This window comes from Copadichromis virginalis, linkage group LG4 (genome assembly GCF_057382275.1).
Source record: "Copadichromis virginalis isolate Kocher_CV1m ecotype Utaka linkage group LG4, C_Virginalis_male_GT1.1, whole genome shotgun sequence".
Classification (NCBI taxonomy): Eukaryota; Metazoa; Chordata; class Actinopteri; order Cichliformes; family Cichlidae; genus Copadichromis; species Copadichromis virginalis.
The window spans coordinates 26,938,692-27,082,870 of record NC_140621.1 but is presented as its reverse complement, the minus strand read 5'-3'; the positions used below and the strand labels follow the sequence as shown (position 1 = coordinate 27,082,870).

The 144,179-nt window shown below is 38.0% G+C and overlaps 1 protein-coding gene and 1 long non-coding RNA gene across 3 annotated transcripts; one reads left to right on the top strand and one right to left on the bottom strand.

Moving 5' to 3' along the window:
* Nucleotides 1-30,708: 30,708 nt before the first annotated feature.
* Nucleotides 30,709-34,381, top strand: LOC146711677 (uncharacterized). Of its 2 annotated transcripts, none has more exons than XR_014920194.1 (5): nt 30,709-30,994; nt 31,437-31,472; nt 31,849-31,996; nt 32,358-32,445; nt 33,028-34,381. It is a non-coding gene; the product is annotated as an uncharacterized LOC146711677 (long non-coding RNA). The 2 variants fall into 2 exon arrangements; XR_014920193.1 differs by having other exon boundaries at nt 31,409-31,472.
* Nucleotides 34,382-42,166: 7,785 nt separating this feature from the next.
* hs3st4 (heparan sulfate (glucosamine) 3-O-sulfotransferase 4) lies at nt 42,167-138,772 on the bottom strand. The gene is made up of 2 exons (XM_085454620.1): nt 137,475-138,772; nt 42,167-44,257 (listed from the first exon to the last, which is right to left on the bottom strand). The coding sequence occupies exons 1-2, from the start codon at nt 138,068-138,070 to the stop codon at nt 43,603-43,605; spliced, it is 1,251 nt and encodes a 416-aa protein (XP_085310746.1). The 5' UTR covers nt 138,071-138,772; the 3' UTR covers nt 42,167-43,602.
* Nucleotides 138,773-144,179: the final 5,407 nt, after the last annotated feature.

The window sequence follows — 144,179 nt, the reverse complement described above, 5'->3', positions numbered from 1 at the left end:
CGGAGTTTACATCACACAGGACCTGTCATGGTCCTGTCACATTAACACCGTGGTGAAAAAGGCCCGTCAGTGTCTCTACCACCTCAGACGCTTGAGAGACTTCCGACTGCCCTCCAAGGTGCTCAGGAACTTTTACTCGTGCACCATAGAGCGCATCCTGAAGGGAAACATCTCAACCTGGTTCGGGAACAGCACCATGCAGGACAGACGAGCTCTACAGAGGGTTGTGCGGTCAGCTGAGCGCACCATCCGGTCCGAGCACCCTGACCTGCACTCAATCTACAGCAGGCGGTGCTGGACCAAGGCCAGGAAGATCGTGAAGGACCTCAGCCATCCCAACAACAGACTGTTCTCTCTGTTGAGGTCAGGAAAGCGATTCCGCTCCCTGAAGACCAACACAGAGAGACTGAGGAGGAGCTTCTTCCCGCAGGCGATACGGTCTCTCAATCACACCACCACACAGTACTGACCCAAACATATGGTTTTTACACACACACTGGACATTTGTTTACACTAGTGGCCACTGCACAACTACACTGCGTGGTCATCTAATCAAATCACTTTATCACTAAGTCACTTAAATAAATCACTTTAAGCATATTTGCACTGCACAAGACACTTACACATGTGGATTGCACAACCCTGGACATTATATTTCTTCATTACCATTTAGTACTGTTATTCTATATTTCCTCATATATTCTTATACATTTCTATATTGTGTATTTGTGTATTTTGTTGTACAGTTATTTTATTTTTTAACTTTAATTTTTATATTTTATTTTATTCCTTCTTAGTTAAATTTACCCTTCATTTTAATTTTCATATTTATTTCCTATCCTATTCATGGTCTTTTTTTTTCTTTAGGTCACGAGCAGTTGTCTAAGCATTTCACTGCATATCGTACTGTGTATGACTGTGTATGTGACAAATAAAATTTGAATTTGATTTGATTTGAATTTGATCCTTTGGATTGTGAGCCTTTGTTCTTACTCGCTGATATCAGTATTCTGGTTAGTGTTTATTTGGTGTCATTTTCTGTGTTTTCATTGGTTTTCAGCTTCTACATCCTTCTAGTATGTAAAGTCTTATATGTTAAGGACTTGTCTCTGTTTGTAGTCAGTCACTTCCTGTTTTGTTTTGGTAGCCTCTTGTCCCTCGTGTCTTGTCTTCAATTTTACTTCCCATGTCTCGTTATGGTTGATTCGTTTCACCCATCCTATTTCCCCTGACAAGTGTCAGTTTTACTAGCCTGTGTTTTTCTTGCCTGGCTTTTGTTTATTGCTCTACTTTAGATTTCTATATGGACTTCTTACTGGACTTTTCACATATGGAATTAAAGGCGTGTTTTTGGTTCACTCAGTGTGTCCAAGCATCTACATTTGGGTCATCATTTTCCAGTCCTTAACAGTGTAAGGGGCTAACAATTGTGACTGAATTACACATATCAGTGTCAGAATAGAACAACAGAAGAAAAAAAAAATACCATGGTGATATATTTCATATGTCTTTTTCTTTTTGCCATATGGTACAATATACTGTAGCCACATTTCAAATGTAGGCACTGACTCAGTAAAAGTCAACCAAACAATACCTTGCTAATACAGTGGCTCCTTGCTATATCACAGTTCACCTTTCGCAGCCTCGCTGTTTCGCAGATTTTTTTTGTGCAATTTTGCAGGCTTTTCTTTTTCTTTTTTTCACTGTGTTCTGCGTCCTCATTGTCAATCAATCTTGTGCCGTATATCCTGTACAGTACAGAATGCGTTCAGCTTTTCAAATTTACATAAATCTTTGATCGCTAGCAGTGTGACTCTGAAGTGCTGTACTGTATATATGTAGTATTTATTTATTGTCATTGTCAAGAACAATGAAATTGCGTTTGGGGCTTCCATACAACCCAAAAAAAGAAGAAAATAATAAATACCCCTTAAAACCCAAGTGTACATATTTAACCCAGTGTGACTCCAATGCAATAAGACAATCCTTAGCAATAATGTTCGTAGAAATTCAGACAAAGACCTGAGAAACATGACAAAATACAACAATGCAACCCATTCAATATTATTGTACTGTGAGATATGATATCAGATATGATAGTTATCTATTTAAGAAAGAGGGGGGGGGGGGGGCAGGAGGGGGAAGAGAATAAAGATATGATGCACCAATGCAGACCAGTTCATTGCTATTAAGAAGTTGGATATGGTTATTGTCCGTGAGAGGGGGGCAGAGAGTTCAGGAGCCTCACAGCCTGTGGATACAGGCTGTTGGCCAGTCTGGATGTTCTGGCCTGTATAGACCTGTACCTTCTCCCTGAGGGCAGCAGATGGAAAAGGTGGCGCGCAGGGTGATGTTGGTCCCGCAGGATACTGTGCACCCTCCTCAGACAGCGAGTGGGGAAGATATTACTGATCTCTGGCAGACTTGTTCCAATAATTCTGCCAGCTTCTTTCACCACCCGCTGGAGTGCTTGCTGATCGGCCTTGGTGCAGCTGGGGAACCACACTAGAAATCCATACGTCAGAACGCTGCTGATGGCACAGTTGTAGAAGTTCAACATCAGAGATCTGGGAATGTGTGCGCTCCGCAGTCTCCTCAGGTAGTAGAGGCGCTGTTGGGCCTTCCGTGCAACTGAGGTGATATGGTTGCCCCAGGACAGGTCCTCGGTCACAGTTACCCCCAAGAATTTAAAACTGCTCACCCTCTCCACCGCCTCACTGCCAATGAAGAGAGGCAGATGGTTGTTATGACCCCTCTTCCGGAAATCTACAATGATCTCCTTGGTCTTTTTGGTGTTTAAGACCAAGTTATTGTTGTGGCACCATGACTCTAATTGTTGCACCTCTGTCCTATAGTTTGTCTCATCATTGTTGGATATAAGTCCGAGCACTGTAGTGTCATCTGCAAACTTAACAATGAGATTGGACGCGCAGGAGGAAATACAGTCATGGGTGAAGAGAGTGTATAGCAGAGGGCTCAGAACACACCCCTGAGGGGCACCGGTGTTGACCACAAGGGTGGAAGAGGTGTTCTTACTCACTCTGACACTCTGTCTACGGTTAGTGAGGAAGTCCACAATCCAGTTGCACAGAGAGGAGTTAAGTCCCAGTTGGTGGAGTTTGGGACGGAGTTTGTATGGCCGGATGGTATTAAAAGCCGAGCTGTAGTCTACAAAGAGGAGCCGTGCATAGGTGTTCCTGTGTTCCAAGTGCTTCAGTAATGTGTGCAGCACTGTGGCGATCGCATCCTCGGTTGACCGGTTCTCCCTGTATGCAAACTGGTGCGAGTCCAGGGATGGTGGAAAAGCAGCTCTGATGTGTTTAATGACCAGTCTCTCCAGGCATTTGGCGGGAATGGGGGTGAGTGCCACAGGTCTGAAATCGTTCAGACATGTGACATTTGACTGTTTTGGGATGGGAACGATGGTTGCTGCTTTGAAACAGGATGGTACCAGTGAACAGGACAACGAGGTGTTATATATAGAGGTGAAGACGTCCGCCAGGTCCGCAGCACAGTCTTTTAGCACCCGGCCCAGCACTCCATCTGGCCGCCTTCCTGGTGTTAATGCTCCGGAACACACGCCTCAGCTCATGAGTGCTCAGGACTGGAGCAGGATCGGTTGAGGGGAGAGGGGACAGGACAGGGTCGGTGTTCTCCCTATCAAAACGGGCATAAAAGAGATTTAGATCCTCAGCCAGAGTAGAACTGTCGGCTGAGGGTGATGGTGTTCTTCTTTTGTAGTCTGTGATAGCCCTGATGCCCTCCCAGACCTGCCTTGGGTTTGTGTTGTTCTCAAACCTGGCCTCGATATGTATATGTAAGTTTTGAGAGTGTTTAGAATGAAACCAAAGGCACCCGCAGGAGCGACTGCCGATACCGATATTACTAGGGGTGCAACGATACACAAAATTCACGGTTCGGTTCGATACTTTGGTGTCACGGTTCGATATTTTTTCGATACAAAAAAAATGTTCATGCCTTTTTAATTTGTCATTTATTAAAATTATAAATATATATTTTAACTCAAAAGTACAGTTTTTAAATTTAACCCTAACCCTTGTGCGTGTTTTTTATTTTGACAGCGAATGCGCACCTGCGGACCACTTATGTGCAGCCCTGGTTATTTAGCTTGTCATATTGCAGCCACAGAAATTCTTTTGTCCATAAAACCATAAAGCTGCACTTTCTTTTTGCCTTATAGTCTGATTTGTCATAACTTCTCCGTTTTGTGGTAAGCTTTTCTTTGGCTGTCACTTCTTCACCCTGACCTGTCTTATTTGGCTCAGCAGAACTAAAATATATATCTGTCTGTGAAGGTTCTCAGTCATCCAGGTCATCGTAGTCAAATATATATCCTGCTGCTTTTACACGCGCACTCACATAAGCTCAGCGATTCTCTGCGCGATCAACCTCTCACATGTTTAAGCTTGCTGCGGGAGATTTCACTTGTCATGTTTGCATAGTAAGCTAACAATTAATAAGACGATGTCAGAGGAATTGGTGCACAAATTATCATCACTCACAGATCAGTGCTGTCGCTCTCTATACACAGTTCGCACGATTGCAAAGTGAAAGCAAAAAAACAAGCGCAAATTCAAACGCGATTTCAATATGTCACATATTGACAGTGGCTCACCGATGCCAATGACATAATTACCCAGCTACATTTCTGAAAGAATGCAAAAGGATTGACATATATTTTTCCTTCCTACAATAGCCCGACGGGCAGGGAAGAGATAGATTTTGGTAGCCCGACTGAAAAGATCGCTAGCCCCAGGACGTCGGGCTAGCGATATTGCAAGCCCTGTATCTGATTGAGGAATCACTCATCTTTGGAAAAGAGAGTTTATTACAGAGAAATGGCTCTTTCCAAAATAAAAGCTATACTATCCGCTTCTTCTGGGCTATATTCTCAGCAGCATAAGGAGAATCATGTGCCAACAGCTGTTTAAATGACTCGGCTAAAGTTAGTAGCATGCTTGCTTGTTTTTTTCTGCTTCCACTTGTCTTTGCACTAGGATGATGTCGGCGTAAATGTGGAGTCATATTCGTTGTGTTCCCACTAGTGCTTTCAGGTTAATCTCGTTGAAATGACCTTAACGCCACAACACGGCAAATCTCCGTTAACGAGCTACCGCCGATCGCCCCGTGCATGGGGCTAGATGGCCAACATGTTAACGAGCTAACTGCGCTAACACACTAGCTCCCACCCATGTAATTGAGCATTGCATGGCAAACATACTGTTTTACTTTAGTCCATGACTCGCTTACCTTCAGGGTCATACGTCACATGAAAACCAAAATAATTCCAAACGCCAGATCTGAATGCCCTGCGCTCTTCCTTCTGACGATGCTGTCTGTGTTGAGCGCTCAGTGAATCTGCGTTCGACTACTCCGCCTAGGCTGCACTGTCGAGCCTAGGCGGAGTAGTCGAACGCAGATTCACTGAGCGCTCAACACAGACAGCATCGTCAGAAGGAAAGTTGATAAAATAAATCAAAAATTTTGTATTGTTCGATACATATGCGTACCGAACCGAAAGCACTGTATCGAACGGTTCAATATCGATACGAATATCGTTGCACCCCTAGATATTACGTATCGGTATCGGTCCGATACTGACCTAAATTACTGGATCGGATATCGGAGAAAAATAAAAAATGTAATCCGATCCATTAAATATCATGAAAGCACCTCACAAAACTTGCAACACGCCGTAACTCGCCTCAGAACGTTAGCACGTCGGAGCAGTATGCATCACGTGATAGAGCGGCTGTGGCATGCGGGACCTGTCGGTGGTCTGGATAGCATGTGGAGCTTCGCTAGCAACCCGGCATTTCATCTCCGACAAAGTTATCCCCGAGAGAAGTAAAGCAAGTGTGTAAGTCCATCTCTGAATGTTTGTAAAGCATTCCTGCGTTAAGCTTAACAAACGATATATGGAGCGACTGCCTCTTCTTGCTGCTACTTCAATCATGAAACTGCTTAATGATCAGCTGATCGGCTTTTCTGTCACGAGTCCGTTTCTCTTGTTTGTTTTTGGCCCACTTTGCACCAGAAAGAGGAAACCAGTGGCTGAACAACAGCAGCACGTTTAAGCTTGATCAGCTGTTGTTAGAATTTATTTAATATTACTTTCTACACCAGGATCTTTTTCTACGTAGCTGACGCTGGTAACTGTGCAGGGGCGGATCTAGCAAAGTTTAGCCAGGGGGGCCGATAGGGCATTAACAGGGAAAAGGGGGCACAAAGACATACTTTTCTTTCTTATTCTCATTTAAAATGTCTAGCTTTTAATCGATAATTATCTGACACACAAAGTTTTAATTTGATGTAAAATGAATAGAAGTCAATTACTGGTCAAAGGAGCTTGCAAAGAAAAGCGTCTGGACTTCTTTAAGTTGCTTGAAGACGTTTCACCTCTCATCCGAGAAGCTTCTTCAGTTCTAAGGTCAAATGGTGGAGAGTCCCAGATATAACCTAGTGGGAGTAACCCCCCACAGAGAGACAAAAGGACCCCCTGATGATCCTCTAATCGCCTGAGCCAAGGTGTGAAACTGGGTGTGGGTCCCAATCAGCTAGAGTTTCGGGTGTCTTCATTGTGAAACCTGGCCCCACCTTATCATGCGAATTCCTGAGGTCAGATGGCCCAGGATGTGAGTGGGCATTAAGGCGTCTGGGAAGGGATCTCAAAACTGGATTATAGATGGCAGAGAGTTGGTGTCGTAAACCCCCGCCTCTGTTCAAAGATGGTCGCTCACAGTGGACATAGATGGCTTCTTTCACTCCTCTTTCAAATCATCTGTCCTCTCTTTTTCCTTTGGGAAGGTACCATCTGTGCAGTCTGCAATTTTGTTGAAGATTTAATATTTCTTGAAAAATAATTGATTTCTGTGCATTTTTTTTCACACTGCATCTAATTAAGGTTGATTATGTCAATTAAGCATCATGAGGTGAAGCGTGAGGGGTGGTTCCCTATTTTTTATTTATTTATTTTTGTTGCTGGGAGTTGGAACCCTATTAGTTAGGTTGCTTAATATTTACGCTAAGTACTCTTTAAAATACCAGAATAGGGAGGATGGTGTAGGTTTTGAGTTTATTAGATCAGTATTGCTGAACTATGAAATATTTTTTTTTGCATACAGGTATAACAGAATAGCTTTAGTGTAGTTGTTGTTTTAAACTTGAGTATGAACTTATACAAAATGCAGCAAGATATTTAAAAAAACTGTTTTGTTGATTAAAAAACACTATATCGGATTCATATCGGTATCGGCAGATATCCAAATTTATGATATCGGTATCGGTATCTGACATAAAAAAGTGGTATCGTGCCATCTCTATGCAGGACACTGGAATGTGTTGTTCAACAAATCCTTATTTTTCAATGCTATACCTACAGGACCTCTTGCTTTTAGCAAACTTGCCTTATTCTTAGCAATTTGCCCCTGTTAGTTACATAATTACACTGTACTGGATTTCATTTTATCTTTGGACTTGATGATAAAATTCCACTATTTAAAATAACTTCAAAAGGTGAAAATAATGTGGAAATGATAGGTGGCTTACTGCCAGTGTGTTTGGCAGAGTTGACAGGATTTCCTGCCACTGCCAAAGATTCAGAAGCGTTTGATTTGCCTGGTGGCTACTACTAATTTCCCGCCCCCCACTCTACTCGTCAAGACAGGCAAAGCAACAAATTGCAAATGACTAAATCTTTTGCAATCAGGAACCATGAGCCAACTTTGCTTTAATGGATGGCTGTAATTTTCTGTTTTTTTAAACATCTCAACAGCACAAACAGACCCAGCTCATCTAAATGCAGAAAAATGAGAAAGATAAAAGGCTTGTCATCATTTTTAACAAAAGGGTAAATCCTTACCCTAAATGCTGCCTGCATATTGACAAATAAGACAAAATGTTGTAAGTTTTGTAAAGTTTGTTCTCATTTTAATGTAATCCATGTCAGCAGGTGAAAGCCTCTAATAGCTTCTGATTCACTTCATTTAACATACAAAGCATATAATTACTAAGGGGTAATTAAAGCTGTAGCCTTTTTAACCAAGACTGTAACTCATTGAACAGCATGGTGACAACGCTTAAGTTGTATCCAAAGAACTAAAGCTAACATACAAGTTAAACAGAGGTCAACAAGAAAAACCCTGCTCAACAATCACAACTCAGACTTTATCTTTTGATTCTGCATTTCATTCTCAAATGCTGCCTTATAGCAACCAAATCCTACCAAGCAGTCTCTTTGGTGCATTTTAATTGGACTCAAGGATTTACTGAGGATTTGGTATTACGGCCTCTGCAGGACAGACTTTAGGCTCAGTGTCAACAAAAGCAGTTGCTATATATTCTTAGTCTTAACTTTAAAGTAAAAATCATTACAGTATGCTCAGAAAAAGATGAGGTCAGCATCTTCAGCAGATTCTATCTGGGTGTACAGTATGTATGAAGCCACAGTAACCTTAACCTCTGATTTTTTATGCTTTTAAGGGGACTTATAGATGGATTTACAGTTGTTCAACTTACTTTTGCCAGTGCAAACCCACTGAAATTAAGTTAATCCACATTCCGAGGATAACATGAGGGGCATAAAAGATTCTTTTGATGATATTTCTCATTTACTGTGTTTCAAGTCTGTTTTGATAGTAATGGCAAATTGTGTTTAACATCCACAGCAAGCCAGAATAGCTGATAATACTCTATTTTTTGTCTTACCAAATTTATGACTAATTAATCATAATTACAGAGTAACCGAAAACACAATGCACAGCCGCTTCAATGAACTGCTGACATTTGTTATTATTATTATTTTTAAACCCAAGACCTTTTCTGACCTGATCTACTACAGGGAAACCATAATCTTATAATAAGTGTTGCAAGGCTTTTATACCAGCCACATTTGCAGATTCCTTTAACTTGTTCTGTGTGTTTGTATAATGCAGTTTAAATAAAACCCACATCTTCCTTATCCTCCCTGTAAGGAATAGCTATTATCTCTGGCCACAGTGCCTTGGCACAAAGCTATACTTTATAGGGATCAGTAGTGCAGAACAACATGGAAAACAGCACCCTAGCTGTACTGCAGAGAGTCGGGACAGAAAGCCGTCATCCACCCTGATCAGAGGGGCAGTGATGCAGACCTACAGGGCACTAGAATTTAAAAAAATTGGGCTCAGAAATACTAAACTACTAATCGCGGTTGTAGAAGATTTGACATAAGCACATAAGGAGAAATTTCTGTATTGGCTTTTGTGTGCGGATTTTTTTCTGGAAATGTACACGTGTGAGAAATGAAACAATGCATTGACTGAATATTTTTGTTACCGCTATATCAGCATCAACTACAACATCAGTTTATTTACCGTGTGTTATGGTACATGGAGATAACTGCTGTGCTTAATTTTATGAATGAATTAACAAAGACTATCATTAAAAGTCATATAATTGCAGTACTGTTTACACTGGACAGTAAGAAAATTAACTGATCACAGGACGCAGTATTTGACAATTTAGTTAATTTTAAACAACTTCTATCAGTTGCAACTCGCAGTATTTTGTGTTATTTTTGTTGACCACTCTTTTGCCACCAACAACTGTAGACTTCCTCCACTAATTATATGATCTAATTACCTTAATACATCACGTTTTTCCCCTATTTCTCATAAAGTATAAATTAAAGTTCAAATTAAAAACAATAACAAATTATAGCTGGGTAAATCAACGCTTTAACCAACAGAATACAATAATATCTTCAATATACAGCTGATAAAAGAACATTTCCAAAATGTTCCAACAGTTGAAATGACTGTTTATATGTAATATAGGTACATGTTTGGTTCTTGCATGTCTAGACTGGGATTCCTGGAGGTTTTAATCTATAATACTGTCTAGGCAGCAGAAAGAGCCTCCCTTTTATATTTCCTTATATAACATCAAAGCATATCTCCACTTTCGTGTACCTGGTTGATCTTTTCAAAATTTGATGATCGTACATCCTGGGATATGACAAAAGGAAAACAAATATCATTGCAACTGTAACTGATTTCATCATTCACAGATGCTGGACATCATTTCTTTGAACAAAGTACACATATTGAATTGTAAAGCTTTTGTGTAGACTGCACTGCATGATCCTAAAGTTCCCTGCATGATGAGAAGAGAGCAAAAAACAGTGCCTTAAAGATGCTGTGTGATACTAGTTTGGTTTAGTAGACAAGGGCTTATAATGCAGTGAAAACTTAAGAATCAAACTGCTGTGGATTCCTATCTTCACCCACTTGCAAATGCTATGATGTTGACAGTACAGGTTTCAGAATGTGAAATATCTGCAGTCACTAATAAGGAGAGAGGCCTTCATTCTAAACACATTTTGACAGCTTAAGAAAACTATAATCAGTAAAAGGTTCATCAGACTTTCAAAGCTCTCATGTTGCCTTGAAATTTTATCTGTTTTATGGCACAAAGACAAAACTTCTTGCTGCTGTGTTAATCGAGTAAGTCAAGAACATCCTAAAGTTACATGATAAGCTAAACGCTCGAGATACGACAAATACACACACACACACACACCAGCTGTTTCTAGTGGTCCTGTATCCCCATCACAATTTTTGCCACTCTGACCACAGCGAAAATGAGCCCATTCTTTTCAGGCAGGTCAATATGAAGACGATTTTAGCCAATGATGTACTCTCACTGGTGTAACACAGCATTTCTCAACTGTCACCGCCATCTCCGCTCAATAACTTTGAAAGATTGTCCCAGACAAGGTCAGTCCTCAGTCACTGTGTCCCAGTAGTTTCCAGCTGATCTTACACAAGGATCTCAAGAAGCTAGTGAGGCAAAAATGGTCATGACACATGCTTGGTATGGCTAATATGATCTGAAAAAACGGAGCTGGCTTTTGCAACATATAGTATATACTGATAAAGCCAACGCACACATAGAATGGGGAAAAATAAGCCGATGCTGCCAGTAATAATGGCTAACTATAAAAAAGTGTAACATACCTACCCTTGATTACAGCTATGAAGATAATACTAAAGGGACACTCTAATGTACTGTACTGTAATGTGATGTTATATATTGGGAAATACAGAAGGTATACTAATGATATTCAGACACATCTCACTTTCCCTTTCTCTAAAAACGCATTATCTTTTGAAAGTTCTGTTTCTATTACCAGATAGGAAATTGTCACCAAATCTTCTTAAATGGAATGTGCCCCTGAATAAGTGCCCTGATAAAGATTCATGCTGGTTACATTCAGGAAGACTCAGAGAATTTCTGCTCAGGCTTAGAGAAGGCGGTGCCATTTATTTGCTCCTCATAGTGCAGTCGGTTTTAATAAACATTCAGTTCTATCTCCTGTTGTTGGAGATTTAAAAAAAAAAACCACTATCTAGAAAACTATGGGCCAATTTTACTAACACATTGCACCAGTGCAACTTGGGTTTTAAATGTAAAAAAAAAAAGTACCATTGGTATTTACAAAGCGAACGGAGTGACAACATTGCTTGTAAGAGTAAGGTAGAGGGACATTTTTGCGACTGACCCATATGTATGCATATGTATTTCTGGGAGTTGCTTTCTTAAGGTGCAAAATATTGGGAGTAGAATATTTAAATTGAACACGTAAACTAATTAAATAATGTTTGAATCATGCAATTTACTTCTAATTGCATCAATATTTAACGCAGAAAAAGCATGTTTTTCTTTTTTGCTATTGATTACTGAAATAAATTTACTGGACAAATATTAATATTTGTCCCATTAGGTCTTCAAACAAACAAACTTGTCCAGGTTAGAGGATCTCAGAAATGTAGGATACCTTACTGTGGAGGGGATTGCTGTTATTTTGCAAATACACACACTTCACATCTTAGCCTGGCATCATTCAACATGTACTCGTCCAACTTGCAACTTGCATTTCAATAAGGAGAAATGATTTGGAAGAACTCAACAAGATTTATTGAGATACAGAATTCAATTAAGCTATTTGGCAATTAGACTCAGATGCAGAGCAGAATCCCAGTGGTGACAGGAATTAGGGCAGGACCACCCAGAGTCTAGATGTTGGTGGCAGTGGCGCTGAAGATGGAGGTTTGGAAGAAGCTCTGAGTGACCAGGGGGAGGCAGAGATAGGGAGGAGATGAGTTGCAGGAATGAGAGTCTGAAACTGTGACTGGAAACGTGCATAAGCTTCACAATAATCATTTTCTTACTTGTATGCACAACAACACATTTATACATTCTTTCATATGGTATGAACTATCAGCAAAAACTGTGGTGAGAAAAAGCTATGAAATTTGCCTTCAGCACTCATTTCAAAGCAGGCAGATTCATTGCTGTGAAAGTCTGTTCCCCAGTTCAGGCAAATGCGAAACATGGCAGCCTTTGGATTTAAAATAAGCACGTACAACAGTATGATGGTAGAGGTGGAGTGCTGGAATAAGGTCTCAGCAGCTCTGCTACCTTTAAGTGATTCATATCTGGACAGTTATACAATTTTACTAAATATTCAAAACAAACCCCTTTACTTTTTTACAGATTTTTTTCTTTTTGTTTGTAGCTTTTTTAAACTAATTTGAACTAATCTGCACCGAGGGGTCTTACGATTTTTACAGATTTTTACAGATTTTTACAGATAATGATTTACAGAAGCCCTAGTGACATTGAAATTAAATAAAAATATATATATATATTTGTCAGTGGTGAAAAATAATGTCGACCCCTGAGCCACAAGGTTCTCATTTGCCATGTTCTTTCATGCTCTGTCTTTAAAGATATAATTCAAATAATTTACATTTAAAAGATCATTGTGACACTTTAGATCAAAAATACCAGGGCACAGCATGGAAGAACGGCAAGAACATGAGCAATTATGATTCCATTATCAGGGAATTTTTTTTTAGGTCACACAGCGAAACACAAAACAGGCCTGTCAGTCCGGTCTGACTTTAACAAACATGAATTAGCGGCAGTACATTGGCCAATATAAGAGAGCAAGGCCTGATTGAAAAGAACACTGTTCATTGACAGGAATTAAATCAATGGGACTTTAAACATGAATAGCACACTATGCCTGCAGTACAAAGCAAAACACTCAATTTCTCAGCAGTGGCTTGATGTGACCATTGTGTAGCAGGGACTGTATTGGGATAATGATGGTGCCTTTCACTCTATTACACGAATCCAGTGGAACACAGGATGCATAAAGTGATTTTCTTCCACATGACATATATGTTTTCAACAAATTATTCTGCAAAATGTTCAGAGTTAGCCACAAAATGTCCATATCCCACCATCTCATAATGATGGCTACTGCTGCTGAACTCAAAGGAATGTCGATTGATTTTTTTTTTTTAAGCCGTAGCATTTGGTTCTTTCTTTAGTTTAAATGCTGGTGGTTGAATCGTTAGTGCTGAGCAGGTGCCTTGCTGAGACTGTGAGAGAAGTAAAATAATTTTTCTAACAATCTGGACTCTGTGCTATAAATCATATGGCGTCTGAGCTACAATAAAATAATCAAAAGGAGACAAAAAAAAGTCACATACATACAAATACCTTCTAGCTCTGCCTGTAAACTGGTTGAGCTTCAGTCTTGTGATAAGGGATGGCAGGCCTGTGATATTAGATACAGTTGTTTGATATATTATTGTATATGTCAAACAAACATGACTACAGACTATGAAGGCTATGTTTTCAAAAGACTTAATAATATACTGGATATATGAGGGTGACTTGTTTATGTGTGTATGTGTATGTATGTATGTATGGTGGTGGTGGAGAGGGGGGAGTGTGTAACACTTTAACACTGTTTTTCACTTGTAAAAGCAAACATTACCACTTTTTAGCCATTTAAAAAAATATATTTTGTATTTACTCATTGTATCTTTATCTAATATTGAAATTTGTTTGATTTGAAACCACAACCTGGTAGCTCTGAGCTATAACATGAATAGAAGAGAGCTACTATTGAAGCTGAAGATCCATATTCGACAGCACAATGGGAACAACACTGAGCAGCATGACCATAATGAGTAGAAAAGATCAGTGTAACTGACCTAGATGATGCCCAGCCACCTGCTATAACAGATGCATCTACTGAGCAGAGGATGAATATGGCAGCCAGACTCCAGGCAGCTATACAACCAAGGATATGACTCCTCTAGTTCACTCATAAAGTCCCATCAAAGGAGATGCATTTGTTGCTCTGCTACTGTGACGCCCTCAGACTCACCTGTGGGTCTGAATAAACTGCAGTATAGTGGACCACAGTTTAAATTTGCGAGGTAGCTTTTAGAATGACTGAGATTACAGTTAATAGCTGGAACTGAGTTTGTTAAATTAATTTTATCTGGCAAAATGACAAACAAAAGAACAAGTTTTTAAGTTGGTTGCATTATGTACTTTATATTAAAATATTATCATTCTTTACTGTGCTTTACACTATGTTATCCCAGCATAGCTAAAATCTACAAAATGTTACTCCAAACAAACACTTCAATAAAAAGATTCTAGAATATGGTTATCAACAGACAAACTGGATAACACAATTGTTTCTATATTCTTTCTCTTTAAGTTAAATAGAGTTTTTGATTTCATTCTGTTCTTTTCCAGTAGGTATGCACACTGGCAACGGTCAGTCAATTAGTCAGGACTTCATAACTAGATGATGTTAGATCTTTTTACCTTAGTTAGAGGACCTGGATTATCAATAAACTCTACTGGTGATCAGATACCCAGATTAAAAAAACAAGCTGGCCACAGGAGGATGTAGATGTCACTGATGTCAGGACATAAAAACTCCCAACAACTCCACCCAAAAGTCCAGCACCCTGAGGCTCTATGAGTAACGAAAAAAAGCAAAGTGACGATTAGTGAACGTCAGAGCCACAATCCAGGATGAAACACAAAGCATCTGCAAATACATCTGAGATGAGCTGTTTTGAGAGTGCCTCGGGCAGCTGAAGACAGACAGTGATGAAGAACAGGAGGAGGAACTGTCATGGATAACCAAAGCCCTGCATGGGATGTACCATCAATAGACAGAGGATGTGGCTGACAACAAGAAATCCTACAAGTGGATAGAAAAGGCTGGCTTAAAGGACAGCACAGAGACTGTGATGATGACAGCACAAGAAAAGGCCCAAGAACCAGATCCATAGAGGCAGGAGTCTCCTATATCTGAAAGGATCCAAGTTGCAGGCTATGCAAAGGTGACCTGGAGACTACTGAAAATAAAGTAGCAGGATGTAGGAGGCAAGCTAGGCCAGCATATATACTGAGAGACAAAACAAAGTGGCTGGGATAGTGTAAGGGAACATCTGTGCTGCAAATGGACTGGAAGTCCCCAAATCTCAATGGGAGACACCACCAAAGCTGATTGAGAACAATGGGGACTTTGGTCCTGTGGGACTTTGAGTTCCAGACTGACAACCAGCTGTTGGCCAACCAACCAGACATAGTAGTGGCTGACAAGGAGCAGAAGACCGCAGTTGTCATAGATGTGGCAATCCCAGCGAACAGCAAGATATGGAATTAGGAGCACAAGAAAATAGAGAAGTAGGAGGGCTAAAGGAACAATTGGAGCAAATGTGGAAAGTAAAGTTCACAAGAGCATTAGAAGCTGTAACCATGAAACTGGAAGAGTGGCTCCAGCAGATCTGAAGCACAGCATCAGAAGTCTCTGTCCAGAAGACTGCAGTCCTAGGAACAGCTAAGATAGAACTCTCAAAGTCCCAGAGCTCTAGTAGAGGACAAGCTTGAGGATCACACACATACCAAACCCCTGAGATGTGGATGTGTGTGTGTGTGTGTTTCTTTTTGTCTGTTAAATCACCCAATGCTGACCTATGAATCATAAAGCATAAAAGGGGAAAAGAACAATTTTTAGATTGTTTCTTTAGGCGTTTTGTTACTAGCATCCTTTCGCTAAAACCATAATTCGTTCCTACTGCTTTAATGTTAAATCTACGAAAAAAGGCTAACGGTAATACAGTGTGACAGGCACAAAATAGTATTTTTGCATCAACAATTGATGGAATTATGACACAGAAAAGTACTGTCACATTTTCATCCACCATGCAGTATACACTATAGATTTCCATTCATGTTAACACATGCTTCAATAAATTGCTGCTCTAATTTCCAATTTTCCTCGCAAAATATGAAAAAATGACTAGTGGCTCAAGACTTTTTCACAGTACTGTATACACACTCAAGCCTGCTTATATGCTAGCATGAGTGACTACACTCAAGGGATGGTCAGGGGTGATTTCAAGCATATTGCAAGTCTTTTTTTTCCTGACATTGTAGGCAAATGGGGGTTCATTCATTATTCTGTAATTAGCCTGCTGTTAGTCTCCTGGTATATTATTCATTACATGCATTTGCCCCACAGTGTTGTGACAGGAAAGGTAAAATGAATGAGTGCCATAGATAGGATCAGCCACACCAAGCTGCACTCCCATGGTTAATACTATGCTACAGCCAGAAAGTAACCTGCTCTCAAAGCCATTGCTAATTGACCATCTCTCTCACACTCTGTCTCTCTTTCTGTCTCTCTCTCTCTTGCGCGCGCACACACACACACACGACCAAAAAAACCTTGGAAATCTACTAATGTGAGAGCTTGTACAATATTCACCTGTGACACAAACAAATCTCTAAAATCTTTTGTTCACAATACTGCGAGAAGATACAATTCCAGTCCATTATTTTGGGTGCAGGTGGCACTTCATTCTTGGAAGTTTTTCATTTTGGTAGTGGAAAGCACCAACAGCTGGAAAATGTAATGTTTCCGTAAATGATGCTTCACGGTTGATGGTGAACACGATGCTTGTTGACTGATAATGTTTCAGGGGGCTGAAAACAGGCCAACTCAGAAGGATTTGGTAGGATGTAGGAGAGCGACAGGACAGTGAATCATTCTGTAGGGATCAGTGCACAAAGAGAGGCAGCTCACCTAAATGCAAGCAAAGCTGGGGGAGCTAGATTTCTGTGTATAAGACAAGAACACATCAACATTGTATTGATCTACAAGTTACCGCAGCAGACAAATTACACAGTCTCATGGGAATCTGACACATTATATAGAAAAGAAAAGAAAATGAGTTTTAGAATGCAGTTGGGAAATGTTAAACTATATAGAGTTCTGTATATATAGTATTAGAAGATATAATGTATATGTGGGCGTACTACCAAGTATCCCAACTAGTCATCTTCATCTTGGCTGTTTTTCATATCCAAAATTCTCCTCACATTTTTTCCAGGCAACCTTGATCCCTGAGAGCACACAAGTTGTAAACACTTCAATAGCAGCACAGTTGTTATGGTAAAGCATAACCAAACATTTGTTAATTTACACATCCAGTAAACACATACCGATAAAAGCATACATTTTGAGTTAAATCCCTGCCCACTGCATAAATCATATATAATCTGTCTTTAGCATTCTAAATTATCCGCTATGTGCTCCGGCTGACTGATAAATCTATCTGTCTGCTGTTTAATGCTTAGTTTAATTTTGACACCGTTTCTGAATTGTGAAATTGCTGCATGGGTACACTTTTTAAAACCAACATCAGAGAATATAGCAAAGTCAAGAGTGAGTTGCACCTCTGTGAAAGCACCATTGATGCTCAACAACTTTTACAGATTCGGAGCAATTTACCATTTACACACAGGCAGTACTAGACAGGATGCAAGTGAGGATTAACTAGGGTCAAAAAGCTGCATTCTATAACCTGGATGTATAAGACTTCTCTTCTCTGCTGTGATCTGATTCTCTGTAACTTTGTATGGTGGTATCACTTCTTTGGATCTAGTGCCAATAATCGCAGCTTTCCCTTCTATTTCCAAAATTAGTGGTAGTTATCCTGCTTCAGCTGTTATAATATGTTTTAGTGATTTATGAAGTGATTTTTACAAATTGGCTTTTGATTTATTCTGAAATCTGACTGCATAATCTTGACCCTGTCCAGACCCTTAAATAATTATTCATTTTGCAATTAAAGGCTAAATTGGGGGCACTGGCTTTCTGAATTCTTTGTTAGTAAAGTTACATCTGAGGTGAGAACTCCCATTTATGCGTGGGACTGATGACTGTACTGGTGTGGTGTAGCTACTCACTTAGATGCACTACTAGAGAATTTGGACCCTTTTTAATGAAAAGTCAGGCAAGACCTCCTGTATATGAATATCTGAGATATAACATAAGTTACAAGTTTATGTTTGTTTTCATTTACACTTTTGTGTACCAGCTTTTTCAGGAATAGGTGAAATTTCGATAAATGCATATTTTCCTCTCCCAAAGTTTAGTATTTTTACACATGTATAGATTTTGTTCATCTGCTCACCACTTAAGCATATCAGTATTTAGGTTTACACATCTTAGCAAACATCAGTTTCACTTATTGTTTTTCTTTTATTTCAAATATCTTGAAATTTGTCTTTTTTGATGCATTTTCATATATTGCTGTGTATGAAATATGTGGAATCTAAAAAGTGTTATTATTTGTCTGAGATCTTTTCCTTACGCAGCATATTCCGAATAAGAAAATGTTTCACATAAACAGCAGTTAAATGGATCTCTTTGTTTGCCTGTGCCCTGTGCGTTTCAGGATAACATTAAAATTGATTTTGCCGCAGGGGATCCAAAAACTGTCCAAAGGAGTCCCTCACCCGTACGCGTTTCCTTGAACCTGGATTCCCACTTGGGATTTGATTCTGGCCCTCATCTTGTGCCTCGGTCTAGCAGAGTTTCTGCAACACAGCAACATTTATATTTCAGCGGCTGAATATGAATTATGCACAATAAGCAGTGAGAAGGAATTTAATGATGCCTCGCTGGTACAGCCTGCCTCAACAAACGAAGAGTGATTCCCCCTGTCTTAGCTGCAGGGATGGAGGTGCTGATTTGAACAAATCTTTGACCTCATCCTTCTTGTTGCTTAAGGTTTACAGTCAATGCACAGGTTTGGAGAGAGAGATGGGACTTGGGGTAGCTCACCCTGTCAGAATATTGATCCACTCTGACATCTCATGTAATGATTCTTTGTCAGTAAAGAAATGACTCGACAGGCTGAATTTGGGTGGTATCACCAGTGACTTTTAATTAAGACTCCTCTGCCATCTCCTTTTGACCTCGTCATCTAAAGCACACAGCAGCCAGTGAGAGTTGATGTTTTGTCATTGAAAGAGCGAACACTTCTTCCACAAAAGCAGATGATGAGTTATCCTCTGTCGCTCAGTATAACCTTGATTTGCTGAAGGTAAAACTCCTGCCATGAATGAAAATAGTATTTTGTAACAACAGCATTTTAAGCATATTCTTCCATGCACGGGACAGTTTGTTCTACGAGTCTCACAGAGCTCAGCACTTGAACGTCTAATTCTGATAAACAGCGGAGACACTTCTTGTGCTTCTTTCACGAATATTTGATGTAAGCCTCCGCAAAAAAAAAAAGAGACATTTAAACATACATGCACACGGATTCACACTTACATTGCTAACAGCAGTGGTTTCCAGAGACAAAAAAAAGTGAAATATTTGCTAAATACGTCTGATTAATGGGATAATCTGTCCTATTTTACAACCTATTGTAAAATGATTTCTGCATTCTTTTACTGATTTCCATTCAAAGTGGAAGAAAATGTCATTACAATCAAAGTCCATTGTAATTTGGGACAGCGGGGAAATGGGTTCGCATTTTGTATCAAGCTCATTAAATGATATCAGGAATGGTGCGCTTTAACATGCATTCTATGTAATGTTCTCTCTCTGATGTACTATTGTGTAACTATTAATATTTTTACCTTTTTAACACTGAAGATTTTCTTTTTTTTTCTGGCCTTATTATGTTCAGTGTATTTCTTTGAAGTATTAAGCCACATAAACTAATAAAAAAAAAGAGATGGTGTCTGGTTTATTGAGAGATCGTGTTTTTTCATCTTTGGAGGATGATATTTTATTCATAGTTGTTACATTAAAAGAAATTAAAACTGTGGTATTTCTACATAAGCAACTGTTGACTCTTGGTATTAGTGATGATGACTATACCTATGTGCACTGCAAATGGATATTCATGGGGTTTGACTCTGAGCCACATCACATTCTTCAGAATTAGAAGCTCACTGCCTGCGAGTCAGTGTTAAAATAGGAAGGTGAAAGGCTGTGTTGGCTGTGTGTTTGGGATGTGTGTTTATTTTTCCTATGGTGCTACATAGTTAATAGTTATTAATTTCTGTATCGTGACATGGAAGGCTATTATTACAGTATATTTATTAACCATTTCCCACAGGGTGAAAACAAGTCTTTTTTCTGGTGCATGTACACATGATGTGACACACATAATAACACCATTGTCCTTGGTAGCCCAGGTAGCCACCGCCATCAACTTGTTTTCTTTTGCTACCTTTAAAAAATGGGTCAGGAAATAAAGTACATTTTAAGGTGCGATATTGAAGGGTTCTTTATTTTTTAGAAGCTGAAATGGTTTTCCAAATGTTTTAGTTTGTCTGCTCTTGGCCGCAGGCTCCCATTTGAGTCTAGTCACAACACTGTAAATGCCTTTGGACATTTACTCATAGCGATGAGCTATATTCAGCTCACTGTTGACAGACTTACTCTAAATGATTTTATTTCTCATTGTAAGGGCATATTCTCTTTGTTATATATTCCTTTTTGCATATCAGGCAAACAACAAACGGTGTTTATGCGCAGAGGATTTTAACCTTGTAGCCTATGCACGAAAAAAAAACAACATCCTGCTGAAGCAGATCAATGAAAGCTATGCATATGCACAATAATTGCAAGGTATGCTTACTGTAATAATATAAAAGAGTCTGGTCTGTTTTCCACATATTTCATAACAAATAAATCTGCTCTAAGGGTGATTTCACTAGCTACGGATCACCACAGCTCATTCCTCCATATGTCCCTGCCTGCACTGCGTTGTCTTTTGGACTGTTATAGGACACAGTTGTTTCTGCAGCACAGTTCCAACTCTCACTATCTGTTATGATTTCTTCTGCTGTCATTTCTATTCAATTAAATGATAAGCTTTTTTTAACTTTTCAAATGAAGGTAGTGTCCAAACTCTTTTCAGGAAGAGGGGTTATATTCTACTTCAATATGTGTGTTTTTTTATAGGTAGAAAGATTTACCTTTAAACCTCCATACTTCCTAGCTGCTTTTACCTGTGCTATACTTTGTGCCATTTCAGTTCTCTCAAGAAGTTTAATCAATAGGTTCGCAGAATCTTTGCATCTCCTGGGAATCCGCTTTTTTCTTGATTAAAAACACAGGCTTTGACAGCAACTCTTTGCTGTAAAATACACAAATTCCAGCAGATGGGCAATGGTAGTATTTGTTGAAAACATTAACAAAGTGTTCTCGGTTTGACAGTACGGACAGCAGGTCAGGAATACCAACTTGCTTCTGTAATCTCAAGTAGGTTCATTAAACCTGTCTAAATCTTCTCAATCTTCTCAACTCAATGAGTCTAAGAAACACACACACGGGAACAAGAGCTTGATCTTTTGGGTTGTGTTGTTGGCATACACTGCTATAAGTAGCTCAATTGATCAGCAGTTTCTGAAATACTCAGACCATCCCAGCTGGGAACAACAGTGCCACGCTTGATGTCTATTAAATCACAATTCTTGTTGTTTCAAACCTTGTTTACATGCCTAAGTGCATCGGGTTGCTACAAAGTGACTGGCTCATAAGATATTTGCGTTAAAAAATATTTGAACACATGTACCTAATGAAGTAGCTAGTGGTTACTGTGTTTTTAAAGGCTGTATTCATCTTTTCTGTTATTTAGCATGTTGGCAATGTCTGATGCCTTCATGATGCTAAAAAACTAATATCTTATAATAACTTTATCTATAAACAAGCATGTTTTTTTAAGAAGAGCAAGAATGCTAGTTGGAGACTAATGATGTTTTCATGCACTAACCATCTTTTTTTCACTCCATTTTAGTATTGCTCTTCAAGTGTTCTGCTTAGGAGTTGGATTGCTTGAGGCAAAAATCTGACATGAGTTTGAGTCCTGCATCATTTATGCATTGTCAGCATTGGCATGCAGTAGCTGCAACAGATTCAGTCCAGTGAACAAACATATTGACGTGCTGCCACCATCTAAAAGATTGAATCAGAGTCATCATCAGCTTTATATTGTTCCAATGAAAATAATCACATTTTTATTTAAAGAGTATTTCACAACTCTCAGCATTGACAGAGACTTTTTATTTCAACCAAGAAATAAAGCAAGAGTGGAAGTAAGTACTAAGAAGAATTTTAACCGAGAATGAAATAGGATAACAGACTAACAGTGATATGTTTTGAAAATTTTATATAATGCACAATACAGTTTTTTTTTTGGTTAAGAGTTGATTGCTAATATCAAGATTGACAGGTGCTTCTGTTGTTACATAAGAATTTACTACAAGACTTTTTCACAGCTTTAAATTGCATTAATTTTAATGGCAAGTCCCAGTCAGTCTGATAGCGAACCTACTGCATGTACGGGCAAAATCATTATACATTTTAAAAACGCATTAAGTCTGTTAAAGTTCACTTTTATGAGACCAGAGAGCAGGAATAAAAAGTTTGAGTTGAAAAGAAAATGCATGAACATTTTGAATTAAGATGTAAAAAAAGTCGTGGTTTAAGGTGGAGGAATAACTTGATCCTTAGTTCAACCATCTTGCCAGAGAAAAACTGAATGCTAGATGTGAAGTTGAAAAGAAAATGCATGGACATTTTGAATTAAGATGTAAAAAAAGTCATGGTTTAAGGTGGAGGAATAACTTGATCCTTAGTTCAACCATCTTGTCAGAGAAAAACTGAATGCTAGATGTGAAGTTTCTTCATCTCCCAAGGCCTCGAGTCATGATTCAGGCCCCATTTGCATTCAGAGCTGCGATGCTTTTACACAACCTAAGAAATATACCTGCCACTTGCGGGGTCAAGCATACTCCTTCAAACACTATCTCCAGACTGACAGACGTGAAGTGGATAGTTTATCATACGCCAACAATTAGGGGCTAGATTAGTGCTGATAGAAAATGTAAGCAGTTGTCATGACCAGATGAGAGAGTGAGCGATCAAACAGGATGGAAAGATGCAGCTGTCAGCCTCATTGTTCAACTTTGACTGGGGTTCAATTTAATATGGTGGGAAACCTATATCCACATATTTATCTCTCATTTATATTTCATTAGTGCAAATCCACTATGGATCAACTTACGTTTTGCCTGTATTTTCTCCCTACACCGTAGCTTCCCTTGTCTTCTTGTCCGTCTTTATGCCAAAAATTATGTTTTCAAAAAACTACAGGGTACAATATGCTTCTACAAAATATTAGATTTCTGACAGGCCATTACTTTAAGTCATTTTTTCAAAAAATGTTATATTTACATAATATTTCCACTTTTTTCATGCTGAGATATATAATATGTTTATGTTGCAAAATATTTGGAAAACAAACACATAAAATCCCCCCCCCCACACACACACACACAATACCCTCATTAGTGCTAGACAATGGGCCACTGGGTGTTGATTCCCTGAAGTGTGAAACTTTCTGCCTGTCTTAATTCTTGCTGTTAAGCAACACACTCACTTCTTTCTTCTACCTATGCAGACGATTCTTCTTCCACCCAAACACTGTGATCTGATTCCTTTAAGCTATTGTCTCTTTTTATGACTTAAAGTCAGACATACAGTACACAGTGTTCCTTATCTTCTTCAAACTTTGCACACATTTAAATAATTTAATGCAAAAGGAAAAAAAAAATCAGTTTATTCAATAAACATTTTCTTCTGCACGTACAACCAGAATGTTGGATTTACCAATACCTACTAAAATTTACAGCAATACATCAGACCTTAGAATTCATGGCACATTCAGTTTATGGACCCTTTTCTCCAGTTGTCTTGTTTCTGTAAATCTCCCTGCTTGGTGCAGGATTTACTGGACTCCTGTTAGCTGTAGCGGTCTTTCATGAGAGTCAGTAAAAAAATGAGTGAGTGCGATTTTCTTATGGGAAGCCCATAAGCTGAAGTGTGGCACATATGAACAGAAGGAACACACATTAAATGTTATTCACAGCATTACATTAGGCAATATCCAAAATTGAAATGCAGGGTGAATCCCAAGCAAAGATCCACAGTGTGAGCTTAAACTCGCATGGTCGTGAACATTTGGGTTTTCATACAGGGAGTTGTCAGAGAGGCATATTTTAAGAAATTCACTTCAGAGGCGAGTTTAATTACTATGCAAGAGTGTGCATGAATAGCTGTAGTGTAATGACAGTGTACGCGAATTTACTGTGTATAAACATGTGGAAGATAACAAGGATGCTTTTTAAAATTAAACACTTTAAATGTTTTACCTTTAAAAGGATTATAATTAGTGCCCTCAGTTTAACTGCACTTACTTTGAGGCACACTGGGTTGTGGTGACCAGGTGTTGCACAGTAATCCCTGCCTAAAAACCTATGAGTATTCAGAGCATGATAATTTAAACTGCATGCATGGCTCGGCAAAACAGAACAAATAACCCCCCTTGTCACTTCTGCAAAATTTACCATGCGGGGCGAGAGATTAGCAGTCCTTGTGGTTGAGGCGTAAAGGGATCAATAAATCAATCATTTGAGTCTAAGAAGTCAGCTGGACATCATGAAGGACCTCTAATGTCAGGAGCCTATTAATTGGTTTGTTTATGGCGCTCCAATCACAACATACCACACCTCTCCCACAGAAAATTAATGATTACTGGCAAAAGGTTAATATCCACTCAGCTGAAAATGAATCAACACTGAATTAATGGGATCATTACCTACACGGATTGATAACAAAATTAGTCTTCTTTCAAAGCAGTGCTTTCTGGGATGTGGTGGTATTGATTTGAAAAATAATGTATCTGTTACTGAAGCCCTTGACCAGATGGCCCTCACTGAGCGATCCCTAATGCTGAAGGTTGCAGCCAATGAAAGAATGGTTCGGAGTAGAACGAAATGTCCTTCACATCAGATTTTTCCCCCTCTCTTATGATTTCAAAATGAATAACCATGGATAATGATTGAAAAAAAAAAGCATGGTGTTTTGCTTTATATTTAATGTTTGGAAGACAATACCATTCCTTCCTACATCTAAAAGTTGCAACATTATTGTTTTTGAGAAGACTCCAGGGTTTTTCTTTTGTGTTGTTTTTTGTACCATCCTATTTTTTGCTGTTTTAAAGAGCTAAACTATCAGCATATCCCACCAGTAGTGATTCATATGCGTGAAATAATGTCTCTGTGGAAAATGGCACTGGGTTAATAATTGGCAGGGAGTAGGACAGTACTTAGAGTAGACTCTGGAGATGGGTTGATTCATGTATCAATTCTTCATTTGAACAGCACTTCAAAGTAACACAGTCAAATTGAATCTGCAACAGAGCTGAAATTTTATGTTAGTTGCAGACTGTAAGTTGAGGGTTTCTTTTTGCTTTTGTTTATTTGGTTTTTTAAAAATATTGTATATCTAATACTGATCTTCTTTTTCCTGTTGTAAGAAAATTCATTTTATTGTAACCATTTTTGTATTTTTGTAGTTATCCGTCATGGTCCAGGTAAGTGGCTGTGTTTTGTTCACCAGGTGCTGGTCTCCGCCTTTGGGTGGAGACTCGACAACCTTTTCATTGTCCACACCTGCTACCAATCACCATGGCTGTGTATATATATATATAAATATAAAAATAAAAGACCAGCGCTCTCAATGAGTCATCGCCAGAATGTCTGCTAACCTTCGTTAGTGCAGCCTGTCAAGTCAAGTTAAGCTTAGAATTCCTGTATACTAACTGTTTGTTTCCTGTGCTTGTAGAAACCCCTGGATCATCCACCACCTTTTCAGTTTCATGTTTCCCTGGCCGCTGGTATTCTGATGAAATCACGGTCCCTGTTCATGCCACTGCCTCTCTGGATCTCTGGGCTCCCTGGATTCACTTCAAATGGACACTCACCCAGACCTCATCATCAGTCCTTTTGCCCCGCACCTTTGCTTACTGGATTACAAGTAAGACAGAGCAGCACATGCATATATTTACCGGTCTCTCAACCAGTACTCCACCTGACCCTTGTCTCCCTCTGTTAACAGTGACTAAGACCACCGAACCCTATGCCTTGATACCTGTGCTGAAAATCTTCTGCAGACCCTGCTGTTGGTTTTCAGCTGCTGCCCCAGACTCTCACCCTAGCCACAGCTCTTGTCTAAAATCCTGTTACCAAGTTCATGCTACATTACTACAGCTCCGTCAAGTCTGGATACTGGGTCCACTCTTTGTTCTGGCTACACCACCCTGACTGTTATCCATATGGTGTTATACAGTTGTAATGTAATTGAATCTATCGGGCAAAAATTACCACTTAGTCTAAGGCTGCTAGTTCCTTTGGTCATTTCAGCATCTCTTTGCATTTATATCTATATATGTAAATGATTAGCAGTGGATTAGCAGTCACACAAACTTATATACCAATTAGTGACACCCTGGCAACTTTAGGTTGCCAAGGAAAAAAAAGCATGCGTATGCCCTGACCAGGTGGTGAGTGGTTGCTGGCAGTCACTAGACGATTGCTACAGTTCCAGACACCAACACAAATTCCTATCATAGTGACAACAGACATGCAATCTTTCTTTTAATTTGTAGATATAAACACAACGTCAACAAAAGAGAGCTGAAGGTCAAAACAAACCCAAAGAGATTACTTTATTCTACTTTAAGAACAGGAATAGGTAAAACTTGAGATTTCAAATTTGACTGCTCATCACTGAAAATAATGTTAATATGTCTTCTCTAAACCGCTCCCCCATCTGCCCAGCCCATAGACTACTGAAAAACAATGACATAATTGTAACTGTAATATTATTACTGAATTTAGCACAGAAATGCCTTACAAAATTGCGAAAACAAAAAATGTAATGTAATTGCAGTAACACGTTGTTTTGGAACCGCTTACATCCACTGTGAGCATCCTGAGCAGCATAAAACTAACCTGAAACAGAGAACGTTTGGCCCCAAAGTAAAAAATTGTCCCTTACCTGCAATCAACACATTCAATGGTAATTGAACAGTGTTTGCACACAAATTGACATCTTCCATGCAAACTACGACTGTGCAACCAAAGGAAATCCTAAAGATGTTTTACTTCTTTACCATAAATTTAACCTAGTGACTCTGAGCAACTTCCACCAACCAGTGAATATTAATTTTATTATATTATCAACCTGTGGATTCTAGGGGGAGACTGACTCGTCTCTAGGCCTGCCCAACTGGGGCATTAGCAACAAATTTCACAGCAACCTCCAACAACCACTCACCAACTGGTTGGGGTATACTAAGTTTATACTAAGTGAGGCTGCAGGGGGAATCACCGACCACTCTCTTGGTCTGTGTAAATGATACCTGGGCTATTTTGAAATTGATTCCACAAGTGTGTCAACTAGTATTTTTTTGTTTAAAATGACGTTTTTCAAAGGGTGTACAGGTAGTTTTCACAAAGTATTTAATGTTAAAATATGAATCTATTCAATGATTAATAATAAATTAATAATTTCTCAATTATTTACTTTTAAGCCTATTTTTCTAATAATATTGTCCTCTAGATAAATATACAATGAACACTATATATGTATAAAAAAACAATAACATTCTTGTGTAAATATTAAAGTCAAACCAGCCTTATCAAATTTAGCTACAAGTTTAAGCTTTTTACTTCTACGTACACTTATATACTTAAACATACTGGATTTCTTTTTCTATTTTATCTATATATTGGACTTGTTCCTTCCAAATAGTGTTCCATACCAACTCAAATGTTTGTCTGAAAAGCTGCACCAATAGGATCATTTAAAAATCCATTTCATTTCCTGAACGACTCTACTTATGCAAATGTTTCTCCCTGTTTTCAGTATTCATAAACTGTCTGCCGAGATCCAAATTTCTTAAGGGAAATCATCCCATTAGTGATTTCATCACTCCCTCAAAACAAATAAGTGTTCAGTTTAGGAAAGAAGCGGCACTCACTACTAATCACACATCTTCTCAGTTTGCTTGTTAACACAAACATCACATTGTTAATGCTGTACTTGGTCTCTTTTTAAAACAAGTTGCTTCAAAATTTACTATTTTATAAAATTGATTTTTGCTTATTTGTCCTTTGGCTTGACAACAGCTTATCACATTCCTTCAGCCAACACTGCAGTCCTTATATTAATTAACACTAAAGCTTGGCTCCGGCATATAATACAGCTCAATCCAACTGTGACGTGGCTGCCTCATGCCTACTCTTAGTGCCTATTGGGGGTTTATTATTATTGTTATCAGAATCAAAATCAGTATGTAAATTATTTAGAAAGAAACAAATCTGTCAATTTTAGTATTGATTTGAATCTTTTTTTTTGTCTTACTACCTGAACAACACAGTTTTACACCTGCTAAAATATTTTACCTAATATTAATTTGGGTTATGCTTCAGGATAACTAGCCTTGTTTGGAAAAGGATCCAAATTCATCAAGCCACAGACACACATTTGTATTAGCCATAGACATATGCATTTATTTTTTTTCCACACTTTCCACACAAACTGGACTTTAATACTGCTGCTTATACTTCTTCTGTATGAAATGTCCTCAAATTCAAGTGACAGAGGATGTCTTTAGAAGAGCTTGTGAAGTTTTAGTGGAATGCCAGATTTCAGAGGTGTGGACTCGAGTCACATGACTTGGACTCGAGTCAGACTCGAGTCATTAATTTTATGACTTTAGACTTGACTTGAAAAAATGTTCTAAGACTTGTGACTTGACTTGGACTTTTACACCAATGACTTGGGACTTGAATTGGACTTGAACCGGTTTACTTGAAAAGACTTGATATTTTACCCCAAATATAAAATTTAACATGCATATTATATAGAGATTGAAAATGTGACGTCATTCACGGGTAGAACCGCAAAGGATTCTGGGAACTCGTGGCAAGCGGTACTAGCGCATGCAGGCTTTCAATTAAAATCAGTTATACAGCGATAAAAAGAAACACAAAAATGGCAAGAAGCCGTTGTATTATTAACTGCAATAGCCGGTCGCATGACAGCCACGGGAAGCCGACGGGTAAAGAGATCGGTTGTTATCGGATTACGTCGTTGAAGAGAAATTGTTCGAGCCATGTTTCCGAAGTAACAAAGACGCGACTGGATTGCAGCCATTCAAAGACCAAATATAACGTCCCAGAACACTCCAGCTCACAGGTTAGTCTGCTCCAAGCATTTACACGAAGGTCAGTGTTTTTTAGTAGTTAATACGTCATTTTTCATAACATAATTGGTGATATAGGTTACAAGCAAGTCTGGCGCTGAACAGAAATTGTCGCGCTATGCTTCTTTGTTTATTGTGCATAAATAGTAAATTATCCTGACACAATATTGTGTTTCGCTTCTGTTATTATGGTATACTGATAAAAACATATACTTTTATTCACAGGATAAAACAGGTTTTTTGTATCACTAATTGCCCAGTACGATTACAGCATACAATATTGTTGTCACTGCTACATTTCTGTGATGCTACCAGAAATTATTTCCACTACTAATTAATTACCGTTGAGCTCAAAGGTTATATTAATAAACGGTTAAGGAATGTGTATTTATGAAGACAATTTGTGAGACTGGTAAACTTATGATACGTACGATGGTCTTTCGTTCTACACGGTGCATTTCAAGGTCCTGTACCCATCCGTCGGTAAACTGTACCTGGGCTTGTTGCAGTGACCTGAAGTTACTAAACTTCATGAGTGTATGCACTCACTCCAAGAACCGTATAATTATAAATATGCATATAAATATGCTAAGATGAGATAGCTGACTTCATCCAACTAGCAAATGTTGTCCAGGCTACGTTGGTGATACAGTTTTTTTTAATGTGTATGATATTTTTGTCATGCGATTTTAAAGCTGGTCCTACAACCGCATCCAAGAATAACATGCAGCTTATCTCAGAACTGTCGGTGAAAATTATTATTGGAGCTAGGTTTAATTGAGCTGCATTTTAAAGAGGTGCAATTTCACAATTTGTGTATATTTTCTAAGTTCACTATTTTGTCATGTGTTGAGAAAAACACAGATTTTAAAATTACATGGTCTAATATTTACATTTAGCATAACTGCAACATTATTTTTTCATTTTTTTTTTTTTAAAGACTCGAAAGGACTTGAAATTCAAAGTTTCAGACTTGTGACTTGACTCGGACTTTTACACCAGTGACTTGAGACTCGACTCTGACTTGCCTGACATTACTTGAGACTTGACTTGAGACTTGAGGATAAAGACTTGAGACTTACTTGAGACTTGCAAAACAATGACTTGGTCCCACCTCTGCCAGATTTTAAAATGATCCATTGCATTGGCCTAAAGTTCAGACATTCAGGTCTGTTCCTGCAGGGCTAGTCTCTACATTTTTGATCCTTCTTCTGATCTTCACTGAGATAAATTTGGTACCAAGTAGATAAAGACCAGGTGTGGCTTGTAAAGTAGCAAGAAAGACCAGAGTATCTGCAGAACACCTAGTATCTATTGGGCCTGAAGCAGAAATATTTCAGTGTCATATATATTTAATTTATTTTCATTTCTTCTGTTTACCGGCACACTGAAAAAAAGGGACTGGCCATCTCTTGGATTTATGTAAGCATCTTGCATGTATTTAACACAATTGCCTCATGTTTTAAAGATAAATGTAACTATATAGTGTAAAAACTACATGATATGCAGAAAGGGTGTATTAAATTGTTTATATCATGTTCAGGTGAAGTAAGTCAATAAGATAGCAACGTTAAATCTCGTGAAACCACGCGTGATTTCATCTCGCGGGCTTTGGATCGTGGTTTAAAAAATGCATCCATCTCAGTCAAGTCGAGCAGCCAACTCTACGTTTTTTGGTATGTCTTGATTTTTTGAATTAATATTTACCATATTTCAGCCAAATGTAGTTAAACGTCTAAAGTGCCGCCATGTAACATGCTAAAAAAGAGCCGTTAGCTTATTTGCTGTTTTATCTGTTATCAAAGAATTGGCGCTTTTTCATTTGAATTTGTCTTTGGCACAAGAGCCGTAATATCACATTAAACCTAATTACGAGGCACTCATAACATAATTTGGTTTTCTGTGTGAATAGATTTGTCAACTGACTCTTCAGTTACATTGTGTATTTACTGCACCGTGGTGTTAGTGAGATTTTGGACATTGAACAGCTTTAGCTAATATCATCAGCGGTATTATGCTAGCTTACATCCCTACCCCTCCTGCCCTCACCTGCTGTCCTTTTGTTTTTGTTTTTTTTGCTGCACATTGAGAGACCACATCTATTCTGCATTTCACCAGGAGTCAGCTGATGGATTGTGGGTTCAAGGTGTTATGGTAAGAAAGTATATTCTATTTTCGCTTAAGGTTTCTGTAACTTAATTATAATAGGTTTTTTATAATTATTAGGTGCATGCATACTCAAATAGACCACCCTATTAATACAACTGAGAAATCCAAAATCTGCCATAGGTTTGACTTATACCTGTATGTATTGCCAGAAAGGTGATTACTGGACTCACATTAATGCACACTTGAACTAAAATGAGGTTGTAACTTGTGGGTTCTTGGGTTGCAAATCAGAAATAAACATCTTTGGATTTTTTTAATCCCATAAGATCTGGAAACACAGTTTTTATTCAACAAAACATTACTGATTGTTAACCAAGCACAGTGCCTGCTGTTATTTCAAAATAATTTTATGTCATTTCAGATGAAATGCAGCATTCCAGTGCATCCCAACCATGTCTTTACAGGTTTCTGACGGAGCTGAGTTTCTCTCTGACAGTCTGCTGAAAGTGTTTGCAAAGTGATCGGGGGAACAGGGCACAAAGCTAAAGGATGTAGCTGCCATGATGACAGTAAGAACTTTAAAATTCTTTAACTACAAAGTGTATATGTATTGCATTAGGTCAGTAAAAGATTTTTATGCTGCATCCATTGAAACAGTCAACTATTACCTGTGAGTACTGATTCCACCGAAAGGATGCCATAATTTTCGTCATGCATTTACTGGCCCACTGAGAAAAATTGATCTTTTTAAAAAAATAAATGTTCTGGAAACTATATATCCATAAAGTTGATGTCAAACAGGAACTTTTGATATTGCTTTGTAGATGCTGGTGTTGCATGTTGACTGGTTTAAGTTTTTGTCTGGGATCATTTTCTTCTGTGCTACTGAAAAGTTCACAAATCTCTGTTTTCTTTGTTATAATACTTTAGGATGACATTAATGCTCAAAGGGAGTCTCATCAAAGTGCTCCGCATCTGTGTGAAAGACAATTGCAACATCTTGGTGCAGGAGTTCATGGTGAGTGTTTTATGAGTAGATTGTGGCTTTGCAACATTTTAAAATGCATTTAGTTATCCACTTGATCCTCATTGGACTGGTTAGGACCAGTAGTCCTCTTTAATAATTTGAAGTTCACATGAGGCCTGGTAGTGAACTCAGCCGCCGGCCCTTGAGGCCCCACCCCTGTATTAGGGGTCACATCAGTGTGAAAAAACTTTAAATTTGTCATTCTAGTGAACAAAGGAAAATCCCACCAGTATTTACATTAGCTTTTGTTTGGAAAAAAAAAAAGACCAACAGCTAACCAAATTGTGGGGCTGAAAGTCTAAATTCTAACATCTTCTGAGTGACAAAACCTGGATTTCTGATGGGCCGGTGTCTTTCTAACAAAAACTAATGTAAAGCATTTGAAATTATGTTTTTCACCCTCTCTTAGAAACTCTGTTAGACCATGAATGGCAGCATGGCAGGCCACTCTTTGGCTATAGCTATTTACTATGTTGCTTGCATTGGTTTAAATTACTCTAACATTAGAACTGGTAGATTCAAAAGAGATGAGTTTAAAAAGGAATCTTAAAGAAATGTTTTGTGTTTAACCAGGACTTGACTGAGGCCACTGCACAGATTGAGAAAACCACAATGAACATCTGTCTCCAGAGGATGCACCAGGCAATGACTTTTCTGACGTTGGCATCATCATCGAGGGTATAGTAGTTCTTCAAGATCTGGATAACGTGACCTTTGCAGTAGCCATGCTGTTTGGACCTTTTTTATTCCTTCAATATGAGTTACCCATCACAACTCTGCTACACTTTTGAGGTGATTCAAAGGGTGGTAATGGAGTTGGAAGCAACTCAGCTCTCAAGAAAAGCTCACAACTAAGACAAAACTGCTCCTGCAACGAAGCTCACTGTTATGCATGTGAGGTGACCAGCTCTAGGTGAGAAGACATTTAAATCTCACACTTGTTCTGCTGCATTTTTGAAGCTCAATTCCAGGAACAGATCGCAGGGTTCATTTTTATATACTCTGCAACTGCCATGAGGACGAGCCGTTTTTTTGTTGTTGTTGTTGTTTGTTTTTCCTTTTGCTCTGTACAAGTTCTCTGTCTGTTTGGCAGCATTTTTAAATTTCTCTTTGTATTTTTTCTTTCTTTTACTAGTGAAGAGATGTAGCATGAACAGTTATGCAGTCTAAATATCCCATATGGGCCGTGTGAAATGGTATTTTCAGTTTCATTCAGTTGAAGTAAGGAACGTTGAATATTTCTAAGCTTGCTGTTTTGAACCAAGATGTCACAGTATGATCAGTGCCGTATTTTTTGACAGTCACTGTATCAATGTTATTTTTGCATCTCTTGAATAAAGGTTTTGACCTGCAAGTGCTAATTTCTTTAGTTATTGGGGTAAAATGGGTAATGTTAATAGGAAGGTGTTTGCCAATTCAGTAACCTAATTTAATGTTAATGGAAACTAACATTACCTCAAATTGTTTAGTTATAATTGTTGTTTAACTGAATCTTGACGTCAGAGGCCTTAAATAGAATGTTTTGTATTGTTCTTTCCCAACATTTTTCAAAAGAAAGAGTCTAATTTCTTTGCTGTGATTGATTCCAGAGAACACGGAAGAACTGACATTATTTAACTGTTGGTTTATATAGATTCAGTAGTGGAGTAATGTCAGTTTAATTCTTTACCTACTGTCAATGCAGTGAAATTAGACATTTTGTTTTGAAAGGTTACTGGTGGATGCCAGCAACCATCTTGGAAGAGAACAATATAATCTGTTATAAGGCCTCCATTTGAAAATTGTGTATTTGATGCTAGAATATAATAGCAAAATGTAATTTGAAGATAACATGTAGTATTTAAGTGACCAAGTAGTATTGGGTAAAAGTTATTGAATGGTGTTGGGATAAAGTGAGAAAATTGTGAAGGATTAAAATATTTCAAGAGCTCAAATTACTTCATCAAAACATGTTTAAGTCACATTTTATCAACACAAATTGCACAGGTTTATTGAACATGAATAAATTGTGTTAATTTAACTCAATTGTTTAAGTTGCTGCCAAAGCAAAACATCTGTGTGCAACAAATGTCCACCATTGAATTAAGTAAATCCAACAACATATTTTTTTCAGTGCATGGCTTGATAATTTCTTGTTCAAAGTTGTCTTTAAAATGTTGTATGAATGAGTTTCTTTCCCCCCCCTATCAGTCATATAACTGCAGTCACCTGGCTCTCTCTGATTAGAATAGAAGTTGCTGCTCTGGGTCATGTCATCTTTTTACACTCTTGCCCATTGTTTATTTGAAACAACAACACAACCAAAAATAAGTTGACTTAAAACCACAGCATCTGTATGTGTGTGTGTGTGTATGTGTGTGTGTGTCTGAGTTAGGGCGTTGTTGTTGTTGTTGTGAGCATTAATAAATGATGGGTAGGGGAAAAACCACTGGGTTAATAGCATTCACTTGCAACTAGATTACTGTGCATTACCATAGCAGACTTTGGGAAAGCAATGTGATTTTCTGCCAATTTCATTAAACATACTTTAATTATGTATGCCTAATTTACTGGTCTACAATATCAACATGTTTATCTGTCAGTGATTACTGTTTAATTGGTGATTAGATGATAACTGTGAGCTCTAATAGTGAATGGCATTTTTTGCTTTTGAAGTCATCTTTGCTCATCTGGACTTTTTACAAAACACACAATACCTGCATTGAAAGGACAGTATCAATTAACAGAGCTCAGAAAGCTGAATTAATAACAAACAACATCATGGGTGGTAAAAATACTCTACCAGACTTCCTTGACTTTTAGATTCAATTACTTGTCAGTTTTTATTTTTGCTAAAGTGCTATGAATCAAAAGTGTTTGTCGTTTTTTAACAATTTCTCCATCGGAAACATGAAAATTTGTAATAAAGTGGACAGTTGCAAAAAACAGAAGATGATTCATCTCTGAGTCATTGTAAAAAGCATCACACAGGATTGCACGCAAGAGGAGGCAGACACAGAGAATGTGTTGGGGCAGCAGGGATTGAAAATCACCCATCACAGCACGGAGAGGAGAACGAGTTTTGAGTCAAGATTTATGAGAAGATGCTTTTTCTCCACTGAGGTGGTTAGGAGGAAGTTCCTGATTTGGAAAGTGGCATTAGATGAAATGATTGGTCATAATTGCCAGCACTGATTCTGGTGTATGGAAATGGCAGGAACTGTTGATCTCAGGATATTGGAACCATGTGTGATTGAACACTCTTTCTGTAATAATCTTTGCTCTTTTGTTATTGACTTGAAATGATTATTACAGCAACTTCAGAGCGAGCTTCAACACCAGCTTCGACTGAAATGGGTTGGAATATAATTTCTTCTCCACAATACAGGGCAACACTTTCATACATTTCCGATGGAAATGTAGTTTATTGCTAAAGAAACATACTTCATGTTTGAATTGCAGGTGCTGGTATGTTCGATTACTACTGCAAGGGTTGTTCTTGGCAACTGATCGTTCTCATTGTCTGACCCACCCCTTGTATCCATCTGAAGATATACACTGTTTAAAAAAAATACATGACTGTAGAGAATGGGAGAGGGATTTTAGTAATCAGATGCAGAATCAGGTTCAGATACATGGGTAGCATCTCAAATCAATGACTGCCTAAACCACACTTGGGACTAGGGGTGGGTACCGGTATCTGACATAAACGGTAGTAACCAGACCGAAAAGCAGCGCACATTTCGGTGCTTTTTTTTTCCCTGAGCTGTGATACACTTTAGATTCTAGTAGCCAATCATTTTACATTTTCGAGGATAGTAGGCGGGTCCAGGTACGTACCTTCTTTTAGAGCAGAGCTACAGATTAAAAATGCCCAAGGCGAAGCGGTCAAAAGTCTGTACTTCACAGCAAAAGATGCAAACTCAGCAGCCTGCAACAAGTGCTTTAAGGTAATACTGTCAAAGGAGGTAACTCCTCGAATCTGATGAAACGCCTGGCGACGCATAGCGTTTTTTTTTTTAAAAGCCGAAAAATGCGCCGTATTTGATAGCTTGCTGCGAGACCTCACACCGTGCACATCTACTGCGGGTGTGGTGCCTGTTATCGGACCCCGAGTTAGCAACATCCCCCAAAAACCCGAAGAGGAGAGTCCTGGCCCCTAGCCCTGCCAGTGTAGCAGAAATGATGACGGATGATGATGGCAGCAGCAGCCGTTCTTCTCTGCGTGAGTAGCTTAATGTTGTTCGTGTATAATTTACGTTGAGTAGGCTAACCACGTTATTACATTAATGCATGTAAGGTGAACTAGCAAACATCATCATAGCTACATGCGGCTGGCTTCTTGTTTGATGGCAGATACTCCCTTCACGCTGGCCAAAAAGGCTAAAATGACCAAAGAAAAAGTGGAAAGCAGTTAAACATGAGAGGTTTTTGGACAAAGTTTGTGTTTTTTCCATTGTTTAAGCACTGCTTCCAGCCAAGAGTGATACTATATATGCCCCATAGCTGCAGAAAAGGCTAACATTGTTATCTTTTTACAAAAAAAACAGCTGAACATGAGAGGTTTTTGGACCAATTTTGTGTTCTCCATTCTTTAAGCACCGGTTTGAGCACCGTTTAAGCACCGGCACCATTTCAAAAGTACCGGTTTGGCACCGGTATCGGATAAAACCTAAACGATACCCATCCCTACTTGGGACATTTCCATGCAAATAAAATTCCTCTATAGATGAATTATTTCACTAAAAATGAATAAAAATTACCATGATGTAAACTTCCATCTAATTTTCAGCAATTTTTTGTGGATCTTTTGCAGTTGCTAAAAAAAACCAATTAGCAAACAAGTTGCTTAAAGATTTTTGAAACCTTTTCTAAAACTACATTTCCAAATGAATCTGTCCTTTACTAATGTGAATGCCAGTGGACATTAAAATGATCAATTTAAGAGACTACATTAGAGAGTTACTCAGAGTGGAGGAGTGCTAAGTTGTCCCTAACCCTAACCCTAGCCTTGTTTGGAAAAGGATCCAAATTCATCAAGCCACAGACACACATTTGTATTAGCCATAGACATATGCATTTATTTTTTTCCACACTTTCCACACAAACTGGACTTTAATACTGCTGCTTATACTTCTTCTGTATGAAATGTCCTCAAATTCAAGTGACAGAGGATGTCTTTAGAAGAGCTTGTGAAGTTTTAGTGGAATGCCAGATTTCAAAATGATCCATTGCATTGGCCTAAAGTTCAGACATTCAGGTCTGTTCCTGCAGGGCTAGTCTCTACATTTTTGATCCTTCTTCTGATCTTCACTGAGATAAATTTGGTACCAAGTAGATAAAGACCAGGTGTGGCTTGTAAAGTAGCAAGAAAGACCAGAGTATCTGCAGAACACCTAGTATCTATTGGGCCTGAAGCAGAAATATTTCAGTGTCATATATATTTAATTTATTTTCATTTCTTCTGTTTACTGGCATGGCTTGATAATTTCTTGTTCAAAGTTGTCTTTAAAATGTTGTATGAATGAGTTTCTTTCCCCCCCTATCAGTCATATAACTGCAGTCACCTGGCTCTCTCTGATTAGAATAGAAGTTGCTGCTCTGGGTCATGTCATCTTTTTACACTCTTGCCCATTGTTTATTTGAAACAACAACACAACCAAAAATAAGTTGACTTAAAACCACAGCATCTGTATGTGTGTGTGTGTGTGTGTATGTGTGTGTCTGAGTTAGGGCGTTGTTGTTGTTGTTGTTGTTATTGTGAGCATTAATAAATGATGGGTAGGGGAAAAACCACTGGGTTAATAGCATTCACTTGCAACTAGATTACTGTGCATTACCATAGCAGACTTTGGGAAAGCAATGTGATTTTCTGCCAATTTCATTAAACATACATTAATTATGTATGCCTAATTTACTGGTCTACAATATCAACATGTTTATCTGTCAGTGATTACTGTTTAATTGGTGATTAGATGATAATTGTGAGCTCTAATAGTGAATGGCATTTTTTGCTTTTGAAGTCATCTTTGCTCATCTGGACTTTTTACACAACACACAATACCTGCATTGAAAGGACAGTATCAATTAACAGAGCTCAGAAAGCTGAATTAATAACAAACAACATCACGGGTGGTAAAAATACTCTACCAGACTTCCTTGACTTTTAGATTCAATTACTTGTCAGTTTTTATTTTTGCTAAAGTGCTATGAATCAAAAGTGTTTGTCGTTTTTTAACAATTTCTCCATCGGAAACATGAAAATTTGTAATAAAGTGGACAGTTGCAAAAAACAGAAGATGATTCATCTCTGAGTCATTGTAAAAAGCATCACACAGGATTGCACGCAAGAGGAGGCAGACACAGAGAATGTGTTGGGGCAGCAGGGATTGAAAATCACCCATCACAGCACGGAGAGGAGAACGAGTTTTGAGTCAAGATTTATGAGAAGATGCTTTTTCTCCACTGAGGTGGTTAGGAGGAAGTTCCTGATTTGGAAAGTGGCATTAGATGAAATGATTGGTCATAATTGCCAGCACTGATTCTGGTGTATGGAAATGGCAGGAACTGTTGATCTCAGGATATTGGAACCATGTGTGATTGAACACTCTTTCTGTAATAATCTTTGCTCTTTTGTTATTGACTTGAAATGATTATTACAGCAACTTCAGAGCGAGCTTCAACACCAGCTTCGACTGAAATGGGTTGGAATATAATTTCTTCTCCACAATACAGGGCAACACTTTCATACATTTCCGATGGAAATGTAGTTTATTGCTAAAGAAACATACTTCATGTTTGAATTGCAGGTGCTGGTATGTTCGATTACTACTGCAAGGGTTGTTCTTGGCAACTGATCGTTCTCATTGTCTGACCCACCCCTTGTATCCATCTGAAGATATACACTGTTTAAAAAAAATACATGACTGTAGAGAATGGGAGAGGGATTTTAGTAATCAGATGCAGAATCAGGTTCAGATACATGGGTAGCATCTCAAATCAATGACTGCCTAAACCACACTTGGGACTAGGGGTGGGTACCGGTATCTGACATAAACGGTAGTAACCAGACCGAAAAGCAGCGCACATTTCGGTGCTTTTTTTTTCCTGAGCTGTGATACACTTTAGATTCTAGTAGCCAATCATTTTACATTTTCGAGGATAGTAGGCGGGTCCAGGTACGTACCTTCTTTTAGAGCAGAGCTACAGATTAAAAATGCCCAAGGCGAAGCGGTCAAAAGTCTGTACTTCACAGCAAAAGATGCAAACTCAGCAGCCTGCAACAAGTGCTTTAAGGTAATACTGTCAAAGGAGGTAACTCCTCGAATCTGATGAAACGCCTGGCGATGCATAGCGTTTTTTTTTTTAAAAGCCGAAAAATGCGCCGTATTTGATAGCTTGCTGCGAGACCTCACACCGTGCACATCTACTGCGGGTGTGGTGCCTGTTATCGGACCCCGAGTTAGCAACATCCCCCAAAAACCCGAAGAGGAGAGTCCTGGCCCCTAGCCCTGCCAGTGTAGCAGAAATTATGATGGATGATGATGGCAGCAGCAGCCGTTCTTCTCTGCGTGAGTAGCTTAATGTTGTTCGTGTATAATTTACGTTGAGTAGGCTAACCACGTTATTACATTAATGCATGTAAGGTGAACTAGCAAACATCATCATAGCTACATGCGGCTGTCTTCTTGTTTGATGGCAGATACTCCCTTCACGCTGGCCAAAAAGGCTAAAATGACCAAAGAAAAAGTGGAAAGCAGTTAAACATGAGAGGTTTTTGGACAAAGTTTGTGTTTTTTCCATTGTTTAAGCACTGCTTCCAGCCAAGAGTGATACTATATATGCCCCATAGCTGCAGAAAAGGCTAACATTGTTATCTTTTTACAAAAAAAACAGCTGAACATGAGAGGTTTTTGGACCAATTTTGTGTTCTCCATTCTTTAAGCACCGGTTTGAGCACCGTTTAAGCACCGGCACCATTTCAAAAGTACCGGTTTGGCACCGGTATCGGATAAAACCTAAACGATACCCATCCCTACTTGGGACATTTCCATGCAAATAAAATTCCTCTATAGATGAATTATTTCACTAAAAATGAATAAAAATTACCATGATGTAAACTTCCATCTAATTTTCAGCAATTTTTTGTGGATCTTTTGCAGTTGCTAAAAAAAACCTTTATTGCGTGTTGACAATTAGCAAACAAGTTGCTTAAAGATTTTTGAAACCTTTTCTAAAACTACATTTCCAAATGAATCTGTCCTTTACTAATGTGAATGTCAGTGGACATTAAAATGATCAATTTAAGAGACTACATTAGAGAGTTACTCAGAGTGGAGGAGTGCTAAGTTGTCAGAGTTGACACTATTGTGCCTCTTTACACAGCTGGTGATCATTCACTCAAATGAAGTGAAAAACCAATTAGTTGGTAGTAATGGAGACTTCTCTTCAAACATCCATGTTTCCGCAAGCAAACTATTAACACTGTATTTTTTTTTTCTTCTGCACCCTCCATTATGCTGTATATAATTGGAGCTCATAAAATAGAAAAGTGAATGGATACTTTCGCACTTTACCATGCACAGATTAAAGCCCTTCAGCCAAAAAGCAAACACACAAAAGGCTACTGCAAAAACATTTGTTGGTACGTCCAAGTGCTTTTTTCTTTCTTTCTTTTTTTTTATTCAAAGCACTGTTTCAACTTCCTGCCAAATTTTCAGTAATGTCTGACAAATATGAATTTGTACCCCATTTCCGAAATGATGGCACTTAAGCAGTGACAGTTTGATGAGTAGGTGACACTCATTTATCATCACAATCTTCTTTACTTGAAGCTGGAAACAGTGTGGAACCACATTAACACAGCATGACCCCCAGTGGGAGGAACACATGAAGGACAGCTTAGCATGTCTTTCATGCATGGTAAGCCTTGTCGGATGTATCACAGTGCTCCTCCTGTACCTAAAACAAGCAAGAGATACAAAAAAAAGGTGCACGTGTTTCTGTTAATGAGCAATTGGATCCAAGTTTTCACTTTGGAAAGGAATTCCCTTAAGTGTGCGATCCTGGAAATGCAAATGACAACACGGCTGCATATTCAAAGATGTAAAATGGAGTCGTCATCTGTCCTAATAACCCTGTAGGGTGCTTTCTGCGGATTTCTTTGAGTATCTGTACACTGAGTAGGAGGGACTGTCTGGCTTGGAAGTTGGATAATGCTTGTTCTTAAGCTTAGCAAAAATGTGAATAAATAAATGAAAAATGTGAATAAATAAATGATGATAAGGGCTTTTATTAACTGTGTGATTAGCATGTCTTGCTTGCAGTTCACTTATCTTTATTCAGTGCCTCACCTTTGTGAAACAGCCAACACACTTCACAGCTTTGGAGGATGACATGTGTGAGGAGAGAGAAATAGATAGAAAGGGGGGGGGGGGGGTAAAAGTGCAGAGACATTGTCAAGAAAACACCAAGGGATGGCTGCACAGAAAAGCCTCAAAGTGGAAGTTGTGACTCTGGGATAGTGAGACTCAGAGGTAAGTGTTCAGGCTTGGTGCTACAAAGGGCAGTATAGTGCTTACTTTGATTGAATCAATTGCTCTGTGTAAGTAGCTGCTGGTGCTGGCTTCCCCTGGGTGACAGAGAGGTCTACAGAGAGCGAACCAATCCAATCATCCATGGCAAGAGAACAGGGAAGATTAACAGAGCAATGCATCATAGCTGTAGCAACCAGTGATGTGTAGCAGACTGTATTTATTGACTCATTGGCTGTATTGATTGTCTCAATTGATGAAAAGTCCAGAGACAACAGACAGACGCACAGCAGATTATGCAAAATCAGAAAATAATAAAGGAAAGATGATGGGTCATGTTGTTATTTCATTGTATGAGTAAATTAACATTTCACAGCAAAAGCCTGTAATATCTGGTACAAGCATTCAATCAGTTAGCGTTGCTGATCATGTGATTAAGTGTTTGCTAGTAAAACGTCTAGTTACAGCACATTTGACTGGCATGAGTTATTCCATTCAAGTTAAGCACATACAGTAATGGCTTGGTAATTTACCTGGGCATGTATGTAGCTTTTCCTTGACAGCAAATTCTCTTTGACATTGACATTGTTCCAACAGCAGCAGCAGTTTATTTAACACGCCATTAATCTCTAACGACAGAAGACTGCATAGCAGCAGATGTTTGGTAACAAACTTCTGCTCGGTCCTCTGTTTTTCTTCACCCTCATTGACATGTATTACTGTGACAAGAGGAGGGTCACAAGGCAAGCAGGACCACAAAAGTCAACTGTTATTTTTGGGAATGCTTTGGCAGCACCAATTTTTTCTTCTGCCTAGATGCAGACTCGTTTGATGCACAAAGAGAAAACAGATTCATTTGTAATGCTATACCAAAACTACTCATAGTGCACCACACTGGTGCGCATGGTCGTCAGTATGCTAATGTTCAACTGTGCAGTGAAACAATCCAATTATTGAATGATGGCCACAGTACATCTTCTCTCATATGTATGCAATTAATGAGTGCAGATCAACCATAACAGTGACACAGAGTAAATTAACACTTTGGTAAACTTAAAAGGATTGTCTCCACTCAGATATAGACAACTGAAAAGATGAGCACATGTCAAAGGATTATAGTTCTATGTCTATCATGTCCTCTTTTCTCTCTCTCTCTTATAAAGCAGCAGAACTCTTTTAAAAGAAATAATACAGAACGCTTCATGGCATTAGCCATTGAAATAGAATATCTTTTTGTACTGAATGCTGGTGAGTGGGCGTGAGGGCAACAAACTGTAGGAAAGTAAAGGGAGAAGAAACAGGCAGAGTTTACCCTTAGGGCTCATGAGGTAAGGACACTTAACTCATCGCATGCATTGCCATAGTCAACATGATTTTTTTTATATCAGTTCTATGCTTTAAACCCAAAAGGAATAAATCATCTCATTTACACAAATATAAATATATTTTATGTTTAGTATATACAATAATGATCTGCCATCATCAAGAAAAAGCATGTCAGTAAACTCTTGCTAATGGGTACAGACACTGCAAAGACAGCCATGATTGATTGGCGTGCTCAAGCACTCTCTGAAGATGAAGCCGGACAAGATTAGTTTTAGTGAGAAGGCTGGTGGTGTGGCTGAGCCGTGCCATGCTAGTCCTGAGAGCTACGAGTTTCACTGTCCTCCTCCAGCTCCCATTCAAAGTTCTGACCAGTCATTTGGTAGAACATCATGTTAAAGGGCTTGTAGAACTTGTGCAGCCGCCGAATCACATCTGGGTCAATTTTAGGATGAGTTCTCCCTTTAGACTTGCCAAGGCATCTGGGAGTGCTGCTGTCCTCTGGCTTCTTTAGACATGGAAATCCTTTCGTTTTATTAAAGTAAAAGTGTTTGTCTGTGACAATCCGCTTCAGTCCCAAGAAGTCCTGCACTTTGGCCATCTCACCAGCAGGATCCACAATGAGCCTCTCTCCACTGACAAAGTGCATTTGGGAGAGTGGGAAATACTGCATCCAGCTCTCCAGGTGAAGAGCATATATTCCTATACGCAACGCACTCCACGAGGCATCTATAAGACCCAGCGTCCGGTTCTTAAAAGCCAGAACCTCAAAGGTGGGGATATCGGGTTTCTTGGACAAAGTCTGTGTATAGTCTGAAATGGCTCTAGTGACAGGATTACGCACGACAATAATAAGCTTGATGTCTCTTGCCATGGAGTGGATGCGCTTGGGGGCATGGTTAGTCACAAAGTAGCTTGGTGTCTTTTCCATGGTGATCTGCCCCTCCAGCGTTGAAGGCATCAGGTCTCTGGGAACAGAAACAGCAGAGGGGGAAAAAAAACAGCTTAGCATGGTATTACCCTCAACACCTCTTCCAGTGCAAATAACATACCCAAGGACAAGGTGCAAGCAAATCTGGTACATTTACTAAGCAGTGCATTATTCGAAATTACAAGAGAAAATAACCGTTATTATCACTGGACATTATGTTGTGAGGAGAAACATACAGCTAATTACATCCATAGAGTAATATGCAAGAGATAAAAGAAGGAAGATGAAACAGCAGGAAAGCAAGTATGCTCATTGCTTAATTGACTCCATCTGTGTTACTCCAGGAGCTGTTTTGGAACTTTAATAATGAGTTCACTGCATATCATTAATACTGGGGTGCCTGGGGTATTGTTTTGTCATACATTTATTATGCATGCTAGGCTCACACTCTGTGCAGGCAGTTTTATTTCTAATGCACATGCACTTCCCCGGCAGGAGAAGATTGGAATGGGTGCAGGCAGCTCTTTTCTTTTGCTCTTTCTGCTGCATTTAAGGTTAGGGGCTAATCATTTAAAGCAGCAGTGATTAATTATCAGATTCAAGGAGATAATTTGCAGTACAGTTGAAATGTCCCAGACTTGATGAATTAATCCAGGGAGTCGCAGGAAGCCATGTGCCATTGCCACCAATATTATGAGTTTCATCTCTGAGTTGTAGGATAGGCCACTGCAGAGGCAAGTATATCAAATGCACAGAGGCAACTCTTGTTTTTGCAGCTTTTATTTTTGTATCAGTAATAAAGCATAGCAATCGCCTCAAGCAAACCCTTATCAAATGTTTACACTGATGTTCATTCCAATCCGTACTGTTTTCTTTGTTTGTAAGCTATGTGATTCAGTGCTAAATTGGTACATTAAATCCTCTGTGAGACATGCAGATTATTTAACTACTAACGAATACAAGCACAGGAGATGTGTAATACACTGTAAAAAAGAAGCAGAATCCAAGCACGTAGAAAGCTGCTTCCTTCCAAATTCACCAATGTTTGCTTGGAAATGAATGTCCGAACAACCGACCAAAATCGAAATTATTTCTTCTGGAGACTCACTGATTTAGTGGAGAAATTTCCCCATAATTCTGGGATAAAAGCTATTTCCTTCTCCCTGCAATATTCTTTTTCCATTTATCTGCCCTGCACCACAAACCTACAGTTGTAACGATATAGTCACATCAATCATTTGCATCTTGGACATATTCTAAATTAACTGTTCTCCAGCAAAGAATCCAATTTACTCTGCTAGACATAAGAGCTGTTATGCACATATCGACCACACACATGTACCCACGGATACTCGGCTGAAAGTCTCACAAGTGGCCTGGTAATTGCATCTCAGTAACAGTATTGCCTTCCTGATGGGTAATTTCCCTCTGGATTATGTTTGTCTCTTGACAGTATAGAACTGTGGTTACTTCTGGGCCTGTAATGGGATATTAAACATATCTACAGATAGCATAGTGACCAGAAAGAGTATTAGTTTTCATTATATTCAATCACTTTCCACACTTCCCCCTTCCAGTAATAAATGGCTAAAGATTGTTTTAACCTTTCAAGGACTTCAGGTCTGTCTGCCATTAAACTCCAAAGTCCAGTAGGTGGTCTAATAGAGCAACATCGCCATGCAGAAAAAAAAAGTTCAGATACACACCACAGCGAATCACCTTGAAACAACCGACGTCCTACTGTATGGACATTAGCTGCAGCGTCTCCCTGGCAATCTTTGGAGCATATCCAATTGAAAGGACAGTTATACAGTGTTCAAGGTTACTTTTTTTGAAAACACAAACATAGCAGGCTATTATTGTAATCACGCTCATTGCTTGTCATCATACATTTAATTAAAAAAGCGAGCGAAAGCACATAAGCCCAGTAGCTTGTTATTGTGCTTTTGATTGAGAATCAGTCATGGACCATGTACGTCTAAAATGTCAGTTGGATGTTGAGGCGGGAAGGAAATCAAAACACTGATAAGCAAGCTAATTGTACTGTGCATTGAAAATGACTCCTCTGGCCTTGCAGTCTAGTGGAACTGAAGTAAACACGAGCAAACAGTTAATTCTTACTTTTTTTTCTCTCCACATCAGCTGCTCAGCTCAATGCAGGTCATTCAGGTGGGTAGCTAAATAAAATCCATAGCGCTAAAGTGGCGCTGCTCACCATCTGTTGTTTACTGCCTCACACCGAGAACATACCACATAACATTTATTTCTTGCATTTCAACACGTGCCTAACACTTTATTTACATAGCAAACAGAAGTTTGAAGATAGAGGAAAGGTCTCTCATACCATTTGATGAATTCTACCTGTGTTGCATTACAAGTATCTAAGGAAATAATATAAAATTACTCAAAAAATCATTGTCAAGATATGATCCTTTGACAATTTATGGCATAAAAAATATTTCCATCAAATATTAACAATACATTTTGCAATCAGATACTTTGAGTGGAAGAAAGAAGTCATCCACAGTGAAATAAATTATGAAAAGACAAAATCAACCTTTAAAACAAGTTCACTTTCCAGTTGCACCAAGGTTACGTACTCGTAGGAAGGGAATTCCATTTTACACCCACTCCTCATAATTTTCAGATCCGGAGGATGCCATTTGAGAAAGTTGATTCATTAGTAAGAATGTGAAGTACATCAAATCAAATTTGTTGTGTGTGTGTGTGTTTGTTAAGACAAAATCTTAGTAGATAATCACAAGTCTTAGTTCCTAAACACCCACTACAACATACGTGAGCATTTAACTCGATGTTTCATTCTGTTTTGTCAAACTGTTGTGCGGGGAATATTTTGAGGTATGATGAGGTGAGGCATGATGCTCATTTACATTCCCAGATACTAATAGGTCCAAGCTGTTTATGGAGAAATGCAGTTTCTCCAGAGAAGCTTTGCTGTTTCTAATAAACTCTGGCAGAGGAATCAACGCTCCCACAGTCTCTCATTTGGATTGATCACATTTCAGCAGCAGAGTATCAATCTGCCGTGCTTCCTCCACGTCATGTCAAATACAATCAATTATTCTAAAGGAGTCCACTCATAATAAGCTGACTCCTTGGAGAGTGTACTTTGGAGAGGGGGCCAATGTTGTGGGCAGATTTGTGTGATTTTTCTTTTTTTCAATAACGCCTAAAAACTAACATAATGATATTGAGGTGTAAATTACAGGAATTCTTTGCTGTCTGCCAATATTGACTCAGTAAGAGAGAATAATCGTTTTGTCGGGGAGGTGTCAGAATCTTGTCATTTTGCCATTTATGAAGGAACATACTTGTTAGTCCTATAATAGAGAAAGCAGAAGTTGTACTCGGATTTACTAAAAATGGCTTTGATAAACCTTTATAAGTTAACCAGTGCTTAGTACAGGCAGCCCCCCCCCCCCACCCCAACAAAAAAACAAACCAGTGCAAGAACAGGCAAATGTATTACACTTACAATTGGAATTACAAATATCAGTCGAGGGTGTAAAAGCGTTTTTCATCAAAAACAGTCAAGACATTTGCAGTGAGAGATATACTGTGGTCATTTTGCAATGAATAATCCAATTATTTTACCATGAGTGACATGTTTGTGATTACAGCGGCACAAAGAACAAAGACATGGGTTTACTGCAAAGTGGAGAGAAAACAAAGGTTGGTCAAATGAGTCATTCTTTGCTTGGCTCTCAACAAGTGGATGCGTACATGTTTGGCACACAAAAAAAACAAGCCCACAGGCCAGAGCAAAGGGGTCCTGGTGGGTCTGCTGTGGAGTGGGAGGCATTGTTTTGTCACGGTTAAGGTGCAACTTTTGGGAAGAAAATAAATAGAGAGAAGGCTGCCATTCTGAGCCATCAGATCATGTTCAAGTAATGGGAGAGAGTTTGGCTTGTTTTTTGTTTTTCTCAACCTGAATCTGACCTAACCACATGGTTGTGTAGTGAAAGTATCCTTTCAGCAGCCTTGACTTTAAGCTATTAACTGGATTTAGTTATGCAATGTACATAGAGCCACTTACAATTACAGTGAGAATATTATGTGATTTGTCATTTAGAGCATTGAAAAAGTGACATTAGGCTTTTCACATGTGTCACACCTATATACATATTGTAACTGTTGGCATGATGACATTGTATATAATTTGGATTATTTCTTTATCTCGTCAAGATCCATGTCATGATTGTAAACTATTTAAGCTGTACATTACTTTGTTTGTTTTTTGTAGTCAACGTTTTGGTGCTTTTATTTTGAAAGTCAAGTTCGCTTACAAGTTGCGCTAGTTTCCTCTTTGGGTAGAACGAAGAAAAACACCTGTAAGCGCGCAGAAAGGATGGTTTTTATTGAAAGACATGTTAAGTGGACTTTGACTACACACAGTTAAAGGAAACCTCAGAAGAACGGCGGCTAATTCCCTTTTTGCAGCATGCAGCCAACGAGGTATTTATTTATTTATTTATTTATCGTGTTTGTTGTACAGTGTTTTTACTGCTGTGTCTTATGCTGAGTTTTATTTTGTTAATGCTGTATAGTTTTCACGGTGGCTTTGGAGAGAAGTCTTCAAATAAACCAGTGACAGAAAACCACTTGCGTCTGCCTGTGCTTCGAGGGAATTATAGTGAAAACTCGTTGGCTGTTCGTCAACGCAAGCGGCCACTAATTGACGATGCGGCAACTTCAAAGCATCAGCGGGCTTGTTCCTACATGTCTACAGCGCAGCGGAGCTGACAAGAACTGGCAGATAAGCTGAAAGTACTATATGCATATGGTGATATGACACATGCACAAGTATTAAAGGGCAGTGTTTTAAGGAAAGGTGTTTAAGTTAAGTGGCCTAAGAAGGGACCTTTGCAAACATTGCTGAAGAATACTGTGATTGATAACTACTGTGGTGTATAGTACATCTTGTTTTGGTGTAAGCTAAAACTTTTGAAGATTTTAAGATAAAAGTGCATTTGGGAAGCAATAAGTGAAGGTTTTGGATGTAAATTCTTGAACTGTTTTGAAGTTTATTATCAGGTGTATTTTTGTAAGATAACACTTCCATTTGAACTGTGTTATTTTTGTGCCATTTACATATGAGTAAGTGTTAAACATTGAGGCTTGGTTAACCATCTACATTTCTTATTTCTAAGTGGGTTGATTAAGAAGTGCTGTAAAATGTCAGAACCAAGCGAGCCTACAGTTCAGTTTAGTGACAGTGCAGACTTTCAAGATCAGTCTGAAGAAGGTCAAGTGCATGGTGCTGAAGCTCAGCAAGAGGAAGCGCAGCAGCCAAGACGAAGTGAAAGAATCAGAACTCTAACAGAGAAAGGCAAAGAAATGCAAGATGAGAAAATTAAAGCACTCCAGCAAAGGTTTAACTATATATATGACAAATGGAAAACACAAGTTAAATCTGCAAGACAATCCTTATCACAGACAACAGAGACCTTATCTGAGGACTTGCTTAATGACATTATAAGTGATGTCACAGGTCTTTCTGCAGATGTCCAGCGTGTCTATGAAGAGCTACGAAAGATCTCTGCTCCAGACCAGGTCACGCGTCGTAGAGTGGATCGGTGTGTAGAGATTTCTACATTTGTTGCATCCAGAGCCTCAAGTAGGTTGCATGGAAGGTCTCCAGAAAAGGAGGAGCAAGACTGGCCAGAAGCAGGCTCTCTCTTTAATTCAAGCACCTGCAATTCAGGTTCTGTTGCTTCCATTTTGAAAGGCACCTCAGTACTTTCAAGCAGGTCTTCTGCAAGGCGACAAGATGCTGCTGCTGATGTTGCTGCAAGTCAGGCTGTTCTTAAAGTGTTACAAGAACAAGAAAAAGAACAGTTAGAGATCGAGCGTCTAGAAGCCGAAGCTAAGAAAAAGATAGCTGAGCAGGAGGCAGCAGCAGTAAAACGTCGGTTAGAAAGAGAGGCAGAAGAGGTAAAACGAAGAATGCAGAGAGAGGAAGAAGAAGCTAAAATTAAGGCTCAACTAGAGGAAGAGCACATAGCTCTACAAAGGACTCTGGAGGAAAAGCGGAGAAAATTACAGCATCTGGAGGCAATGAAGGATCTCAGTGCAGCAAGGGCGAGAATGCTGGTGTACAATCAAGAGAATGACAAAGAGGAAGAGCAAAAGGACGTACTGCAACCTGAGGTTGTAGTGGATAATAAACTTTGTGCTTCCACAGGCTCTTTGCCCCAGTGTATGCCTCCTGCACCACAAGTTGTGACCACTTCTTCAAATGACAGTACTGCAGAACTTGTCAAAGTGCTGGCAGGAGCTTTAAGTGCCAACCGAATTCCAATTCCTGAACCTACAGTATTCAGTGGGGATCCATTGAAATACAGTGATTGGAAAATCTCCTTTGAAACGCTGATTGACCAGAAGAGCATTCAAGATAAGGAGAAAATCTACTACCTTCGCCGGTATGTAAGTGGACAAGCTAAGAAAGCAATCGATGGCTATTTCCTTCTTGGAACTGAATCAGCCTATGCTGCCGCAGTTGAGATTTTGGAGGAAAGATACGGAAACCCATTCACGATTGCAAAGGCATATAGAGATAAGCTTCAGACATGGCCCAAGATAGGCTCCAAGGACAGCTTTGAACTCAGAGAGTTTTCTGACTTTCTCCGTAGTTGTGAAGCCGCCATGGTCCATATTAAGGCACTGGAAATCTTGAATGACTGTAATGAAAACAGAAAAATTTTGTCAAAATTACCAGATTGGCTAACAGCAAGATGGAATAGACAAGTTATTGAAATAGAAGAAGCGACTAATCAATTTCCCTCCTTCAGCCAATTTGTGAAGTTCTTGACAAGAGAGGTGAAAATTGCTTGCAACCCTCTCACATCGCTGCAGGCACTGAAACAAGATGAAACTGAAAAAACCAAATCCTCAAGACATTTCAACTTTGCAGCAAAGACACTCATCACAAGTTCCAGTGAAAAATATGCTGATACATGTCTTTTCTGCAAAAGGCCTGGGCATACATTGCACCAATGCAGGAAGTTCGGGGAGAAAGCAGTTAATGATAGAATTAAATTCATTCAAATGGAAAAGTTGTGCTTTGGTTGTCTGAAGTACGGTCATCACTCAAAGAGTTGCATCAGTAGGAGTGTTTGTGACAAGTGCCAGAAGCGTCATCCTACTTGTTTGCACGAAGAACGAACCAAAGAGAAGCAAAAACCACCACAGGCCAAGCAAAATCGGAATCATGAAACTTCGAGTGAGGTTCATGAAGAAGTACAACTAGCACAGGATTACGAAATGACCAGAACTGCTACTTCAAATACAGTAATGCTTCATGGAGCTAAAATGCAAACAGCTGCAATAGTTCCAGTGTGGCTTTCCTGCACAACACAACCAGCACAAGAAGTCCTTGTGTATGCTTTATTGGACTCGCAGAGTGACACAACATTTGTGTTGAGTGAAGCAGCAGAAACCTTACAGACAAATGGAGAGCAAGTCAAGCTTAAGCTTTCTACCATGACGTCAAGAACTACAGTGGTGAGTTCTCTAAGAGTAAGTAACCTACAAGTCCGTGGCTTTTACTCCAACAAGAGAATCTCCTTACCACCAGTGTACACGCGTGATTTCATCCCAGCTAACAGAACTCACATCCCAACCAATGAAACTGCAGAAGCGTGGCCCCATCTAGTACACTTACAGTCAGAAATTGCACCTCTGCAGGACTGTGACGTGGGTCTGCTTATCGGATATGACTGTTCACAAGCCCTGCTTCCGAGAGAAGTTGTGTCTGGCAAAGAGAACGAGCCTTATGCACAACGTACAGACCTTGGATGGAGTATTGTTGGTAATGGAAACCCCTGTGTTGATTATGGGGACGCAATCGGAATCAGTCATCGCATAGTAGTGAGACAAGTGATACCAGATGTTGAGTCTTCTGTCAACCTCAAAAGGGTAGTGCATTATGTGAGCCAAACCAAAGTGAAGGAAGTAACTCCTTCAGACATCATAAGGGTCTTGGAATCAGACTTCTCAGAAAGAACTGGAGATGATATTGTGTCTCAAGATGATCTCAAGTTCCTGACAAAGTTGAGAAAAAACATTGTGCAAAATGATACAGGTCACGTTGAAATGCCACTGCCATTCAAAGAAGACAGGCCTAAATTACCCAACAACAAGATATGTGCCATACATCGCTTGAAGTGCCTGGAAAGGAGACTAAAGAAAGACCAACAGTACTACAGAGACTACGTAAGCTTCATGAATGACATCATTTCATGTGGTGATGCAGAGAAGGTCTCTGATGAAGAAAATGATGAGAAATTGGCTTGGTATATTCCACATCATGGGGTTTATCATCCACAGAAACCAGGGAAAATACGTGTGGTATTTGACTGCTCTGCCAAATTCCAAGAAACATCTCTCAACGACCATCTACTCACTGGTCCAGATTTAACGAACACATTGGTGGGTGTCCTTTGTCGCTTTCGAAAAGGTTCTGTTGCAATCATGTGCGACATTGAGAGAATGTTCCACCAGTTTCATGTCAAAAGGGAAGATCAAGATTATTTGAGATTCCTATGGTGGGAGAATGGCAACTTGGAAACCTCACCATCAGTTTACAGAATGAAGGTTCATTTGTTTGGAGCGGCCTCGTCGCCGGGCTGTGCCAATTTTGGCCTAAAACATCTGGCAACTCAAGGACAAGGTCAGTTCAACGAAGAAACTATACATTTCATCCAAAGGAATTTCTACGTAGATGATGGATTGGCAAGTGTTCCGACTGAGAAGGAAGCCATCCAGCTTGTCAAGGAATCACGAGAGCTTTGTAGTATCGGACGATTGAGACTGCATAAGTTTGTTTCCAACAGCGAGAATGTCATGGCAACCATTCCACAAGAAGAGCGTGCCACAATCAAGGATTTGAACATGGCTTTGGACTTACCACATATGGAAAGAGCTCTTGGAGTAGAGTGGTGCGTCACGTCTGACTCATTCAAGTTCAGAGTTCAAGTGAAATCCAATCCACTAACAAGAAGAGGTGTGCTCTCTACTGTGGCCTCTATATATGACCCCTTGGGATTCATCGCACCCTTCGTCCTTGTAGGGAAACAAATGCTCCAGCAAATGTGTAAAGAAAGGATTGGCTGGGATGAGGAGCTTCCAGAAATCCTAAAACCTCAGTGGGAGTCCTGGATTAGAGACCTTCCCAACCTGACTAACATGCAAGTCAAAAGATCCTTCTTACCTTCTGATTTTGGTAATGTCAAAAGGTATGAACTTCACCATTTTTCAGATGCCAGTTTCTCAGGATATGGTGTATGTACTTACCTGCGAGCCATCAGTGAATCTGATGAAGTACATTGCTCTTTGGTAATGTTTCCCCAATCAGTGTTACTACGATACCAAGACTGGAACTCACTGCAGCAGTTGTTGCAGCCCGAACCAGCGACATGCTTCGCAGTGAACTGGAAATCCAGGATCTTCAGGAATTCTTCTGGACAGATTCCACTGTTGTTCTTGGCTACATAAACAACGACGCCAGAAGGTTTCAGGTATATGTAGCAAATCGCATACAGAGGATCAAGTCAAGTACAAACCCTGAACAATGGGGTTATGTCGCTTCAGAAGATAATCCAGCTGATCATTCTTCTCGAGGTTTGACTGCAGAGCGGCTTAGGACCTCAAATTGGTTTACCGGCCCAACATTTCTTTGGCAAAAAGAACTTCCTGGCAGACAATGCAAGGTGGGTGAAATCAAGGAGGATGATCCTGAACTCCGCAAGCTGATTGTGTGTAACACAAAGTCAAAGGAAGACAAATCATTGTTGGATAACTTCAAGAAATTCTCTGACTGGTCAAGGTTATCGAGAGCAGTTGCCAGACTGAAAAGATACATCAGAATGCACAAAGGTATTCAGCAAAGAACAAGTGATAGCACAAGTCTAGAGGAGAGAAAAGAAGCAGAACTTGTGATTGTCAAGTTGGTTCAGGAAGAAGCATTCTCAGATGAGATAAAGAGCTTGGAGCTAAAGACAATAGTTGAAAACAGTCCACTGTGCAAGTTAAATCCTTTCTTGGATGAAGAAGGGATCTTAAGAGTGGGAGGACGTTTAAGTCAAGCCACGTTGCACCCTCATGTGAAGCACCCAGCAATTCTGCCAAAAAATAGCCACGTAGCAGTTTTACTAATCAAGCATTTTCACGAAAGAATCCATCATCAAGGACGTGGAATGACAATGAACGAACTGAGAGCAAATGGTTGGTGGATCCTGGGATGTAGCGGTGCAGTTTCATCACATATTTTTAAATGTGTGACCTGCAGGAAGTACAGAAGATCCACTGAAGAGCAAAAAATGGGTGACTTGCCACAAGATAGGACAGAAACAACACCGCCTTTTACCTACGTTGGCATGGACTGCTTTGGTCCAATCTATGTTAAGGAAGGAAGAAAGACTCTCAAAAGATATGGTCTTTTGTTTACCTGTCTATGTTCAAGAGCCATACATATAGAAGTGGTTGATGACATGACAACTGATGCATTTCTCAATGCTTTAAGGGCATTCATAGCCATAAGAGGAAATGTTCGACAGCTAAGATCCGACCAAGGAACAAATTTTGTTGGTGCTAGGAGAGAGTTCATGGAGTTAATGAAGGGAATGGATCAAGAAAAGGCTAAGATTCTAGGATGTGAATTTCTCATGAACCCTCCAACAGCAAGCCATAGGGGAGGTGTCTGGGAGCGTCAAATAAGGACTATAAGAAGTGTTCTTACCGCTATTCTCGATCAGTCATCTCAAAGGCTTGACTGCACCTCCTTGAGAACCTTTCTGTATGAGGTCATGGCTATCATCAACAGCAGACCACTCACGACTGAACATTTGAATGATCCATCAGGCCTTGAACCATTGACTCCAAACCACATCTTAACAATGAAGTCCAAGATCATTCTGCCCCCGCCTGGAGAGTTTGTCAAAGAAGATGTTTATCTTAGGAAAAGATGGCGTCGAGTGCAGTGTTTGGCTAATATGTTTTGGACTCGATGGAAGAAAGAATATCTTCTAAATTTACAAGAGCGACAAAAGTGGCGGAAGAACAGAAGGAACATCAAGGTTGACGACATTGTCCTTCTACAAGATGATCTGGCACCACGCAATGAGTGGAAGATGGCTAGAGTCACAGAAGTTTATCCAGGATCAGATAATCGAGTGAGGAGAATAAAGTTGCACGTCAGTGATACACATGACAAAGGAGGGAGCCACACAGCTAAAACTGTTGTTCTTGAGAGACCTGTTCAAAGAGTGGTTACTCTCTTAGAAGCAGACTAAATGGTTATTTGCTGGAAGTTACCTGACAAAGGGTTGATAACGAGAAGTCTTTGGTGATAAGTAGAAATGCTTGTTTGGAGAGACTATTTCATTAGGGAAATCCCACGTAAAGATTTGTGTGATTTGGTGGGAGTGTAACTGTTGGCATGATGACATTGTATATAATTTGGATTATTTCTTTATCTCGTCAAGATCCATGTCATGATTGTAAACTATTTAAGCTGTACATTACTTTGTTTGTTTTTTGTAGTCAACGTTTTGGTGCTTTTATTTTGAAAGTCAAGTTCGCTTACAAGTTGCGCTAGTTTCCTCTTTGGGTAGAACGAAGAAAAACACCTGTAAGCGCGCAGAAAGGATGGTTTTTATTGAAAGACATGTTAAGTGGACTTTGACTACACACAGTTAAAGGAAACCTCAGAAGAACGGCGGCTAATTCCCTTTTTGCAGCATGCAGCCAACGAGGTATTTATTTATTTATTTATTTATCGTGTTTGTTGTACAGTGTTTTTACTGCTGTGTCTTATGCTGAGTTTTATTTTGTTAATGCTGTATAGTTTTCACGGTGGCTTTGGAGAGAAGTCTTCAAATAAACCAGTGACAGAAAACCACTTGCGTCTGCCTGTGCTTCGAGGGAATTATACATATATTTAATGAATTCTTTTTTGTTCATGTTTTAAGTTTTACATTATAATAATTAAAGACACGTGTGCATACACAGACACAAACTTAATCCATTTATTGCTTTTAATGATTCCTTCTGAATCACTTAAACATTATGTCTTTCTTTCACTATCTTCAAATCCAAGGGGCTTTTCACACCAGAAAGATATCTATATGCATAATAGGCATAAAAGCCTTTTATTGAAATCCAGTAAAAGAGAAGATATGGTTGAATGTATTTAATATTAGCTCTGCATGCTACTTTTTTGTGCAGTAGAGTCTCAGATGCAGAGCTTTTACTATTACATTGGGCAATATGGAAATGGTTAATTTTTACTTTTAGAATTTTCCTGACTCGTTTTACGTTAAACACTTATTTTCTTTCACTGACTTCCAGTTTATTTCATTTTTTCTTTTTTTTTCTTGTTTACATTTACTGGCTGTTGTTATTAAAAACACAGATCTAGAAGTAGTTTCATGAGAAAGATGAAACCAAACCAAACTGTATTTCAAAATGCAGTCAGGTGCTTGGTAATCAGCAACGATAAATGCATTTTTATAAAAAAAATAAATCTATACTACAACATCGTTTATTATTGTTTATTCTACAATATCCCCTTTTACTCCCTTAAACTGTTTTTTGTCTGTTAATCAACTAAAATACTAGCTATTACCAGCTATTTGAAAAACCTTTAAGACTACCATGAGCATTGTTGAATATTATTTTTATCTATTTATTTTTCTTTTCACTGAGAGTTCCCAGTTTGGCTGATGCACAAAGAAGCAGCGATGAAACCAGGCCCATACTGACTGAAGAGTGTTGCTAGGTTGTTTCAAAGCTGTTTAGACAATAGGATGAAACCATGCCAAACTGCAGTGAGATTTTTTGTTCCTGTCTTTAATCATAACAGTACATTGGGTGATAGAATGAGGAACACTGTTTTAAAGTCACTTTATCATTTAATAGTACACTAAATTTATTAACTGCTATTATGTGAAAATTACTATTGGTGTGGTATTACCACCTTTTAAGAGCCAAAATAAGCAAAGCAGATTAAAATCATATTTCAAATATAACAGCTTTCTCATACTTACTAAGTAGTAATTAGGAGGTAATTGAGGGAGAACTCTAAGTTAATGGTCTAGTAGCTGGAGAATATTTTGTGATGAATAAGTCATTAATAAGTGACTTATAATTATTTCTAAAGAGTCATTAAGCTACTAATGTGCATAATAATGGTAAATAAATACACCTTAACATGGACTCCTATTGAACTATGAACCAAGTTCTAAATAGCTTAAACACATTTCAGATTTAATGCTGTTTGTCATACTGTATGTCATACGTATGTCATACTGTTTGGGATCAATAAAGTATTCTGATTCTGATTCTGATTCTGAAACTGTTGGCTTTCTTCTCAAGTGCATTGCTTTCTTTCACCTGCAATGCCATGATCACGGAATATAGACTGTATATCTGTCCACATTTATCATGCTGTCTTTACAGATGCACCACATTCATTAATTAAATGCAACATTTTGAGCCTAGCGGTCAGAGTTATGCTAAATTGTTGAATGTTAATATTGTCAATCTTTCCTCAGTAGAGATTAAAAGACAAGCAAATCATGTCTGTAACATGACAAGGAGAGCAAAACTGCTATAGCCTCCCCACTCTAAATAAGCCTATTATACTTGTACTTCTGCGGGACTGTAGACTTTGAGAAATAGTTGAGGACAGAAGTGACAGCTGGTCCTGATCAAACCCCTATTCCCCACCCCCTTCCTGAGATCCCCTAAAGACCATCCCATTCCAACAGTGGGCAAGCCAGGTACTTCTCTGCCCACATCACCAGACTGCAGTGCTGAGATCTGAAGCTGTGCTCAGATGCCCTTTGGACATAAAACATCATGAAATAAAGTGTGGCAATGAAGCAGACTATGAGGATGTTTGGAATGCTGTACCGACCTGCAACATTAGTACATAACAGTGTATATGAGCCAGAAAATAAGTCTATTTTTAACTGTATTAATGTCTGGGAGAGAGAACGGAAGCAATCTTATCTCAAATCAAACTTCAAGGATATTGCCTTTTTTTTTTCAACTTCACTGTCTTGTCTTAACATTGCTGGCTATAAAAAGGAACTGATTTCTAATCATAAATCTCGAAATAAACACACAGTACATAACCCAAAATAATATCCTTACATAATGGCTCATCTGTGGTCTAATAAAAAAACAGCAGTTTGCCACTCCTCTGAAAGACGATTGTCTCCTTTTATTGTTCTTTACTTGTTTGTTTATCTGTCTTTGAATGAACTGATGAGAGCACTTCAGACAACACTCATTCAATTTGATCACAATTGCCCTCAATATTCCATTATTGATGTTGCCACTACAGAAACAAGTCTATGTTATGTGCTTGTCCCAGCACTGCTGCGCCACTTTCACATTCATTTATTTACAAAGTTGGAGCACAAGCGAGAACACAACATAACAACCGCATGCAGGTCAATGTGATATGATAATATCAATGTTAATGAGCCAGTGGACAGAGTGTGACCTCAAAGTTGTTGGGGTTTTTTTTTTGCATTTAATACTTTATGGTATTTATGTTAAAAATGTAAAGCTCTGCATTTTCTTCTGTGTGGAACAGAGGGCTTTTCATTAGCGCCTGCCTAGCCCAACTTAATTCGCTTACACCGTTGAAACCTTACCAAATGTCTAATAGCTCAACGAAATGCACAAAACAGCAGCTCTAATTGAAAGTCACACCTGAATACGTCAAAGTCAAAGGCTAAAATTTACATCCTGGCTATATTGCAGATCCAGCTCAGTTAAGCAGAACCAATTAATATGACAGTTTGAACATGATAGATTTCCTTGCCAGAGAAAAAAATGGGCAACACTTCAGGATCCAATCAGTTTAAGTTGACCACAGACAAAACTTTGCACTTGTTTGGCTGCATTATGTAAAGCAACCTTTTTATTAAAATGCTCATTATTTTTGATTACATAACACATCCATGAGCTCTTTCCATGCTTTTTCTAAGTGGATTTATGAGGTAGCTGAAGTGTAACTTTTGATAAAGTGTCTGTCAGAATGACAAGACTGAAAGGCATCAATTATTGTGGTTAAACAAGAAGACATGAACATATGAGCTGCTGCATGTCGTCAGATCAACGCCATATGACTGATGAAAGAAATAATGTAAAATGGATAATGTCACCATATTTGCATGTGTGGCTGATATAACTTAATATAACCGGAAAGCACAAATTGTATTTTATGTAGTTTTGAGTATAATATGTAGGTCTTTGTCAGGTATACATTACAGACACTGCTGGTCTGCATTACTCATAAGTACTCTGGTGAAAACTTAAAAGAAAAGATTTGATATCCAAATGATAGATTTTTGGCAGCTCGATCAGTTAAACACCTGGACATTTTCCAGAAATTACCTATCAGAGGCAGTATTTTTTCCTACTTTTTTCTAATTTTTCCCCCCCAACTTATTATTAGGCTGTAGGTCAGCATGACACTACGAAAAAGAAGACTGCACAAACTCTTACTTTCTGTGTGCAAGACATTACCCTAACACAGACAGAATTTTGACGATTTTCTCCTTTTAGAAGTTTGAGTTAACTCACAAAATGTCAGGATGAATATTATGAAAATTTGAAAGCAAGCAGACTTTTTTACTTTTGTCTTTTCTCATGTTGTAAAAATCGGTAATCTTTGCAATGAAGCCTTACAGAAATGTCAGTGTTGGGCTCTGTTGATTCTATATAATGCACCTTATTCACACATTACAACAAAGGACGCAAGTGACTGAGTTGAGTACTTGTCTATTTTCTCCCTCAAGCGTATGTGTTAAGCTGGCCACAGTTGTCATAGCTATAAAAAATGAATAATGAGCAATATAGTAAATAAAATGAAACATGTATATAGTAAAAATTAAGTCACTGCTGAATTAGGTAGGGGTTATTGCATTCAAAGCGAGTATTTGGTTCACTGGTTCACCATCAATTCTTTCTACATGTATTTGTCTTGATGCTTCAACCCAAACCTAAATAGCACTCTTCAGAGCACATTTGCATTCATTTCTTAGTTACTACACAGCAGATATTGAAATGCATCAATAAGAAATCCAGCAAAAGCAAAAGTGTGTACTGCGTTTCCTTTCTTGCCTTTCCTGTTTAACATTAATCAAGGACTTCAGCGGCTCCAACAGAACTGCAGGAACACCACACATAATGGCATATAAATGCTGCATGAAGCCACTTTCAATCTTGGCAATCCTGAACATTTTCATTCAAATAAATGTCTGGAAGCCCCCATAAATCACTTAATGTGGTATCACAATCGTAATTAAGTCTGTTGCTGACTGATGAAAAATGGTGCAGCATATTTATATTTGGAATATTACAAATCTAGTGACTTTGCCAAGAGACAAATGCTTTATTAATTTATTGTATTAAGTTATTAATTTGCACACCAAATATTACCAACTGCTACAGCTTCACATTAAAAACATTAACTAGCAAAACAAAAAATTGTATTGTGTTGGACTAAGAAGGTACAACGGATCCGCTAGCTGATCCTCCTGTTCGACTACAACCCTGATGTCAAAGTATCTTTGGGCAAGATACTGAAGATCAAAGTGTTGTCAATCCATCAGTGTGTGTGGATGTTAGGGTAAAAGTGCTGAGGCATAAAAAGGCACTTGTTTAAATGGTAAATTAGGCTAGTAGTAAGAAAGTGCTTTGAATTCTAAAATTGTGCAGAAAATTGCTATAAAAGTATCCATCCATTTATCAGTTATGAATTAGAAACAGAAAAGGCAATGTGTTATTTTACATATTTTTAGACTGTGGATCAGTTTCACATATCACAGCGAGTAAAGGGACAAAAAGGAGTAGACCTAAGGTATTAAAGTTCGTGTTTTTACTGTCAAATCTTTAAGATTGCTTTTTTTTTTAAAGCTTGAAGTTGTGCAGACCCAACTAATAGTAATTAAGCCTATATTTGCCAGATAATTTTCTCTGTAATTTGCATTTAACCAACATTTTAAATTGGGTGTGTCCTGCCACATTTCCACACTGGCAACCCAGTATCTCTGCATTTTACATTGCAATTATTGGTGCACTTGAAAGGGTTAGAAACAATACTTGTGATATTTCAGATAGAAACGAAACTCAGTTTTCAGAAGGATTATTGTCTAAGAACAAAAGAAAGATTCGTGGTGAGGACAAATACAAACAATAAAAATACATTTAAAGTGCAGGTTTAACTGTCCAGTTTTAAACTGTAGCTAATATGGAATACACTATGACCCACGAATCTCTTCATATAGTTTCTATCCTTGAGTTTTTAAGTGAATTCCTCAGTCAACTGTGGTGCAAAATTTCTAACCTCAAAAGAGATGAGAAATGCCTCTAGCATTTAACTGTCTTTGTGCCTGAGCCAGTGAGGACGAGGTCAACCCATACGGAAAAGAAATAGTAAAAACTTATATGTGATTACTCATGAAAGTGGCCACTTTCGCATTACTTTCATACATTGTTTTAGTAAGTATCCAAAACTTACAAGTTTCATTATATAATTTTTCAAGGGATCTTATATCTGTTTTCACACTTATATGCTTTTCATACAAGTTTCACACAAGACAGATACAAACTTTATAAGATTTATATATATCTTTTCCATATGGGAAGTCTTAACACTCATTAACACTGTTTTATCTACCAGGTCCCTCTTTTCTATTTAATTTCTTTCAACATAAATTGTAGCAGTTTTAAGATTTATAGAAAAAAAACCATTAACTGATTAAAAATATCACTTAATTGCAATTCCTCTGTATTTTCTCTGTCTTCATTCCTCTGTCTCGTGTTTGACCTCCTGTTATTGTTGTGCCCTTAAACAGGGGAAATAGTGAGGAGAGGTGAAAGAACGGCACAGACTCGCAGCTCTCACTCGTCTGTAATGAGTTTCACATGCAATACAACCAAAACAATATTCTTATGGATATGCACTCAGTCTCAGGACAACTGTGTCCAAACTAAGTCACTATTGTTCGCTGCATTAGCTGATGAGAATGCTTTAGATAACATGAACTGTAGCATTAGACAAAAACATCTTTTTAACTTGCACATGTTAGCTGACACAGTCACTAACTTTCCACAGCAATGAAATAATACTTTAAGTGCTGCATGTCTTTCAGTAGTTAACTTATACAGATAGTAACAGAAAAATCTTCACACAATATGGCAGAGTAATAGTGAAAACTCGCATACACAGCAACAGAGGTTAACTGGAACTTCTCAGCAAAATAGTCCGCAATTCACATCTTTCGCTAAAATGAACAATGATAATGACCTAATAATCAACAGTAACACATGCTGCCACGTTTATACAGATCTGTGCATGGCAGTTACCTTAAACAGGGGAAATAGTGAGGAGAGGTGAAAGAACGGCACAGACACGCAGCTCTCACTCTCACTCGTCTGTATCCGGTTGTTCAGTCTGACGTCACTAGCCGTGTCTGGACCTAAACTCCGCTGCAGGTCCACATATCAAACGATCACTATGGCATTACTGAGAGTTGAAAAACTGTCTAAAGTCTTTCATCTTTAATAAAATGATCAGCGTTCTGCTCTACCAGGTGTAACAATTGAGTTTAACATCCAGGCATCCATGAAAACGGAATTTATGACATTTAACAGAGTTAGAAGTTAGCAGGGCGTTAGCTCGCTAGCTTCTATCTAAATACAATATAGCATGTCCTGACTGCGGGGTTTTGGAAACAAATTAAAACGTACAGCTCTGTTATCACTTCCAGCATAAATGAAGACAGAAAACTAAACAGCAGTGACGTTTGTAGGGTTACTGAAGTTGGGCTAGCTGGTATATAATGATGTGCTACGTGACCGCTAGCGACACAGCTATGTTAGCATAATATAAACAAGCTAACTTTTTTTCCACTCGATAAAAGTTAACGTGAGTGTTCTCGGTGGTCAGGAACAAATGTAATCGCATGGCAGGATGCTGTAAAAGGACCAAACTTCAGCCAGGAGAACAACTGAGATAATCCATCCACAATACGAGGTTAGTCATTCATATACTGCTGCATGGGCTGGGCTGTAGTTAGATCCTAAGGTTTTAAAAACTGAGCTTAAATAAATGATTAGCAGTAATAAAAGCAGAGGGAGGTCAACAGTGATCACTGACTGTTTTAGGAGCTTTTTGAGATCAAATAGAAGAAAATACATAACATTAAACATGTTAACAACACAAAAGCCATATTAAATGCAGACTACTTTAGGCCCGGAAGTAGGATTCGTCGCGTCATCACTGAACAACCGGATTGAGTGAAGGAGGAGGTGCGCGAACCCACCTACTGGAGCCCTGAGGCATTAACAATGGATCGACGCACAATCAACCCTGGCAAAACTTTCACTACTTATCTCCCTCTATGTTCCCACTGCATATTCTATTCGAAAACAGTCAAAGCAACAAATAAAACATTAATAAGGGCATGACATGAAATGTAAGGAACAGAGATGTACAACTTCAAAACTAATCAAATTTATGATCCACCACATTATGATCATATGATCGGCAGCAAAAACACATGGTAGTTGCTCTGCAACATGGATCCTGATCCTACTCTTTAAGCTTTGGTGCAACTTGAAAGACTTTGATCAAATTTACAAAGTAAAACGTGCAATATTTGAAATGTTGGGTCAGCAGTTCATAGCTGCGACTGGCCAGCAACTAAAAGTGATTATCTCTCTTGAGAAAGGGTGTGAGTCTATTCTGTCAGGAGAGTGTGGCAGCCTGCTGGTGTGCGTGATTTTAGATGACTTTGGGCGATGTGCCATTGCTGATAGTGCTTTGTAAACATTGTATTTCATTTTAAATATGGTGTGACTCATGTATTTTTATTATGGTCTGTGTCTTTCACATCTTGCACTGCACCTTTGTCCCCATGTTCTAGGCATTTCATATTCTGTATATACTTCTATATTTCAGTGTGCATGTGGCAGCTACGAGTGCTTGAGAGTATATTTCACTTTTGTCTCGCATTTGGAAAAAAAAAAGCCTCTAAGATTTTTGCTCCCAACAGGCAAAACAGAAAGCAAGAAAAGAAAATAAGGGAGGCATGAAATAAACTGTATCTATTACCTGTGTTTGAGAGATTTACCCACTACCTGTCTCTGCTTATACACGGTGCAACAGTGTGTAGTGTGGTGCAAAAGCACCTTTAATACCAATCAAACAGAGCGGCACAAATTCTTTTAAGCTGCTTTTGGTCATCTGGGCAGGTTGGCCCATCGTAATACTCATTGTAAAATATTACCTTTGGCTGTGGCAAGAGAGGATGGAAAACAGATGAGAAAGGTTCCTGTATTATATGGGGGTATGCGGTGTACCTGACAAAGGGAGGAAAACAGTTATGTGTCTAAATGCAGGCTTTTGCTAACAGCACTTTAGCCCATCATCAACTAATCGATGAGCACTTTTATTAGTGTCTTGTTTGTTTTTTAGCCCATACAAATAAGCTTGAAATTAAACGTATCAACAGCAACATGAATCTTTCAAGCATTTAGGATGCTAGAAAGCGAGAGAGGGAAAATAAAAACTCCCCTCCAAACAACAAGAACAACAACACTGATCAGCCAAGGCCTGGAACACCCAAGGGAGTCTAAAAATAAATTATTAAATAAAAAATGTGTTTTCCAAAATATGTTTAATACATTATACTGAGATTTGCAAGTTCTCCTTGTTCCTCCATTTGTTTCTTTGGCTTCCTCTTTGTTGGGTTAATTGGTGATTCTAAATTGGCTGAAGGTGTTAATGTGAACAAGAATAACTGACTGTCTCTGTTTTAGCAATGCAATAGACTGACAGCCTTTCTAGGGTGTACCCTGCCTGTCACCTTAAGGCAGCTGGGATAGGCTCCCTTTGCCCCCATTATGTTCCTCATTCTTCGGATCCTTATTAATTCCTGACTTCAATATTGCAATAGAAGTGACTACATATATTGTTAAAAAAGACAGCTAACTTAATCCAGTAGTAAGTAGTATGCGAGTATTCGAGACGAAACAGAATATATTTTTTAAAACAATAATAGTGAATAAAAGTGACATTTTTGTTTCGCAAACTATAAGAAGTGGCCACAGATCACGTTCATGACATTTCGGAGCTAAAGCAATTACAGCGTGAAGTCAAAGCAGCGGGGTGCCCTGCAGTAATGTGGTGGAAACTGCTGGTCGTAGGTGTCCATTTTCATGGTGGAGGCATGTGAATTAAGCTAGCAGCAAAAGTTCTTTTAAATGAGCCGTGAACTTATAAACAAAAAGTTTCACGTGCAAGAGAAATGAGCTGATGAAAACATTCTGGCACGTGTTTTATTTCCATGAGGACGTCTCGTTTAATATTAACAGTGGAAGTGTTGGCATGGTTGGGTAAGGAGAAAGGTAAATGATGAAAGCCCCCTGAGTGAAACCTGTGATCAGAAGAGTCTGAGAGACAGCCCTTTGAAAATGACTAAACCACACAGCAGTTTGCATAAACACTGGGACTGTCATTTGGAAAAATAAAACATTGATTTTTCAGGTAATCTTCTTAAACCCATTTGCATCATTGACAGCATCCATCATAAAGCTTTAAAACTTCTAACCTGATCTTGGCCTGTTTATATAATGTACTGATAATGCAAACAACATGCTAAGAAGAGAATCACTACGTGGTGGTGTGTTGAGCACTTTCCAACAAATGCATATGCACACGAACGGCGTCGTTTTGTCACGACATGAGGAAATTTACATTGTCATTTGTGTTTCATGAGAACAACTTGCACAGGCTGAGAGCTCTAATTTAAAGAGCAGTGAGAAATTGAAGTGTTGAAAATAAATTACTGCTGAAGGTCTGAGAAATGGGGTTTCTGAAGTTGAATGTGTAGCTGCTTAAATGCACAGACAGTGCAAAATAACAGTGCTGCTAAATATCAATTAACTATAAAGCATTCGTCACATGCCAGCATTTCAAAAAGAAGCGTCAGAAATGAAATGTCTGCTGTAGTCGAATGTAGTTAAAATGTTGTTAAAGTTGACATTATAATGCTTTGATTTAGCAAACAGATGAAAAAAGAAAATGTTGTCAAATATGAGAACTTTTAGAATAAATTATTTGTTTTTTTTAAAAGAAAAAAAAAAAAATAGAATAAATTATTTGTGCCAAATAAGGAAGAAGCATTGCTTGACATATTTTACAGCTAAAAGATCCTTTCAACATTTATCACAAACAGCATTGCTGACAATTAAGGTTCTTGAAAAATGTATCACGTATGCAAAGGTGTTTTTAAAATGTTCATCATTTTGTTGTTCCTCTGATCTACATTTTATTTTGGACTTGAAGTGAGGCAGATATGTTTGTGCTGTAACATCTGGAAGCAAGGCAAAAGGCCGCTAAGAATGTTATAATCATGCAGACAAGGCCTAAGCTGCTCCATTACGGGCTAAGCTGACCTATCAGTGGGGCTTTTGCTAATCCAAATTGTGCTTTAGCTGGCAGAGATTGCTCAATTCAGACAGTCTGTTGGGAGGGCTGAAAAGCTGAAATAATTCACCTGCCATGTGAGCTGCTATCACTTATAAGATATTGTGTCAGTTATATTTGCAACTGCAGGCAGAGGAAAGCACAGAACGTGCTGTTAAATGTATGTGTTTACTTGCAGGGGCCTTTTCTTATATCTGGCAAAAAAGGTGTTTTAAGGCCCTGCTGGAATGCTCAAGATGCAAATGCACAACTTGGCAGGCCTGAATTCTTGCCTGTGTTAGAGGAATTTTGTTTTCACTGTGACTTATGTACAGAGGCAAATCTATTATGTTTCTGCATGGTGTGACTTCATCTAAAATCAGCAGCACAGAGTTGGCTCCACAGATAGACTGTGTTACCCAGCTGACATGACACTGGGGAAATTAATTTGCTACAGTCATATAATGGTTGGTTATTTAATCACTGTTAGATTTAATGTAACACCTTAATCTCACAGGGTTGCTTCCCCTGCCGGAGTTTCATACCTGCAAAGACTGAAGGGATTAGAGACAGGATTAGACAGAGTCCACTATAAACAGGACCCAACTCTGCAGCGTGAGCGGCTTTGCTGTGCTGTCAGAAAGAAAACACGAAAATAGCTACTAAACAACCGCTCCGCTAAGTGTCTCTCTTTATGGAGGAATAGCTTCGTATCATGGCTTTTGAGCTTTCTGGTTTCTGTCATGTATATTTAATAATTTTGAAGATCAAAGCGGGGCACGTTCCTTCCCAGTCTCATGGACTCAAATACTTGCAACTATAATATTAGTTGAACATCAATCAAAGATCTCACTGAGCAGAGACACTCTGCAAGACCTGTTTATTTTGTCAGTTCCGCATTATTTCTGCTGGTTACAGCCCCAAACCACCAGAAAGACAGTCTTTATCATGGAGGAAATGGGCAGACAACACCTCAGCTGTGAAATGGCTGTTGCAAGTCATTGAACATCTCTCTGGTTTTCAATACTCAAGATGGGAGGAGATATGAGGATGTAATCCTTGAATGAATCTCAGTATAGCCCTCAGCCTTTTGAGCAGCTTGTTTGAGCACTTCCAGTAAACCCTGTACACACCCTTAATCTCCCCAGCAGAGGTAGTTTGACACAGCAAGGGAATCTGCCATAAACACACATCACAAACGCAGGATAATGTTTTAGAGATATACAGATTTGCTCATGTAATCCAGGCTGCCAAAGGGAGAGCTTAAAGAGAAATGTGTCAAATGTTTATAGATAGAATAAAACCAAATATTAAACCTTAATCTCAGAAGGCTTTTTGATATTGTTGTCCTCACATGTTTTGCACTAGTCTTGAAATGTATCACTTACCATTATATAAATAGTAAAGCTAAGTTACATAAAAATATATGCTTTATGAAAATATGGGAAAACGATTTTAAGTGTTTTGACCTGGCGTCCACATATGTGGACATCACATTTTGGGTTATTTAGCTCAAAATACTCAATTTTGCTCTACAAGGGCCTGATATCCACTTACGAGGACATTATACTTCTACTGTTCTATCAAAAATTTAAATGAATATCCTCATATGTGGCTCTTATTTGTCTTAGAAACAAAAATAAGGTAAAAAAAAAAATCTGGTAATTCTTTGTTTTTACATTCATCGGGTCCCAATCAGCCCAAATATCAAAGAGACATTAAAAATGCATGCCGTGGAAGAGTTCAGGTCTTACGAGGTTAAAGTCATCTTCCTTCAGATGGCTTCTCCTGATATAACAGAATATGTTGAAACAAACTGCCCATGTAAAAACAAGCAGCTCAGGGCTACGGCACTACAGCACATTTACTTTTAGATAAGAACACAAACATACGTTCTTAGAAAACCATGCTGTATCACATACTCCTGAAACAGGCAGGTATGCAGCAATTTATAAAGTAATTCTACCCGCTCAACATTAACCTTTTTTTTTTTTACATCAGTTTAACAGTTTCCCGCCTCGGTTTTCATTGGCTAAAGGATAAAATTGAATTCTGTACAAAGTCCAGATGCATCCCGAGTCAGTTACACCAAAAAAACAGTTACCCGTGGTCATGGCATGACGGTGTGATGGTTTGAATTTGGCTGAAAAGATATAAACCACATCTGGGTTGTATATATCGCCAAATCGGTGCCACAGCTTAGCTGTTTATTTGGAACACCATCCTGCCAAAGAAAATTTGCTGACTGGATAATGCACTTAGAAGCACACTGTGCACCACACCGTCCCTATGCACATTCAAATGAGCTGATAAATGCATATTTGCAAAGCTGGGAGTTCACTGTGTAGTGTGCTATAGTTCCTGTTGTCCTTGTACTGTGGAAAATCTTTGAGCTTCTGCTACCAAGTAAATCCCTGTGATACAGACAAAGGTAAGGGAAATATTACATAACAGATTATTACTCCTTTACTCCAACATTCTATATTGTATATTGACTGGAAATTAAATTCTCCAAAAAGCAGACGCACTCCTGACATGGGAGTGTCTTATCAATAACCACCAGCTAAAGCAGGTACACTTCAACACAGAGGATAAATGAGTTAAAGAAAATTATCCATATGGGTTGAGTTGCATTTTTTAATTACTTGTGAAGCCTGCTCTGCTATCTCTTGTACTCTTCACATCAGTATTCAATTAAGCACTGTGATCAGATGATTTGGCACAGCAAACTGCATTGCGGCATTGAAATGCAAGGAGTAAAGGAGCTGTATATTACAAAGACGGTATTTTTCTAGTGAATGAATTTGGGATATATAGATGATTGCAATTAATAACAATCAGCAATGACAATAATAATCCTTTGGACATGCATTTCCATCGCCACATTTTGAGCACTTTGAGCACTCAATTGGAAGTTGAACTGTTGTCTTATCTCTGCCAGTAGTCAAGTTTTCTTCTGTGCAGTGAGTTCTGTGTTACCATACATCATTAACCACTATGAGCTCTTCACTGATTTATCATCCACAAAAAACAGCCTTTGGTGTGTACACCAAGTTGACCAGTACTCGAACTCTCCATGTTACGCTGCAGTGATTATGGACCCTCCCTTTATATAAAAGTAAAGCTCAGTTAATTTAAAGAATCTAATTTCCCAATCAATCTGCATTTATAAATTGAATTGGACTCCGGGGTGTGTAAAGTTGCACAATAAATTAATTGCTTAATGACTCTTGCACATACAAGCAATATTTTCTTTCATTTTATTCCAGCAGTAGAATAGAAGGCTTCTGAAAAGCAAGCACCTCATTTGAAAGCTCACAAAAGCAGCAAACAAGAGCTCTTTGTAGCTCCTTGTTAGCAGATACGTCTTATAATCTTGTAATGGTAGTTCAGATATCATTCACAACACAATGTGACTTGATATTTTCTTCAACAGGAATCTATTTAGGCAATAAATGTGCGCAGAAATCAAAATAGCTTCACCAAAGGCCCTCTCTAGTGACTTTATCAGCTCATTCAAATGTCAGAAATGTGTAAAAGCAAGGTATGATCATCTCCACCGCTCTGAAATTTGGCGTAAATGAGGCTTTGGTGTGAAGAATAGAAAAGGGGCTAGGAAAATCCAGGTGCTATTTCATTTAGCAGTAATTAATTAGGTTTAACACCTATCTTTTTTTTCAAGGGAACAACTGTCTGCCAGAAAGACAGTGGTTTTGAGATTACCTAAATGAAACTGCATGAAATGAAAAATTATAGACAAAAGAATATGACAAGACTGGCATACAGGAAAAAAATGCCAAGAGCAAGCACAATGAAAATAGTGGGTATGGTTAAAGGGGGCACAGGAGTACTGATTAATATATAAATACTTTCTGGAATAAAAGAGAGGGGAAAAAGGCCTCACAACATCAACCTGGCCCTGTCAGTATGCAGTACTGAGCCTTAAGACATAGTGGAAATTGGTACTTTTCGATATAAGATTGTAAACACTAATAAATAAATAACAGGATTTCATTAGAATGTCGTGGCAAAAGTGGACTGAGGACAGACACTCTGTACACAGAGCCCTCATGAGTCCTAGTCAGGGCTCTCTGTCCAGCGTGCATGCCATCCAACACCTCCGGGTTTTACTGGAATGCCGAATGTAATCCAGGCTTTATTGCCCAACATCAGTAATGCTCTTGTGACTGAATAAGAGCAAAGATCCCCTTGCCCTGGTTTCAAAATCTGCAAAAAAGCTCTCACAGAAGAGTAGTATTTTAATCACCATTTCCCATGCAGGCATCACAAATGCAATCTATCAGCAGTCGAGCCATATTAAAACCTGCAAAGCCATTATGTATAATATTTTGTATATAAAGTAAGTAATTAAATTAAACCATTAAGTATAATGCTTTCTGTTTTTGGCTCGTCTTTGGGATATTACATTATTTGTTGTAAATTACTTTAGTTTCTATGAAGACAGAGTGCCATTAATATTACTAATCAGAGACAGGTTTCACATAAGGATGCATTTTTCCTGGTTTCATCTGAAAATATAAAGTGTTGCCCTCTCTCACCACTTAGATACTGAAGACATTATGAAACCAAGAGTGGTTTAAGCAAGGATAATCTCAGATGAACTTAAATGGGCAAAGCTATTAATGGACAGTTTGTATAGTTGAGCACAGCAGTTAAAAGCTTGTCAGGAAGAATTTTTTTCCACAAATCCTTTGCTTGGTTATTCACATGATCACATTTCAAATGTGCATTTCCAAGTCAGCAGGTCTTACTAATCTTTACAAGCCCAGCTGAATGTTGTGTTCAAAACCTTGGCAATTTGCATGATTCATGTGAATATTCACACACTGTGGATGCATGCAATGTGTTGTTCCTTCCTCGGGTTGTAACAACCTCAGTAAGAATTCCTCTTCTTGTCTTGGGAAGGGTTTTTAAGCCATAATAAATTTCAGGGTATATTATGAGAAACAATATTATCGCAAGCTCCACCTGATGATTGCCTCATTATAAATGGTTTGCACATTGACTTTTACCTCAGCAAGACAGAGGGCTATTAAAAGATGCTTTATTCTCCTTCTGGATGTTCATTATTTTGCACAGCTAAGGATGTTGACATCTCAAACAAAATCCCTGAAGTGACCAGCCTCAGGCCTGTCAGGGGAAATTTAGATAAGCTTCATATGCATACATTTTCTCTACCAAAACTGACGAGGCACCATCACGATAATGTAATCTCACAAACATACTTCTTTTGTACTTTTCATTTTTACAACCAGTTAAATTAGACTTGACTAATCCCTTCAATGAAACACATTCTATACATGTAACGTATCATAAGTATAATGTAGCAAAGAGGAGAACAAAAAAAAAAAACAAAACAGACATCCGCTGCAGACACTTCAGGACCAGAACAATGACGTCTTAGAGAAAGACATTATTATTGATAAAGATATGGTACGCGTCCCAATTGGACAGCTCTGTATTCCTGATGACTTAATGCGCTGCTTGTGACAAGCACAGCCAGTCTCATGATCACATTGTCAGACATTCTCAGTAAAGCTTGTAATTATTCATGTTGCTTAAGTGCTGCAAAAGAGAAAAGTGTCCAGTTTGACTTACTTTACTAAAGCCTGTTTGAAATAAATTGAGTCTTTTTCTTTACAACACAGTTGGGCTTTTCGCTCATTTCATAATGGCTTATTGAGATAAAAACCCAAGTGCTACGAGGTGGACGTGTATGGTGCAAAGACTTCTTGGTTTCTCTAATTGATGCTCGGTAATTAAAATGTCTAATTAGAGTATTTGTATACCTTAAAGGTTAAATTTGTTATACTGAAGTGTGTTTTTTGATGTCCCTGACATGCAAGTAATCAAATCAGCCACTTATCATGTTGATTTGATTACTATTTAGCAACATAGTGCACCCATGATATTTCCCTGTTATTCTCAGAGCAGATGTTCAGAGCAATCTGATGGAGCGCCGCAGGAATGTAAAAGAGGCTGTTAAGAGAAAAAGCTACTGTAAAAAAGCTGCACTTTTACAGGTTTGACTATATAAAATTAATATAAAAATTTATATATTTACACACTGTCACAAACACTTAAAGCTTCAAAATGGAGTAGGAAAAATAGTCTGTCTTGACTATAAGCAGTAAGTCTGCTTATTAGGTCCTTACGTTTTGTGCTTGGACATATAGTTTACAACAACATTAGTGGCAGTTAAAAAAAAAGATTTTATCGTTAACTTCTTTGTTTTATAGAAAACCCTCATTGATAATACTGGCCTATATTGTTTTTAAAAAATAAATAAAAATGAGTCATAGCCAGTCAGTAAGAGCTAAAGCTATTATTCTATTTTTTTAAAGCAAAACACAGAGGAGACCTAAGGAAAAAAATAAATATTTGACTCAACTGATAGCATGTAGCATATTATTATTATAATAACTAATATTATTATTATTATCGTACCATCATAACCATTGCCACAGCAGTGAAGCAGGAAGATACCAGGCAGGCTTTGTACCTTAAGTATTACCTGCTTATTAACAGTACTTAAATGCAATGTCAGTATTTCATCAGTATTAGTATTTCATAGGCTGATAGCCTTTTGTTTTCATATAGTGACACACTTATACACACGCATACAAAAAATACAGCCTTTTCCTTATTTATTTCCTGCTGCTTTTTGGGAAACTGCTTCCCCCATTAAGTCTTGTATACTAACCTATGTCTGCATTTAGCTGTTAGCGTATATGTTCACCCATGAACATAGTTACTTTTCAAGAGTCCTTTACAATGTTTTGGATTATTTTTGTTGTGCACGTAGTAAATAAAATTTTAATCAAATCCGAATGCAGTCAGTTGTACTGTAATTCATAAATTCATATTTTATTCACAATAGAGCATAGAAAACATATAAAATGTTTAAATTCAGAAAACGAACCATTTAAAAAAAATTTAATTTTTAATTTATGAAAAAAGTTGGTGTGAGGTCATGTTTCCCACTGAATTTCCTGTTCTGTTAACAGCAGTCTTCTCCGGGAACTGAGGAGAGCAGTTGCTGGACTTTTGGGAGAAGAATGTTGTCCCATTTTTGTCTGATATAAGATTCTAGCTGCTCAACCGTCCTGGTCTTAGCTGATTAAAGGTCTATACTGCCGGCCGGACAGTTCTTCTACTGTGAAGTGCTGCTGTTTTAATAGTAGCAGTATGCAGTTCAGAATTGTCTTGCAGAAACGTGCAAGACCTGAAAAAGATGTTATTTGGGTGGGAGAACATGTTGCTCCAAAACCTGTATGGACATTTTAGCACCAATAATGGCTTTCCAGCTGCCAGATTACTAAGCAAAGTACCCCCATACAATAAGATATGCAAGATTTTGACCTGAGTGCTGGATGGTCCATCTCCATTTTAGTGTCAGGACTAAATTTAAGTTCAATTTTGTTACCTGTCAGCCTTTTATGTCATTTGCAAATCGGAGCATTCATTTTATGCAGCTTGCACATTTTTTTGGAATTGGGCTAGCAAAATTGACTTTTGTCCTCATGTTATTTTCTAGCAGTTTTAGTTGACACTAAAGTTTGGTAAATACATGTTTACATATTTATTTTACAGTAAACTGTGACTCTATTCTGTCCCTTCTTCTTTAAAAATATCACTTTCACTTGAAGACAGAGCGTTTTGTGATGTTTTGATGGTATGACACTCTCTTGCCGTGTTTTCAAGTGCGTGTTTCTTGGCCCCAGACAATCCCCAACCTTCGCTGTGAGCTGATATGACAGAGAATGCAGTCTGGCTGTCATTTGCCCTGACCATGACAGAGAAGCACATGGCTGTGAGCTGCATACACATTCTTCTGCGCAGAGTCTGCCTACACCACTGACACTCTATCTCAGCTAGAATGAGCTGTGTTCACACCCTGAAACCCAACAGTTCTCTTTGCAATAAAAGTATTTTTCAAGTGGGTCTGAATAGCTGTCAAGACACATCATTGGTGTGCCTTTTGGCCATTTTAAATAAAGCAGGTGCACAAAAAACACAATAGAACCTCATATAGCTTAGCTAAACCTTTTGCCCCACAGCTGACAGGCTCGTTGGCTGGTATTTGGGTGTAAATTTTCAAAAAGCAAGAAAAAGCATTCTCATACAAACATACTCAAAATCCCTGATATCCTTAAGGTAGAACATTGACCATAATATTCTAAAATACAGGAATACCAAAAATGAACATTTTCTCCAAACATATGGTCAAAATCGAACATGACTTTACTGCAGTTACAAATAGCCACTTGGTAATACACATGTTATCATATGCATATTACCATTAATGAAAACTCCAATTTCTGCTTACTTTACAGTGACAAATTTCAGGCAAACCTAGTGTCACTCTACTGCCTACATTAATAGGACTGCAGTCACTCTAATAGTAATACAGACTTTGGCCTTCATGTGTTGTTTAAGTCTAAAACTTTTTTTTTCCTTTAAAAATTTACAGTATAGAAGAAAATTACTGTGCAAAGAGTAGTTTTATCCTAGTAATTCAGCAGACTGACTGCACATTCCACAAAGCCTCACAGTCAAGAGTCTGCTGAATATGACCAGCTGAAAAAAATGTTCACTTTGAAAATAAATCCCTTAATACAATTACAAAATGAAAATATTTTCAATATAGCATGTAAAAAAAGAAATGCTTCTGGATTAGTCTTATAATCATAAATTTAGTATAGTGTCATTATGCCTCTTGTATTTGGGGCACCAAAGAGGAACAAGTCTGACTTTAAGGTGATCCTGCTCTTTTTTCTTCCCTGCACTTTTATGAACTACTTGTCATACATTAGAATAAATCATGTCTAAAAGGTTGTCATTCATATAAAGTAGAGCTATTTCAAATGTTGCACAAAGGAGATGCCGAGGTTATTATCTGTATAGGCAGAAGTGTTTTGATAACTGACTTGATAGGATGGCCTTGTGAAATCTTGTGAAAAAGATTATGAAGGAAATGTCAGTCAAAGTGGTTAAATGTCATCTAACATGCATCACAGATCAGGGAATAAAACTTCATTGCAGCCAATTAAAGATAAATATGCCACAGACCAATATGAGAGACATTAGGTTAACAGGTTACTTCCAATTTATAGCAATTAGCCCACTGTAGAGTCAAAGTTCTAGAGTCAAAGTGAGGGCTGAGCTGCTCAGCACAAAGTGACGAGCTCCTGGCACATGATATCAGTTAGTTGGAATCCAAGTCTCTGACCTTTGCTGCCTCAAAGAGTGTTGAGCTTTCTGTTCAGTGCTTGCTCTACGATTGTGGGTTACATATCACAGGGAAGACTGATCTCTTGACCCGGATTGATATACTGGTTACCCTTTGCCCCCTTGCTGATGTTATTCATGCTGAACAACATCTGACTGTTATAGACTGAAAAAAATCAAATAAATCAACACCTCGCATGACCTTTTGAATATTATACCATTATCATTAATTTACCTGCTTATATTTATTCGCCTACCCTGAAAACCAGAAAAGTGGGAAATTAATACCAACCACACTTGTAGAAAGACAGCTAACCTTTTCTTTCTTTCTCTTTCTTTCTTTCTTTCTTTCTTTCTTTCTTTCTTTCTTTCTTTCTTTCTTTCTTTCTTTCTTTCTTTCTTTCTTTTTTTAAAAAAGCGGCTGTTTTATTGACTTAAGTAGAAATATGATTTGGTATCAACCTTGTTATAAGAGACCAAAATGTGAGCCAGGCAGCGTTCAGTTTCACCTTGTTCTTTTGTCAGCTCTGGATTAACCTTTGCTCTGGTTTAGGATGTAAAGGTAGCATTGCTAATACAGAAACCTCAATAGTGACTGAAAATTGTACAATTTGTACAGTGCAGTAAAGCCAGTGTAACATGTTCCATGTGTTCCTGTTCCTGACAGTTCTCAGATAATGAATGCCACAAAAATGATCACATATTTAAACTTGTGTGACATTATTATATAAGTGGCAGATGGTAGTGGTAATTTAATCAGGAGAGACTACATTTTAAAAGCATTGCTTGATTACACTTGAAGGAATCGCTTGTGGCAAAAAGACAAAGCAACAACTAGACTGACAACATTTAGCTGATGTAAATCTCACTGGATGGTTGAAACAGGGGGTAAACTAGTTTTCTAAGATATCGGCGAACATTTGGTTAGAATAAACTAAGGAACCGTGACTGAATATAAACAGAGTGATGGATATCTTAGATGTCAGGACTAGGTTTTAGTTTATAGTTTTTATAAATTATAGTGTTACGCTGGAAGGATTATTACATTTTCTTAGCTTCTTCTGTCTGTTTGAAACATCATATCCACCCTGTTGATGCCAACTGTTATACTTTATGTAAGAATATTATTTTCTTTTAATATACATGACTGTGTTTTTATTGTATTCAGGATTGCCTTTGCAAAAAACACACTCTGGGGATGCTGAGGCTCCTGTGGCTGGTTTATTATAAATCCTGATGTTCCCTGTGCAACACCTGAGTTTATGTACTGTCGTAGCAACAGTTAAACAAAGAATGGAACATGAATCTATAGCAGCAGCATTCACCACACCACATAAATTATTGACAATTTATTACAGCTTTGCGAGGCAGTAATCAACAGGTTAATCACTTTGCTGCAGTTGAGCTTAAATTTTCACTGGATGTTGCATAAAAAATACAGTTGAATTGGGATGATCTGACACTATACATGCACTACACTAGCCAGAATGGCACTCAAGAGAGAACAACAGATTCAGAGACAAACAATATCATTAAATATGTATGTTTGTCTTCTCTACTAAAATAGTGTATTTGACCAAATGGGTTGTTCACATAGCAATTGAAACACAAAGACGATGGCTATTCAAGCAAAACAATGCAGCCCTTTGAGAGTATATGATCACTGGGAAGAATAGTGTTTAAGTGCTTGAGAAAGCTGCACACGTGCGGACACAAAAGATTTTAGTTTTCTAAAATCTTCTTTCGTTTAACTTGTAAGAGTTCTTTTTTCTGTGTTTTATTTTGATGCCCAACATTAATTAAGTCTGGAAATAAAAACGGCTTTCAGAAAAACAGGGTTTTCTTTTAAAGGCCCCCTCCATTTTTCTCTCCATCCATCTTTAGATAGTTTGTGAGTGACCTGAAAAGTGAGATGCATCAGCAGGCAGGGGGTAGAAAACAAAATGCTGAGAGCTTATAAGAAGCATGTGGAGATGTTTTGTGTCTTAAGCAGACTGAATCAAAATGGGTGAAAATATTTGTGATCAGAAGGACCTGAATCACAGTTAGCTGTTAGGTGCACTAATCAAGGTTTTTGTTATTATGATTATTTTTGTTAAGTTATCATTAAACATTAAAAATGTAAAGTAATACACAGCAGACTATTACTTTTTAGGCTCTGTGATAAATTATTTGTAGGTAGTTACTGGTGGAATTTTGCCAATTGAATCAGAATCAGAAACTTTATTGTCATTGTCATGAGAACGGTCCCCGATCATTGCATCATCCCTAGCAATATCAAAATATAAATAAAACAATAAAATTCAATAAATAAAATAGATAGAATACTTAAAATACTAATAAGATATAACAGTAAAACATTCACATACATTCCCACACACATGCTTCAGACCGTGCATAGATTAACACAAGAGTGGCGTGATGGACATTTTTTTGTAGTATTCAGATGTGTTATTGCAGTTGGATAACAGCTGTGTTTGAGTCTATTAGTCCTTGCTCTGATTGCCCTGTACCGTCTGCCTGAGGGCAACAGTTCGAACAGGGAGTGGCCAGGATGTGAGGTGTCTTTTATGATGTTTTGGGCCTTTTTAAAACAGTGGGCATTGTGTAGAACTTCCAGTGTGGGGAGAGGGCAGCCAGTGATCTTTTGGGCGGTGTTAATGATCCCTTGGAGTGCTTTCCTCTGAGCCCCTGTGCAGCTAGTGTACCAGATGCATGTACTCAGGAAGTACAGTCTCTGTTGGGCCTTTTTCAGCAGCTCGGAGGTGTGCCCCAATTGTGCCTAATATGGATATTTTTACACTACAATGAATATCTGAAATTAATGAAGTGCCTTTGAAAAAACTTGCAAAAGACTTGCACTTCTGCAAGACTTGTATTGATTGAAAAAATAATTTAGAAAAGTTGAATGTTTCAGAAAGGGCAGAATTCTATTGCATACGTAGCATGCAGCAAAACATTTGTGCATTATTATGGTAAAAGGCACAAAAGATCTGATTAATAGACATGACAGTGATCTCAGGCTAATGTAAATATAATGGACAAAGCTTTAGAATCAAAGTTCATTCCTAGTTTTCATGTTGATATCTTTTTTTTCTACATATCAATTAGATATACAATTTTTCCCTATGAATCTTCCTCTTTTCATTCAATAATTTGACATCCCCCCAACCAGTGGCAGCAGATGGTGCCCTTTTCCTGAGACTAGGCCAGAGGTTTCTTCCTGTTAGCAGGTAGTTTTTCCTTTCCACCGTTGCCAAATGCTTGCTCATAGAGGATTGTTGGAATTTTCTCTGTATTATTGTAGGGTCTTTATCTTACATAATAATGCACCTTGAGGCATTGTGATTTGGCACTATATAAATAAAACTGAATTGAATTGGACTGAATCAAAGCGATGACGTACTTCTTGCTGATCACCATTGTTTATCTTCAGAGACATTGTCACCATTGTTCAGTTTTACCTTGAGATCGTGTGCAAAGTGTGTAGCAGTGCAAAGTGTGTAGCAGTGTGAAGTGTGTAGCAGAGATGCAAAGAAAAATGAAAAGGTGGCTGATGACAGCACTGTGTGTAAATACTGTCATGTCTAGTGACAAGTGCAGCCATGTTTAGAAAAAAGAGAAGAATGGCTCATGTTTTACAAAAGAACAATATATTTACATACCTTCTATATATAAACCTGTTCTAGCGTCACATGCACCAAGACCTAGATGAACAATAAGTTTGCACCTGCACTGTGTGGTTACCATGGTTACAAAAAGTCTCACAATATGGCCATCTATTTATTGCTGAAAAAAATAAAACAAACCAAAAAGATCTAAGATTAAAAAAAGCAAAATGTTTCTTTGTATCTACATTTATAGTATATTGCCGAGAATTTGTGTGTATTCTTTCACACGCATATGAACTTGAGCAACATCCCATTCTTAATCCATTGAAGTTTATTAGGATGTTGGCCCACCTTTTGCAGCTATATCACCTTCAACACGTCTGGGAAGGCTTTTCGGAAGCGTAGTTGAGAGGCCATGCTGATGTTGGACAAAAAGTCCTGGCTCATAGTCTCTGCTCCAATTCATCCCAAAAGTGTTCTGTTGGGTTGAGTTCAGGACTTTGTGCAGGCCAGTCAAGTTCTTCATCACCAAACTTGCTCATCCATGTCTTTATGGACCTTGCTTTGTGCACTGGTGCACAGTCATGTTGGAACAAAAGGGGCAATCTCCAAACTGTTTATCACAAAGTTGGGAGCATGAAATTCCTATGCTGAAGCATTAAGAATTTCTTTCACTAAAACTAAGGGGCCAAGTCCAACTCCTGAAAAATTGCTGCTGCACAGGTGGCATCCTATCATACCACGCTAGAATTCACTGAGGTCCTGAGTGCAACCCCTTCTTTAACAAAAGCTGTGTGTATCTGTATGTCTAGGTGCTTGATTTGAATCAGCATGGAAGTAACTGGAACACCTGGATTCAATGATTTGGATGATTTATTCTCATAATAAGAAAACCCTACTTATTGTGTTACAATAAAAAAAAAAATTCTAATAAAATCATATTAAATTAAATGATACTGACAACTAATTAGGAAAAACAAGCTCTTTTTACGGAGATGTAACAAACATGGAAGTACAGTAAACAGCTACTGGATCTAAGAAACCGCAGACAATGACGTTATCATATTTTCAAACTGTAAAACACAGTATGAAACAATCAGCTTGTGATTTAAAGTTATCTAAAGCCAAAAGACCTTTTAATGATTTAAATCTAATAATACAACAAGTCTCAAACAAAGTGGCCTGTTATTTCTGTTAATGAGAAGGCCCGATCAATATGATGAATTGTTTATTTTTATATGGACATAAACACATAATAACCACCGACTTGAATGAAGCCCTTTATCATGCTGTGGCATTCATAGCCTGAGGCAAATTTGCAGCACCTCTCCCAACTTAATTGCAAACTGATGCTTAAATGCTAACACCATGAATTTTTCAGCAACTATTAATGAGCAAGAGCTTAGAGAAGGCTTGGATTGCTGTTGAATTATAAACCTTTATGAGTGTGGCTGTGAAGGATAACGTTATATATTATGTAGTGTATACAAATGATTTACCTTTTCCTCGGCCACGATCTGATTCCAGAACCAGAAGGGGAGATATTTTTTTTCTTATGGAGTCTCTGTTGTGTCTCTCTTAAAAGATTGATTGTGCCATGCAGCTCAGTCACAGAGTGATGGCTTATTATTTTTGTCCAGACAGGTAGAAGTGGAAACTTTCCAAAATTTGACATTTTTTCCTAAACTGTTTTGGAACAGGAGTTTGTTATTTATATATATAACCTGAATAATATAGATTGCCAGACATTTAAAGGCAGCCACAGATTAAAAATTGGCTCAACATATCAATCATTACAAATGCAAAATCTGGAAAGTTTAGAGCAGCACTGAGCTGTGTACTCCCTGTTAATCCTTTAAAACCCGACAAATTCAGGGAATTTGGAAAACTAATGCCATGCTTGACCGCTCTGATACGCCTATGCTGCTTTAGCGTGTGTAGTGAACAGAGCCGATTTTGACATCTAAATCACTGTTTGTCAGCACATGTGTTGGAAGAAAATCAGTTGTAATGCACGGCTACAACAGACTGTTGGAAAACATCCTCCAGGGGAGATCACTTGTGAGCATTGGCTGTGCTGTGTAGGACATAATTATTTTATTTGAGAATGTAGCAGACAATAATCATTATCAAAATGAATGATGGAAAAGACAAACTAATTGAGGGTGTTAAGTGTCCTCAAACCAAATGAGGTATGACTAAATGCATCCTTGGAAATATGAAGCCGCATTAGGTTTTGGAAAACAAACAGTCACTACATTCTTTACCAAACACTGCAGAACACAGAGGCATATGGTTTCATGCCAGATTCATAAAAACAGCAATCAGCAGAATACAGAGTGCCAAGGAACAACCCCATGATTTCTAAATTCTCTGGGAATCCTAAATAAGCTGTCTGCTGTGTTTGCCTGTCCTTTTCATTACACCGTGATGTGCTGTCTGTTATGTTTCAAACGAGCAGTGAAGTCAGTCACGCACAGGAAACAGAGATGAAAATAATATCACTTTTTTTTTTTTTTACAAGGTTGATGTCAAACATCTAAGATAATCCTGAGATCCACTGAGTAATATACTCTTTTCCTCCACATTTCCATTCTGCAAAATAGTGGTCTCTTTATGTGTTGTATTAGTTTTATTTCTTAGTGACAAGGAAAGACTGTAAAAATAGACACAGTGATCAAAGGCACATCTGTGACTGGTGAGAAGAAAAAGAATTCATCAGCAGTCGGAGAAAGTGGGTCTGCAGCGCACGTCTGTCTAAAAGCAAAGTAGAAACTGTGGATCCGCTCCTCACACATCTCCTCTGAGAGCCAGGTGCTCAAAATCACCTGAGGTCACCAACTGTCCTCCCACGTGGGCATCCATGCCCTCTGCAGGCACTATCAATGTTTAAAAGCTTTATAAGCGTGGAGAGACTAAGAGGCAGAGAGGAGGTTTGTCATATGAAGTAAAAGCAAGAGAGAAACACTATTAGAGAGAGGATCATGGAAACAAAAAGCTGGGTTTGGGGAATAGAAAACTGGATAGAAAAAAAAAAGATGGTGCTTTTTGCTTACTGTTCCGCCTCTATCGCTAAAACGTCTTTTTTCTAAAAGCCAGTGTTATTCATTTTGGACAGTTTGTGTCTCAAAAGTCAGCTACTTCACATAGCTACGAAAGCAGACAGCAGCCCAAGTATGAAAAATTGATGGGAAACAAAAGACAGCACTTCCCAAATGCCAATTAAATCTGTGTTACTGTACCCAGGATACACACACATAAATAACACAAAGTGTCTGCTTAACACTGGACAATAAGGGCTAATTTTATTTAAACATCAATCTAGCCCAAAGGAGCAGTGCCTCACAGTGTACAAGTGATATAATTAAATACTCTGTCACAACATATGCAGCAGGTTTAATTATTCCCCAGAGCTGTAGATAAAGAGAGGACTGCTTTTTTTGGTGATGTAGCACTTTTTTTGATGACGCTTTACTTTGGTCACGGGCCCAGTCACTAGGTAACACAGTACTGTGTTATGTGTGTGCTTCTTGCAGAGACTCACTTTTAGCACTGCTCAGATCCAGAAACCTGTGGTGTAAATTACAACAACCAGAACCACCAGTTAGAATTTGCCTGGGTGGGAAAGCCATTATTCGAGATGTTACAAGTCATTACTAAGTGTGAGGATATTCTTGGTAGCAAGCAGCATGTGTGTGAATGCGTGCGTTTGATTTGGGAGACCAATATGGAGACATGCAATAAGAGGCTTGAAACTTTCTGCATGTTTTCTTTGACAGAGTCTGAACCACATATTTGCCTGACTTGATGTATGTGGTATTTAGTCTATAAAGCATATGTAATGTGTATCTTATACAGATGACAGAGCATGATGATTAATGACAGAATGTTCGTATTCACTTCTTAAATTCACTCACTCAATCCTAACAAGACATTTCTCTCTCTTATCTTTCCAAGATACATGAAATCTGTTTATTAGTTTGTTTGCAGAGTCTTCCTTCGTAAGCACTCATTGAGCAACCAAACTGGTATAGGTATCATATTTTAGGCCCCTCAATGTTCTTATCTAACCTATATCTGCTATTATGATCTTATTGTGTTGCCTACCAACCACCAAAATTGAACAATGGTGATCCATTTGTAGATTTTGTACCACCCACCTAACAATGCACAAAAATTGAAGGCCAAATTATACTGTACCATGAGCATGGACTACTGATGTACCTTCATAATGGCAGTTTTACATTAGTTTCCTTTACTAATCCCTTACCATTCTCCTTTACTGTTTTGTGTATGCTATTTTCAACCATGGAAATATCACAATAGGTAGACTTTATTTTTATGTGATTTAATTTTATTTATTTATTTATTTTAAATTCAGTATACTTTACCTGAACTTTAATGACAGCAAATGCAGTTGATGGAGTTTTTCTTTAAATCCTACACACAATTTCTGTGCCATATTTAACTGACGCAGACCGTTCCTTCAACTTTTGCATGAACAAAATAAAGTTTTTTGAACTCATTTCCATCGCCTGCATTGCATACCAGCTCTCTACATATTGTATGACTAGTATGTAGTGTGCTCATATTCAGTTAACGTTAAATAGTGTGTCATCAAACACCGCCTCATTAACAGCAGCATCATTAGGATGAAGCCTTTAAGAGCAGTACTCAGCCATGTGACAACACTGTCAGAAATGTGCGACTAAGTGCGACTGCACTTAGTGAAAAATTTGCATCTCAAAACAACTCTTTTTTTTTTCTAGTGGGCAGGATGGATCGCTGACTCTTGCTGTGTTTTATGTACATTTCAAGTTGTCAGTGTTAGCCATGTCACATTCCTGAGCATAGCACCGTGAAAGCAACACACTGTGCTGTAAACGAGATGAGATGAGTCCTGTTGAGAGGTGGCTGCACAATCTGTCTCTTTTTGTGTGTCTCTGACCTTCTAATGATCGAGTCAGGGGCCCAGGATAGCAACCTCGTCTAAAACTGCAACTCAAGCCAGAGTGAGGAAGGTGATATGAACGGTTAAGACTATGGCTCAGAGAGACTCATTTCATAGCGCCTTGCAAAGCTGATAAAGAAATCCCTTTGACATTAGGGAGGAAGCTGCCCTCCCATTTTAATTACCTGGCAAACTGCAAGGCAAACAGTATTACTTCAGCCTCCAGATTCTTTGATGGCATTTGTCATTTTAGAGAGATAGCAAAAATTGTCAAGTAGAGCTAACTCCTCTCTAAAGTGGGACATAGATTTAAAGCTAATCTGGGTGGGAATGGGAGTCTGGATAGATAAACACTGAACAGAACTGAGCAGACAAACAATTTTAGCTGCTGTTCAAATCACGTCTTAAAGTAAACAGCCTCGTCAAAGCACCAGAGATGCTCTTGAACTGTCTTTGTTCCCAAAAAGTAGAACAGTGGTTTCACTTCAGATTAGGTGGGCAACCACACAGTAGAATATTGTTTTATTTATTTATTACAGTAGTTTTTCATTTGACATGGAACATTTTTACAGATAACTCAGAATGGCTGGAAGTATCAGCTGAATAAGACAGGGTTCTTTTTTAATAAAAATATTCTGCTCTCTTATTGTAAGAAATGCGCCTGGGGTGAAAAGCCTCTAGAAACTGAGGTCTGCTCAAAACTGATCGAGGGAAAGGTAGTACTTAAGCTCATATGGTTATTTTGGTCATGATGGAGCTTCTCAAATGACATGGGCTCGAGTAATTATTTAGGTCAAACGTATCGAAGTGCATAGTGTAGTTATAGCACACCACTAGGGCTAGAGTTGGGAGGTGAAGTATGTAAAATACGTTACTTTTCCCACAACTTTTTAATCCCTTTATTTTAACAGAAAAGTCTACACTTTCTAATCACTTCTCACTTGTGCTTACATTTTCAAACCGGGTTCGTTACTTTAGGTTTAAGACAAGGGGAGGTTATTACTTCCCGTCATTGCATGCCTTCAAACATCAAACTGATTTGAACCTAAATGGATGGAATAATAAGTTGTAAGGAGCAAGCACATAGGTAGTAATTTGACAGGTAATTTCAAATTCAATGTTTCTAACAGCTTAAAAATTATCAGCTAACTGTCTCTGTGCAGTTTGTCACACAGTGTCTGCTAGCTAAAGGCGCAGTTGCTGTTTTTCCCTTGGAGAGAAAGAATGTGTGAGATAACTTCAGTCAGAGATGGAGAAAGATGTAAGAAAGGCAGGGCAGGAGAGGAAGAAGAGAGATTAGATTTAAATGTAAGAACTGCACAGTGATATTTGTTGAACTGGAAATTGAAAGCTTACAGGTAATGTCCTCATTTGATCTCGAATTCTTGAAACCAATATTCAATCGAGTTTGAAAGTGATCCAAAAGTATTCTCCATGTGCAGTAAAGTTAAATGCACACATTTTGATCTGCTGCCGAGAAAAAGATTAAGAGCTCCCCCCTCCCATGCTACTTCTTACTAATGAAAACGTGGCAAAATATCAGTGCTCGGAAGAAAGCCAATTGTAGAAATTTTGCATTTAATATCAATGAAAGTAAGACCCTTTGTGAACTGTGTGGATCACCTCTCACTATTAAAAACACAAAAAACTTAGTTAACTAAAACTAGACTAAAACTAAAAGAATTTAGATGCCTAAGTAATGACCAAAACTAAAAGATATTTTAGTCAAAAGACTACAAATAAAACTAAATCACAATTTGCTCACAACAAAAATTATTGTCTCTAATTTCTAAGTGATTATTTTCCTCACACTGCACCGTTACAACCAACCTTGGTGTCACTATGCCTGCCGAATCCCACTGGTTATACTCGTCTTTCTGTTTATCTGTGGAAGCAAAGTTACCTTAGCTAGCTTTGGTGGCTTTACTTTTCTTTTCTATTATTATAGATTTATATAGATCTTATAGATCTTTTCTATTCTTTTATCTATTCTTTTCAAGCTGGGTGAATTCTTTAGAATTGACATTAAGGTTGAAAAAAGTTGGAATTCTCTTGTATTCATGTATTATTTTATTATAATATGACACGAGGTTTAGTTAGCTTTGCAAAAAGAATAAAAAAGTTAATAGTAGTTTCAAATTGTTAGCAGAAATGTCATGTAAAGATCTACTTTATTTAATTTAATAATTAATACATACGTTTCAGAGCTTGTACTTTTTTACTTTTACTTCAGTAGCAAAGCTAAATCAGTACTTTCACCAGAGCTTTTACCATTTTTTTAACACATGTTTCTGTACTTCTGCTTAAGTGAGAAATGTGTGTACTTTTGCCACCTCTGCTAGGCCTCCAGGATGACAATCATGCGGCTGAGAAAAATGATACTCCATTCTCAGTGGAAGGTCTTACTGCTTGCACAGTTAGCACCAAGTGTGTTTCCTTTACTGTGGTTATTTTAGTGGTGCTGTATTTATGTAGACATTTAAAAAGGGTTTACAAGAGACAGATAAGATCACTTAATTACTCGCTTTTATAAAGAAGCATGTTTCAAATACTTATATGAATCAGCAATCACTGTGGCACATCCTTCAGAGAAATCGGGAGTTTAAATTAACAAAAACAAGGTGATGATGAATGACTCTGAAGGAGCATCCTATTTTTCTCCTTGATCAATCTTATCTCTTCTTCTTTCTGTGATATTTTCTGCACTCTGATCCTGTCCACTCGCCGTAAGTCTCACTTAAGATAGTGTCAGAGAAAGGGTATGCTGAGCACTTTAAAACCCTCTCTTCTTGAGAAACTCTTTCTCTCTCATCAAGTATCCAACTAGACACGGACAAGCGCACTTAGAGGTTATATTTGGCGATTACAGGATAACACCATGAGCACAATTCAAACACCACGAATTGGATGATGTGGTTGTGGTATTGAAGAGAAAAAAAAAGTCAAACGTAGTTTGTTTATTCATTTTGCAAAGCATGCTGTGTTTCATGACTTCCTCCCAAGCAGTGTTTCTACTGCGGTAAACAACACCCTCAAACTCTGACTAAACTGTGTGATTTTCAGAAAACTGAAACAAAATATGTCTCAGGAGAGATGAAAAAGAGAAGTGCGCTCACTTGATTTACTGCAGGGACTGCAAAAGAGAAAACTTGAAAGACACAGGTTTACTAGACTGAAGCAAGGCTTCCCCGGGCACACAGTAAATTATCCTTTTCACTTTGAAATTTAGAAGCAGAACTAGAACTAGGGAAAGCAGTCTTTGGGGCAAAGATGGACATCTGTTAAAGAATGATATATTCATGGGGAATCATATGTTTTTGTATGTACTATGGGAATTCTTCAAATTGCCACTAACGTTCATTAAATTGTATTTAAATTTGTATTTTTTTATTAATACTGTTTGACAAAGTATCCTAGTTGACCTTTTGTCACGGTTCTGGGTCCGTCGGACCCAGTAGTTTGAGTTTTATTATGTTTTGGTTTTAGTTTGCATCAGGGATTGTTTTCTTGTTCTCTTGTAGTGTTGATTATGATGATGTTTATTATTTGAGTTTCATGTTTCTGTGGTGTTTAGGATTTGTTCTTCAGTTGTGTCTGCTTAGTATTTGTTTAGCTCCATGTGCCATTTTCTGTCTGTCTCTCTATGTCGAGTTTGTGTCTTAGTGTGATGGTTGCTTGTTCCTGTTTTATTGTGATGGTCTGCGTCTCATGTGAGTGTGTTCAGTTTTACCTTTGTCTCGTCTTGTTGATTATTCCCAGCTGTGTCCACCACCTGTGTGTAATTCCCCTGTGATTCTCTGTGTATTTAAGTCATGTCTGCCGTCATTGTAGTTGCTGGTCCGTCTGTGTATTCCACCCTGCGTCATCTGTGTGTTTCCCTGCTGTCAACCGCCAAGTGTTTCTGCTCATGTTCAGGTTCGTGTTCTGTAGTTTGTTCCCAGTCTAGTTAGTCATAGCTCCCTTTGCCGTTTGTATTTACTTTCTTGCTCAATAAACCACCTTCACACCTTCACGACTGCCTGCGTTTGGATCCTCCTTCATTGCCTCCACACGGCTCACCTCACTCGCCGTGACACCTTTATATATTTTATCCTAGGATAGTTTGCACCATTCAGGTGTATTGTTGCTGAAAGGATTTTGACTTACTGTGTTATGAGAGCTGAATGCCTAAAATATATACGACACTATATTTTCTCCTCAAAATACTTTAACATTTAAATTAAAATCACTGCTCCTAACATAACATTTTTAAATTCTACATTTTACACAGATTGTGGTTTTCAGTATTCACCTGTTCACCTAAATGAAGAGGTATGAAAATAAGAAACTGACAATAAAGGAAAATTACGTAGTATCAGAGTCACTAGATAAATATGCAAATAGCTATCACATTTCAAACCAGTGCATTTAAAGATGCATACTAAAAAGGTGCATTCTATACTCAGGTGTTTCTGAAATACGAATCATAAAAAGCACGATAAGAAAACAACAATAGACCAACTGTCTACCAATAACGCTTCTACTTTTCTCTCCCCTGTCAAGTGTTTTGCTGCATAAAAACAGAACAAACACAGAAGACAAAGGGTCGGGTTATTCTCACTTGTCAGACATGGTGTTTGACTGTGATGGAAATCGCTGTTTGTTCCAAACAGCCACATTACTGTGTAAATATGGAGAATTGTCATAGCTCCAGCTAATGTCTCGTGTGCATAGGGTGATGTTTTGGGGGTTTTTTTTGGCCAAAGCATTTTGACCAATCAGCAAGCACTTCACATCTGCATACTAACACAGAGACAATACTAACATGCTTTCGTTAAGCCAGAGCTGCCAACTCCTGTGTTTTTGGTGTTAGACAACCAGTTTAAGGCTCTCGTTCTCCTAAAAAAGTCTCAGTGGACTTTCTTCATAAATAAGAGAGAAAGAGAAACATGGACACGATACGCTTCCTCATTTACTTAGAATTGCAATCCAAAATCGCGCGTCAATTAATAATTTGGTCCAGTTTGCATTACCAGTAAAGTCTTCCTGTGTTCCTGCATGTAATCAGGCTTTTGACAAAACATATTTATTCATTTAGCTTCAGCTGTTTGAAGGTTAAATTCCCCTGATAATAGATAAACACTGGTACCACCAATATGTACATTTCCATGGTAACACAGCTGTAAATTTCCCATTTATACAAGTGACACATTGATCTGCTTTATTATAAATGTGATTTAAGTCTGCTAAACAAAAGAAATCTTGATGGCATACAGCTCTGACAGGTGAGGTGTAGCAGACAAATTTACAGTTTCCTGACTACAGTCAGATAATTTAGAGCTGCCATCCTCAGTTTGAGTCCTGTGCTCCATCACAGCTGTCAGAACAATTTCATTTAACTGTAAATTAAATTCCAAATCATTAACTCTGCAGAGTCAAAATATCTCCTTTTTTTTGTCTTATGTCAAGTTTATAATTTTCGGGGCTTTCTGGTTGCTTTCTTTAATCCGAAATTGTGCTACAAATGGCTGCCATTGTGTGATGGGGCGTGGTCTGCACCGTGAAGGGAGGGCGGACGCACCTGCACGGTTTGGGTGTGTTGTGTTGTGATGGGAAATCAATAAAATGGCTCTAAATGATGATCTTTGGTCCCGCCGTGTCTTATTCACACCACACTACAACACACCCAAACCCAGGTGCGTCCGCCCTCCCTGCACGGCACTGCAGACCACGCCCCACCACACATTGTTTACAGTATACGGCAGGCATCTGCATCATTATAATATACATTGCATATAATCCACATGATATACATTGGTACTATGTATATAAATCATTTGAGTTATCACTGTATTTTGGAACTTTGTAGACATGTACAACTTTATTGCAAAACATGCGTTAGTTGTCGAGATGTTTTACTCATGACCACTCTAAACCAATGTAGTGGCATTACTGAAGTCCTTCAAGGCAAGTGTTTGCCTAAGCAGCACCTGTCTTTGTAACACCTCTGGCCAATTATATCAAGACCTGTCAGTAGTTCCACTATGCATGGTTATGCATCAACACACCAACTTACTGATTGGACAATCCTGCTGTTATAAAGAATACAGTTAAGGACATACGTCTCTTTCTTATAATGTCTTCACTATAGAGAAATTCACTTTAACTGTGTACACAGCATCTGTCCAGGGGTGGCCCCGATTTTTACCACTGTGGCAGACCTGCCAACAGATTCCACAAGCAATGCTGCCGGTGTCGCTAAAAGTGTTGCAATGTTATTTTCTAGTGTTTTGACTGTGTTTGCACTGTGTTTTAGTTATGCCTTACAGTTACTCTCTTTAATGAGCAGTGTGTGCATATAATTATTCTAATTGATGAGATATTTTGACAAGATTTAATAGGATGCAATTCAATATAAATATTCAGGAAATGTAAATGTGCCTCCACAAACTAATTAAAAGACTGCAGTGGGTTATACAGGGTACAAATTGAGGTTCATTCCCCAGACTGTGAAAATGTGGTACATACAGATGAAGTGTGCTGAAGGGAAAATGAGCTTTCTTCTGACCAGAAACAAGAAAATTTCACAAATCTGTTGTGACGTATTCACCCATGTTCAGTATCATTGCAGTTAAGTCAAATTCAGTGAGGCTTAATGCTGATTCTGAATGCCGGTCTGCTTCTCTTAATGAAAGCTTTCATGGTGGTTTGAGGCACTTGGTCAGCAGAGGTTAATTTTTAACATCTCTTTATTTATTTATTTTCTGCCCGCACGGTCCCTTTGTGACGTCCATCTCAGTTTGAAAGGGGCTGTCGTGTGCACTGCCATAGGGAACCAGTCATGCAGTGTCATGTTAGAGTGCACTGAAAGATAAGAGTGGATATGCGCGACACAATAAGATGCTCATACGTAAAATCTACATAGTGTAAAAAGCTTGTTAAAAAAAATCCAGTTGAACTCATTTAAATGATTCAGATGCCCAAATCATGAAAATAATGACGCTACATTTATTACACTATTATTAAATCATTTAGCATTTAAGGGCATATACATTTTGATCAGTTTCCTTCCCAAATGTAAATGTGCTTGTTGGTAAATCCCTTTGAAAGACTGCATTAACTGAATGCATTTGATGGCATTAGAAGACATTCTGACAATAAAAATGTAGTAATTGTGGTCTTGGCACTTGTCACACAGTAATGGAACAATGATATTGATGTATGCAAACTGCCAGGATAATTACGAGGTACCACAATCACCGGTTTCACCTTACACTGTGATCCCCCCTTTATGATTATACTATCCTCCACTTATCACCTCTACATTGGCAGTTATCCCCAAGTTGGTAGAATCTGGCATATGAAAATGATCGTAGCATTTTAGTTCACAAAAAATTCATTGTTTGACAATTGGAAATAAGAAATGTTTGAGATAGAGCATCTACTAAAGGCATAAAGATGTATCAAAAATAGCTCACCGTGCTATTATGAAGCAATATATTAGACTGCGTATTGTGTAAGGCTGTAATGAATTGTCACAGAATACCAACTTGTGTACCTTCTTCAAAGGATGAGAACAAAAGACAAAGGCATAACAGAGTTGGTTGTCTCCGATATTGGATATTACACACCATGCCCACAGAATCGCTAATGAACTTCATCCAGTTTCATGCTAATGGTTATCAGGGTGAATTCATTCCCTCGGCCTTTGTGTGTAATTATTGATTTCCCCAAGAAAGGTGGGGTATATAAAGCCCAGTAAACAGCAGGTAATTAGTATTTCTGGACCTTTGGCAGGATAATGTCCTGTGTTGCTTCTATTTGTATGCATGAAGGTAGAGAATATAAGAATTCTTTTCACACACCAAGATAACTGGGAGCAGCCTCAAAAGCTTCCACCTGAAGGTTCATTTTATCTTCTCTCTCTAAAACGTGTTAACAATTACAATTTTCAATTGGACATTATTGATGTTTTCAATTAAAACCAAAAAGATTAATAATTTTCTAAGAACCAAAGTTTTCCAGGAGAATGGCTGAGGTGTTAGGTCTTGCATTATTCATTATTTTGCCTGAATATGAGAGGGAATACTATTTCTTCCTATTCAAAAAATGCCAAAATTATTCTTATTGTCGTGATTTATTGGGAGATTTTCAAGAAATATCATCTGTGAATCCCACTCTCCCAGAGGAAAATCACTACAAATTAAGTATAATCTATAAGGGAGGCTTTTATGGTCTTTGCAGTGGCTTAAGGTGAGGACTCAGCAGGGGGTTGTGATATAAGTGCTACACGCAGTTACTTAGGGTGATCAAAAAACTGAGAAAAAAAAATAGCCTCTTTCACACCCATTCAAGGCCATCGTTAAATGTCAACAAGCTGATATGATTGAAATAGCCTTGACATGCATCCAAATATCTAGCTATTTAAATAAGTGAGATGTCAATTAGCATAAATGACTATATGCCCACTAATTCTTAGAAATCATAGAAAAAACATATGTTTATCTTGTGCTTTTCCTCATACTGTACTGATAAAAGTAATTATTATATTAATTATTGGTTATTATCTAAGTTGGTTCATAATTATCTTAATTGATTTTATCTGCTACCTCTCTGAAAATAAAGATAAAGTTGTCAAAATAATCTTCCTTTAAATATGCCAAACCCCAAAAGACAGTTTATAGAATACAAATGCATCCAGCAAAGCTTATGAAATGACTTAAATAACTAAAAATGACCGAAATCAGTAAGAAAATATATGAATTAATTAATCTTCTAGGTAATACTACGTAAGTAACTCCAGGTGTCACCCCTAAATCTGTCTGCATTATGCATTATCAAACAGCTGATCATTTGTGATGCAGATTTCTAGAACTCTAAGCAATATATGCTAAAAATAGGGTTCATCAAAAGTTTGCCCATAAGGCTTGAAAACCTTAAAAAATCTGAATACACAATACACATGGGAAGTACATCATGAACGTTGCCACTGGTTGTTTTGTGTAGCTGCCTGTTCTAAAAGGGTGGGTATGATGTAGGACCACCATTTGGAGAGATTTCAGCCCCCAGATGGTGCTTTTTGTTGCTCTGAAATTGTTTAAGAAGTACATTGTGCAAGTTATAGTGATTTGGCCAGTCACTCAATTCCGAAGGTCATCTCCTCATTAACTGTCCTTTTCTTTAGGGACAGAAGGAAAATAGTAACATTTTGTTTCATATCTTTTATGAAACAAGACTCCCAGTGCTCCAGTTCTTAACACTGATTACCAAACACTGCAGACAGAGTCCTGCACAACATCATGGCGATATGAGACTTTGATTATGTGTTTGTTGTTTAATTATAGTGGAAGTATTATCTGTATTTTTCATGCGGAAAGAACCTATGAACTGAAAACCATTTTAAATAGCACCTGTAATGCAGAGTGAAATAGCAAACTGATTTGTGCAGGCTGGTAAAGCATCACCTTTCCTGGCATGGTGCAGATGACCTGTGTTGAGCTTCGAGGATACAACAGAAATCCATGAAATGCAACACACTATTAATGGACATTTGTTGTGGATCACTCACTCTAAAATGTCAGCACACTCCCTTTTTTCTCCTTTCAGCATTAGAGCAAGGAAGCACATGGTGACTATCAGAAAGGACAATATTATCCACAATACATAGTGGATAATATTTGTGAAAACATAAATATTGTATGAACGTGTTTAAGTGTATATATTTGAAAAGTAAGAGATCAACTATGTTACTGAAGAAATTAATTCCAGTATTTATGTTATGTACAGGGAGTGCAGAATTATTAGGCAAATGAGTATTTTGTCCACATCATCCTCTTCATGCATGTTGTCTTGCATAATTATTAGGCAACTTTATTATAATATTAGGCAACGTCCTTTCCTTTGGCAAAATGGGTCAAAAGAAGGACTTGACAGGCTCAGAAAAGTCAAAAATAGTGAGATATCTTGCAGAGGGATGCAGCAGTCTCAAAATTGCAAAACTTCTGAAGCGTGATCATCGAACAATCAAGCGTTTCATTCAAAATAGTCAACAGGGTCGCAAGAAGCGTGTGGAAAAACAAAGGCGCAAAATAACTGCCCATGAACTGAGAAAAGTCAAGCGTGCAGCTGCCAAGATGCCACTTGCCACCAGTTTGGCCATATTTCAGAGCTGCAACATCACTGGAGTGCCCAAAAGCACAAGGTGTGCAATACTCAGAGACATGGCCAAGGTAAGAAAGGCTGAAAGACGACCACCACTGAACAAGACACACAAGCTGAAACGTCAAGACTGGGCCAAGAAATATCTCAAGACTGATTTTTCTAAGGTTTTATGGACTGATGAAATGAGAGTGAGTCTTGATGGGCCAGATGGATGGGCCCGTGGCTGGATTGGTAAAGGGCAGAGAGCTCCAGTCCGACTCAGACGCCAGCAAGGTGGAGGTGGAGTACTGGTTTGGGCTGGTATCATCAAAGATGAGCTTGTGGGGCCTTTTCGGGTTGAGGATGGAGTCAAGCTCAACTCCCAGTCCTACTGCCAGTTTCTGGAAGACACCTTCTTCAAGCAGTGGTACAGGAAGAAGTCTGCATCCTTCAAGAAAAACATGATTTCCATGCAGGACAATGCTCCATCACACGCGTCCAAGTACTCCACAGCGTGGCTGGCAAGAAAGGGTATAAAAGAAGAAAAACTAATGACATGGCCTCCTTGTTCACCTGATCTGAACCCCATTGAGAACCTGTGGTCCATCATCAAATGTGAGATTTACAAGGAGGGAAAACAGTACACCTCTCTGAACAGTGTCTGGGAGGCTGTGGTTGCTGCTGCACGCAATGTTGATGGTGAACAGATCAAAACACTGACAGAATCCATGGATGGCAGGCTTTTGAGTGTCCTTGCAAAGAAAGGTGGCTATATTGGTCGCTGATTTGTTTTTGTTTTGTTTTTGAATGTCAGAAATGTATATTTGTGAATGTGGAGATGTTATATTGGTTTCACTGGTAAAAATAAATGATTGAAATGGGTATATATTTGTTTTTTGTTAAGTTGCCTAATAATTATGCACAGTAATAGTCACCTGCACACACAGATATCCCCCTAAAATAGCTAAAACTAAAAACAAACTAAAAACTACTTCCAAAAACATTCAGCTTTGATATTAATGAGTTTTTTGGGTTCATTGTGAACATGGTTGTTGTTCAATAATAAAATTATTCCTCAAAAATACAACTTGCCTAATAATTCTGCACTCACTGTATTTATTTAGCTGTCCCTGAGCAATCTCAGCCCTGAGCTGAGATTGTGGAAACATTCTGCAGAGATTTTGGTCATGTTTCATGCAGTTGCTGCAGATTTGTCAGCAGCACATCCTTGATGCCGATCTCCCGTTTCACCACTTCCCAAAGGTGCTCTACTGGATTGAGACCTGGTTACTGTGGAAGCCCTCTGAGTAAAGCAAACTCATTGTCAAGTTCAAACACAGTTTGAGATGATCTGAGCTTTGACATGGTCCATTATCCTGCTAGAATCCCCCAGTGGAAGATGAGTACACTGGTCATAAAGAGACATGGTCAGCAGCAATAGGCAGGCAGTGGCATTTAAACCATGCTCAGTGGGTACTGAGGGGCCCAAAGCATGCCAAGAAAATATCCTCCACACCATTACATCACCACCACCAACTTGAACAAGTGGTACAGGGCAAGATAGATCCATGCTATGCTGTTTCTGCCAAATTGTGACTCTACTGTCTGAATGATGCTGTAAATATTGGGAATTATCAGACCATGCAGCAGTTTTTCAATTTTCTATTCTACAATTTTGGCAAGCCTTTGGTTCCAATTTTAACCTCACTTTCCTGTTCTTAGCTGACGGGGGTCTCCTGAGCTTTAACGTTCAATGTATTGTTGTTGAGATGCTCTTTTGCATAACTGTGTTGTAACAAGTGGTTATTTGAGTGCTGCCCTCCTATTAGCTCAAAGCTGCTCTACCGATTCTTCCCATATGGAAAAGAAATAGTAAAAACTTATATGTGATTACTCATGAAAGTGGCCACTTTCATGAGTAATCACATATGGCAAGAGTGGTGCAAGAGTGGTGCTATTGGTTGTTACTTTTACAAGTAACCAGCAGCTATGAGATGTTTGAATGTGTATTTGCTCAATGGCAACAAAATCGGGTGTAAATTTGATGGATTTAGTTTTATAGACTTGCTCTCGGGTAGGTTCACAACAAACAACACCTGTGACAGCATATGTTGCCTCCGTCCTCCTGCAAGAATAAATCATTTGCCCCCCCCCCTCCAAAAAGATACAATAATGCAAAATCACACTATTGTGTAGTTATGCAGAATCTCTCTGCTCCGTGAAGCTTCATAAGATAGAGGATTTTTGTTTTCCTTTTTTATTTATTTACAAGGTCTTACCGAGAAAGCGCTTTAATAAAACCCCAAACCGAAGCTATAAAACTACGTAACGGTAAGTTAAAAAAAATAGAAAACCAAAACATGAGGTCTCTGTGAAGTAGCCTGCACCCATTCTGATAAAAGCTTCATATGAGTAAACTGCCAAACGTAAAAAAAATACTTCGTGTGGGAGCCCAAAAATCGACTCTGTGGCGTGTACCTGATGCATAATTTAGCCTTTGTCTAATGGCACTAGGTGTCTGAAAGTGAATAAACAAAAATGGAGGCAGCAACTAATTTAAACAACCTTTTCATTTATGCACATCTGCACTGTTACCGATGCAGTTAGTCCTGTGGCCTGGGATGGCTGCCATGACGGACAACCCACCTCTAGATGCGGCTGTCTCGCCATGACACCAGATGACCTGATCGATTACAGCTACTGTCAGTCTCCTTGAGAACTGCCAATATCGAATGTCTCGCCAAAATAAAGACATCAAGTGTTTCTCTGATCCTCTGCAAGTAGACTGCAAAGTTAACCCTACCTGATGCCTGAAATTGTAAATGCTCCAGGCTTCATCTTTCTTTTGAGTTTGAGCCTCATTTTTTCAAGATTAAAATCATCGGCATCTTGATGTTGCTTTTAGTGGAGTTAAGAAAGCGAGTGAGAGATAATCTGGAAAAATAATGATCTATCCATAGAACACGACGAGGAAAAAAAACAACCTTGTCATCTACAAGCTGTATGGTAATTACTGCAATGGTATTTTTTGTTTTTTTGCCTTGTACGTGTATTAGAAAAGGAAATGTAGAAACCATTTCGATGTCCATTAAGAATGTTTCGTTTTATATAGGGGTGGAAAACATAAATTTAGTAGTGAGACGTAAACAAAGGATCAGGAGTATCAAGAAATACACCTCTCTGTCTTTAATTAATGCTGCCACACAGTGCACACTATGGCATCTCAGATTACAGAGAGCAAATTGCTATGTAATTGCTTGCTAAAAAAGTCAGACAATTACTGCTATACTTTCTTTTCTACAGTAACAGCTGCATAATCACATGTAAATGAGTTTGAGGGGCTGTTATCACATACCTATGTGAATGGCATGCTAAAAATCACTAAGGGGCAATTTAAATCTGAAATAGCTTAGAAGACAGATGTACAGGGAATGCTAAAAAAATTGGATCCTAAATGCACCAAATTCTAGTTTATGATTGCACCACTGGTATCATCCTCCTTTCTAAATAATGAATATGTATTATTACCTCCGATTTGGTTTATTGGTTGGTTTAGTTCTCTGAAAGTCCTACTAAACGTTTTTTTGGGGTAATGTCTTACTAAAATTGCTTGCCTTGTTCCCGGTTTTCAGCAATATGTTTTTAGGAGAAGGGAGTCAAACTCATCCTTACAAATGCAGGAACACTTTTTTTCAGTTTCTCCACTGCTGTACCTCCTGGCAATCACTTATCAGTAGGCAAATCAGCTTAGTCATTGACCTCATGCCTCCTGGCACTCATTAGTGCAGCATGTGACAGTGATGGAGGGGTGGGCTTGCGCTAGAGTATGATGCTCACGCAGGGAATACATGGGTCACCACTAGTGGGTGGTCAGATTAGTGTGCCACAGAGAGCTTTCTGGTGTGCTATGCCCGGGGCAAGCTTTTTCTTGTTTTGCCTCCCCTTGCCAAGACCCCTTTTTCTTTTTCAGTTATTCTATTCTTGTTGCCCTGGATATCAGAAGAGAAACTAAGAATTGGAGAGTAGCTACACTGAGTGATGTCATGTAGCTCAGGCAAGCACTCAAGGCATTATGGGCCCAATGTGCTGAGTGCACTGAAATGAGAGAGGATCAGCTGTGGCTTTCGAGCTTTTTCTAAAGCATCAATGGACGTGCACAGTGTGGCATCTTTAGTGAACCCCCCCTCCATGCAGAGCTGCTGTGCCAGTACATTTGTGGTGTGGTTCTGGTTAAAAGTAGGTAAACACCGCCACAGTATACGTTTTGGTATATGGGGGAGGACACAACAACAGCTGTGACATAAAAAAAGAATCCGATACATCATATGTATTTTATCACTTTCTGATATTGCTGTATAGTACCTGTTGTGCTGGTGAATTGTCAATCACGGCTGTTCATATAGGAATACAAGGTAAGCTGTGATAAAATTCATGACTGCTTTACATATAATATAGTTTAACAATAAGAATACAGACCGAAGATTAAAAGCAATATCTCTCTTCATATTGAGACAGAAAGAATCCTCAGTTTTTTATGGGGAGTCACATGTTTTTAAGGGGGATTAAAAACTATTGCTGTTTACATAGGCAACCTCTTGTGGTAATGTGAGTAAGTGCATGTTAAAGGTCTAAGTTTTGCAGAAAAACTGTGGTGATCTCATTAATGTAGGAACTGAAAAGCAGAGGAGAAGCTTGTAATAATTGGGGAATTGGCCTTTTAGAAGTGGTTAACCTTCAAAAGGGGTTATTATGACAAAATTAATTATCTTATCCTGAAAAAAAAGAATTCTGTGGGCAAATGCATCGTAAACCATCATCAGAGTCCACAGATTTTTTTTATTGTACTAAATAATCCTGATTTTCACCAGGCATGTAGCCATATAGTTACTTTCTAAAATAAGCAGTTTGCTACTGATAAGGTGATATCACATTCTCACTGTTCGGGCTGTTGCCACAAAACATGAAACAAAAAGTAAAATCACTCAAGCATTTGTAGTTTGTTTGCTTCATATCTATTTCTTGGAGGAAAGCATTCCATACTACAGTTGTTTGTGGGCATGTGCATAGCTCATCTGGTGAAATGGCACAGAGGGAATCCTAGAAGTTTTCGAAGTTTTTGAGTTACTTTGATTTCGTGGCTGAAAAGGACAAGAACTGTCAGCAGCCAAGAGCTCCACTTCAGAATAGAAGAAGTACCTGAAAGCTAAGCTTCGCAGCTCTTCAATACTGGCCCTAAGGACCACTGAGAAAGAGAAATTATGCTGGTGCAAATACTAAAAAGCAATTATTAACTTTTTGTTTGGCTAAATGTATCATTTCAAGAGAAATTCACATGCTCCATAGTTACATAGAGTGGAGATGCTACAAAAAAGACACCAATAGTCTATAAGGTTTCTCTCTTCAGCCTTTTTGATTCAAGTTATCACAGGGTACACAAAGCATTGTGATGGAACTGCTGTATAAAGCAGCAAGTATAAAATAAAGTCAGTTAAACAAAATTTAACTCCTGCTAATCTTTTTATGTAAGATGCAGATACATTCAGTAGCAAACTCTCAGACCTCATAATTTCACCTGTTACAGACAATCTTCACCAGTGTAACCTGTATTATTACAGACATTTTATTTTGTAATAGATCTGAACATATAGAGCAAAGTAAATGAGGTAAGACTCAAAAGCACAAAACATCTTTCGAACATGCAAAAGTCCTTGTGTGCATCTCAGTAAGATAAATGCATGTAGACTGTGTCTTTTTCTGCCTGTAATGTCTTTTTTCTTGTGTGCAGCTATTGAGGCTTGAGATTACATGTACAGGCAGATGTATATGCCCATGTTCCATCATTTCATGAAAATGCCACATCTGTGAAATTGTCATCACCAGCGCGACGCCTATGTCGCACGTTTTTAACACCCGTGTCTGTACTGTCAGTGTGCATAGATTGTTGCTATGCATTTAAAGGTTTGATCAGATCTTAGCTGTCTTAAGTCAGCACTAGTGAGGTGTTTAGAGTAAGTTGCAAAATTTGACCCCTGCAGTCAGCACATTCAAAAAGGAATGCGTTGTATGCAACTGCATCATTTGCTCTGGACAAAAAGTCCAGAGCAAATGATATATATATATATATAATATATTCTGTTTTTAAGGTTTTTAAGGTACAAGGAAACATGAAATTATCTCTAAGTGAAGTAACAAAACACAAATAGGTCACATACAATGAGTGATCCATTCACATTCGCTCAGTGTACTTTTTTTTTTTTACGCAACAAAAGATGTATTTTAAGATCCACACATTTCCTCCTACCTTCCCACAGTTCCACCTGGGAATTGGATTTTCAGTACTGATAGGTACTGTAGGTGCAGGCATTGACGCATTCATTTGGTGGACTCTTCTTATAGCTTTAGGTGTCTGGTGCCTGCACTTCTCTAAATAACACAAAGTACAACCTAATAGATAATAATAGATAACAAATGCAATTACTTTGTGTGGCAAAGAAAATGCACAGAAACTGCAGAGAAAAGACTTCGGGATGTGGGATGTGCGGCTAATTTCATTCTTTAGTATAGGCGGGTGTGAACACCATGGGATAGTGTTCACCCACATACTGTATGCCTGATTAAGCTGGCTGGAAAGAAGCTCCCATGGTATTTAATCAGCTTCCCCAGACCATAATCTCAGTATGGCTGAGTGCAAACATCCAGTATTGTCTTTTTTGTAATTCAGTGCTATCTCTTATTCAACCAGAATGACATGAACAGAAATGGTAGCAACAGTGGTGGAGCTGGTGTGTGTGTGTGTGTGTGTGTGTGTGTGTGTGTGTGTGTGTGTGTGTAGGTAGAGGCAAGGCTGTAAGGATTGACAAGACCAAAGAAGTCCACAGAGAAGGTAAATAAAAAGGAATATCGTAACCTCTAACAAGGATTTTAATTAGCTATTCAACTATATAATTACACAGACGCAGAGCAATAATCACTCCAAATATCTGACCTTCAATAAACCCAAATTGGCATTGCATTTCTATAGTTACAGTGTCCTTAGAAAGAAATAGTTTCATAATGAAATTATACCCCACTAAAAATGATAACGGAGAGAAATTTCCCCCTCTTCAGCTTACACCTCTTTGACTTTGCTTCCACTGACTTTTTATGAAGACTTTTTTTTAACGAAAAATCTAAAATACTGTGGCAAAAATGGGAGTGAACCTCATTAGATTCGTCTTTAGGAACAATGCGTGATACAAACATGTGTAGAAAGAGTAATTTAATGTCACAAAGCTGTTAACTGAGCACACCATCAAAAGTCTTTCCATTTCCTGCAAATCATGAGCCAGCTTATCTAAAATATGAATTTTACACCTTCAATAGCATATGTTAATATAGGCATAACGTAATTGAATTTATGTCAGTTATCATGGTGATGAACATTAAGTGAGAATTACTAATTTGCCTACAGTGACAGTAAAACAAATTCAACCTAAACCTTTCAGCTCTTCTTTATTTTCCATAAGCGCACATCTGAGCTGGAGAGGAGCCCGAGGAGGAAAGTCAGAGGCAGTTAAGACTCTCTGGTAGAACTCACTCAACAGATCAAAGTGTGAGGCTTTGTCCAGTGTGAGAACAGTGTGTGAAAATGGTGCTGGGGACTGGCAGACTCAGCTCTTTCCCTCAGCATTGGGTTAATGCAGTTGTGCCACTAAACCTGTCAGAGCCTCTAACAGTAGGGCAGATTCACAGCTGCTAGCTTTAAAATGCTATTACTGTTGCAACACTCAACAGCAACATGGCAGACACAAACACAGAGTGATTTGTAAACCTGATGTTTAAAAAATATCCACTCAACATTAAGCTATGTTTTTCCCCATTGTGGACAAAGTCTTTTAAATTTCTCCCTAATAAAGGTGAATGCTGATTGTCAGTGTTACCTAATAATTCAGTCGGCCTATGCAATTTTATTTTCAAGAAGAATTAAACTGATGTAATAACTATCTATTCCAAAGTTTCAGATGCTTGAGTTGTTTAACAAAAAAGAATAACAAAATTACAACTGATTGTAGACGTCTGTGTGGCAGTACTATATAATTTGTCTTTGCTGTAAAGATAAAAAGATTTGAAAACTATGTCACACTTTAATTTTAAGCCGTTTGACTTCACTCGCTGGTCTTCAAGAATACCATTCGAATTTAAGAGGACCATTGTATAGCCACATAGCCATGTCCAAAATAAGTATACACTAAGAAATAATTATTATGACGCAAAAAGAAGCCGCATCAGACATAGCCAAAAGCATTTTTCTCCTAGCAGCATTTCTTTTTTGAATCCATTATGTTCTGATTCAGAGACTCTCACAGGGGAAGACAAAGAAGATGTACTTTGTTCAGCGCAATGTAGGCCAAAATGCTTAAAGCAGGGGTCAAGCCACACAGAGTATTCTTTGATAAACTCTGGAAGAGAATCAGAGAAAACCACCAAACCTAGACTTGTCTAGTGGGGTAGTGCTATTACATGAAGAACAAACAAACAAATCCATGAGTGAGCACAAATAATTACAATATTGCATTATGTAAAAAAAACAACCCAACTTCCGTTTTGTATGGCTGTCTCCTTAAGGATTTGTGGTTAGCAGTATAATTGTTTCTCTAAATAATTTAAACATTTTAATGGTAATTAGCTTATTCTTGCCAATAAAACCCTGAATTTATATAAGTTTGCAGTTCTTCAAATTAAAAACCTTGATGAACATAACCAAAAACTACTTTTGCTCTATTAGATCCTAATTATATTAGTTATCCCTTAGAAAGCTCAGATTTACTTACAATTTCAAGGCTTTCAAACACAAAGATTGAAGCTTGAAAGCTGTGAAATCACAAAAAAGAATAATCACTCATCACTAACCCTAACAAGGTCAAGTTTAGTTATAGTATCAAAGTATCCATATTTTGTTAGATTTAAGTAGTTGCTAATTCTGCTAACCTTCAAACTGTAGCCTGTAATCTATGAAAAATACACTCATCACTGAAAAATCCATTTTAAACGTTGCGAAATAACCCGAACATGAAACCCGTGCAACCGTATGCCTGTTACAATTGAAAGCAAAGTTTTGCAACCTTGTTTTGTATCCATTAGGCCTCCCATGGCCTCATTTTCAGAGTACTTCTCAAAAGTGCTTCATGTTGCTTGGTTACAGATTTATCTTTTTTTGTTGTTAGATCGTAAATAACTGAGCTGCCACTGACAGCCAGGATCAGTTTCTCCTTCATTATTCATTGTGCAGGTATGGTTAAATGGTTCAGCAACATACGGTTGAAAGTGTTTATGTCACAAGCTATTTCTTCGCAGTGCAAGCATAAAAAAGGATTAGAAAGAAAACCCTTCTTAGATCGAGTCACCAGAGAGTCACCAACACTGAACTTTAAAGTTTTTGCGTAGAAAATGGAATCTGTGAACATGAATCCTTATTATTAGAGATATGACCAGCATTTAATGTTATCTTGAAAATATAATCTAAAAAGTTGATTTAAAGATTTCACAATGGTTTGTCTTTCCTAGTAAAGCAATATCCCTTCATCACCAGCATTATCTTCAGGTAATCTCAACAAGTACTGTATGCCAGCGGTCTCCAAACTTTTTTGTGCCACGGAGCGGTTTATTCCCGACAATATTTTCACGGACCGGCCTTTAAGGTGTCACAGATAAATACAACAAAATAAAACCAATACCAGTACAGAAAAAAGAAGATTTATTCATAACACACGTGAAAAGACCCAGGAAAACCGAGTTAACGATAAAAACGATAACAAAATAACGCTAAAAACCAATAAAAAACCCTGAAAACCATACATTTCACACCCAAGCCTCAACTCTCGTGGCCCGGTACCAAACGGCTAAAGGACCAGTACCGGTCCGTGGCCCGGGGGTTGGGGACCGCTGCTATATGCTATGCATTTGTAAATTAGCATCTTATCTACACTGGCCACATAAAATAAGCAGCATGTTAGGAGGAGTATTCATCATTGTTCAATTTATTGCCTACATTGGAAGGATTTAGTCATCAAACTGCTGTGGGCATAAACTCAGTGCTTACAGCTCACAAGAAAAACAGTGATGTTACACATTTAAGACAGAAAAAAAATGTGGTGTTGAAAATAGAGCAGGCAGTAAAATGATCCCTGTGGCAGTAGTTTGTGCTACATTTTTATTAAACAGTCTTAGTTGATGGGCACCAAGGCCTCTTTGAAAGTAGATTAGTATGAGTTAGGAATAGACCAAGCAACATACTTCACTTAATGTTAATCACTGGATCAGTCTGGGTGTTAGTATTACGTAAAACGCCCAACTCAGCATCTGTATTGATTCCTATTGTAAAAATATAATAAAAGACATTCCAGTTGTCTTCAGCACATTTTGCATTTATATGTAGGACTATTTACCCACCATCAGAGAGTATTAAATTAAATGAACATTTTTGAGCTGAATAATGTTGGAAGCAGTGAGACTCATTATTTTCTTTGACTTAATGGTAGTTCTTTTGCTAATCTGTTGTGCAGTGTCAAGAGCTGATTTTGATTAGCTAGAGCTGAGTGAAAAAGTCGTTTATTGTTGCCATGGAAAACTGTGTGTCACACATTGATCAACGGGATTTTGTTCCACTAATGTACTAACAATTCTAAATCAAGGAAATCACAGTGATCAAAAATATTTGGAGACTAGATGCCCTTTGCAAAAAATGCAACAAGAACATTGTAACTATTGAGTGCATTACCAGTGTTGTTAATATATAAAGTTAGCGAGTACATGAAACAATGAAAGACTGAAAATATAAGGTGATGCAGAACATGTAATAGAGCCTGCATTCCACTTTTTATTTGTACACAAGACCAATAAATGACTGTCTTATTGAATCGATGCTGACATGGGATGCTAAAGGATTGTTTTGAAAATTTAAAAATAAATAAACTACTTTTCTCAATGTTTGAAGCCATCCATTTTCTTTATGTATACTTCAGGGTTGCAGGTGGATTAGAGATGAGGACACATTGCCAGTGAATCACTAGATGTGTTTTAAACCAATGGGAGCAATTAGTTGATTTACAAAAATAATTCTGTAAATCGTTGACCTTGGCTTTTTATTTTTTGGAGAAGATAAGATGTTTTATGTACCTTGTTGAAATGTTGTTCTGATGCCTTTCTTTGTCAGTGTAAATAACTGAGTAGTCTCAGTGTTTTGTACGAGATATGTATATAAAAAAAAGGCCTTTATTTTAATCTTTTATTTATTTCTATTATGAAATGTAGTATGATATTACTCCCTGTGCAAACACAGGAGCAATACTACAATGCCTCTTCACTTTTCTTGTATGCTTGTTTAAAGATGATCTGAAAAATGGACAGAATTAATGTTGTAAAACGTCACACTGAACCTTCACACAGTAATTACAGTAATTACAGCAGTTAATTAAAGAACTTGATTTTGTGATACACCTCATAACCTCAACAGATAGTTTATACTTGTTATTGCACAGGTGTAATAATGCCTGTACAAAATGTATGTATGAATGAATGAAACAGTAAATGGCTGCTTTATCCACTGACATTTATATAGCCTCAAACAGTTGGACTTTGCTTTATCAACAAGGTCCAGAAACTTACACTGGATACAGATGAAACCATAGTGTCTCACTCTTCATTTCACTTTCATACGTACAGTTGAGATAGTAGAGACAGAAAACAACTACAGCAGGACAGCTCTAGAAAACGCCGATCAGATTTGCGCATTGTTAGACCTCTGCCTGACCACCACATATTTTAAATAAATCAAGAGTTTCTACAGACAAAAACATGGATGTGTCATGGGCTCCCCAGTGTCAATCATTGTAGCCAACCTTTACATTAGGGAAGTGGAAAGTAAAGCTCGGCTCTTTCAAAGGGACCCCGCCTAGCCATCCCTTACTGTGTACTCACTTCAAACCCAGCCACACACTCAGACAAAAAATGCTTCATCCTGAGGACAAAACTCCCAAACACAAACTAAATGATGAAATTTATGCTGTGCTGTGCAGTGATGAGTGCTCAGACTTCTACAATGGACAAACCAAAGAGCCACTTCATAAACGCATGCAGCAACATCGAAGAACCTCCTCGACAAGACTCAGCTGTACATCTGCACCTACAAGATAAAAGTCACTCTTTTGAGGATGCTAATGTTCACATTTTGGATAGAGAAGATAGATGTTTGAAAGAGGAGTTAAAGAATCAATCTGTGTCCACTGTGAACGACCACCTTTGAACAGACGGTATGGCTCACGACACCAACTGTCTGCCACCTATAATCCAGGTTTGAGATCCCTTCCTCACATCTTGCACCAGACGATCTCAGTAAGTCACATGATAGGGTGAGGCAAGGTATTACAGTGGTTTCAAAGTGGTTTCATCCAAAACCCCAAACCTCTGATGAGCCACATGATAAATAGTGTGGACAACTCCCACGACGACTTAAAAAACTGGGACTCTCCATCATTTAGTCTTAGAACTGAAGAAGCTTCTCGGATAAGAGGCAAAAGTCCAGTCTCTATTCTTTTCAAGCTCCTTAGATTACCATGACCTGGATGACTGAGAATCTACACAGACATATTGCCACTAATTCAAATGTTTCTGTTAAACCTCTAGCTATGGAATGCTGCATAGCTGCATGCATATATGCACATAATACTTTTAAGTGGAAGCTGGTGATACCCATGAAAGGGTTAAGTGCATGCTGCCTCTAGCTCTGACGTGACAGCATTACTGTTAGTGATGGGGCAGGACAGCCTCTATCAGGAGGGAAGCAGCAGGCATTACCACAGACAGGTATCACTACAGCAAGGATGAATGAGGACAAGAATGAAGGTGGATATTAACATATCCTCTCATTACCATATTAACAGTGTGCATGAAAATGTGGCTCAAGCACTTACCTCAATTAAATTATAGTTGAATTCCAAGGTCACTGCTACATTACCTTTGATCCTATGAACAGTCTAAATAATTCTGTTTTCCAAAGCACAAAAGTGATATATATTCACTTTAAAAGGGGTCAGCTGTGAGAGTGCTATTTTATCCATTTGAATAAAGGAGTCTTTTTTTGTGACAATATTTGTTCTTTTTCATAATTTCATTCACTTTATGCTTCTGCTAAGAGCAGGGTTGTGTAAGCTAAGATGCTGTCTATCAGTGTATGCAGAAACATTTGATGTTTCATCAGTTTGACTGCATAGTCTGTGCCACAGACCCCACTACATCCTTTGCTGTTTTGAATTGAGTTTAACAGATGGGGTAGATGAGTCTAGGTTAACATATGCTAAGACAGGATGCTAAATCCCATATGTGTACAGAGGCACACTGTTTACATAATATTCTAAGGGGAGTTGTGAACCACATACTCCATGCTGCTTAATATACACTCCACAATTTCCACATTACTGGGCACGCAAACAGCTCACTTTAATCTCTGAGTCATAAAGTGTATAAATAAAGCATGAGTATTAAGAAGAAGACGGGGTTAAAAAGTTCAGCTACCGTTCATTGAAACGCTTGAATGGGCAGCATGTGTGATTACAACTTTTAACGTGTCATGACTGGTCGGACCAGACTTTCAAAAATAGTGAATCTTCAGGGATTTTGGCACATTGTGGTGTGTAAAACTGAGGATAGCGTGGTAAATTGCACTGAATATTGCACCATCAGAACCCAATGATGAATAAAATTATCTAGGTAATGTTTTTTTAAGCATGTTAAACCTTGAGTGCCTGGCATTTTCCTAAGCTTAGTAGCATTCTTTTAAAACAAACGTTTGAAAAGGCGCTGAAAGCTACTGCCCTTGTCGGGGTGAGGTGGAACACGTTTCTTCCAAAAATCTTTAAAACAAATTGTGCTACTCAGTGAATTATGGATCATTTAAAAGATCTTGTGAGTCCTCTCAAAACTAGATACACTGTCTCATCTGGTGTCTTGTTGAGGACATTGAGATGAGTATCGTTTTTAAGCCTTGTGTGACATTTTTAACTTTTTTGTGAGCAAATTCATTTTCTACAAACAAACCTGAGTCACATCGGCAGCTGAAGGATAAATAGCAACTCTGGCTACAGGGCCACCTTTCTTTCAAACTTTCAGTTTGTGAGGGACAGCCAATTGGGAAGCAAAAAAACAAGAAAAAACGAACAAAAACAAGTTAAAACAGCTCAACTGAGACGAGGGATAAACTGAGGCTGTCATGGCCCCTGTGTCTGCCCGGCTAGCCCTGCTAGGCTACATGTGTTTTTGTTTTGTTCTCGTTTCTCCTCCCTTCTGCTCCTGCATCACTCAGCCGGGGCGGAGCTCTCCTCGGGCTCCTGCCTTTGGCATGCACATCTGCCACTAATCACTCACCTGTAGCTTATCACTGTTTCTGGACACTACTAAAGGCAGCAGCTCAGAGCCTCTCGTCGCTGGGATATTGAATTACCACGTTAGTGTGAATCCCGGCTTATAGATTCGTGTCCAATATTGCGTACCTTTAGTGATTGCTTCCCTTCCTGTCTTCAGATTCCTGGACCCTTCCTGTTCCCTGCAGTTTGGAGGATTGAGCATGAGTGATAGCTGAGAGCGGAGTGTGAGGAGCGACTGAGACCCCGCGAGTGTGGAGCACCCGTCCCTTTCCCCATCAACTCGTGGATCCGTTGGAGCCCTTCCCCAAATCCCTCACTTTGTAAATAGCACTTGGTGTTCAATAAAGTTAAAGATTGTAAACGTGACCCGCTGCTTACGCTTGAGTCCGACCCGCTAGCCCTAACAGAGGCGTCTTAAAACACAAGCTGAATAAGGTTTATTTTGAACTGTAAATCATGTAAAAATGCTTTAATAGAATCCAGGAACAACAAAATATTCTAATTACTACAGTATACTGGATACAAACAGTTTTCTTTCAAATATTCAGTGAAATTACACATTTGCCAATGTGTTGCTACGATCAGCTGCCAGATTGAGGAATAGCTCGTCATAGTCATGACCATGAGCAATGTCAATTGAGTTGCACAGCTGGAGTTGTGTTAAACGTAAGGCGAAGTGACAGAAATGCTAATCAAGTATCAAAACTGACACTGCATTCCCATTGATGCACATCAGACCTTCAATGATTTATTAGTCAAAGTGAAAGCATGTGTCACTGTGCTGAGTGGCTTATGGGTAAACACAGTTCTCACCAAGGTGCACTCCTCAGCAGTCCCTCCCCTCTGCTTTCTCTCAAGCATGAACAATACAGTCTACGAGGTCCACTGACAGCAAAGTTGAAGAATTACTTAAAAACAACAACAACGAACAAACAGGTGACTTACATGCAATCTATCTCAGCAGGTCCTTTAACAGTATACTAAAGGCCAATTATAAGAGTAGAAAGTAGAAGGTGGTGTGTGACTCTGCTTCAAATGGGTCTTCTGCTGAGTAAGCTCTGTTACTTTCTTCCTGCCTGACTCCCATTCCTTCTCTGTCCCCAGATCTAAGGGACGACAGAAAGCAGCAGCAGAGCCCAATTATCAGACCGTTATTCATGATCCTTCATTTGGCTCCTCAATCGCTGCTCACCATATGACATTAATTTTACTCAGGATATTCCAGCTGGAGTCTTAGGGAACTGGAGGTGCAGAGGTTAAACACTCTACAGAGCAAGTGTGTTCTGGCATAAGAGCCGAGAGGATGAGACATAAAACACAGCAAGTGCTGGCTTTTCCCTTACTGGATATTTTTTGCCTCATGGACAGAGAAAGAAAGTTGTCTGTTTGCTTTGCCTCTACTTTAGTCTTGCCAATTAATTCTGAATTTCTTTGTGAGTGGATTGCTGGAACAGGGCCTAGTTTGATGGATAAACAATGCTCCAGTGCATAATTTAGTTGAGCATGGAAGTGAAAACACGAGATCCATTCACTCTCCGTCTCCCAATTGTATTCTTAGCATACACTTACATTGACTGCAGAGTTGTAATGAGATTATTGTGATTGAACAACTGAAAAACGGATAATTGGCCAATGTTTTTTGTCACTAAAGTATTTAACCCTCCTGCCATCCTTTAAAAAACTCACACCCATCACCCTAGGGACCATTCTCAGCCACGCCATAAAAAGACCATATATCCATATTTTATTCCACTTTAAATTAGCCAACCTTGTAAAACTACTTCTCCCTGAAATATTCATGTAAAGTTTTAATTATATTTTCGTTGTTTTAACCCTTCAAATCCCAGTGTTATTACATGAGTGCCCTGTGTTATAAGCCCCAAAAACCAAAAAACGAAACTAAATATTTCCACAAAAAACCAGTTGAAGTAATATGTGATTGTCATTATAAGTAGGCCTTTAGATGGACCAAAGATTGGCACCAACATACATTTTGACCTGCCATTATTTTTTTTGCATTTTTTTTGCAATTTAAAAATTAAAACTTCAAGGCCTTGAGTCTTCATTGACATCCAAGAAAAGAAGAAAAAATAAAATCATATGATGATAATTTGGGGTTGAAAAATAGCGTTTATAATGGAAGTCAATGGGCAGAAAATGGTCCCCAGGGTGATGGGTGTGGGGATTTCTGCTGCTCAGCCATTTTAGGCTGATTTAAGGAATTCACACTGGAATATTAACATTGACAGGTAAAAACTATCCTGTGGCAAGTTTGGTTATATTCCACTGAACACAGTGGAAATGGCAGCCATTTAACACATAGCAGTGGCACAAAAAGGTCCCAAGAAGGCAGGAAGGTTAAATCAGCTGTTGGTAATTTTGAAACCTAAATATATCTAATGTCATGCATGCACCCCCTGCCTCCCCAAATGCAGAAAGGAATATCACATATAATGATAAATACTGGAATAATTGCATTCTACATAATTCATATATCTTAACATCTCAGAGAAAATCTGCTCTCTTAAAGCCGTTTCATTGGCTAACCTTTAAATCACTTTAAAATCATCTCTTCTATAGTGGGTTTGTACATTTTAAAAGAACGAAAAAAGAAAGAATGGCTAATGATGCTGATTATTCAGCTGGGCAGGCCAACATGTTTGAATTTCATTGAAAAAAAACAGAATCATCATCATCATCATCATCATCATCATCATCATCATCATCATCATCATCATCAGGAATCATATAGAAGTCCTCATGTTAACACACAGACACATACACACACAATCACACACCACACTTAAGCACACCATTTCTCTAAGGATCCCATTTGCATTAAGTTTCTACTGTTACTTTGATGGTGTTTATGTCTATTATCAAGAACCCTTTCATTTATGTAATTAATGCAGAGCCTTTAATTACTTCAGCTTTATTTCAATGGGAGGTTGAAATTGACATTCGACCCAAGGCAAAATCAGAACGCCATAATTACATACATAAAAATATCTCTTCACCCACGAACAATAGTGTCCTATATTGTTATATTTTTCCGTCTTTCTTTTAAAGGGAGGATTATGTGAACATGGTGTATGCTTTCCTCTGTTACAGGATGGACAGAGCTAGTTGCATAAGAGCAGCCTGCAGCAGTTTATGCTTTAACGTGAAGAGGGAAAAGGGGAATACTTGGGAGATTAATGGTATATAAACAATACAAATGACTATAAGTATATAAATGGTGTCCAGTTTTTTTCCTCGTTTGTATTTATTGATCTTCTATTACTTGTTTACACTGACCTAAATTTCACTTTTTCAAAATTTGCTATAAATTTCTACTTAATATCATTTTTGAATGATATGCTGGGCTTTATGGCCATAGCTAGAGCAAACACTGAATAAATATGCATAACTCAGATCTAAGTTTGGGGAATTATGAACACCTTCAGTCATTAAGAAGTTTCTCATTTAAACAGGTGCCCTGTTTTCAGTCAGTTCTGTCCTTTACAGATACATGGCTTTGCTGATTTAAAGGCAATTTGCATCCATGCTACAAAGAAACTGACTGTGCAGGTAACAGAAGAAGATATTTGGCATTGTCTACAGTTTCAACTCAAGACACACAAGGTTCGATCCCACATTTGCACTTGAATACAATGAAAGGTGTTTGCTGAGTGAAGTTTATTATACAGGGCCAAATCAAGATAAACACATGCTGACAACAATAATAATTCTTCTGTCTTGGATGATAAATTAAATCTGATTTGTATGTGCAGAAAACAGGCTCCTGCAAAGGCAAATCTATTGCACGTCACAGTTTTACAAACGTGATTCTTTTTTCTTTTAAAAAAAATCCCATTTTAGATTTCAAGGAGGCCAGTAAATAAATCATATTTGCACATACTGAGCTACATAGAAACAAATATACTGTCATATGAGAGATTATATTCTCTCACTAAATTCATTTAGAAATCAAATAAGTTTATTTTAGTACATCAATTTTGGGCGCTCTGTGGATTTTAAATGCAATATAAATTTAAGTATCCCATGGGGAATAACATCTTTAATTAATTCAGATATGGATCATTTCATGGTTTGGACTTGGGATTGAAGTATAAACAGATAACTGTTTGGCATTATACCTCCTGTGTAATAAAGATGGCCCCATTGCACTTCCAAATAGGTCCAATATGCAAGTGAGGAAATTCATAGTATGCCCTGATTTATTTGTTGTTATTAATGGGGCAGTGTTGAAGGAAGTGGTCTTTGGCTGCCAGCACAATATCTGAGCTCCAAGAGTGCATTAAATCAAGGCATTAGGGAATGCAGTAATCAAAAGGCCAGGCAAGTCAGTGAATCCACTCAGGAAATAAATAAATAACAAACCACAACACTAGCCCGGAAGAGGATAGACTCACACCCAGAGGCTTATCTCATGCATAAGACACCAACACAGTAGGCAGCCATGCAGCTGTTATGTGTCCATGTAAAACCCATGTTAGGGTGTTCTTAAACACAGGGTCAACAATCTATCAGGTTGATATTTGGCAGGGAAAATTCTGTACCATGCTAACCATTCTGTATTAGTGATAAAAAGTTTAGAAAAAAAAAATACAGCTGAGACCGAGGAGCAGCTCCTAAACCATACTCCCTCAGAAGTCGATTGTTTTGTTAATAGTGTTACATCTTCACTCTGGTTATTTTGGTTCCTCTAAAAGACAAAGCTTCGAAATCAGAGGTGTTTGACTGCCTGTTATAACTCACAAGCAAAGTAGATAACCCATAAGCTGGAGGAGAAAAATGGAGTTTCACTAATTTAGAAGACTGTTGTTTGGCTGGGAAAAAATATTTTTCTCTCTCTAAAACAAGAATAACCCCAGATTTCTGTACAGCAATGGAGTCAGGATGGAAAAGAGTCAGAGCTCTGTTAAACTGAGTATTCATCTCATTTTAAAGTCTTTAACTAGTAAAGAAAATTTACATTTTCACCATTAGAGATAGAAATTATGCACATGGCACAGATATATTGTGTACAGCAATGTTTAAATCTGCTGATATTTAAAATCTTTCTCACACATTGATGGTTCTGAGTTCAGTTCAGTAATTACTTCATGCCCCATTCCTAAGAAACAGCAAAGAAGTCCTACCATTAATTAATGCTTCAGCCTTAAATATTTATCTTTATTAATGGGTTATTATTATGGGCACATGCTTTTAAGATGGTGGCAATTAAAGCATTACTTAAAAAGCCTTTACTTGACCCAGGTGTTTTGGCTAATTATAGACTGATTTTTAATCTTCCTTTTATTTCAAAAAGTCTTGTAAGAGCAGTTTTAAAACAGCTAACTAATCATCTGTAGAGGAGCGATTTATTTGAAGAATCCCAGTCAGGTTTCTCAATTCATTACAGTATAGATACAGCACTAGCGAAGTTTAGTAATGGCTTATTATGGCCTCTGAGAGTGGAATCTCAGAACGGTTTTTTATCCTGTTAAAATTCATTGAATACAGGTTGCACTATAGTATTTTGCTATAGAATTATAGCATACCGCAGGTATTAGGAAGACAGGAGTAAGACATGCTGTGGAAGAGAACTATAGATTAATAATAACTAATGATAAAATGCAGAGCGGTGTATAAACATATAGTGAGTGAAAAAAAATAAAATAAAAGGTGAGTGAAGAGGAAACACTCAGTTGCATTTACTACATTGTTATCAGGTTGTTCTAAAAGTTCCTTAAAAAGCCTTCAGTAATGGCAGTAATCACCCTTTTCTAGTAGTACCTACTTTGATTTTCGTGAAGGAAATGCTATCATAACTCATCAAGTAACACCAGTGACTAGCCAATCGGTGGCATGCAGTCTGTTGACTTCACATTTTGAGATCCTGCTTAGAACCCAAGCTGAGTAGGTACGAAAAAGTAGCTGGTGCCAGGTACCTGAAGGAAAACCCTAAAAACCAAACCAAGCCGTAACTAGCCGACTAGGTGCAGGTGGAAAAGGACTATAAGAGTTCAGACAGAGAGTAGGAAGGGAAACCATATTTCTCCCATATTAGCTTTTCTTTACTAGCTACCTGTAAATCCAGATTTAATTTAAAAGCCTACTTATCACTTATAAGGTCTTGACCTATCATATATTAAGAACTCTTAGTACCATATTGTATTAAGAATAGCCTTAAAACTTTGAATTTTGATGAAGCTTGTAGTTATGTTTGGATCAGGTGATGCTAACCATACCTTTGTTATGTTGCAATAGGCTTAGACTGCTGGGGATTGTCATGATGCAAGCATTTTTTTTCCTTCACTCTTTTTCACTGTCCATGCATTTATACACCACTGTTGCATCTATTTTAATTAATTTTAAATCCTGGTTCCCTCCCATGTCTTAACTTTGTCCTATCTACCTCTGCTCTCTTCTGTTTTCCCTTACCTCCAATTTGTCAGAGGGATCCCCCTCCCTGAGCCTAGTTACTTCCTGTTAAACAGTTTTTTTTTCTTCCCATTGTCACCAAGTGCTAAAGGGGTCATCCCATTGTTGGAGTTTTCCCTCTAATATCCCGGTGTCTTTTCCCTATGAAATAAAGTGCCTTGAGGTGGCAGTTATCATCATTTTTAAATAAAACTGAACTCCATTTAATTGACAGGCTTCATAAACCAAAATATTTAAATTTGATGTTATGGTGATGAACACAGCAGCTTAAAACAGCAGCTTTATGAAATTCCTCAGTTATAAAATCATACAAGGTCTTGGTTACAATAAGTAGGACTGTTGCATAGCGGCAATCTAATTAATCTGAAATGCTTGTTAAGCTTGCTGAACAAGTTACATCTTGCTAAGACAGTCAGCAATGTTTCAGATATTTCAATCACATTAAATTATAACAAATTAAAGTAAACTATTAAGATATTAGACAGGCACAGTCTAGGTAGTTATTAAAATTAAAACTGGACATCACTCCAGTTACCATAGAGTATAATATAACTATAGTAACCATCTTTTGTTTGTTTGTCTGTTTGTTTTTTTAATTTAGTATTGAAATGGAATGAGTTTTGAATTCCAATCAGCGCAAACCTTTGGTAATACTTGGCTATCAACACAGACACAGATGCCTTCAGACACCATAGAAGGATAGTCATTTCTTATTTCTTCGAAGTGTGCTTGAAGTCGATCCAAAGGGTAGTTAGTGAATTAAAACAAAGTGTCTGTGGATGAGTCCACCTGTTCGAAAAAAAAAAAAATTGGCAGGTATAGAAATATTCACTAGGAAAAAAAAAAAAGACCAGATTTACATCACTCTGACTCAGAACCTCATAGAAGGATGTTACTACTACAGCTGGAGCTTGTAATGTCCCCACTGAACAGTATGGAGATCATAAGGTGACACTGATATAGGAGAACAGTGTTAAAGAACATGATGATACACCACCATCAATTATGGCAAATACATTCACTGGATCAAGTGTGAAATATGTGGCAAAACTTACAAAAAAATAAAAAAATCAATGCTCGAACTGTACCACAAAGCTAACTAATAAAACCCACTATCACAATCATGAAAGCTAATTAACTCAGCCATACCATTGCAAAATAAATGATGGGTCTTTAACAGGTTGAAAGCTGGGATCGAGAAAGCCCTAAAATATGTTACTCATTCATTAGGATGCTGTGATAGACAATTGCTAGATGGAAAAGAAATACAAGGCTTTAGAATTCACCAAACAAAAGTCTCACAGCTCTGGCTGTTAGGCTAGTGGGACACAGAAGAGAAGCAGAGGCCAAGAAAATAAATAGCCTGGCATGAAGAGCTGGGCAGCACCAGGACCTAACATGATCCACTCCTGCTGGCTGAAGAAGGTGACATGATCACCTGGCAGCACAAGGAAGTGTGCTTTCTCACCCAGCCTGGCTAAGAAAGACCATGTTTTTTTCCATGAAGAATCCTCACAAAGGTACAACACTTTCAACATACTGAGTGATAACCTGCCACTCCACAACATGAAGGTTTCTGTTAAGTAACACAGGAAGCAACACTGAGTAAGCACAGGGATTAGAGCATGAACAAAGCTCAGAAGGGCATTGAAAACAACAGGATCAGGGTTAGAAAACCAGCTACTGCTCAGTAAAGTAATCACCCAAGAGTGTGACTAGGCAAACTAACCTATACACTTCCTGAACTAACTACAAATAAGTCTATGACTTAGGTTTACTAACAACCACAGCTGTTCTACATTGGCCTAAGCCTTCTCAGCCACATCAAGATCAAGAGTGGGCATCGATACACAATCATTCACCTCAGCAATATCCAAAATATTCAAACAGGAAAAGTGCACTGAATCTTTTTATGTCTGAATTATGGGGGCAAAACTGATCATAATATCTAACATATGGTCTTATCTTTGGTCAAAGGGGTTACCCTCCCTCTGGCCAAACAGTTCTTTGTCTTTCATGGCCAAAATATTTTGAAGTTGAATCAAAATTGTATGTAAGGTGTGTAAAGAAAATTTAGATAAACAAATTTTAATTCAACGGTGCTACTGGACCACATGGCCTCCCCTACAAGACAATGTGTGCAACTTCACTACAAAAGCTTTGCAGAATGGCTTTAGTAACATGAGAAAGACTTCAGGGCATTTGCCTGGCCTCAAATCCTAGTGCTGGTCTGATCTAGTGCTTCATGTGGAAGCCCACAACGCAACATAACCATAACCAGAATCAAAATAGATTCAAAGTACTCATGTTTGACACCACAGGATAACTCCAGAAGTCCCACTTGGTGGATCTGAGATGTTCTAAATGCACATGAAGGACTTGCCCAAAAGAACATTGGTGATTTAAATATTGTTGTTGTTTGGTATAAAGGTGTTTGCTAAAAAAAAAGTCAATAATATGTGTAATATGTCAGATTTCACTCTTGGTTCACACATGAACTGCAGGATATAGGCAAACAAATACACAAAAAATGCTTAGCGAACGCAAACAGACATAATTACAGGACTTGGCTGTGATTTTCTTTTACATGTTCACAGCTCTGAGACCTACACTTTTTTTTTGTTCTTCTTTTTAAATGGTATCAAAACAATGGGAGGTCTGGCGATTACATTCAATTTCACTGCACGATTTCTCCGGCAACTTTCAAAAACTGGCAGAACATGCGGTGGACATTGTTGTGCTTTTCAGTGTTAGAGCTTTCAAAAGTCAAATGAAAGAAAAAAAAAAAAACTAAGGAAACAAAAAGCAAAGATTTTATGGAGAAAAAGACCCGTGCCTGACTCTGTGGTTTAGCACTTACACAGGGCAGGGGGCAGCGCTGTCTGATGTCAAAGTGTCTGTGCAACCCACTGTCTCATTATCCATTTGAATAATTTGCCACTGCATCTGTACAGACATTTCTCTGTGAAGTAAAGAATGACAAGTCTCAATAAAATAAAATAAAATTGGTCTTTCATTTATATAAAAAAAATCTAATACTAAGTGACATTTTTAAAAGAAAAACATTCACTGGCATGGACGATAGTAATTAGAGTTGATGGTTCTGGAAGTAGCTGAGTGTTTAAGGCAGTACTTCTCTTTCCAAGCCCTCTGCACCTAAAGGCCTGCTGGTTTTCACTTTGAAGATGTAATCAGGAAGTGTTTTACACCTGGAATGCCAGGTGAGGGAAATTACATGCAATCAACTAGCTAGCAGGATAGAAAGAGGTATTGGTTTGTGTCCTTGGAGTTGTATTCAGTGTTGTCCATGAGATCACAAATAGTTTTACATTGAAAATGTACTGTGTATTGAACATCCTGTTACTAGATGTTTTAGCATTTTACACTTTCATATGATTTGTTTTGAGTTTAGATGTTCCAAAAAAAAAATACAGACACCCCAAATAGAATACATATATATGAAGTATAACAATGAAATTTGTTAATGACATCCAAACAGATACGGATTAAAATATTCTCACGTACAAAGATGTTTTTTTTTTGTTTGTTTTTTTAAATGCTCTCTTGGTAAGAGATGATCACTAAACACTGACACCATGAAATAACATGAAGAAACATATGCACATTACAACCAGGGAGAATTATGGTATATATTATTAGACTCAAGGTGTGAAATCCCTTCCTCTGGCATTGCTCCGTTGCTTAACTAATTATCATGGCACATTAATTTTCTAAACCCCGAAGCCTTTGTTGAGTTTACCCAGTGTGCAGAGCATGCATGTTTATTCCTGTAAAAATGAGGTGTACTACAAAACAGATTAGGAAAAAAAAAACCCTATTTGCACAGGGCAGAGACAACACAGAGCTAGCAGCTGTTAGTACTGCTTCATTTGTATTCTGCAGATTGTATCAGAAATTTGGAAAATGTTAATTGGAGACAATGTGTTAAGAGGGAGATCTGGTCTGACATGTAGCCACCATAATGGTATTAAGGATAGATTAATTATTTTAATACGCCCAAGGCAAAAAAAGAGAATGCCTTCCTCAATCCATAGAAATACCTAACAGATGAAAAAGATAGCAGTGAATGCTAAACATTTACTTGTAAAAAAATATGCTGAAGTGCCTTTCAGTTTACACACTGAAATCAAAAGACGCAACTTTACATCATCCAACAGTGGACATGTTGACAAAGCCCTCATTTATTACAGATTCCCAGCCCAGCATGCATGGCCCCAGTGTGACGCTGATTAGAAGGCTTGTACAAAATACGCTTGAGAACCCTATTTCACCACAAACCTATATTCATTTAGTTCTGCGGATTTATACATCCAGCTATCTAGCCAAAAAAAAATTACAGCATGACATGAGAGTGTATTCTGGCCTTTTGAAAAGAGGGTTAATCTCTCTTTCTTTCATGGAAAAAACTCTCAATCTTACAGTGACCAGCATGTCTCATATGATGCCTCAGCCAGAGCAATAAATTAAATTAAATAAACCCATTAGTTACAGCAGCCACCTTCTCACCTCGGCCCAGATACTCTTTCATGGTAAGTTGGTCCTTTATAAAGACCAGGGGACACAGCTTAAGACTGTAATGACAAAGTGACCTTGAAACAAAAGATGGAAGGCATGTCCTTGTTCATTACTAACATCAATTAAGACAAAATGTTTACTGCGCGCCACAGCGTCAATGTATTCGGCAGTTGCTTAAAAGTACATATGTGCTTATTCAAAAATCAGTTAGTAGTTAGTTTGCATGTTTTTGTCAGATAGACATAAAATAAATAAGTTGAATTAATAAGTAGAAATTGACTGTTGGGAGATTCGTGCGGCACATATTTTGAAGTCAAAGATTCTTTCATATCGCGTAAATTAATAATGCATATTTTAACTCTGCATGTGAAAAGGTTATGGTTAGGGTCAGGGTGAGGTTGCCAATCACGGTGTGAAAGACATGCAAAAAGCAAAAAAGCAGTAGTGAAAACATGTAAAATATCTTGACTTGTTATTCATCCTCTGTTGCCTGATACCAGGCTGACCTTGTTGGATCCCTGACTACTTTACTCACAAATCTGCTTAAGGCTCTTGGCTTGTGTGAAGTGTTTTTCTGGGGTTTTTTTCCCGAGATATTATTCAAATAAAACACCTTCAAAATTGTGGATACTGATTGAATAGTAAGGTGTCAGTCACTGCAATCTAATGTTAAAAGCTCATCAAGTTTTAAAGGCGTTAGTCAGTATTTTATTTTCCTCAGAGGCTATAAAGGCCATTTGAGCTAGCAGCCAATTTAGTCTTGCTGATTTTGATCAAGTTGTAGGACTTTCAACAATGCAACAGCATCTTTGTAGGTTCTGGCATGAAGTATCTTTGGAAACAATGGCATTATCTGAAGCCACACACCTAAAATCTCATTTTTTCAAACTTGCAATAGAATAATTTATCAACTATATCCCAGCTGGCATAACACAACAAGGTATAAGGGAACCTATATATAAAAACTAGTCATAGATTCTCTAGAAAAACAGTAAAATTGTGCATAAAGACTTCAGAATGTATGGGATTTATAATTTAGAGCTTTTCTGGATGTCCAATCAAAGATGGGAATATCCCTTTGAAGGCCTCCATAGTCTGAACTATACAGCTAAAATTAAAGCCGGTCACACAAATTCTTCATGGATATTGATGTGCAGGTTGTTCCTATGCTGAAAGGACGACGTGTTACAGATACAGGCCAAAGAGGGGCTAAAGAGAACGACTGAAGAGCAAAAGTAATACAAAATAAAGTATACAAATGACCAATGGTTGGTGTAATACGTTACAAAAAATATATTATTGTAACTGCATAACATGTTTTGGTAACATAATATCATTTTATGCATTGATTTACTAAATTCAGTAATCACATTACAGCTAAAATTATGTTCCTATTGTATCAAAGGTTCGTCGATTACCTAAATGAATGGTCAGAAAAAAAAATCAAATATGCCTTTTTACCAGCACACTTATGTTACAATAACATAAAATGGCAAGAGTGGTGCCAACTGCAAGCAGAACAGTAGCAACTGCATTACACAGACAGCACAACACTGGCTCCTAGTAAGCAACACAAAGCTTGTGAAGAACCCAGAGTTTTGTTAAGGCTAAGTGTCTGCCAGTCCCAGACCAGTCCCAGAGTCTGATCTTCAGTAGGTAACAACGAGAGTGATGACCAGCCACCCTGCATTGCAGCCTCCATTTCTACCTGTATATGTTTCAGTAGAATCCCAGCGGCAATAACTTAAGTCTCTGAGCTCGTTTTCAGTTTTACTTTGTGTTGATGGCCTTGTCTTTACTCTTAACCCTTGTGTGGTGTTCGTATTTTTGTTACTCAGCCAGTGTTCATGGGTCTGGTGGACCCGCTAGAGTTTTGGCTTTCCAAATTAACACTATCAAACAATTTTATGTTAAATTACTCAACAGATGTTTACTTCATCCCAATTACAAGACATATGAACAGCAAACATGGTTAATTTTTTCCCTTTACCTTTGTTAGATCACATTTATGAATTAATGTGCTTCTCGTTTTTCTTTTATATAAAATGTTATAAATAAATCAGTTATAATCAAGTGGAGTGAGTGGAAAGACACAACACATTTACACGTGAAAAAATAATTAATTGTTTAATTTTTCTTTTGAAAAAAACTGAACACGGGTCTCACAGACCCGAACACCATACAAGGGTTAAATGCTAAAAAAAAAGATCACATGTACATGATCATTAGAATAGGGACTGATGTCAGTGTATAGGAATGGGGCCTAAGATTTATATTGTTAACTGTTAATTATGTAACAATACATTTCAAGTTTTGCTACAACAAGTAACTAGAAAACAATATAACAAGTAATGTAGCCAATTACTTTCTCAGGTGAGTAGTTACATAAAATAATGTTTTACTTTAAAAAGAAAACAACAAGTAATGTGTGAAAAATTATTTATATATCACCCACGCCATGTGGGATCTGACCTGTAGTCTCTCATGTGAGGGTTGAAATGACAAATTAAAAAGCGTCATACATGGAGGTGTGCTTCACTGCACTCTCACAGTATTGACCAGCTGGCAGTGAGGATGAGGTACCCACCATTTGGTATTTGTTAAGCGCCTAAATAGCCTTTTTTTTTCTTCTTTTTTTAAGAGGTCAGTGTCTTACTAATCAGAAGCAGTACAGTCAAATCCAATCATTTAAAGCCTTTAAAATAGCAAAGCACTCTCAACTATATTGAAAGATAAAAATAGTGTTTCTTTATATTAAAAGTCATAAATATATTCTTTCAAATAAAAGCAATAAAAGGGCTAAAATGAGCCATTAAGTGTCAGCCAATGAGCAGTTTAATAACAGTCTATTAATAAATGAAGGATGGAAATGGTTTACTTGGTCTTTGTCTTTTGAAAGCAGAGGAGTTCTTATTCTTATCTTACTAGTGCAAGCTCAATGTAACATAGCCGTTATGAATCTTCATCACAGTTTGGACGAATAGGTTTTTATGGCTGATAAATTCTAAAATGAACCCTTAATGAATAAGGGAATAAGTGCTAAAACATGTGCACTGTTATTGTAACCATTATAAATAAATTCTAAATAAACTCTGTGTGTTTACATATTAAAAATGTGTTATGTATTTAAAACGAGTCATTAAGCCTTATTTTTTTATGCCGTTAAAATGTGTTGTGTTTGCTTGTTTTGGACCTGTATGAGACATTCTGTGAAATCCAAATATAGGGAAAATATGTATAAAATTAAAACACATTACACGTGATTATTTTTGAGTGCAATATCACACAGTACAAGGTGAAAAAGTAGTACAAACAGGTTGGCTCACATTCACATTCCACAGTTTATCGTTTTGATCTAATTTCACAGCTACAAATATAAAATGAGTTCATGTTCATTTCTTTCACTGTTCTAATTGAGCTTCCCAGAGCTTCGCCTTTTTTTAAGCGGAATCATTCCCACGTTACAAAATAACTGAATAACTGTATAGCACTATAAAATCACACATTACTCTTTTTTTTCCAACAAAAATATTCTCTCATGAGATAAAATATTCATATGGACTGGCTTTGACTAATGCCGGCAAGCTGTATACTTTTGTTGTAAGTAAACTGTATACAGTTCATCATAGACAGTGAGGAACTGCATGGCTCTGAGAGCAAGCAATGCTCACTTCATCTTACTAGTTGCAGAGTCTATTCATTTAGTCCAGTGTTCACTAAGAATATGATATTTTAAAGGACACTCGTGTTGTTAGGTTTAGGCAACAAATGTCCTAAAGCCATAAAACAATGACCATTTCGATAGGCTCTTTATAAACCTCTGTTTTTATTTTGCAATTCTGTCTGTGTCTGACTACTAAATCTCTCAGGAAAACAAAAGTTGATTCAGGAAACAGAGGAAAAATGTCTCTGATTAGGAGACAGTGACAGCATATTTTCTATTTGTTGATTTTAATATTAACAAGTTAGATAGTTTCTTTCAGTTTATATAAAAACATAATAAAACAAAATAATACAGAAACATAAGCATAATAAGTTAGCACCTGATTTTACTTGTATCAACACATACTGAAGAACTTCTATCGGCTGTATGGGCTTCATTATAAACAAAATTTAAAAAAATAAACTAGGGTTCTTTCCCCTAATGTTTTGTGCTCCCTGTACACCCCTGAAACCAAGCTCTTACTTTAGCTACTAATTTGCACAAAAGGAGTTATTACTCCATAAAATAAATAAAAGAAATTGACTTTACCTCTTTAGTAAATTTTCCTTTTTCTTAACCCTTATTTATACACGAGTGTTGAGCCTTTCTTTTTTTTTTTTTTTTTGTGCTCTGTGTTGTTGACAGTAGTCTAGGTGTAAAAATGTACTATCCATATTCTGTTTTGTTTTGCAATAATAAAGAATAACAGGCCATAGTTTGTATCAAATTAGACAAAATTAAATAAAAAATGATGAACAATATGTTCTTTATAGACAAACAAAAACACCCTTACTCCAATTAGACACAATATATTATGTTGTGATTAAAACATTATGTTGGAACCAAAACATTCAGTTATATAAATTGTTACCAGCTTTGCTGTTTATATTATTAATCATAGAAATGATACAAATACATGTCACAGATTGTGCAAGAGAAGAGTTGGTTTTATGGTTGAGAGCAGGTAAGAGCCTTATTAGAAAAGCAGAACTCGTCAACTTTCTCCTAAATCTCTATTACCAATAATCCAAATTACCCAGGAAAAACAATCACCTCCTGATATAGCAATTAGCAATTAGCATAATCCCTAAAAGCCTCCTTTTGCATTCCATTGGCTTAATCCAAGTCTCAAAGGAGTTTGGCAAATGCCACAGCTTGTGTTAATGACTTCCAATATACCAAACACATACTGCATCAGCAATATGTTTCAACCAAGTTATAAAATCAAAATAATAGTGAGAATATTCTCTCACTATTCAATCCAGCATAGCAACATCTTGACTGTATGTAAGAAGTGTGTTGAGAGCAGTTTACACATCTAATACTCGGCTCATACTTTGTTTCACACTGTGCTAAAATTCGTCTAACGGAATACCCCATGGTGATTTGAGGGAAAGAAAGAGCATGAATAAGTAAACAACATAAAGCGATGAGAAACTTCAAAGGCGGTGGGACAATCACAGCAAACAAGATCCTGGAAGCCAATGAATGTGTTTGTCTTTGTTTGTGACAGTGACTCAGGGGTGTAAACAGAGGAATTAGCTCACACCTCCGGAGTCTCAACACATCACACAGCCATAATTGAATTAAGTCTGTCAGGTCGTTGCTGAACTGTAGATGTTATGAGGAGCACAAGATGCATTTGACTCTAAGGACCACCCCTAGAAACGGTCATTTTTCATTCCCATAAAATACCAAAAATAGTAATTAGTGGGGAAAAAATGGTTTCTAAAAATTATGACATCTATGATTAGCAAACAGGCCAATTTTTATGTTAAGATATTTAATGCATTGTAGCAAACACCTAATGCGTTGCGTTTATCGTCATATGCACTTTCCTTCTTTTCATCCCTCAGCCTATAATACAAAAGAACCCATCAGTTCCCATAGACACATGCTTGAAACATATCTCCAGTGGTTCCTGTATCTTGGCTCTATGTCCATTCCTGTCAAGGTTTTCCTTTTGACTGAACAAATGCATCAGCTTGTGTCTTGAGACCATATCGCTCGCAGCCAATAAGGAGCGTGAGCAGCAAAAGTGCTTCAGGAGATGTGGAAAGGAAAATTGGAATCCTGACAAGTATGATTGACATGCGTATTTGTCCCAAAGGTAGTCTTATTTGCAGAGATTTAAAGACGTCTGTAAACCAGCATTCTGCCGAACAGAGTCATTGTTCCTCCAGACTAGAAGCATATCACGGCAATTCTGTCGCATGCAAATAATCTTTTGGGAGAAATGAATCCCTTTGAGCATAAAATGACTTCAGCTTATACTTTATTTTCAGTCCAAAATAAATAATTTAACAGATGAAGCTATGTCTTTCATTTTCAGACAATCTGTCCATGTTGCGGAACAAACACACAAGCCCAAGTCCTTCCGTCTATCCCAGCAACAGCAGAGGAGAAGGCTGCTGCAAATTGTATCTAGCTGTTTTGATGGACACAAAAAAGTGGATATGTGCCTTTATGGCAAACCATAACCTGGGGCCACTTCATAGCAGTGGAAGGGGAAAAAATGGAGAATTAAAATCTAACCATAAGTAAAATAGACTTCCACTTGAAAGCACTGGAGTGTAGCTACAGCAGAGCAAGAGAAAGAGACAAATGTGTGTGTAAAAGAGGAGGTATGTGCATGAATTCTGAACAGAACCAAAGGCAGGATGAAATTGGCTATACCCATTAACTGCTGAAGAGTTTCTTCGCCCTTCTTCTATATGCAGAAAAGATGAAGCGCTATTACTTCTTCCATAATTCCCATGACACATTACAGATGGCTAGAATAAGATCAAGCCTATCTGTTGTCCTGGAATAAAAGAAGCCTCTATTCAGTCAAAACAAATCACCAGAGGAAAAAAAACCTCTTGAAAGGTAATTCTACACTGAGGTATGTACAGTATGTGTTTATCCACTGTATTAGAATATTTGCTGCAGAAAATATGACACCAGAGAATCATGTTGTAATAGTCGTACTAATTAGCGATTCGGAATAGTTGCAGCTTAGTGCCTGTTCTTTTTGAAATTCAGAGGTCTCACCCGAGGTTAACTAATTCACAACCTGATGATACATGTTGCATAAAATCACACAATAACAGCAAGACGTGTGTTTTGCTTTTAGAACACTGCATTTAGTTAGCGAACATTAACGACACAAAGCCCATCGGAGCATACACAATTTTCACTCTAGCTCTGTTCAGCTCAAAGGTAACAGGAACAGGGGCAGATCTAACGTGGTGGCATGGGGTGGCATGTACCACCTTAAAACAATCCCAGTGCCACCCTAGTTTTGCATTTGTCAGTGTCGTTTATTAAAATTAGCTAGCATTAACACTTTGAGCTTATTCAATTAACACTGGATATAGCCCCCCACCCCCTCACACACACACACACACACACACACACACACACACACACACACACACACACACACACACAGAGAGAGAGAGAGAGAGAGAGAGAGAGAGAGAGATTATATATTATGCTAATAATCCATGTAACACAAGTTTTCAATTTTTGGTGAAAAATACATCCATTTGTTCATGACAGTGCAGGTTTCTGAAATTTAGGCATGTAACAGTTTGCTTATTTCTTAAAATTAAAGAGTGTGAAACACTATTTCATATTTCAGATTGCGCAGTTACTTGCTGCTACTCTACCTTTACACTCTTATATTCAGCAGCATATTTATAAATTACCAAGGATTGTCCTGTTGCAATAAGAAGTCATTTCCAATACAAAAAGAATGACTTCATCGCTTTGTTGATTCAACAACATAGATTAAAACTCAAGTGTTGTAGACCTATACATTATTGTGTATTAGAGAGACAAAAAAGAAAAGGCTGCTCTTCCCGTTTTTAGGATCCAAAGAGCAAATTTTCTGAGCTATGCAGGATCTGAAGAGATTCTGAAACAAGAAATAAACATGATTGCTCCTGTGGTAACTGGTACCTCAGAGCTCTGTGATCCTTGAGAGTTTAATCAAGTGGAAAGAGGGTGGGCACTGAGAAAGACCTGAGTGAAGCAGTCCTCTGTCTTTACAGCACAGGGGTATGCTGCTAATTAAAAAGTTGAATTCTACAACTGCAGTACTGGCACTGGAGCACTCAGAGGTGCGTCCTTGTGAGTCTTGGCACTGTCTTATCGGGCGTAGGCAGATTATGCCATGTTGGGAATGCGTAGGAGAGGGAAGCATTGCAGCAGCACACATGCCCAGCTGGAATGGATGGCATCCTGCCTACTCCGGGATCTGGCCCACCGTGCTCTTTCCCATCTCCCCACTGAGTGGAGTCATGGGCTCCCAGTCAGGTGGCAAGAGTCAGGGGCTAAGCTGCCCAAGGAGCAACTGAGAGAGGGAAAGCAGGTCTAAACAAGGGATAAATGCGGGATTTAGACTTTCTGCTGCTTTGCTTGGCCATGGATTCACATCTCCATTACACACCTCCTGTTTCGAATCCTGTCTTATGACCAAAGGTTGCAGGTACACCAATGCCTATTCTGCGTTACACTCTGTTCCTTTGACGTGCCGCAGCAGCTAAATCAGACATTGTACACTGACACTTCTTCCACTGAGTTTAATATTTTTTTAAAAAAAGGATTTTTTTCACAGTGCAGTCCAAAAAATAGATATGTTCCTTTGATAAGATAAGGTGAGGACTGAACGTACTCTATTGTATGACCTTGGATGAGGTAAAGGGATGTAGCTGTGTAGGATTCACTGATTATAGTGCATTTCTTATGAGAAGTTTGTAAAAGTTGAAAACCCCATTCATTTTAAACCTCATAGTAAGTAAAATAATTAATCAATTAATGGAGGATGCTAAAGTACCTGTCCTGTGAATTTGGATTTTGGAGTGGTGGTCGTTTAGTTACCTTGTTTGACAGATTTTCATTTTGCACTTTCACTTGTTTAGGTTTAGGCACCAGAAGCTACATTAAGTTCAGAAAAATATTATAATTTGGAATGAAAGATGAATCTTCACAACATTAATCTTGGATTTAGAAGGATGGAACTTAGCAAGTACATTTTAATGTGATGCATAGTGATGGTGAACAAAAATAGTTTTCAAATTTCTTGGAATAAAACTTACATCTGCTGGGACAATTATAGAGTTGAAAGGTATGCTGATTTGTTTTTTTTAGCACAGAGATGGTAAGGTAGGGCCATCTCCCAAAGATTTATGGGTATGTCTCTTTAGCTTTTATTGCAAAGTGTCATTTTAATAACACAGACATATTACAGCTTCCAAATCTTGGAAAAATGTTGGTTCTGGCTCACCGGTAACCAGTTTATCATATGGTTAAATATATTTAAACATTACAGTCATGCAGACCTGTGTTGAGCTGTTGATCCACTCATGTCATCATTTGTAATTTTCATGAACTTTCTTTTAATTTACAAGTTTTATTTATATGCAATTATCTTCAAAGTTGAATGCAAAACCTGTAGAAAACCTTTGAATTACATTTTTCCAATATTTTCCCATATGACTAAAGGATACATTCAACATTTTGATTAGTTATTTTAAGATAAGATAAGATAAGATACCTTTATTAGTCCCACAAGTGGGAAATTTCATGTTAAGGCTGCCGACCTATTGCACGCAATGGCGGCGCCATCTTACCCTCCGACCATACATACATTACACAAAAACATCACATGGGGAAGACAGGTCAGAGAGGTATAACAATGGAAAAAGCACCACATGAGGAAAGATAAGATTTTGTGACTGGGACTGTGAGGAAAACCATTAACTGGCATATACGAGGATTCTTTTATTGTACATCGCAGTATTCAACTTAATCAATTTGTGTTTATCTGTACCTCACATCTAAATTATGTTGTATTACATTATTTTATTATTTATGGGTCAACGAGTCTTACTTTTGGACACATTTCATAGAACAGCTTCATACTTTTCAGGAAATGGATTTCTAGCTGTTTAAAAAGTAATGTGAGGCAGAGCCCACTGGTGGGGCATAGAGCCACTGCAGACTGAGCACAGACGTTCAGAGGAAAAATTTGGCACAAAGCTGAAGGAAATGTGTATATTTTTATTGGGAAATTAAGAAGAATAAATAACATTTTGTTTTTGATTCTCATTTGCAACCTTTATTTGGATAAAATTTGAATGAAATTTAAATATATATTTTTATTGTTAATGAATGATAAACTCTTGAAGTGGGTAGGGCAATAACCCTACACCCTGTGAAGTAGGTCACTCTGACAAATTTGACATCCAGGGTTACAAAGAAAACTCAATATGTAACAGGTTATCCAAACATATGGAGGGTAGACACAGCACATGTACTCATGAGGTGCATGTACTAGCACACAGAGACAGAGCTACTTGAAATTTACCCAGCATCTTTGTTTCAGAGTCATATTGATTTTTGATGAATTTCACATAGGATTTGGCTTGAATCTACTCTGTTGATGTAGCTGTACAGCAGACTCTTATCGAATGTTCACCTTTATACATAATACAGATAGGCTGCACAAATTTAATATGAGTCTGCAGGCAGAACTGGTGTGCATTTCACTTTTAATTACCTTGAATCTTGGAATTGCTTGCAAATTGCATTCTGGCTTCAACATTTAACATTATTTAATTACATATTTATCACATAATACACAACATAATTGCTCCATATGATGTTCTTTTTTGCAGGCAGAAAGCTATTCTGATTTGTGAAAAGAGTAATCTAACTACTGACTTTGCAGTGTATTCATCAGTGTGGAACAGAATTACACTGAGCCTCAATAGATGAGAAACCTCGTGCTCTCTGCTGTATTATTTGATCTGGATACACATGCTTTTCAAATAGAATTAATCTGAAATGGACAATCTGACATGTTCCAAAATTGTGTTTTTTTTTCCACTGTGTAGTAGGCAGATACTCCTAGTATTAATATTCTATGCACCTTAGATGTTAAAGTTTGGAAAAATATATCTTTTCTATTTTGGAATTTAATATTTTAACTATCTTTAAATTAGAAGCATAATAAAAATTAGACAGCTGTGGGTCAGGTGGTACAGGAGGTCATTGAACAATTGGAAGGTCAGCGGACTGATCTCTAGTTCACGTGCCAAAAAAACCTTGGGCAAGATATTGAACCCCAGATTTTGTAGAAAGAGCTCTGAGTGCTCAACTGAGTAGAAAGGCACTATGTAAGTACTAGTCCATTTACCATTTGTCAGTCCAAAAATGGATAGTTTTCTGCCTTGTTTATTGATACATGAATTTTTGAAGCTTTTTTGACAGCAGTTTAGCATCGTTTTTTTCTTTATAGACTCTTGCTGTGCTTCTCACTCCTCACAAACCCTATTAGTTAACATTAATGTAAACACCATTGTTTGACATTTTGCAAAAGTGACGAAAATACCAAACAGTCAACCTCTCTAATAGGTGCTCATTAAATCAGCGTAAAGTGAATTCCTGCTGAGTGTTTACCCACATCAGACACAAATCTTAATGAATGACTGGTAATCAATTAAATTCTTTAGCACAATTTATGATGCACATATTTTTTTTTCCACTGAAGTACTGTATGCGTGAGCACAGGCAGAGCTGGAGTCAACAGTTGCTGTGTTGGTCACCAAGCATCTAACACTTCCTTTTCCAGCATGGGCGTTTGCACCAGTTGACTCAAGCTCAAGAGAACAGATAAGTTAAATCCTTGTGGTGATGGCTTATCCTCTTTCCTCAGAAATAGAGGCAGCATTAAAAGTGCCAATTGGCTGATGAAAGTCCTCTGTGAGCAGTAATGATGCCACTACATTGCAAATTGCTTGTTCAAGTAAGCTCAAAACACACTGGAGAAACTATCCAAGAGTGCTAAAAACAAGAACGCGGCACCAGTCCCCAATCTGGGACTGTCTATGGAGGTTTATACCAGGCCTACACTAAACTTGGAAACCTAATCGGAATATCACATGTGGTGGGTTTGAAACTAAACTTTTATAGTCTTGAAAAAAACTAAAAACTTCTTTAACCTCAAATCCAGTCAGAAATCTTTTGCAAAAGAAATGCATGCTTATGCTACAATTTTAGAAAGTTAAAAATCTTCTGAAATATACAAAATGTGTGAAATTATCATTTTCCTTCCAAGTTCTCTATAAAAAAAAAAAGCTTAGTTTTGCATTTTGATCCCTCAAGTTTCTCCAGCTGCTAAGGTTTTAGCAATGGGTTACTTTTCTCCAGTATAAATTAGTATAATTGTATGCAAATTAAGCAATCTAAGAGTATGATATGTTACATTATAAATACGGTATTTTATATTGTTTTGCTAAAACATAGACTATAGGACACTAGATAGATATTTCAGAAGGTATTTAGCTCTCCATATGATCTAAATACTGGAATTGGTGATTGAAAATGCATAGAAAACTGCATTAAGTTCATTTTGTTTTTTTCTTTTATGTGTAATTTTAGATTTAAGTGGTTAGGTTATGTACACCATACATACAAACAGAGTTTAAAAAAAATTAACCGTAATTTACAGACTTTTTTATAGCACTATAGTGAATGATTTCATGGTAACACATTGTTAATGTAGTGTGTTTTTTCTGTGTTTTTTTATTCATAGCCTATTGGTTTGATCAGACACAATGATTAAATAAAAATGTATACCCTTTCAACGTAGATTGACCAACATATATTTTCTATACTTCAACACTTACATCACTAAAGCTATGAAGAGTAAGCAAACCCTAGTGGTTATCAACTTGGAATATCAACTCAAGTTTTGTTTTAAATCTAACCATGCGCTATATGGAAAAAAAAGTCTTGGGCCATACCTCTTAATCTTAGCATTCAGGTGTTTTTAGTCCCTGTGCCACAGGTGTCTAAATCAACCACACAGCAATGCAGTCTGCCTGTATGAGCATTTGTGAAAGAATGGCTCATTTTAAAATGTTTACTGAATCGAGTTTGGCTGTAATAAGATGCCACTGCTGCAACAAGTCAGTTCCAGGAAGATTTTCCCTCCTAGATATTCCACCAACAACTGTAAGTGGTATTATTACAAAGTGAAAGTGTTTAGGAACCAATGCAAATTAGCCACAAAATGGCAAACGACATAAAGTTTAGAGCAGGATCGCCAAGTACTGAGGCGTACAGTGTGTCTCCAGTGCTCTGCTGTCCATGGACAGTATAAAATAAATACAAGCTAATGTGGAAGTGCATTAAACATTCATTCTATTTCTCGGCCACTTGACGGCAATAACTGTGGCTGCAAAAAGACAGCTGGACCTATAGAAGTCATTGTGAAATTAGCTTTCTGTCAAGACCCATGTAGAAACTTTCATGTGGAGTTTGAAGGGTCAGTCACTCATTTTGGACGGAAGTTTTATTTGCTCTAACCATGGTTCAGAGATTAAGGATTACGAAACGGCATGCTCATTGGCTAACAAAATGTAAATCACAAGTCATTAGCCAGTAAGTGTATGGTTCAACTGTGAGACCCTCCCTTTTTCTTGACCACGATTACAGACGTGTTTATCTCAAGACTTCAAAAAGAGGATATCAGACATCAACAGGTGACATCACGGTAGCTATATTCAATTTTTATACTATGTCTATGCAGCTCGATCAATAACTATTCAATTCAGTTCCTCCGCTGCTTAGCCATAGGCCACAGCTTTGTAGCTGTAATAAGTAGATGGTCCGTTACATTTGTCTATATGAGTGCATTCCTTACATTTCCTACAAAAAAAGCTATTTTCATTCTAAATGAATAAATGCAAAATATATCACTGAGGATGGATACAACTGACTATTGTCTGTCAATTAAAGTACTACATTGCCTAGATGCATTCTTATTGTGTGTAAGAAATGGCAGGGCCTTATTTAGCCCTGCCATTTCTGTCAAGACAAAGGGTCCTTTAACTAAAAAAACTTTTTAAAAAAACCCCGAAAACCGGTGAAAGGCTTACTAAATTCTAATATCAAGGCACGATACACAAGGCTTTACACTTTTGTTTATGAACTGCTTGAAGCCAGCAGGAAAAAAAAATACAAAATATGTTCCTGCTGAGAACCTATGACTCCCTTTGACTGTGGTTATATCCTTGTTTTTTTTTTACATTTCATTCTGAGTGAAATCATTCCAATTAAAAATGTTGTGTCAGCTCTTTTCACAGAATATGGCTTTAATAAGCTCTGGTGTTTACATGCACTGATGCAGAACAGTGTGACATGTATAAAAGTGATGAATATGTTAAGCATCTTTTCTCTTTCACATGTGTTTGATCAGCTCCCTGAAAACGGATATGTATCACTTGTTCAGCACAGCAGTTGCCATTATTGCATTGCTCTTAGCTCTTTAATTATTTACGAGTTTGAATTCAAAGGAAACTCTGCAATGAAGAAGTTCAGCTTGGAAGCTGCTATTTTTGGGACGTGGAGAAGCAGATGTCCCCACACATTGACAACATGATCTGTCCTGTGCGGAAGGAATGCAGCCAGAAAGTAATCACGATCAGTCATTGACACTGGGCATTTTTTTTTCTTCGGATCAGTTTATTAAAAGGTTTAAACCAACCTTGTGAAACATCTGGACCTGCTTACTCTGACTTTATGGAGCGTTTTTATTATGCTTGGGTGTTAGAAGCAATTACAATTGGTGTAATGTAAACACATGTATTAGCAACGATTTTGGTAAGATCAGAGATTAATTTGATTCTAATATATATATATATCTGTTATCAGAACACAGATGTCCAAGAGATTTTCCTGGGATGATAATGTTTCTTTCCAGCAGAGTTTATTGGTCAGTAGATAATGGTTTTCATGTGCATTAACCTGCTGTGTTGAATGTAATATACTCTAGAGTGAGTTACGTGTTTGGCATAAGTTAATATTATGCTCCAACAAGTAAATTACCATTACTGTAGTCCTAAAACTCCACAGTTAAACATCCAAACCTCAAAACTTACTTAGGGTTAGCAAGATTGTGCCTCCAACAGACTCATGTAATTATGCATATGACCTTGTTTTACAACATGCCCTATTCTGTAAGAGTGGTTGTAAAGAAACATTGTATAACAGTTGAAATACCAGAAAAAAATGGCTGTGTACAAGATAACATCTGTAGCAAGAGTTTACTAGAGCTTATATTCATAGATGTACCGCAGAGAAAAATCTTGGAATTTTATCTGTCATTTTTGCATGATATACCAAAAAAGCTAGTGCTACCAGTATTTCCAAACTAAACTAGAGACATGCATTCTGTGTCCTGATCCTGGCATTTTTTTATGTATTTTAATTTCACAAAATTGCATGAAAAAATATCAAAATGCATAGACATCTGTAAATGTAAAATGTACCTGTGCAATGCCATGATATGACATAGGTAGTTAACAAAAACAAGAAAAACACAAACACAATCGCAATTCATTCTAAAGACACTTTAACAACATTTGTAGGATATGTGTAGAAAACCATAAAGCTCTGTTATCTTGTATTTATACCAGCCCTCGGCAGAAAAACACATGGTCAGAAAGTAAGCCCAGGCATTTCATTATGTACTTATAGGATGTCGTCAGACTGATATATTCCTTATAGATCTTCTATCATAGCTGTCAAAATACAGAGCAGGTGTTAGTGAGACAGGCCCAAATTTATGAATTCCATTTTGTGAGATTACTGGTCTCATTCAACTACAGCAATGTCAAACTGTTGCAAACATTAGTATGTGATCATAATTTCACTTCCATTAAGTGCGCATTAGCCAGAGCATTACCGACAGGGAAGAGAGAGGCAATATAATACATCATTTAGTGTTTAGAACAAACAAACTTTGCCTGAATTAATGTTTAAATCAATGACAAAAGGGTGACTCAACTCATGATTAAAGCATATATCTATTCACTTTGACCATCGAAGCAAGTCAAAATCACACCCTTCTCGATGAAGCCTATCCATCGACGTAAAATATTTCTTGCGTGTTTATTTGTGTCATTTTGAGGTGAATGTTCAAAATGAAATGCCCCTTCAGGAATTATTTAGCCCAGGGGCCCTAAAACACACAAGTGCATTTATTATTATTTATGTGAGCATGTCATCCTCCTGTCTAATGAGCCTTTCACCGTAAGCATAATGAAACAGCTTGCATTAGCACAGGATAAATGAACAGCCTGAGAGCTCCCATGTCTACGCAGTGAGATGAAAGCAGATGTTCCACAACCCAAACACCAGTGTAACAGACTTAGATCTACAGAGGAACAGAAGGGACTTTGAGTCAGTGTCATTCTCATCAGCTCATTGACTCCATTAGAAAATTCCCCTGGTCAAACATCATTATGTGAAAACAACGCCTAACTGAGCCATGACCAACTGACCATGAATGAACTCCTAAATTGATTTTTTTTTCTCCTATAAACACATTAGTGATACACAGGTTCTTCGCTGGCAAATAAACCTGGAGTCAAAGTGAATGTCAACTACCACACATGAAAGGTTGTGTAAATAATTCTCACATAACCGAGAACTGGTTGTAGTGGAAACAAAGAGTGTTTCAAGAAATCAAGCTTTTATGGTACTATTAGTCAAGTAGATGGAAGGACAATAAAAGAAAGCAGTTGCTACAGCAATTCATGGTTTCATTTTATTGATTTTATGTTTTGACTCATAAAATCAAAATATAAATTGACATATATTTAAATATTTGTGGGATATCTTTATGTAATAAGCAGTATACGTACAAAAAAATACAATCTGACCCTTTTTTTAAAAAACCGGTAACGCTTTTGTGTGCATGGTTGTGACTGTGTACAGAATTGTAACTACATATTTTCACAGTCAAAATGTAAATGTGAAAATTTCTTACAATTTATCAACGATGTATTGTTTATTTATGATAGGCTTTCTTTAATCTTTTTTTTCGTGATGAAACTGAAACACACAAGTGATGTGTGTTTCAGTTTTATTGGTCGATAAAGGGAGACAAATGGAGCCCCAAATTGGCTCTTTCAAAATAAATTAGCTAAATGGTAAAAATAAAAATAAAATGTTGTATAAGATGGATATAAATAACTTAAAAATCTTAAAAATATATGATGATGATCCCCTGTCTAACCTTTAACCTCCTGTGTGACAGCACATCCACTGGTATATGGCAGACACCAGGTGAACAATGTATAACTCTTTGCTATTTTTAATACTATTGTGGGTTTTTAATGGGATTAAATATGTTTTCATTATAAACTCTATGATAAAGCCGGGGAAAGCTTCAAATAAAAACAGTAAAACCACGTCTCGTTTTTGTCTGATAAAAAGTCATAGAACTCACTTAACCCATGTAGTAGAGAAGGAGAAGAATTCAAATTGATTCTTTTAAAGGACAGCATCATGTTTTAGACAAATGTCATAAATCATGTGTATTACTGGTACAGAAACCACTCTCTAAAGCTGCTCTATTCGATTTTTCCGACACTTTCAGCATGCCGTTGTCTCCAGTGTGTATTTATGAAAAATCGGTATAGAGAATAACAGTGCGACGTTTTTCCTTTTAGGCTCTGCTTTGTAATTTTAGCGTAAGTAAGCTAATGTAGCTGAAAGTGCAGATTGACAAGTGGAAAAGTTTTGCCGTGATGGCTGAAATTATGTTCCGTGAATGGGATTACATGTCATCTATACACGGTCAAAAATTAATTAACTAATAAAGCATGTACGCCTGCATATATAATATATATATATATGCGTGACCTTCTACAAACAACTGCACGTGATTGAAAAGGTAACTCACCTGTACCAGTCAAGCCCCTTTTCGTAGTTCCTATCAAAGAAATGTGGCTCATTTCCAACTGCTCTGACATCCGGGTGCACCCTGAGAGCCTCCAGCAGGGCTCTGGTTCCCCCTTTCTTCACCCCGATGATAATGGCTTGGGGAAGTTTCTTCTCTCCGTAATCCGAGGTGCAGTTCACCCTGAGTTCGCTGTCCGTGGTGCTGAATTCCTGGTGCTCCCTCTCCAGCGCAGTGGTATGATACGCCGCCGCCGATTTAGTTGGAGACGGCTGAGTCCTAATCCACTCCACTGTCCTTTGTTCGGCCTCGGCATGTTCTTTCGCGATGGATACCGGGGTTGTTCTCTCGGATTCGGTGAATTCAGAAAAGCCCTGGGAAGTGGAATAAAGTTTCTCTCTCAATGTCACAAAAGTTGTCTCCTCTGTCACCAGCCTCCCCTGATACACATAGGTCTCTTGCAGAGGGAACTGCAGCGAGTTGTAGCAGCTCATCAAGCTATAGAACAAGTAGGTGACAGACAGGGAGAGGGTGAACATGAATAAGATTTTCCGGGGCACTTTAGAGGTGAAAACCGAAGTGCTGGACCAAAATGCCATCTCTGATAGCAATGATCCTCTCAAAGAAGTGGTCAGACATGTTTCCACCCCGAGTCTTGCATGGACAAATTCAACAGCAATAATCAGTCACTATCAACGCTGCTCCAGCTAAAAAAAGCGTGAAGCTGGACCAAACCACCCTAATCCAACCAAACCGCATATTTATAAGGATAGCTGGAACTAGACCGTAAAAATTCCGAAGGAAAAACAATGCGTCCCTTTTCTCGAGTATCGATTTCTAATTCCAAGGCTGACAGACAATGTCACAATTTATTGGACTGAACTTGCAGATATGAGAGGCTGGAGGTCTGGCGTCCTTCCAAATTAGCAGCCTGACTGGAACTGGGCAGCGTATGATGGACGAAATCCTGGCATTTTGTGAAGAGAAAAAGAAAAAAAGGCAATGAAAACCAGAGTGTTTAAAGTACGCTTCTTCTCTTCAACCGCTCAACCCGAAGTCCAGTCCCGTCTCCCACAAAAGAGTAGATTCCCATCGGTGGAGGCAACCTACAAAGCCACTAAATCTTTCCAACAAGAGGCAGTTTGGCGCGCAATCCTTTACGCGTCCCTTTATTTACTTTGCGTAGTAGAAACTCGGTTTCCTTTGTACCAAAGCATCCACACTTCCCACTGACTACAGGATGCTGCTCGCCGTCCTTACGCCTTCTCACATTGGTAGGATACTACGATGTGCGCATCGGCTGGGTGAGCTCATCTGAGCTGAGGCACTACAGAGCCACACAGCACAACTAGTGTGTACACCCACTTTTCCTCTGTCCGTGCACAAGTAGTGCTAGAAACGTCAGATTTCCTAATCTAAGGGAGTTGTGTGGGGGGAAAAAGCTAATCTTTATTCCTTTATAGAACTACTCGTGGAGATATAAAACTCGACACTAGAGTATGCGAGAGCTTATTGCAGTGTGATTTGCTCCATATAAAGTTCACTGTTAAATTCAATATCAGAGAGATTATTTTGATAGAGGTTATTTTTTACAGAAAGCTCATGTCTGCACCCTGCTGGTTTTTTGCGGCGCATTAATTTACAAAAGAGGAGAGAATGTGTGTATGACGGAGAAAGAAACGGAAACAAAGTTTAACCTGATACATGAGGGGAAACAGATATTTAGCGTTTTTAAATTAACAACGCTGATGGTGAAGTCACATTTCTGAGTGAAAGAATCCAGGCAGAAAACAATCCCGCGTTTTGCATTGTGCTGAGGATGTTGCTTAGGCGTATTATTCACTGAATTTATTATACATGGGCTGCAGACTATAATTACTGATGAGAATATTCAGTAGACCTTAACTTGTACACTTTGTTGCCACAATATGAGGATCTAAAATTGCATGCCACCGAAATGTCTCCCTGTATTAGAGAATCTCATTCATCACACACCTCCAACACACCAGGAGAGCCATCGTCACAATAAGTACTGGGTCACAAACAATTTGCAATGCCTGCTTCTCAGAACAGCGCGCCCCTGCTATATTTAAAGATCTCTGTGTCGTAATAGGAAAAAATATTTCTATGTATATGTTGCTTGACCAGATTTGTCATTTCTAATGCTTGTAGCTGGCTGGGCATGCAAACCAGGGGTGATACCAAGTCATATTATAGTGTCGGTAAAGGATTGCAGTATAGCAAAGGAGCTCTTTAATATTCAGCCAGTGCATTTCCATTAAATAAGAATGAAAAACTGTGATAATGGGAGCTACTATTACACACAAAAATACATGTTACCATGACTAAGGCTTTTGCAGGTGCTGTATTAGTGTAAAGCTGTAATAATTTATACTTTTGTTACAAGGTGATGTTAATTGACATTTGGACAAACAATGTGATTATCAATACGAATAATAATCCCATTGTCATATTAATCAACCTACAAAGCCAAATCTGTAGCTCACCTTGGGTTTAAGAGTTGGTCATTTTGGTTGTTGTGAATGTTTGAGGTCTAAATATTTACTCCTGGTTAGAAAGATACACGTAGTGACTGGTTGACATATTGGGTCATGTATTTATTTCAGCAGTGAGTAGGAAGCAAAAACTCGGAAAGAGAAGAATGAATTTTGTATTGAACTTTGCATCCATAAGATGACCAAGCACATTGTCAGAAACATAGCGGTTATACTATTAACTCTTGGGTGTGTAACTAAGCAACAGCTTGCTATCAATATACATTTATATGAAAAAATCGGAGTTACTCCTTGGAAAATAAACCTCACTTACACAATAGATAGTATCATGAGATTCAATGGGCTATAAGTTGCTGAAATACACACACACAGACACATAAATAAATGTATATGTATATATGTGTGTGTGTGTGTGTGTGTGTGTGTGTGTGTGTATGTGTGTGTGTGTGTGTGTGTGTGTGTGTGTGTGTGTGTGTGTGTGTGTGTGTGTGTGTGTGTGTATGGGTTTTAGTAATTAAAAAACAAAAAAACAAGTAAACCCACAAAGCAAAACTACATGTAAGCAATGCAGGTGATTGGCTGAGTGGGAAGAAAGTATGAACAAGTGTTTAGAGCACAATGGTTACTAGGTGTTTGCCAGTCAAGAGAGTGTAGGAGAGCTCAATGGGTTTGTTGAAATTGTTGTATTCATAAATTGCCACTCAGAGAATCAGAGAGCTCTCAAACACGAACTGCACCGTTTGTGAATTCCCACTGTTATCAGACCATCTACCTGTCTAAGAGTCACTCTGTCAGAGATTTCTGGGCATGTTCAGAATCTCCATGAAGTAGTTGCAGCAGAATTTTTCTTTGTTAATAACAACACAAGTGAAATGGTATTCAAAAGGAAGCTTCGACTTGCCGCTGATGATAAATGATTATCACACGAGCACATGAGAAAATATATTAAGTCATTTTATCTTCCCTTTGTTGTGTCTGTTATCTGAGCCATTCAGATAATAGTTAAAGACCAAAATATTTATTACAGGAATTAGATTAAAAATAAAGCAAAGCTAAAATGATTTAAATCGGTATAAAGGATGTAATGTGGTTTGTATATCTTGACAACAAATTGTTAAATCTAAAATGTAAAAAAATGACTTTTACACCAGCAACTAATGCCCAGTGCATTTTTTTCCATGGTGTACTGGGGATGCAGCCTAGTTAGCCAAGAGCCAGTTCCTGCAAGACACATCATTTCTATGGTGAATTAATGTGACAACAGAGGCTCTTCTGTACCTGATTGAGTATCTGAAGTTGCAATACACAGTCTTATGCTGAAACCCCAAAGACTGCAAAATAATTCTTGTGACAACACACACACGAAGCTTCTGTTCTGCCAGTGCAAACTACATCAGGCCTGTGGCACTTTCTCAATATAGTTACAGCTCAGGAGCTGCAGCTCCACCTTTGAGATTTGAGTCTACTAATATGAAATGACTTGATTCTGAACTCTGCCACAGTCTAAGCTTGTCTGGTGGAGCTGAGATGAACGGCTATTGTGGGAAGGTTTTGGCAGACTGTATATGCTCAAACTGTTACGGGGCTCAGTGCAATTAAAGTCAGAGTACTGTGGCCAGCAGAATCACACCCTGCTGTCCGCTGGGGTTCGTACCTGCAAAAATGGTTTATCAGGCTACATTTAGAAAGGAAATGACAAAATGGATTTAAGTGACCATCCTGATAGTGATAAAAGAAAGTAGAAAATACCATAAAAAGAGCAAACTTGCCTTTGGCCTACAAATCAGTAAATCAATATTTGTATGACCTTGTAATTTAATTCTCTCTCTTTCATGGAACCTTTGAATTAATCATAGACTGCAATGTCATGGTGCTGAAGCATAAGCGTGTGCAATCTTGATACAGAAACTTTTGCAGCAATCTACCTTAAGTAGGACTGGTGCAGGTTCAGGAGAATCTCTTGCCTTGTTGTCTTCCTTTAATGAAGATAATAAAATTCATGAGGAAAATGCCCCCGAGTGATCCTTGAAGGCATTTTCCTCATGAATTTCATTGTGGAATCTCTCAGCAGGAAGATTGGAAATATAAAGATTTTGTATGTTCGCCCTAGAGTAGAAAGATTGTTTTAAGGCATGAATTTATTTTATTTTGTTTTTGTTATTACTTTTATTGTTCTTTTTATGTAGAACAACAATTTGAAGCACCAAAGAGTACTATGGGGAAAAAAAAGATTTCCACATTTCCTTATTCAAAAATGACACACTTACAAATCACCTCTTCATTATGCCAGAAACATTAGATTGTCCTTCTTTATTTCTGGGGCCTGGTAAACACATTTGGACAAGTATCACTCAATCATATGTGGAAAAAAAAACATTTGGTTATGGTAAGCAACCCAAACATAAAATTTGGTTAATGCATTTGTGTAGGCATGGTAACAATAACATGAGCCACATTAAAACACGTTGAGACTTAAACCTGTGGGCCTACATGTAAAACAGAATTTGGGATGCATAACCATGAAAATAATATTAAAATATATCCTTAGATATAACGTCTTGTACATTTTCATGAAAATTTGGGTTTGCTTAATTTAAAAAAACAAAAAACAAAGTTGGAGTACGACATAAACGTTCTCTTTTTTTCTGGTGTTTATTGTGTGCACTTTTATGACTCATGTGCATAAAAATCTTCTTGTTTACTTATTTATGTATCGCATTTATGTCTCTTTATTTCTTTGTTTTTGTTTGTTGTTGTTATTAAATCTTTGGTTAATCAGTTATTGGCTATGTAACACATGCACGATACATTTCGGAATGGAGACAAATATAGAGAGTCATTAGTGACTGAATAGGACCAAATGGAGGCAGACTAGAGTCCTCTTTAGTGCTTTGATCCTATAACACCAAGCTATATCCCTGGATTATACAGTGAGCTTAATTTATCACCCTGTTCGAACGCGAAATCACAACCTGATCTCAAGGTCTGCACTATAAAATGGTGTCCCTTTTTCCATCCAGCATACCAAGGAATTGTGATGAGGTGCACTCACTGCTCACAGCTACACTTTTCCCTGTGCTTTTGTTGTAATTTTTGCAACACAATTGCTGAGCATTTTGTCTTAGAACAGATAACTGTTGCTTTAAAACACTTGCTTTGCAAGTGTTGAATTTGCCAGCACAACTCAGCTGGGGCACCTGACAGAATGACTAACTGGCAGTATTGATTTGCTTGTTCTAGCATTACAGATGTCACTGGAGATTCGTGTAGCCATGTCCTAGTTGTGGAATTTTCATCTTTAAAAGTTTGCATTTTTAAAATAAATATATCATAACGGACGGGCATGGTGTGTCCTATTTCAAAGTCTACAGCAGATTAGACAGTGGAAAGGCAGCGTTGTTCTGACACAGTGAACACATCATCTATGGCCCTCAGTATTCATCAGTCTTTGGCACTTCAGTTAATTGTCTTGTCAAGGATTTCAGTTCAAGAGATGACCCAAATACAGGACACAGAGACATGAAGGAAGCTTGTGGAAAGAACATGAATACTTTAAAATAAGTCGCAAAAAAAAAAACAAGGACCAAACTAAACAAAAGAGAGGCAATTATGGAAAAAGTATGCACACAAAGTAACAAGGGCAGGATTAAATACACAATAAATTCATTGAATACGAGTCAAAACTAAATTGGCAAAGCAAACAATAATTAAAAATCGAAAGACACAAAGATTGAAAGAGATATAACAAGAAATAACAGCAATTCCAAACAATAACTCAGGAGCCATCTACATTTGCCAGTTGAGACTCAGAAACAGAAAAGATGAAAGTAGACATATTCCAGGATCAGTGAACACAAATGTTAGCAATTCTGGAACAGTCTTTGCATTGGCAGGCCATCAAATGGGTCTGAAATTTGACAAATCTAGATGCAGATTCAAATGCAGACTGAGGAACAGACATGGGCATAAGCCAACTGGATTCTAGAAGGGGAACAGTAGAGGTTTCTTGTTACTGGATGACCAAGAAAACTGAGAGACTTTGGAAGTTACCGTCAGAAATGTTTTAAAGATAGCATGTATATTCCCCTTTTTCTTTTTTATCTCATCATTTTTCCCTTACATATATAAAAGGTAGAATGCACCCTTAAAGTTATGGGCTATTGGGCCCAGGACCTGGCATTGGACATGTCTT

Coding starts and splice junctions, on each gene's coding strand:
- hs3st4 (XM_085454620.1), bottom strand. CDS start 138,070: ATGGCATTTTGGTCCAGCACTTCGGTTTTCACCTCTAAAGTGCCCCGG. Junction 44,258..137,474: donor AAGGGGCTTGACTGGTACAG/GTGAGTTACCTT, acceptor TTCTGTTCCCAG/AGACCTGATGCCTTCAACGC.